The sequence below is a fragment of the Equus przewalskii genome, chromosome 27 (genome assembly GCF_037783145.1).
Source record: "Equus przewalskii isolate Varuska chromosome 27, EquPr2, whole genome shotgun sequence".
Taxonomy (NCBI): domain Eukaryota; kingdom Metazoa; phylum Chordata; class Mammalia; order Perissodactyla; family Equidae; genus Equus; species Equus przewalskii.
In genome coordinates this window covers 37643342-37785238 of record NC_091857.1, presented here as the reverse complement: position 1 = coordinate 37785238, position 141897 = coordinate 37643342, and the positions used below count along the sequence as shown (strand labels likewise).

At 51.0% G+C, this 141897-nt stretch overlaps 3 protein-coding genes and 1 long non-coding RNA gene across 8 annotated transcripts in view; 3 read left to right on the top strand and 1 right to left on the bottom strand.

Moving 5' to 3' along the window:
• The window catches only part of TFF2 (trefoil factor 2), an 8131-nt gene extending 2667 nt beyond the window's left edge, over nucleotides 1-5464 (top strand). Inside the window, exons 3-7 of the mRNA XM_008535296.2 lie at nucleotides 1-28; nucleotides 2056-2282; nucleotides 2981-3130; nucleotides 4156-4302; nucleotides 5253-5464. The exon at nucleotides 1-28 is cut by the window's left edge and continues 104 nt beyond it. Coding sequence (XP_008533518.1) covers nucleotides 2204-2282; nucleotides 2981-3130; nucleotides 4156-4302; nucleotides 5253-5266 — 390 coding nt within the window. The 5' untranslated portion in view covers nucleotides 1-28; nucleotides 2056-2203 and the 3' untranslated portion in view covers nucleotides 5267-5464. The remainder of the gene's footprint in view (nucleotides 29-2055; nucleotides 2283-2980; nucleotides 3131-4155; nucleotides 4303-5252) is intronic.
• A 19057-nt stretch (nucleotides 5465-24521) lies between these two features.
• TFF3 (trefoil factor 3) lies at nucleotides 24522-27564 on the top strand. Its single transcript, XM_008535298.2, has 3 exons — nucleotides 24522-24682; nucleotides 26064-26210; nucleotides 27353-27564. The coding sequence occupies exons 1-3, from the start codon at nucleotides 24601-24603 to the stop codon at nucleotides 27364-27366; spliced, it is 243 nt and encodes an 80-aa protein (XP_008533520.1). The 5' UTR covers nucleotides 24522-24600; the 3' UTR covers nucleotides 27367-27564.
• An 11916-nt stretch (nucleotides 27565-39480) lies between these two features.
• ABCG1 (ATP binding cassette subfamily G member 1) lies at nucleotides 39481-108891 on the bottom strand. Of its 4 annotated transcripts, none has more exons than XM_070597826.1 (15): nucleotides 108695-108891; nucleotides 101818-102061; nucleotides 65496-65613; nucleotides 63484-63616; nucleotides 60957-61007; nucleotides 57288-57433; nucleotides 56897-57020; nucleotides 55732-55846; nucleotides 52778-52926; nucleotides 52510-52611; nucleotides 51440-51608; nucleotides 50447-50547; nucleotides 50173-50331; nucleotides 48772-48890; nucleotides 39481-47614 (listed from the first exon to the last, which is right to left on the bottom strand). In XM_070597826.1, the coding sequence occupies exons 1-15, from the start codon at nucleotides 108734-108736 to the stop codon at nucleotides 47386-47388; spliced, it is 2001 nt and encodes a 666-aa protein (XP_070453927.1). In that variant the 5' UTR covers nucleotides 108737-108891; the 3' UTR covers nucleotides 39481-47385. The 4 variants fall into 4 exon arrangements, with proteins under 4 accessions (XP_070453927.1, XP_070453925.1, XP_070453928.1 ...); XM_070597824.1 differs by having other exon boundaries at nucleotides 52742-52926; nucleotides 108695-108887; XM_070597827.1 differs by having other exon boundaries at nucleotides 48772-49101; nucleotides 108695-108887.
• Nucleotides 108892-108988: 97 nt separating this feature from the next.
• LOC139079945 (uncharacterized) lies at nucleotides 108989-114750 on the top strand. 2 transcript variants are annotated; one of them, XR_011533995.1, is made up of 5 exons: nucleotides 109000-109533; nucleotides 111574-111717; nucleotides 112074-112271; nucleotides 112353-112454; nucleotides 114022-114750. It is a non-coding gene; the product is annotated as an uncharacterized lncRNA (long non-coding RNA). The 2 variants fall into 2 exon arrangements; XR_011533996.1 differs by lacking the exon at nucleotides 112353-112454 and having other exon boundaries at nucleotides 108989-109533.
• The last annotated feature ends 27147 nt before the right edge of the window (nucleotides 114751-141897 follow it).

Here is a 141897-nt window from a genome sequence, read left to right as displayed (position 1 = left end):
CCATGGCACGCTGAGGCAAGCTCGGCAGGTGAGTGGGGCTGGAGATGGTAAACAAATAAATGCCCCTGGTGGGCACAGAACAGTGGGAAGAGTGGAGGGAGTGGTGGCCACAGAAACGAGGCTGCAGAAGGACGGACGGAGGGAAGGCCAGACACAATGGCGCTCACGGAGGGAAAGCAGAGAGAGTAAGGGATGAGAGGGCTATAGGATTTCGAGAGCAGTGTGGCGGGAGTAACAGGAAATGTTGGATGCTTAGGACATTCTGAATGGAAGGGACATTTGCATGTCCTCTTTCTCAGGTGGAGCATGAGATCCGAGTGTGGTCAGGGGAGGAGGTGGCACAAATGGAGTAGGGATGGAAATTTCCAGAGATAAGGAGGAATAAAAACCTGAGTGACTATGAATTTGGATGAGACGTCCCCTGGAACGCTGAATGTTGCTAAGTCTTGGTGTGACGAGGAATACAGTGAACTCAGTGCTAGAATCCTTGACAAAGGAGACAGGCTGAAGGACAGTCGGTGACACAGGGCAGGGACGTTGGAAGTGGGACAGTGCAGAGCCTGCTTCTCCAGGGAGCATGGTTTTTGCATGAGAGTGAAGACATCAGGATGCACGGTCAAAGTCCAGCCCCGGCCTGAGCCCATGCGATGGGAGCACGGCTGCCCAATACAGCCGTAGAGGCTGTGCTATGTGAGCAGCTCCATATTCAGGCAGGGGGCCACTCATCCTGTAGACTCCTATCGCCATGATTTCCCACAGGTGGAAGTCACTTGTCTTAAAGAAAACGTGCCTTTCTCTGATTTGCACAAAAGCACTGTGTAGGTGGTTGGTCCCTTGGGTGGGGACCTGAGCGCCTCCCTCTGACGTGGATGCAAGGGAAGCATCTCAGGGAAGATGCAGGCTTCCACGAGGGCAAGGAGGGGTGGGAGGCTTAGGGATGGCAAGGAAGAGGAGCAGCCTCTCTGGCGTGGATCAGGTGGTTTCAGCGGGAATCCTGGAAGGGGCAGGATGGGGGCAGTGGGAAGGTGGGTCAGGTGGAGGAAGCAGAGAGGAGAGTGTGGATGGGGATCCAGGAGAGAATGGATAACGCAGGGCCCTCACGTCTCAGTGGTGACTAAGGGTGACAGGGGCGTGGCATGGGGAAAGTCGACTTTTCAAGGTTTTCAAAGATGGGGGCCCTATGGTTGTTCAGTGGGTAGATAGTCAGGGATCCAGTCTGGAGGGGCTAGAGCTGGGTCCGGCAGAAGCCTGCTCTCTGGGCCCTGAGGACCCAGGGTTTTGGATTCCATGCATCTTTGAGTCCTTGGCTGCTCAACCCATGACTTACAGACTGGCGAGCTCCCATAAGTCCTCCGGAGGGGGAGAACTTATGGTCTCCTCTCTGCTTCCTGCTGGTCTTCCCTCTCCTTCCATTGCGGGGGGGGGGGGGTCTCCCCTCTAGCTTCTCTCCTTTCTCTTTCTGTCCTATCCACAGACTCCCTTCCCTGGAGCATCTTACCCCCGGGCATGGGCTGGGTTACAGGTGCCATCTTTTAGGGAACACAGAAGAAAAAAAAAAACAAGGAGCGTCAGGGGTTTGCTGAGATGAACTTGGTAATTTACAGTCGCCCCAGGCTGCTCGTGTCCCGGGTCAGTCTGGCCTCCATGGAGAACAGGCTCCTTCCCGAGACGAAGACAAGGAGATGCAGACGAGGGGCTCGGAGAGGTCTCTGTGCAGCCCTGGAGGAGGTCCCCCTTCTATGCCGCCAGCTGGTGGGATCATTTTCCCCAGTAGCCTTCAGCCCAATATTTTACAAAATTCCTGCAGTAGCCACATACTTTATCAGGAAAAATAGATGACTTATGCCTTCCCGGGTGTGAGCCTGTGAGGGCCCAGCGTCAGACGTGCACGTGGCCAGTTTTCCAAGTCGGCATCCTGGCATGACCACTCCCTGCCCGGGGCAGGGGGAGGCCACGCTGGCGGGCAGGGAGCATGGCACCCCAGCCCGGAAGCTTCGCCTGCTCCGCACGGCTACTGGGTCTGTGCTCGGCCTCCCGGCTGAGCTATCTCAACAGCTCTCCTGACAAAGGATCCGAAGACTGGTGCCATGGGGGAGAAAGGTTATCTGTGCTTGCTGAGCAAACAGAGAGGAGATTATAAAGCCCCCTGGCAGTGGGAGCTGTGCATTCTGCAGGCGGCCTTGGGGTGCAGCTGAGTGTGGACATGGGACCTCAAGCCGCGCGTCTCCTGGCAGCGCTCCTCGTCCTGGGGCTGTGTGCCCTGGCCATGGCCCAGAAACCCTGTAAGTGCATGCCTGTAACCAGCCCACCAAGGCTCAGTGTCCTCAACTGGCAAGGGAGCATTTGGGCCAGCGAGCCCCGAGAAACTTCTAATGTCCCCAGACGCAATGGGGGCATGCAAGTTCCTTGCCTTCTGCAGGACCTCCCTCGGCCCTCGGTGGTGGGTCTCCATTCCTGTTTGTTTCCATCGGAGTGAAAAGGTGGAACGATGAGTTAACTTGAGAGGGGAGGCAGCAAAAATGGCATCCTGAGATTTGTGACGTTGGCCACATGCCAGCTCCGTGTACCTTCACCCTGCCTTTCCCACCGTTTGGGGAGGACACCCAGTGCTCCGTGAGACCTCCAAGGAAGGCCTCCTTTGGGAGAATGTCGGGATGACCACAGATGGGCCAGCTTGAGGAGAGGGGCTGGGGCCGGAGTCCCTCGTCTTGCTCACCTTCTATCTTGACCTTTTCCTGGGGCCATCTGGCCATCTGTGCACCCTCTTTCCAGAAGGTTTCTCTTTTGTTTTTTACTAATAAAATAATTTCAGCAAAGCCCTTTCAGTTCCTCAGAAGGATGTTGCATAGCTCAAACACGGGCAAGACGAGACTTGGCAGTTTCCCGTGTGGCAGCAGGACCGATGGAGGCGTCCGGAACGTGTCCCGGGAGCAGGTGGGGAGCGAGTGTGGGGAGTGGCTGACAGAGGGTCTTTCCGCAGCCCCCTGCCGGTGCTCGCGCATCGAACCCAATGAGAGGGACAACTGTGGCTTCCCGGGCATCACAAGTGACCAGTGCTTTGCCTCTGGCTGCTGCTTCAACTCCAGCATCCGCGGGGTTCCCTGGTGTTTCACGCCCCTCCCGAAGCAAGGTAACCTGCCGCAGGTGCCAGACCCTCTTCCCAGGCCCATGGCCAGAGTCCAGGACCCGCTCCATGGTGCTCGTGGACACTGGCCCAGGCAAGCCCACAGGGAAGAGAAAACGCGCCCCCTCAGCCCACGCCCATGCCTGGAGCCCCGGGGTCAGCTGTTTGCCCTTTCCACAGACGTTTGTGAGAACCCATCAGCTTTACTGTATTTGAGGGACAAGCAACTCTCAGGCCCCTCCCAGCTCCAAAAGTGTGACTTCTGAAGAAGTTTCTAAGGGGGAGATGAAGGCATTTTATAGGACGCCATTAACGTAACTGCCAACAGACCTCAAATGTGAAGAAATTAAGCTAAGACGTCTAGGCTTGTCTTTGGAAATTGAATTCTATGTCAGTGCATGTTATCGAGATAGAAAGTCATTGATTCCAAGGCATGCACAAAAGAAGGGGTTTGTGCGAAGCACACCGGTGTGTGTGGAGTCACGCCCACACCCCCAGAAGTCAGTCAGAGGCTCCCTGGACTCTGAGGAAACACGGCCAATGGTTGGTTGGTAGGCTGGTTATTAGGCTGGTTATTAGGCTGGTTATTAAACTGGTTATTAGGCTGGTTGTTAGGCTGGTTGTTAGCCAGGCTCTCCCTCTAGTGGAAGTATTATGGGGCTTCAATAGCTTGGCCAATGCTTTATATCCTTAAAGGACACTCACCAGCCTTTTCTCATCAAGTGGGCCACCCTATTTTACAGAGAGGCATACTAAGACCAGAGAGGCAAAATGATTTTCCCAAGGCCCCAGTCCTTCCGATTCTCTGACGCGTGACTTCTGTAGGGAGGAAGGGTTGGCCAACTGCTGACCAACCTTGGGTGTCACAGTCCTTGGGTGTCACAGTCCCAGAAGTCCCTCATGATACACTGAGGCTGTAAATCCAGCAGTTGTTCCCTTGGAAAGATGGGAATAGATGTTTCTAGTTAATCAGCTGGCTTAATCGAGTCTCCGTGTTGTTCCTTTCCCAAATCCGGGGGACGTGTGGCCAGAGTTGGAAGAGTGTGTCATGGAGGTCTCAGACCGCGAGAACTGTGGCTACCCGGGCATCAGTCCTGAAGAATGCGCATCTCGGAAGTGCTGCTTTTCCGATGACATCACTCAAGTGCCCTGGTGTTTCTTCCCTATCTCTGTGGAAGGTAACGTCCTGTAGGACCAACCCGCCTTCTGGTTCCTGGACCTGGGGGATTTCTCGGGGAAGGTGGGAGCTTGGGGGGGGGGCCGGGGGGAGGGGAGCTGTGTCGGGTCCTAAGCTGGACGCGATGCCTAAATGCCACCCAAGGCCAGGGTCCCAGAAGCCAGTGGGTGGCCATTTCAGGAAAAAGGTAGACAGAGGTGTGAACCTGCCTTTATCGTAAACCAGCTCTGAAGGCAAGTCCAGAATGTTCTCAACAATGGCAGCTTCTTTTCAACGATTTTTAAGCCTCCAGTGCTCCCGTGGTGCTGGTTGTAGAAAGCCCCTCGTTCTCAGCCCTGGATCCCAGCACAGCCTGGTGGCATTGCCCATTTTGCTGCAATTCAACCACCCTTGGAAGGTGCTACCAAACGCCATCGCTGTGCTGGGTGCCAGGACGGGGTCCAGAACAAAGCCCGTGTGGTCCCTTCTCTGGTGGACCTCACTGTTCTCGCACATGTGACCTCGAGTGACAGTTCTGTGCGCAGCGTCACGCTCTGGTGCCATCCCAGAGTGCCCAGTCCCCGTCCCCAACCCCCTTAGTTACAGGGTGTCTCCTGGCACTGAGTTTGGCGAGATCGAAGAAAGACCAGGTGTTTTCCAAAAAACGGGAGAGTGCTCTCATCCTTGAAGGACGCTTTCCTTCCCATTTTTAGTTTATCGGGGTTCTCCAAAGAGGGCGGCCTTCACTTTCAGAAATTCCCAAGTGGTTTTTCCTGTGACCTAAGGGTGTCCCTGGACAATCGACAGTTATTTGGGGAGAATGGGTCCTGGGAGGATACTGCAGCCCTGGGGGATGGTGCCCCAGGAGGACTGCTCCCTCCTCAGCAGGACTGAGGACCCATGGGCCTCTTAGCGCAGGCTCCCTCCGCTCCCTGGCGCTCCCACCAACCGTCTCGCTTTTAAAATTTCCAGACTGTCACTATTAAGAGGCAGTGGCTTCAGAGGACCCGCCAGGCTCCCTGGATGTTCTGAAACAAACGAAGAATTCTCACCATCGCATCAGTTTCATATTTCATGTTTCCTGAATCCCTGGGTTTTCTTAATCTGCTTTTTATCCTTTTCAAGGGATACGATTCAATACATATGATTTCTTCAAATAAAGAAAACCCTTAAAATCTGCTAAATTTCATTTTGCCTTTGTTGACGCAGAGGTGGCGATAGCAGTGTGCGTGTGTGAGAGGGTTTGTGTCCTTGTATGAGTGTGTGTGTAATTTTAATACTCTTTCACTTCCTGTGAGAGCAACAATTCTTCTCATAGGCTGCTCTAGCAGCAATGAAATATTGCACATAAGTGAATTCCAGACTCCGAAGTCACTCTGTAACTCCCGTACCCAATCATGTGTGTAAAAACTCAAATGACTTCAGCCCTAAAAACCTCTGGGCGTAACATACAATTTCAGAGTGCAATTACAGAATTGCTCCACGTTCACCAAATGTGTCACAGTCCGCTTGCTGTGAAGTGCAAGGCAACCTGTCACCTACCCCTGACGTGGGGAGGGAGGGGCATGGCTGGGGGAGCTCCGAATGCTCTCCCAGCTCTTTGCTTCCATGTTTGCACCCCTCTACCTGAGGGCAGCTGCAACAATAGGCAGCAATTGGAAGCTGGTCCAAGGAGGAAGCTGACAGCTTCCTTCAGGGCTGCACCAGCCTGTGGGCAGGTTATTGCATGAAGGATATTTTATGCGTCTGCAGGAGGGGCTCCTGGAGTTCTTTAGCTCTGGGTGGGAGTGCTGGGAGGATGACATTAGGCCAGCCTTTCTGCCACTTCTCCCTCCTCGTCCACTCCCCCTGAGCCCACTGGCTTGGCAGATGTGTCACCCAATGGTCCACCTGTCCCCTCGGAAATCCAGGGCCTCTCCTTCCAGAGTGGGGAGGATGAGTGCCACTGGCTTCGCATGGAAAGGTGGGAATTTTAAAAAGTGTTTCTTTAAGGAAGGGACTTGGACCCACATCACCTCTCAGGACTCCTGCTTTGAGCAGGGGGCCACACACGGCCTCAAGTCACCGTGGTGTCTTTTATCTTGCTCAACACACTCGTAAACTCAATAAAACCATGGCTCTCGTTGGAACATGGGGGCTCCGAAAACACTTAAGACCAGTGGCCAGTGGAGACAATTATGCACATAGTCATCACAGAGTGCCACGTCCCTCTCCGTGTGGCGTGTCCTCACTGTGTGGTTGACGTGTCCCTGACTCAGCCAGGCCCGGCCACACCCAAAGAACGCCAAGCCAGGCCCATGTATTTGTATTTCAGAAAGGGCCTTTGACACCCTCTGCAGGGGTCCCACGCATTATTCATACCAACACTCCTGGACTGAGAATTTGGAGGTTCTGCTCCCGGGATGGCACTGTATGTGGCCATCTCGAGGGCTGAGGTGGTGGAAGCTCCTGTTGATGGCTTCATGTGTGGGCCACTTGGTGGGAACCTCCGGGGGCAGGAGTGATGCTTCTCTTCCCTGGCTATTCCCTTCACCCCCGACCCCACTTCCTCCTTTAGAATGCCCTGTGATGCATGACTGCCCCTATTTCTGAGCCGCTTCCGACGTTGCCCTTCTGATAATTGAGTATGGTTTCTTAGGCAATTTCAGTGGTGTTGCCACAGTCATGGGCTTGGGAGTCCTTAGGCCATTTTAATCTGTTTCAAATATTCTAACTCCTGCTCGCTCAATGCCATTGGTTACAGTTAACCGCATGGCATCTCAAGGTGTTTCAGAAAATCCCTCTTCCTCCTACTTCCTTGGATGGGCCACCGGAGGGTCCTTATTGCCTCTGGAGGAACAAGTGGTGACATTCGAATCCACCCCCATCAGAAAGACCAAGCTTTCTTTCTCCTTCTCCCCCTTTTCAGCTGTCTCTCTCTGTCTTGGCTCTTTCTTCCTCTCTCTCCTCCTCTGATGAGCTACTTCCTTGTCTCCATCCAGAGGCCCCCACAGTCACTGCTGGGCTGCAGCAGGGATGTTGCTGACGAGCAGGAGGGCCAGGCATGGTGCAGAGGGCCCAGCAGCGAACAGCCCCGTTGGGAGCAGGGGAAGGGGCCGGCCAGCTCTGGTCCCTCACTCCCACTGTCCTGGTCTCTTGCTCCTTGGGTGATCCAGGCCCTTGCCTGGCTGGTCCAGGTGCTGAAGGTACTTTCAGAAGCAATTATAAGAGAGGGGACTGGCCAGCTCTTTGGCAGAGGGAACAATGGGAGACGTCACGGTGCACGCGTGGGTTGATGTCCCAAGTGTGTGACCTTGGAGAGGGTCTCTTAGCTCTCAGATTTTCAGGTTTTCTATTTTTAAAATATGGGTAATAATTACATCCCTAGCAGGGTTATGGTGGGAATTAAAAGCAATGTCTGTGAGCTGCTTGGTGCATAGCGGGCCCCCACTAAATGGAGCTCCTTCCAGGACAGTCTGGACATCAGGCCTGTCAGCACTTCTTGTCGTCATGTCCTCTGGGTCTCATCTATAAAAGCTCTTTTCTCACGCCGTACAGAGCAGTATGGCTGCATCCAGAATGTGGGTGGGTCCTGAGGAATGTGCACTTACTCAGTGTACTCGTCAGATGCTCGCTCTGCGTGTTGAGTCCACGCACAGTCGACTCTCGGTATTCACTGTGCTTCTGGTCTGTAAAATCCTCAGTGCTGATTTAGCGAGCCGTGAACCACTGCGATTGGGGGAAATCCAGATCAGTTTGCTGAGGGCCTCTTGCCCACGGATCGGGACGTGATGTTGCTGGCTGGGTGTTTCTGTTTAAAGACATCTTATTTGATACATATTGTGATTCATGCATTGCACACATGACCAACAGCACTGTCACTCATGTCTGAACGAAGCTTATCTTCCACACATATTCTCTCTGCTTGGCTTGTCACAACCTGTCACCCAACTATGCCTGGGGACCATTTAAACTGCAAAATCCCCAACAAAAAGGAAGAAAATGCAAAAATGCGATACTAAACAGCCCACCAAAGGACAATTATTTATGGTCGAGAGCTGAAATGAGTAGGCAGAGTGTCGCCTTGTTGGACCCCAGCTGGGGATGTCTAGGTTGGACGACTCAAATTTTCACTGCTCTGCGCCTGCACATGCCAGCTAAAGACCATGAAAGCACCAGGAGCGATAACTGTGGAGTCGGAAATACATTCGAGTGAGCAGGCGAAGTTGCCAATAGGGCATCTGTGAGTAATCAGGAGCTGGTGCGTATTCCCTCAAGGTATTAAATATTCATTGTATATGTTTTGGAGATGTGGTATATATGCATAATAACCCTAGCTGTTGCTTTGGGGCTCAGAGGACCAGCCCCTCTGCTGATACCCCCTCCATGCCCCCTTTGCCTAAAGAAGGAAGGGGAGAGGCCACACCCGACCTGAACCTCCATGGGCACCTTGGAATTAGGGAGCTGCCATAAGTGTGCACATATCAGACCTGCAATATGCATGTATTGCCCCTATGTTCTCTAATGATTTCTGTGTCAAGGTTACTTCCTAGCTGTGTGGCCTTGGGCAAGTTATGTGAAGTTATTTAGATGTTTTGTGCCTCACTTGACTCATGTGCAAAGTGGAGGTATTAAGGTAATGCTAGTTTTTGTTATTAGTGATACAGACATATCCCGATCGTCCAGGGAGAAAAATGTGGTCTCGTTCAACTGGGTTCCCAATTATCAGCCCCTCCAGGATCCCACCTGCTCACACAGGGAGGTCCGTCCCTGCCAAGTGCCCTCCTCGGGGGTCCTTCTGCGGCCCTGGCTAATGCTGTGGTCCTACTGGGCAGCAGGCCCCATTTCAGGCTGGAACTCTGCGGCCGCCTCCTTCTCAAGAAGACCCCGGGAGTGTGTGCCAGCCAGTGGTGTTCCAGTGCGACGGGGAGAGGCTTCACTTCCTTCTTCCCACACTTGGCGGGGGGCCTCTGTCGGGGGTGCCGAGCCTTAGGGCCCCATGGCACTGAGAAAGCAGCTCTCTGTTCATGTGGAAGCAGAGTTCCCTATGCAACCCATGAGGCCAGTGCTTCAGAGCCATGCACCCAAGAGGATTCGGCATGCTTCTCTGGGGTCTGCAGGGCCGTGAGCAGCCCCTGTCCTCCGGCTGGCGGGGGCGCCGCATGGGGCGGGCGTCCTGAGACACGTCGCCTCCCACTCTCCTCAGGCAGGCTGGCTCAGGGCTGTGCCCACACACAGGACCACCACCCCCGCCAACCTCTGCCTTGCCCCATGTCCCAGACACCCCTCCCCGCTCGTCAAGACCCTTGCTAGCCCCTTGCGCCCTCCCTTTTTCACAGCCTTTGTCCCTTCTCTAAGGCTCATCTTCATTTGTGCAAACAGTTGTGGAAAGTTTCCAGCACGTTCCTGGGAGCTTCCTCAGCTTTCCTGCGACCCGAATGGATGGGGAACGGAGGAGTCTCCTCACTCCACAGCCCCTGGAATTGTCCGATCACGGCTCCAGCCTAGCCAGGCCCCCTGGCAGCTCAGACACTGACGTGTGGAGGTGCAGATACGCATCCAAGCATCGGATACCTGTGCCAAGGTGGCTCTGGGGCTAGGTGACCAGGTTTCCACAAGGTCCCGCAGGTGTCAGCTTCCATATTTATTTTCTATGATTCAAAGAGAGCTCAGTATTTAATGTGTTCGACTTCAATTTAGCACAGTCAGAAATGTGGCTCAGAGGAAGGCGGGACCATCGTATTCATCTGACTCAGGACACATGGCTAATGAATCTAAGGTGTCTCCTCCATGAAGAACCTTCTGAGGCCAAGGATGCTCACGCAGCTGTGTCTGTCCTCCAGTGCCCTCTCCTGGCCAGCGTGGGCACAGACCTCCCCAGCCTTCACCTGCAGCCTATGGGGCAGAGGTGGGCAGCCTCTTATCTCCCAGGCAGCAGAGATTGGGCATCTGACAGTACGGGCGTAGCCTCCGAAGGTCAAGAGATCAAATTCAATAACTACTGTAAGTTGTGGAATTTCTTATAAAGTCGGATCAGGCTGAATTTGTTGAAATGGACTCACAAGGCAGAGATTCTGCATTCAGCGTTTGCTGGGGGAGTTAGAAAGGGCTCCCTTCCGGCTTGAAGGTGGGCGCCTGCTGGCCGTGCCCTCCCACGGCCTTTCCTCGGTGCGCGCTCACGGAGAGAGAGAAAGCTCTAGCCTCTCTTTCCTTCTAAGGACACTCATCCTACCAGATCAGGGTCCTTCTCTTACGACCTCATTTAACTGTAGTTACGTCCATAAAGGCCCTGTGTCTATATGCAGTCACATGGGTGGGGGCGGGTCAGGGCTTCCTCATACGAATTTGGGGAGACTTCAGTGACAGCATTGCCCCCTTTCATTAATCGGCTCGCTGTCTACACACTATTAACACTGATGATGGCAATGGCTATACCTTGAGGGTTTGTTTTTAAATAGCATTATTGAGGTACAATTCTAATACAACAAAATTTGCCTATTTTACGCGAATAGAACATCTTCATCCTACCCCCCCTACAAATTCCCTGATGCCTTTTTGTAGTCAATACCCTCCTCCCACCCCCAGCCCCAAGACAGCAATGATCTGCGTTCTTTCACTATAGTTTCGCCTCTTCGAGAATTTCGTCCAGGTTTGATCACACACCGTGTGCTCTTTGCATCTGTCTTCTTTCTCACAACGTGCTGCTTTTGAGATTTATCCCAGCTGTTGCACGTAAGGGGCGTGCATTCCTTTTCCTTGCTGAGTAGTATTCCACAGGAGGGATATTTCACAAGGTGTTGACCAGTTGATGGACATTTGGGTTGTTTCCAGTTCTTCACTATTATGAATAAAACTGCCAGGAAGATCTGTGTACAAGTCTTGAGTGGACTTGGTAAATATCTCTTCTCTTGGTAACTGTCTATTAGTAGGATTGCTGGCTATCATGGTAGGTGTTATGTTTAACTTTATAAGAATCTGACAAATTGTTTTCCAAAGTGGGTGTACCATTTTGCCTTCCCACCAGCGTATGAGAATTCCAGATTCTCTCCACATCTTCTCCAGCACTTGATTCTACCAGCTTTTAAATGTTAGCCACGCTCCTGTATGTGCTATGGTAAATCATTATCGTTTTAATTTACATTTCCCTAATAACTAATGACACTGAGTATCTTTTCACGGGCTTGTCTTTTTCTTACATCTTCTCTGGTAAAGTGTCTGTTCAAATCTTTTATACGGTTTCAATCACGTGTCTGGCTTCTTAATATTCTGTTGCAAGAGTCCTTCATCGATTCTGCATACAAGTCCTTGACCAGATATACATTGTGCAAATATTTTCTCTCTTCCTTCTCATTTCCTTAACAGTATCTTTAGAAGAGAAGATGTCTTTAATTTTGATGAAGTCCAGTTTTTCTTTTATGATTCACACTATATGTGTCCTAGCTGAAAAAATCTTTGCCTAATCCAAAGCCACAAAGATTTTCTACAATATTTTCTTCTAGAAGATTTATAGTTTTAGCTCTTACATTTTGGGTTTATGACATATTTCAAGTTAATTTTTTTAGTATGAATTTGGGCGTTTTCCTTTGTTTTTTACTTTCTGGAACAATTTATGTAGCATTAGGGCTGTACGGTACTCACATCTTCGTTAGAACATCCTGTGGGACCGTCTGGGCCTGGAGAGTTTCCCTCTTTGATAATGTCCTCTATTTCTCCCATGGTTTATTTGATCTTTATGTCCCTACTGGGGCAATTTTGCTAAACTGTGATTTTCCTAGGAACTTGTCTATTTCATCTAGATTTTCAAAATTAGCTGCATAAAGTTATCCAGGGCAGCCTCTTACGATTATTAAAGTTTCCTCTGTTTCAACAATTGTTTCCCCTTTGTCATCTTATTTTGTATATTTGGAGTTTTTTTCCTCCTTTTCCCCCTTGATTAGGTTAGCTAGTGGTTTTCATATTTTATTTTTTAAAAGAACTGAGATTTGGGGTTATAACTTAAATCTCCTCTTTTTCTCCCGGCCATCTCATTCATTTCTTTACCTTTGTGTTATTTCGGTTTCTGTTCCTATTCTTTTCCCAACTTTCTGAGTTGGGAATTTAATTTACTTACTATTGACATATGTTCAAAGATATACATTTTTTTTCTGATCTCTGTTTTAAACATTCTTCATAGACTCAGAAATATGGTGTTTGTATTATCATCATCTTTAAGAAATTCTACTATTTTGGTTTCTAGTTTATCCTTTAGCCACAAGTGTTTAGTAGAATAAATTTCCATGTGTAAGAACCTTTCAAAAATGTGCTTACTAGTTTTGCTGCATTTGATTGTCAAGTGATTGTAACATTTCTACCTGATGGAACATACTGCTTTCGTGGCGAGCAAATATATGATTAAATGCTATGAATATTTCATGTGCCCTTAAAAAGAAGTTGCGCTGCCAGGATGTGAAGTTGGATTTATATATATGTCTATAAGATCTACCTTATTGATTATATCATTTAAGTCTCTATTTTCTTACTTATTTTTGTTCCCGTGACTTACCTTATATCCGGAATGGTGTCCCCATCCACGCGGCACGGTGTTCCCAACATAGCATCACTTGTATTTTTGTCTCTTTCTGCCTGCATCCCCTCTTCTTGCCGGTTTGTAGAGCAGAATACCCTTGCTAGCCCTTTATTGATGCAAAGATATTTATAACTGTTATACCTTCGTTGTGATTGTGGCTTATAAAGTGTCCTTCATCAGGTGTAAGTGCTTTGACCTGAATTCTGTTGTGTCTGATGTCAGGTCACATCCCTGCTCTTAGCTCAGTGTCCTGGCAGTTAAATCACTTTTGATTGTTAATGTCTTAAAGTTCTATATTTTTAGCAATATATTGACCAATTTTTAATCATAATGACTATTGGTTAAAAGCAGAAAGCAAAAGGAATACTGATCAAGAAATACAGGGAGCTAACGAGGAGTCTAATAATCCTGAAAATTCACCTCCAGTACCTCAACAGCTAAGTTATCTGATGAATTGATCTAGAAATCTTATAGAGAACATCGACATTTCTCCAAAAAAGTAAAAACGATGTTAAAAAGAAAAATAATGACCATAATCAAAATTATTGTATTTTTAAGGAAACATTTATCTAAAATAAAATATTTTTATATCAATTCACTTTATCTCATACCATACAATGTTACTGCAAACCGTTTTTGGTAATTCCCGAAAAAGGGTTTGAGAGGGTTTGTTTGCTGTGAAAAGTATCCAAAGGCTTGGGAGGCACTGCCTCCATGCCTGCTTTTTCGTTCCTTATCAGTCTTGAACCTCATAACAACCCCAGGAGTTATTTATTAGCTCCAGAACCTCTGAACTTTTCTGTTTTATGGCTGCATTGTTCTGCAAAATGTACCTTGGCAGAGTGAACGCATTGGATTACCATCCAATGATCCTCATTACGGCAAATAAAAGCAGTGCAGGGGTCCTGCCAGCTGCTCTCAGTTCGCTTTACCAGGGGGCCATAAAATGTGATGAGAAGCCAGTGTTCAGCCTCCATTGTGGACGATTTTCCACTTATTCAATAGCCACTGGGCACTTGCCCGGAGCCATCCAATTTGCTGGAAAACTAACTTCTGGCCTCAGTATGCAGCGCTGTGTTACTGGGTTCCTCATCCACAAGCTTCAGGCCAGGTCAGCGTCCTTTCTTCTCTTCATTTATCCATCCTACCACCACAGACACCCTACTGCAAGGATTTCCATGCTCCCGCAGTTGGGGTACTGGGGAGCTGAGCAGTGGCAGCTCAAGAGAAGGGCTGGAAGGGCAGATGAAGCCAAGGATCTGCTCCAGGAGTGGACAACTGCTTTAGGCATGAAACCCAAAGGGGGAGACAGTCCAGGAGGCTGATTAGTGAGTTGGACAAGTCAACAACTGAGTCATGAGGGGCCGAGAATGTCTATAGAGTTTGCATCTCAAGACCATCCCAACTGTAATAAGCAGTCCTTGTGTCTGGGTCTCCCGTAATGGTGACAACAGCACCAGCTACTAGCCCAGCGATGGTGATTTACCCTGGGCGCTGCTTGAGCCTCACACCTACCTAGGGAAGCCTCATGGTTATCCATCAGGAAACAGGGCTCAGCTGTCCAGGGAAACCCACAAAACCTTGAATCCCAGTCTTTTGACTCTAGACCCTACAGGACCATCCTCTCTCAACCTTCCTGGACTACAGCAAAGATGGAGGTGAAAGGCCAGGCCATGACCACTGTGCTCTGTCCTTGAGCAGCTGCCGTTGGAAGCCAAGTACTGGGGACTCCTCTGCCCAGGGGCCATCCAGGGTCTCTTCCACCATGTATGCTCCAAGTCTCAGGACTGTTACGCTCTGCCCCGATGCCCCAGGAAGAGACATTTTCTTGTTGCATCTTCATTCATATTCGTCTTTCTCATGTTTTAGGCAACACACCCCATTGACTCAAAGACATCACTTCTGCCTGGCAGAGCCCAGTTCAGAGCTTCCCCTAATGCTTCCTCTGTCAGGAAGAAGGATGTGCTAACGTCAAGGTCCCAAAACCCACGCATCTTTTCCTCTCACAAGGCTGCATGTGTATGTGTGAATTTATTCTTGAAATTAGCATATTCACCTACTAAATCCTTCTTAATAGGTGGAGCCACGGGAAGGCAGTAGCTACGGTAAGAGGAAGGCTGTGTGGATTCCATACGCAGGTCTGAGTGGAGTTTCTGAGGACCCCTCTGTGACTACAGCTTTCTTATCAGTAGTGACCACATCATCTTCTTCCTCTATAACCTCCCACAGCACCTGGGCTGAAGCCTGTGCACACAATAGATGTTTAGTAAATATTGACTGATTACTCTTTGTTCAATGACGTATCCACCTGTAGGAGTTCAACAAATATTAACGTTTTGGTTAAACCCTTCAAGATATTCAAAACTAAGATATCTTCTGAGTGCTTTGTCTGTATGAGTAATCTATTAATGAACCTTGGTATTTAGCTTCTTGCCATTTGATATGCAGAAGAGGGCTATTATGAGTCTTGAGAACACGTGGGCACCCTTACAACTAAGAGCTGTGGGGAGGCACTGGCTGTTGAGGTAGGCTCTGGCCTGTGGACATTGGCATTCTTTGTGCTGTCACGCTTTGCTTCCAATTCCCTGGTGGATTAAATGCTTAAAGAGATGAATACACTACAGCAGGGAAAAAGTGGTCTTTGAAACACTGAAATGATGGTGGATATGAAGCAGGTCAATGTGAAAATTATGCTTGCTTCAAACCCAACAAATGTCCACATGGCACCTGTAGCAAAAACCAGCCAGAGTCCCTGCAAGCAGCAGCCCTGGAAAGATGGCCAACCATGAGGAATTTCTCCTCCATACGGAGAAATCTCCCTTCCCCCTGTGTAGATGGGTTCAAGGAATCATGTGGAGGCTCCAGTTTGGGCCATCTTACACATTTTCTTTGCAGTTTTGATGGTCCAGTATGTTTTTGCTTTTGGCAAACAATACATTTCCTAAGGGTGGGATCTGCTTTCAATTTCTTTTGAATTCCCTAAAATCTACTCTCTACGTCACTGAGCTAACAATCGTTGGGGATGTGGTGGAAAGAACCAGGTATGGGGGAGGAAGACATTTCCTTTACCCGCTCTGGGTTCTTCTGGCCAGAGAACAAATTAAATTCACATGAGACAGAATAACAGGAGAAAGTTAAACAAAACTTTAGAACATGTATACATGGGAGAGGCTCAGGCAAACTGAGTAACTCATCAAAATGGCCAAAGCCATCACCTTAAATGTCATCTTCAGCTAAAGACAAAGGAGGATGTTAGGGGTGGGGGAGTCCGTTACAGGAGGTTACCAGACAGGTACAGTAAACAAGAGTGAGATTATTATGCAGATTTAAGTCCTTGCCTTTCTCATTGATTAAGAGTTTCTAGAGATAAGGTCGTCCCCCCTTCTTCCTGGTACTGAGAGGGAGACACCTTTACAGACGGAGATTTCCTTTACAAATGTAAATGTCTGTTAACAAAGGGTATGTAAATTCTACTTTTCAGAGTTTCTTTCCTATCTGCAGTTTTTAAAAGTAACCAGCCCAAAATAACCCTCACGCCAAAGAGACATATCTTGGGGTGGCCAATTCCCATCCCCTACACAGGTGGGAGGTATGGCTGTGTTTCACGATTTGTAAGATACTTTCCATTCTGATCGTTCTTCTTCTACATTTTAGTGAAAAATCTAATAGGCCATTTATTCTCTTCTGCTGGAACTACCTGCTCTTTGAACAAACTAGTGGTCATTTTTAAGAAGTTGGAGGCATTATCTCTAGTTTGTTTTCTCCGACGTACTTTGAGGTGAAGGGGAAAATGGTATGTGGCATGGGGGACATACTGAGAGCACAGTTGATCCAGAGATTACTAGCATGCAACATGATCACTTACTTGGTCTCGTATTAGCTAGTCGGCCATCTATATTTTCTTTTTAATACTTTAAGGTTTACTTTTCACTTTTGGGCCTTTAATTCTTCTGCAGGTTTGGGTTAATGGGTTGTACGTTGTGGATCTAAATGTACCTTTTTTTCCCAATATGGATAATTAGAAGATGCTTAATGGTTTGAGGTAGGGATCTTAATTTATCTTTTCCTAATGTGGATAACTGATGGTCCCGACACCATTTATTCAATTATTCGTTCTTCCTCCACTGATATGAAATATATTATTATCCAAGTTTCCTTGCATGACTGGGTCTATTGCTGGGCTTTCTGCCCTGTTCTAGCTGTCTCAGATCCTCTCTCTGTGCCACTCCTCCCCTGCTTTAACATAGTAGTTTCCTAATCAGTCTTAATTTCTGATTGTATAGAAACCTCCGATTCTTCTCTTCCTCTTTTTGCTGCTTGTTCTTTAAACTTTTACTGGATATTTTTGGCCACTTACCTTTTCCATATAAATCCTAGGATCAATTTGTGGCATTTCATAAAAATCTCCCTTGGGGACTTTGATAAAAAATTCATTGAATATATAGGTTGACTTTGAGAAAATCGCCTCCTTTACATCAGTGGTCTTCTTTCAGGATCTTCAGTAAAGTACATGATTTGCTTGCATATCTAGCCTTTCATTACTCTAAAAAGCCCCCCCAAGAAGGAAATGGATGTCATTTCCTGTGTTTTCTCTCACTAGAGTCTGTCCTAATGATCTGCCCTTTTGAGGATCTCAGGAAACAAATTTAGAACTCCTGTCTGTGTAATAAACAAATGGTGTAAAACTAACTCGGCCTGACCTTCTTTTTCCAAAAGGGCCTGACGTGGCCATTGAGCATGCATTGTATATCTACTTTAGCATGTGCTGTGTCCCAAAGACAAGAACAAATGGCCTTTAGATAAAGACGCAACTTCCCCCACATTGGCATTTCCTTAAGGATAAGCATCACTCCCTAGGCTAGGAATTGATTGCTGTGCCTACCTTGTGACCACCCAGCTCAAGACCAGACCTGCTTCCTGCTATGTTCACCGAGAGAGCAGACCTACTACCTGCTGTGTGAATCGCTGTGCCAGCTAGGCAGTCTTGTGACTATTGTAAAAGGGACATTCCAATCATATGTGATAAATGCTCTTTGATGGTATATAACCATTCTGTACACCCCATTTCTTTGGTGCCCTTCCCTCCTTGGGGAAGGAAGGCTGGCCCCAGATCTGGCTTATAATGAACTCACCCCAATTTTGATTTATACATTGGCTATGGATTGTTCGCATTGACATTTGGGATTTATATTAAATACAGAATCCAATGAATAAATATAGTTATAACCTCCCCTATTGCTCTGATATCAGCTTCTGTTGGGCTGATAGAGTGGAGGGTCAGCTGAGCCATCCAGAAACAACAGATGTCATGTTTCACAGTGAGATGACAGACCATGAAATTTAAAAAATAACTTGGCTAAGACTCATTAGATGATTCTCCAATATGGTACCTGCGTTGAAGCTACAGGAAGTTCAGGGGAAGAGAATTTTGGAGAAAATGACGTGGGAGATTTAGAGAGAGCGGCTCACGTGCTGTGAGTCCTCCCACTTCCATCTTGCCCCGAGGGGGAGCGTGGGGTGTGTCTGCCCCTAATCTCAAGCCTGGTTAATACAGTGGTGGTGGGACCACCGAGGGAGCCTGGCCCATGTCCGCCATATTGGAGGTGACAGAAGGCTGGTTTGTGACTCCCGAGAAGACTCATGTCCAGCAAGGAACCATAGGATCTGCCTGCATCCCAGTTTGTTGGGGTGGAGGATGAATAAATGTTTCAGTGGACCAGAGACGGGTCTTGGGCCCCAAGAGAACTGTGTGCAGCCACTCTAAGACTCACACTAGAGGTGTGGACGCTTGAGGTGTGAACAGACGTCATCCCAGAGAAACTCAAGACTTCACCACATTTCCAGGGGACGGGAGGAGGAGTTGATGAGCTGGGGGAATTCATCCCCAGCATCAAAGAAACTGCAGGTAAAGCATCCCAAACGAGCCCCCCCAAAGCAGCCCCTGAGATAAGGAGTTTGTTTCAAAGGTCTGATGGGCCCAGAGAGAGTGGAGCAGCCAGGGAAAAACCAGTTTAGGAAGAACTTCCCATACCCTGTACCTCTCCCAGCCCTGCCCCCGCCAGCCCGCGGTTTCTACCCTTGTAGGAGCAAGTCAGGAGAGGAGAGAAGATTAACTTTTAATTATGGCAAATTTCAAACCTATATTAAAGTAGAGATAATAGTTTGATGACCCGCTTGTGCCCACCCGTTCGTTTCAACAATGATCAACTTATGGCCAATCTTGTTTCATTTTTATCCGTCCCCTCCTCTCCTCCATCTTGGATTATTTTGAACAAAACCCCACAGATTGTAACATAATACTCCAGTATATATCCCAAGGAGCTAAGAATATATATACACACACATGCATGTGTATATCTGAATGTATATACAGATGCACATTCATAAATCTGCAATACTATTTTCCTGTTACAAAATTACCAGTAATTCCTTTATAGCATCAAACGAAATCAAGTTCAGAATTTTGACTATCACGTGGAACTGGACGCTTCAGTTCCTGAAGGAGAACTATGCTTTGTGACTTCAGGGGTCATAGGATCACCTGACTTTTCATCCCCAAAGGGAAAGAACAGTCTTCACTGAAAAGGAGATGAAAACAAAGATGCTTAAGGATGAAATCCCACGAGCCCTGTGTGGTTACCCAGCTCACAGGGTCTCCTGTAGCCTGAATGTTCATGTCCCTCCCCTTTGGAAATTGAGATCTAACCCCCAGTGTGATGGTATTAAGATGTGGGGACACCTAGAAGGTTATTAGGCCTTGAGGGTGGAGGCCCCATGAATGGGATCAGCGCTCTTATAAATAAGGCTCCAGAGAGACCCCTCACCCCTTCCACCACGTGCAGTGGAAAGGTCTGTGAGCAAGAATGCACCGTGGATGAACCAGGAAGAGGGCCATCACCAGAAGGCAACCATGCTGGCGCCACGATCCTGGACTTCCAGCCTCCAGAACTGTGAGAAATCAACCTCGTTTAGAAGCCACCCCAGCTGCGGTACTGTTACAGCAGCCTGAAGACTGGGCCAGAACACGCACTCACGTCTACGCGCATGTTTCCCACCAGCGCACGAGCACGTATGTCAGGATGCGATGGAACATGACACACTCGTGTGTGGATCCATTGGCTTGTGTCTGCTTCCCGGACTTTGGAGAATGCCCATGTCCGTGCTCCTTCAAAGTCACACAGCGCTCCAGTGAGAATCGGAAATGGCTGCCTCCCAGTGAGGAGGCTGCTGGGGTCCCCCTTGGTAGATGGGCCTCGTCCTTTTGGCCCCATTCACACCTGTTGTCCTGGCATAATCGTTAACAGCGCCCCATACACTCTGAAAAGCGTCCCAATCTGGATAACTCATTACACAATCACCTCTCTATTGGGCCTCCCCGAGTGGCTGCTCCCTGCCCTGGCCCTCTGGGAACAAAGCCTGGCCGTGGCCCAGACCAGGAAGAGAGAGTCTTAACATCCCCTGCCAGCCTGTGTTCCCTTAGCCTCCCCTGAGACAGGGAAATTGGAATCAAAAATCCCATGGGGATTATTTATGAATCACGTGGGACCTCAGGAGGAGATTTAGCAAACACCTGGTGATTCATTATAGCCAACGATTCACAAAGACCAGCAATCAACTGTGCACAGGGAGGCCAGAGGCGGGGCCCCCAGATGGTGTGGAGTCACAGCTGCAGTCTGCAGAAGGGGGCAGGGTCTTGGGTGTTGGGGCACCAAGCACCGCGTGGAGCTCAGGGAGCCGGGTCCGGGTGGGAAAGGAGAGGGTCCCGGTGAGAAAAGCTGTCGTGTCTTGAACCGTGTCCATCCACTCCCCTCACACAGACTCTCAGAGCCAGACGTGCCTTGGCACGCTGGCTTCCTGGGGCCGCCATAAAAACGACCGAGAACTGGGTGGTTTGCACAACAGAAATCTCCTCTCTTACAGCCTGGAGCCCAGAAGTCTGAGATTAAGATGTGGGCAGGGCTGAGTTCCCCTGAGGCCCCAGGGGAGGAGCCCTCCTGCCTCCTCCGGCTCCCGGTGGGGGCCTGCAGTCCTTGGCGTTCCTTCGCTCTCAGCTGCATCCCTCTAGTTTCGGCCTCCGTCGCCACACGGCATCTCCCTGCATGTCTGCGTTCATGTCGTCTTCCCTCTGTGTCTGCATCTCTCTTATTAGGACACCAGCCAGAATGGAATCAGGGCCCACCCAACTCCAGTCTGACCTCATCTTAAGTTAAATAGTTACACCTGCCCCAACCCTGTTCCAGAGAAAGCCACGCTCTGCAGTTCCAGGAAGGAAACGGATATGGGGAGGACACGAGCCATCCTGGCACACTTGCAAGTCCCTTAGTGACAATGGCTTAATTCTCAGGGAAGCAATCTGCAGCCCAAGAGCATAGTGGTCTGTCCAGTTGGGCTGCGGGCTGGCAGAGAGCAGTGCCCTGGGTCCTCCCGCCATTGCCTGGTGCCTTTGTACTTCGCTGCCTGCGCGGCGGGGTTTCAGGGAGCGTCTGCCACTTTCTCTGGCTGTCCTCCTAGGGCACAGCTCAGTGCAGGGCCACGGGCTGGCGTGCGTCGGGCAAGGGTCGAGGGCATATCCGGGTCCCGTCACGGTGTGCTGGAGCCCATCGTCTGAGTGCACAGGGCGGGGCTGTCAGGAGGGGCCTGGTGCCCACAGCACATCTGCTCCTGGCCCTCAGCTCTGCTTATTTCTGACTTATCTCTGCTCCTTTGGGCATCCTGGTCCTCTGTTGACTCATTCCTGGAAATCTTTCCTTTTCGTAATAGCACCTGGGGCCGAAGCAATCATTCCAAGCCTGAAGGAGAGTGCTGGATTTAGAGGTCACTGTGGCTGAAACCACCAGAGTCCACCTGCAGCGAGACAGTGGCTTCCCCTGAACACTCTGGGGCCATCACACGCCCCCCGTACATGGTCGGACGGGCAATGGCCCGGTACTGGGGGCAAGAGACTCATGGTTCATGAGGGGCTTCCTAGGGCCCATGGCCTCCATCTCGACTCACCGGGACCCTCTGTCCTCTCCTCCTCCCCCACACAGTTGGTGGGCAACAGGTTTTCATGGCCAGCCTCCCTGACCCATTTGTCCTCAGGGTAAACCACCCCTAGGGACAGCAGCATCCCCGAACTGGTCGCTAAGTTTGCTTCCCCAAGACATCTCCCCTCGGGTCCTGGCTGCTCAGGAGGATCCGGCAGGAGGAAGCCATGCAGAGCACAGAAGGGGGGCTGCGCCCAAGACAGCTGCAGACCGAGGCGACAGCTGGTCAGCAGGAAGCTCCCCGGGAGGTATGTGACCCCAGGGCCAACCCAGGGAGGTTGATTAGCATGTCTTAGTACCTTCTTCTCCCACCCAGCTCTCTGCTGGCTTGAGTAACCCGAGAGTGACAATATTAGAAAGCTGAGAAGTGGCGTGGACTAGCTAACCCTGCGGAGGCCACGTGGGCTCTATGTGTTCTGGGGGGTGGTGAGTTAGGGGTGCCTGCCCGGAAGGCCCTTCTGACCCTCAGCCATCTGTGAGCTGCTCCCCATCCCTCAAGACCCGCTTCAGATTTGACTCCTGGTGTGAAGCCTGCTGCGTGGCATCCTGCCAACCCTGGCGGCATTGCATCACAATTCACGCTTCAAGGCTTGTTCTCCCTCTCAGGGCTGTGGACTCTGAGGTCAGGGGCTCTGCCCGATGTCCTTAGGCCCCAGCATTCACGGGCCATCTGCCTGGCCCGGGATCCACACTTAGTCCGTGCTTGTTACATATACGTGCCGATGGGTACGCATCCCACAAATGGAAGGTTGCAGCCCCAGCGCTCGGGGACAGATGGCTGCTTCTCAGAGCCATCCAGGGACGCCAGCACACAAAGCCCAGGGCAGGAGGCATTGGAGGAGAGGGCTCCCAGGATAGTCCAGGCAGAGACGCGGCTGCAGAGGAGGAAGGAGACAGCCTCCAGCAGCGCCAGTGTGTGCTCATCCCAGGTTCAGGGGTGCACACGGCAGCCACCTGTCAGGGTGCGGTCGACAGCCAGTGAGCCCGGGCCTACAGCTTCCTCCTTGGAATTTGAACTCCTCTCCTCAGTGGAACAGGGAGGCGGGGGACGGCTACGGGACTGTGATCCCTGGAGGCGAGTGCAGGCATCCTCTGCTCCTGGTGGGGAGCCCAGGGTTCCTGGGTCAAGAGCTCACTGGAGCAGAAGGATGGGGGCACACAGGAACTTTCCCCACAAACACTTATTGAACTGCCCAGAAAAGGTCCCAGGAATTTCCTCCAGGGCGATCTTTTTAGTAACATAAAGGTGGTGCCATCTTTTAGCTCGGTGCCCTCTCTCCCTCTGAGAACAAAGCAAACGCCCAGAAAACAGCAAAGAAATTCCTTTTTCTGTCTTCATGCCTGCACTTGCCTTGGAAATAGTGACAAGCCAGATGGCGAGTGTCGCCTTAAGGGGATTCATCGAGGGCTCGCTGAGTACGAGGGGCTGGGCCTGGGGAGTCCCGAAGTGGGACACGGTCCTTGTTCGCAAGGCGTGCACGGTCTGGCCCTGTTAGTCTCTCAGTGAAGGAGAGCTCTGTGGGCGAACCCTTGGGTGGTTCAGGCCCCCCTCCAACACCCGACCCCCACTGGGGACTCAGTTCGACCAGCCAGGTGCACCTGGTTCTGGGATGATATACTAAGTCCATCCCGAGGTTCTGGAAGAGTCACTGGGTATCATCAGTGCTCAAGAGATGGATGAGAATGTTCCAGGCAGAAAAGAAAGATGGGACCCAACTCTCCTGTTCTCACTGGTCAGCCAGCCGCGTGGGGGTGGGTGCTGGGATCGGGGAGCTGAGACAAGATACTGCAGAGGTGGATCCAACTCCAGCTCCGGCAGGTCGACTAGAGTGACTCTGGCAGCCACCTTCAATTTTAAGCCTCGTTTGTTCCTCCAAAAAATGGGTATCATTATTCCTGTGTCACTTAGATATGCTGTTATAAAACAACTTCCAAGACCTAGCCTTCATTTAAAAAAAAGGCAAGCTGGGAAAAGGTAATAAGTCCCCATTTGTGTTAAAAACATGCTCGGATCTAGAGAGAACATTTCTGGAAAAACACGTAAGAAAGTGTTAAACACAGACGCCCCCGGAGAGGACGGGGGTCTTTTGTATCGTCTGATTTTAAAAATCAACTGCACGTGTTATATGTTTATTAAAATGTATTGAACAAGATTACGTAGTACATTTATTAAAATGTAGTTAACAATGAAAATTTTTTTTGCTGGAAAAGAGCAAAAAGGAAAGGAATTTCTGCCTTTCGAGAGTCGAGAGAGAGAAGCGAAATTCGCACGCACGGTGCCCCTCACTCATGGTTGGCACCTGTCTTTTCAAGCACCCAGGGCCGATCCTGGATTAAGTGGCCTGGGAACTCCTGTCAACTAGTAGAGAACCTTCCGGACGGCTTCTGAGTGGGTTGTTGGGACGTATGCCCAGCCCCACACTGAGCCTATATCCTTTTCTCCAGGCCAGGCTGACTGGGGGATTGACAGAGCCCTGCTCCCTGAGAGAGAGGTGATAACCCTGGAGTCTGGAATCCACAGTTGCCCCTTGCTTGTCACCAAAATGGTGGGGTCAGAACCACCCTCTCTGCTTTAGGACGGAGGAGCGTCTGGGGCTTTGCAGTCTGTACAGGGGAAAGGCAGGCGGGGCCCAGAGCTCAACGGAAGGGCTGTCTGCAAACAAACAGGATCCAGGTGCTCGTGCGGACACAGGGGTATAAATGAATCTTCTTGGCTGACCTGGCTTGTCCTCTGAGCCCGCCCGTGACCATGGAGCCCAGGGTGCTCTGGCTGCTGGCGGTTGTCCTGGCCTTGGGGTTCTCCAGCTCGGCCGGGCAGTTCGTGGGCCTGTGTGAGTACCCCTCGGACCTTTCTCCACCCCACAGCAGGGAGGGCCCGGAGGGTGGCAGGGTAGACACACAGGATGATGGGAGGGACACAGAAGATACAGGCCTGGGGGCTTTCTGTGTGCTTGTGGAAGGTGACCAAGCCCCCGCATTGATTTAATAATTGCTGTTTACCAGACACACGCATCTTCTCTCAACAGCCCTGTCAATTGGGTCTTGCTGTCCCCATGTGGCAGACAAGGAAACTGAGACCCACGAAGGTCCATAACTGACCTGAGGCAGCCCTTCTGGTCAGTGCTGAAATCAGCATTCGGCAAGGTCTGCCTGGCTGGCGGCCGATGCCCAAGGCCGCCTCCCTGTTCCTTCTCTGCCAGAGATTTCTGAATTACAACACTGGTCTTTATTCACAGTTTTGGCACGTTCACAAAACAAGAAGGAAAGACAAAGGAAAATGATTATTTCCAGAACATTTCAGTACATACAGACAATTTTCGGGTAGCTATTGCATTGCAACTCCAGGTGGGGGACGCGGCTGTCCCACTAACCCAGTTTGAAGAAATCAGGTGTGGCTTTAATCAGGTTATCTATGAAGCCATGTTGAAGCCGGCGCTCCCAAGCTTGGTGCCTGTTAGAATCACCCGGAGAGCTTTTAAGACTCCTGGAAGCCAGGATGTGCCAATTCCATCAGCATGTCTCTAGGTGGGAGCGGGCCTCAATAATTTTTAGAGATCCCTGGCGATCCCAACATGAGCAATTTGGGAACCACTGGAGTAAGGAATTGTGGACTGGCAGCAATAGAAGAGGGTTTCAGAGACTTCTCATGATTTCTATTTTCTTAAGGAAAAATCCAACTAGGTAATAAGGCAGAGTGGACTTATGCTGAAGTTTGGACATACAGGCTTGCTAGAAAAATGAGTATCGGAGACTGAGGGATGTACAGGGCAACTGTGACAAGCCAAACAATTTGGGGACAGGGAGATGCAGAAAAGAAATAGAAAATAGATGCGCTGTGATTTTTCTATTGAATGTATATCTCCTATTATACATTCATTTTTTTTTTTAAAAAAAGAGGGAAAGTTATCATTGATAAAACAGTGAAGGGGAACTTTGGAGCCCAGATTCCCAAAGGCTCCTGCCAGCTGGAGGAAACCCAGGCCCGTCTTGTACTGACTTACCGACAAGGGGCTGGGAGCCCGCCAGTGAGAGAGACACCCTGGAAGACGGCCAGAGTTCCTCCTGAACACTTCTCTTTAAACATTGACGTGGGAAAAGGGTCCCCTGCAAGCAGATGTTGATGGCGGTGTCGCATCCTTTGAACTCAGGAGCTGGGGGGAGGGTGCGAACTTGCAGAATGCAGCCAGAATGACTGGGCTTTGTTCCGGACAGCGGCCAGCCAGTGTGCCGTCCCCGCCAAGGACAGGGTGGACTGCGGCTACCCCAAGGTCACCCCCGAGCAGTGCAACAACAGGGGCTGCTGCTTCGACTCGAGCATCCCCCGGGTGCCCTGGTGCTTTAAGCCCCTGCAGGAGACAGGTGAGCTGGCCCCACCGCACGCGGGGGGTCCTTTGCGTGCCTGGAGTGGATTCTCCAGTTCCCCAGGAAGTTGCACACACCCGGGCCCTGGGCAGGACACCCAGCGCCATGGCTGTCCATTGGTGGAGGCCTCAGTCACAGGCTTCATGCCCAGGACAGCCAGTGACTGTCCCCTTGTCCCCTGCTGTCCCCTTGCTGAGGGATTTGTGCAAAATACAAAAGCAATCATTTCGAAAACGTGTTCAAAATCGAGGTACCATGTAGAGGGAACGAGTTCAAAAACTATCCTGGAAAGAGACGGAAAACACAGAGGTTTGGAAAGCTGGGCTGACGTTGGAGGCCATATTCAGCCAATGGACCACCCAGAGTCTCTGTCATTTGTGAGGAGCTCTCAGCAGACGGCAGACAGGCGGCAGTACTGGGCATGGAGCCCTGGCGCCTCTCTGCATCCCACTGTCTTCCCACCACCCTGAGCCCAGCAGGAAGTGCACCACCCCTTCTGTGGTGCAGTGGGTGCAGGACAAGCACCCCGGGGAACCCCATGTCAACAGCAGATGGCTGTGCACACAGATAGCTTGCTGGCCTGGCTCCACCGGCCCCGCCCACCACATCTTGGGCGTGGAAGTCTGCTACAAGCCACCTGGTGGCTGGGGTGCTGCCTCACCTCCTAAGAAGGAGATAGCTTTCCTGGCACCTTCCTGGAATCAGCACCCGAAGGGGCCATGCTGGTCCTTTGAGCCCAGCTCCCTGATCAAGGACGGGTCCCCTGCCCGCTGTCAGGGCCTCCTCCCCCTTCCCAGCAAATCCCAGCAGAGTCTATATAAGCCTTTGGGACCAGGAAGGAGAGTCGCCTACTGCCCCTTCCCTGGTGGTCCCCATTCTTTCAGCTCCTCAGCCAGCGATGACACCCTCTTCTTTGAGCACCGGGTGACCCTGCAGTGGCCATCTCATTTATCATCTGCCCCAGTCCCCGGGGTCATGGTGGGGCATGTGGCTATTCTCCCACAACACTTCCCCAGCAACCTGGGGGACAAGGCAGCGCTAAGTGCTGACCTTGAAGCCTGTCTTGACCTTGAGAACCAGGCAGCCGGTGGGTGGAGACGAGACTGCTCACAGTGACGCACGCCATGCTCTGTTTCCAGAATGCAAATTTTGAAGCGATGCCTGCTGCCGGTGGACACCTTGGGATGTGACCTTCCACGCTCTGGGCACCCTGCCCCCCATTCTCAGCTCGTCTCTGCTTTCCTATCACCCTGCTCCTGGCAAGCAATTCTGTGAAAATTAATGTCTGGGGCCTGATGTCTTAAAGAATAAAGATCCCATACTCAGTATGAGGACAGGTCTTCCTTCCTGAGACTTCATGCTGTTGTGTTTTATTTCTGCCAAGTCGCTCTCCCTCCTTTCTGAGCTATTCGCAGAGGGGGCTGGCGGGAGGGTGTCACAGCATCTCCGAGCAGAGGGTCTGCCCCCGGCCTCAGGAGCCGGAAAATAACCCCTCAGTAGCCACGTGGCTTGTGCAGATCCAGTGTTGACATGAGGCTGCCGTGGGGATGTCCTCGTGTCAGCTGAGAAAAGACATTTCAAATCTATGATTCAAGAAAGATGATTAACGTCTTTCTTGGTGAAGAAAGTGAACCAACAAAACCACCTCACAAAGTGGCACTTTTGGGCATTGATTTGCAAGTCAAGTTTAACATCTTGCGTGGCTTTCTTGTACCCTTTTCTTCTGGAAATGGATGCAGCTTTGTGAGCAAATCAACTAGTATCACCATGCAGATCCCACCTCAAGTCCTCACGATGTCTCAACAGCCCCTAGAGGGGTGTCCCCCCCGCCCCCACTTTCTGGGACGTGGAGCTCTCCATGGACACCACGAGGGTCTCCAAGGGGAAGCTCAGCGTGCACCCCCTGGTCACTCACAGTCCCGCCGGCCGCGCGTCCTGCGCTGTCTCCGCTGGTGGCACTCTCCTAAGGCACAGACACAATCCTGCCGTGCGCTCGTTCACACTGCACAGCGGCCCGAAAGCAGCACAGCTTGCCGAGGTGGGGTTTCTTGGTCTGAGCCACCCTTCCCACTGGAAAAGGGACGCCGGCTCCCTTCAAAACAACAGGCTTTGTTTGGGGGGCTTGCCCTTACGGCCGGCTCCCCAGAGCTGACAGTACCCCTGGACATGAGATATTATTACACCTGTCTTACAGATAAGGAAAGGTAAGGAGAAGAGATTAAGTAACCTGTCCAGTAGCCCCCACTGAGCAGGGACCACATCAGGACGCTGGGGTCTCTGCATTGGAAGCCCTGTATGTCCCTGCGGATGCCCAGCAGCTGTGCCTTCCGGGCCCCGGGAGAGAGCCCTTCCAGGAACAGCTCAGACCATGCGGCACATGTGAAGTGCGGCCTCCTCTCCTGGGGACCCTGCCGGCCTGAGCAGTTCTTGCCCAGACGTCACCCTAGGCCCGCCTCTGGATCCCTCTCTCCCCACAGACCGAGCCCAGCCTTTGAGGCCAGGCCGGACCTTAGCTGGAGGGGTTTAGGGGTCACTCTGGGCCTTGAGCCTCAGCCTCAGGTCACCATGCCGTCTGTCTGGCTCTGATAACCGGGTTCTGCCCTCTCCCTCGCTCCCCCGCTGCCTTTCCTCTAGGGCGGGGGTCTGCTGCCTCCTTGCCGCCCAGCCTTATCAATGGGAACAGCCTGCCTGCACTTCCAAGGAATTCCTCACCTGTCTCTTCCTACCTCCCCCACCCCTGAGTTCGGGTCTGGACACCTCCTCCCACTGTGGTCCCCATCCCGCCCCTGGACTGCCTGGTGTCTGCCACCGCGCTCGGCAGGGAGGGGTTCCAGCCCAGAACCTGCAGCTGGGGCCCACCTCCCTCACCCACCGCAGAGCCTGTCCCTCCCTTACCCATGACAATGCTTTCGGCATGTTCTAGACAGTTCCCCAGTTACCCTCATTGCCCCATGTGTGGGGGGGATGGAGTCTGCTACCATCCAGTGGAAAAGAATTCGGTTGGGACATTGTCACGTGAGGTCCCTGTGACACGGCACATACCCCCCACGTGCAGGTCCCCACGCCTGGGCCAGGGGCCGCCCTGCAGCTGCTGGTCGCCGTGTGCTCCCCACACCCTCCACCCTTCGAGACGGGGCCAGCCTTGTCCCTCCCCTCCGACTGTCCTGAGTCCCTATCTGCTCCTGGTGGCTCCCCCTGACCCGCTCCAGGTGTTCAAAGATGCAAGCTGGACTCCGCTGCAGGTGCAAACAGGGCCCAGGTCAGGGGAGGGCAACCTCACCCCTGCAGCTCTCAGCACCAGTTCTGACACCCCTGCGCGGCCCCGTGCGAGGACTCAAGGAAAATCACTGCGGCTCTCGACCAACAGCTGAGGAATCAGTACCCCAGGGGCCGGGCGTCCCGAGGGAGTGCTCCAGTGGCTGAAGAGCGGCTGCTTTTTCTTGCTCTCTGGCTGCCGGGACCCTCAGAGGAGGCTCACCCCCGGGAAGGACATGGCAGTGGGAGCCACTCTTGCTTCCCCCACTCAGCCACACAGCCCTGCAGGGTGAGGAGAGAGGCAGGGCCTGGGCCAGTGACAAGGGACAAACCCCCCGGAGGCATGAGGATCCTTCAGATGGAGCCCGTGGCCCAGCCGAGCTGCTCAGCAGCTGTCACCTCTCACAGACACTGCTGGCACCGTCCACCCTGTCACTCGGTGGCCAGACCAGAGCCACTGCTTCTCTGCTAAGGCCATGGACACCACCAAGGAGGACGGTCCTCGCCCACATCCCCCACCCCCCAGATAGCATCTTCTATTCTGTTCTTGGCCGTTCAGGGCCCCCGTTTTGAGAGTGTGTGTCCCTAGGAATTTGGGAAGAGCCCAGGCCAGACTCGGATGCTGAAACAACCTTCACGCCCAGTGCAGGAGCCTCCTTCCGTGACCTCCGTGCTCAGGAGAGTCATCGGCAGGTGGGGGCTGGGGAGACGGGGGCTTAATTTTCCCGTCCTGGGGCTCAAAGCTCTCTCCCCAAACTCTCTGTTATTCCTGCAGAGGGTGTAGGGGGCCATCACTCATGTCAGGCTTCTGGCGGGCCGCCCCACGCTCCCTGGGGGTCCCGGTCAACCTGAACACTAGCCACCTACTCCAAAGCCAACAGCTTGACGAATGGTCCAAGGACTGGACGTGGATCTTAGAATCATCTGAAGAGTTTTCAAAGATCTCAGAGACCCAGAGATTAGATCACAGCCTTGAGGCTGGGCCGGGCCCCAGCAGTGTCCAGCTGGGTCGAGAAGCGGGGTACCTCCACCTGTGCAGGGTGGACACCCGACAACGAGAGCAAAGTGGGTTGTGAGTGGCCGAGAGGTCAGGGGGGACGAGAGCTCCAAGCCGGAGATGCAGACGCTGACCCAGAGAGCCAGATTGTTGCCCCCTGGCCCGCGTACGTTAGTTACAAACTAAACAAACAAGAAAAACCTGAGGCTCACTTGTCCGCACAAAGCCTCTGGCCAAGAAGACCACAGACATCTGGGCACCTCATCAGGCCACTTTTTAAAAATGTTACCTTAAAATATCATTTATCTTGGTTACTGAGTTTTGGGGGCACCCCCTGCAATTTTATGTCTTACCCCAGCCCTGTCCTTAGCCCGTGGGGGGCCGTTGATATCCTTGTAAATGAGTTCACAGGGCACCAACATCGGCCAGACCGCTCTGACCCACATGGAGTGAGACACACGCAAGCTCATTTCCCACCCCCACCTGACCTGGTCCAAATTGCAGTGACCAATAGCCCCCTCTGCTGGCAGACGTGAGTGACCGCACTTCCTGCAACCCCAGCTCCTTCATGCCTCCTCCCTTCCAGTTAAGATTTGATACCCCATCACCCAACTATCCTGCCTCCTGACAGCCTCCAATCCTGAGCAAAGCCCCATTTCCTCGCAGCTCCCCAAAATCATGTAACACAAACCCAAATCCTAGAATAAATCTTTTCTTTTCTTTTTATTTTTTGGTGAGGAAGATTGGCCCTGAGCTAACATCTGTTGCCAATCTTCCCCTTTTTGCTTGAGGGAGATTGTCCCTGAGCCAACATTCATGCCAATCTTCCTCTACTTTATATATGGGATGCTGCCACAGCATGGCTTGATGAGCCCAGGATCTGAACCTGCAAACCCCAGGCTGCCCAAGCAGAGCGCACGAACTTAACTACTACGCCACTGGGCTGGCTCCATAAATCCTTTCTAACAGCCAACTTGATGCACAGATGTTCCTGTGGTCTTTGGCAGCGGGATGTCAGTCAGCAAGACACAGGCCAAAGACTTGGTGGGGGAGATGGGGGCCCGTGGGCATGTGGTTTCAACCAGTGGGTCTCAGTGGGGCCTGCATTGCCATAGGGGACGTTTGGATCTGTGGGCACGTTTCTGAGTGTCATATGAATGGGCGGTGGCACTACTGGCATTGAGGAGGCACAAGGCTAGAGATGATGGCAGGGATCTGGGATGTGCCAGACCATCCTGAGGACTTTCCAATGCCCTGCTGGACGCTCGGGGCAGTCACAAACCTGTTTATAATGATCTGAGACCAGAACCACCTTCTGTTTAAATCTAAACAGAAAGTTGTTGTTTTGTTTTTTCGAGGTTTGACTATCCCAGAATTTTCCGGGAATGCAGCATCGTGTCACTCAACCAAAGGAAGGCTCTTGTTTAGCTTGGAGCGTCAGCCCAGTTGACCGTTTCAAACACATCTTCTCCGGGGACAGGGCCCCTGGTTTGCGAGCTGTCTGCTCAGCCTGCCTGGGGCTGCCCGCATTCCTGGGTGGCTCACTCACAGCGGTTCTGTGCAGGGGACTCTGTGTAGGGTCCTGCCTCCACTCCACGCTACCGCCATCTCCTCTCGTCCAGTCGTGCAGAGCGGGGACATACTGAAACACAGGGTGCTAGTGCATTAGATACCACAGTCCTTTTATTTCTCATATTTTTATAGGGCATTATGCATATGTATTTTATTAAACGTTGTGCGTAGGCGTGTATATTAAGTATGAATTTCATTTCAGGACAGCAAAAGGGGGTCTTGTGAACAACCTGGTGTAAAGAAGATGAGGGTTCTGCTGGGGTGGAGCACCTCCCAGCCAGGCCCCCTTGCCTCCCCTTGCTAGCAGGGTGGTCCTGGGAGGGAGGAGACCCCTACCTGTGCAGTCTGAGTCGTTCCCATTTTTTCAGTCTTAAACCTGAATCACCGCTTTTGAACTTAAAAAACCCCGAATGCTGACAAATGTGTTCTCTGGTCCCCCTAGGACCACCTCGCTAAAGCCGCCTCCCCCTCCTACCAGGCCGAGATAGGGGAGGGTCACCAGGCCCCGGGGTGGGGGAGGGGGCTCACACCGCCCCCATCATCCTGCACCTTTACTGCCCATCCAGGCGTCCCTTCCCTCTTTCCAAGACAATCCATTTCTCCCCAACGTCCTCCCAGCTGTGGGGGCCCAGCGGGTAAAACCTGGGGTTTCCGAAGGGCTGGCCACCCGTGCGGGGACTCCCAGTGGTTCTCCCAAGACCGCCCTGGCGCACACCCCGCACCCCCACGCACAGTGATGGGTGACTCAGTGGCAGGCACCTCTGTCCACCTTGGAATGTCCTATAGCACTGCAGTCCCTGCCTTGTCCCCACCCCTCCCTCTCTCCCTCCTCCACCCTTTCTCCCCACGCCCCCACCCCAAGCATCTCAAAGGGGCTCAGCGCTGACTCCAGGAAATCCCTGCGTCAATGTGTGTGGGACGGCCCACCACGCTCCCCACAGGTACAAAAAAAACACCACCTTGTTGCTCCCTTTACAAACTGACACCCGGTTTCCACCGATGAAGGGAACACTTCATTTTCACAGATATCTCGGAGTTTTTCCTCATTCTCCTTTTCCCTGGGGTTGAATCTAACCCCAGATATGGACCCGGGCCCTAGGGCCCTACGGAGGGGTAGCCCCTCGGAGGGGGCAGGAGGGGGTGGGCAGGGGGCTCCAGGGCGCTCATTTCAGTGAGTAACCACGGCTGCTGTGTGTCCCCCCAGGGGGAGCTGGGAGCAGCCCCGCTGATCCTGCAGGCTGCAGGAGGGCCTGGGAGGGCATCCCAAACATCCTGGGCCCCCACCCAGGTGCGCACTAGCCCAGGGGAGCTGGAGGGAGTGGACGGGAGGAGCAGAGGTCTGGTGGAGCTTGCAGAGCTCCACTCCACCCACCCCAGCCTCTGAGAAGTGTCCCAGGGCAGGCCAAGGAGGACCCTGCCCAGCCTGCGGAAGTCAGGGCCCTAGCAAGCCCCAGGCTGGCTCAGCAGGGGAACCTGGACAAAATTTACCTGAAAGTGCCTGGGTGTGTAACAGCAAGATGGTAAGTTAACACGAGGGAAGCCATCTTGGGGAAAAGAAGCAACATTGTAACTCTGACCCTGACTCCCTAGCCTCTGTGAGTACATTCGAGCCTGCTCACAGCCTAGATGATTAAGCACCTCTCGCTTTTACAAAATACCTGATCTGCTAGTTCTATGACTCTTTCTTACGCAAGTCTCCCAGCTGTGATAAGACAACTTTGTTCTCTGAGGTCCCCAGGAACATGACGACCTCCAGAAAGAAAAACTCTGCCTTGGTGCCCGTCGCGAACGACAGAAGACAGAGGTAACGTGGCGCCTTGAAGTTTGTCGCACTGGAGGGTCAACATCCCTAACCCGCCCCTTCCCCGCCCGTTTCCCCGTCTAACTGCCTCAGGATCCTGTATCATTGGAAGACGGTTCTTCAGGACACTAGTCTGCCATCTTCCGACAACGCCGGCTAATCATGTAAGTTTTCCTTTCTCAACCACCGGCTTGTTTGCAATTGATTGGCACCAGATCGTGGCGAGCAGAATGAGCCCCTTTTTGCTCAGTTACAGGTGGGGGCTTTAAGTTCACAACAGAGAAAAGTCAAGTCACCGTTTTGCGCAATAAATTTTAAGGTGAGGGTGAAACGTGTCCACCACACATCTGTGTGTCTACCCGAAGTGTGCAGCTGGCTCTCATCTCTCCAGGGTCGGTGTGAAGCCCCCCCACCCCCCAGCTCAGAGTGGAACCCGGGGCAGGGGGAGGAATGCGGAGGCGGATTCGGCTCCCAAAAGTGCGCCACGTCTGGGGCAGGGGGGTTTCTGCCCTTAATCCTTCCCCCAAGAATGGACAGCTCATGGGGCAGCCTGCCGGGCATCACTGTGGCTGAATCCCAGAGCGGTTGGTAAAGACAATCTAATACTGACTGAGCAGGTGGCATGTGTCACACACTGATCAAGCCCTTGAGATTTGCTAACTCGTCGAATGCTCTTAAACAAGCCCACGAGGTGGGGGCGTTACCATCCCCATTTTCAGATGAGCAAGCTGTGTAGTAATTCGGTCCAGGATCCTCGGCCAGGACAGCCAACACACCAACAGCAGGAGGCAGCCCCCGGCAAGGAGCCCTTCTAGAAGGTTGTGTTTGCATTATAGCACCTCCCGTAGGTCATTCTCATCTAATTCATTTTATAAGTTGCAATCTATTGTGAGTAAAGAAATTCAATAATTAACATGCTCCCCGCCTTGTGCAAAGGTTCATAATAATTTGCTAGGTTTACCAATGAGACACTGAAATGCTAACGAATCTTGAATAATTACGTTTGCCAGGAGCCAGCAGAAAATCCCAGGAAGCCCGATTCTGCCCTTGAGCTCTATGTGACCTGCTGGGGGTGGCCAAGGGGTGCGTGGTCTTCCTCGGGAATTTTAAACAAGGTTCTTGGCTCTGGATGGTTGATGTCTATTAAGTACCCAGAGAGCGCTAACCAATTTTAACATTTGGGGTTAGGAAGTGCTACCGTGTGGACCAGAAATGTTTTTTTCTTTTACCCAAAATGCACTGGATGATTTTGTATTAATTCTTACTCTACCAATGAGGAACTTGAGAGAAATTTGCTCAAGGACACAGCCTTGCTCAGGTTCGAATCTGGGATGTGTTGGACCCTTTTCCTGGGCTGCTGGTCATATCCTCGGTGGACTTCAGGCCTCCTGGGTACTCAGTTGATGCTGACTGTCCGTGGCCCAAATGGCCTTGACACCGTCCATTAAACCCCCCTACCTCCTGGGCAATCACCTCTAAAATTTTCATCTACCAGTGGCATGAGGTAAATTAGGAAAATGAATTGGATTCCGTAGGACCCAGGGATTATTTTCATATCAAATACCTTCCTCACTGACTCGGAAATGGTACACATTTGTAGAACCTTCCAGAACCCATGGAATGAGAACTTTGACTTGCCCAGGAGAAGTCAGACCCCCTTGCTGCTGGTGGAAGGGGAGAGAGACACTGGACTTCCCCTGTCCCAAAGCTCTGTGGCCGTTAAGCCTGATGATTCTTTCCTGTGCTGTTTACACGCCTTTGCCCCTCGAGTCTAAGTATGGTTGATCATTAAAAGCATCGCTTTGGGGGGCTGGCCCCGTGGCCGAGTGGTTAAGTTCGCGCGCTCCGCTGCAGGCGGCCCAGTGCTTCGTTAATTCGAATCCTGGGCGCGGACATGGCACTGCTCATCAGACCACGCTGAGGCAGCGTCCCACATGCCACAACTAGAAGAACCCACAACGAAGAATACACAACTATGTACCGGGGGGCTTTGGGGAGAGAAAGGAAAAAAATAAAATCTTTAAAAAAAAAAAAAAAAAGCATCGCTTTGGCGTTTCTTTTTTGGCGATGGTTCCTTCCTGGTCAGCTGGGTAGCTGTGTATTATTCCACAACATGTTGGATGTTTTCTGGAATTCATCACTCTGTTCAAGAATTCTTAAACTTTCAATGGCATAGAGAGGAGGGTCTTTGCTTCAAACTGAGACACCAATACAGGGTCAAATCAACAGAGTCACTGGGGAGACGTGAGAGGGAGAAGCGAGGGCAGGCATAACGAGAAGTCTCAGACCTGGCTGAGGGTCTGACATTTCTGAATGGAGAGGAGGAAGGAAAGAGTGGGTGGGGAGAGCCTCAGACCATGGCCAAGTTCTGCAGAGGTCTCCAAAGGGCCGAAGGACAGTCCCCAAACCAAAGTGCCACTTTGAGGAATCCTGTTTTGAGCAGGAATGGCCTGGCGTGGTGCCACGGTGGATCCTGAGGGCCAGCAGCTGGCATTGTCAGTCGGCTGTGTTGCCTCAGGTTCTCCTGGAGGGATGTCTGGGTGGCGGGTCGCATATCTCCAGGGTTGTCATGGAAACTCCTCCCTTGCTCCCTCCGAGGCCCTTCAGGGTCTTGGGCTGCAGAGGCTGGAAATTCTCCTCTCCAATGTCCAGTCTTTGGGAACTGGATGCACAGACCCTCTGAGCCTCAAAGTTCCCAATGGCAAAATGGGGACAATGGCACTAGCAGTGTCAGCGAGTGTTCAATGACTGCAAAAGCAAGAAGCAGGCTCACAGAGCCCTTGGGAGGTCCGAGCCAGCGAACCTTGGTTGGCCACAATGCTGTGTGTGGGGCTTCTCCGTCCTTCTGGGCTGTGGCCCCTTTCTTCCTTAGCTGTGTGCTGCTTTTGAAATTGAAATGTGCTTTAAGCTGAGTGAGAAGAGCCAGACACCAAGACCACATGTGTGATTCCGTCTACATGACATGTCCAGAATAAGACAATCCGGGGAGACGGGGTAGGTTGGTGGTTGTCAGGGGCTGGCGGGGGGGACGACGGGGAGTGACTGCTGATGGGCACAGGGTTTCTTCTGCAGGTGAGAAAATGTTCTGGAATTAGAGAGTGGTAATGACAGCACAATTCTGTGAAATACTAAAAAGCAGTGAGTTGTACACTTTACAAGGGTGAATTTTCTGGTATATGAATTATATCCCAATAAAAAATGCACATATAAAAACCCAAATGTGCTTATACCGTTCTTTGTGGACTTAGTGATTTTGGACAATGTCTGACTTTCTGCACTGAGAATTGAGAGTTTAGTTCCATGGATCAAGGTGTGGGCTGGCTCGTCTGGTCCTGAATGGCATCGGTCCTGCCAGATGGCCTCTGAAGGGGCCTTGTCCCCTTCTAGGTGGCCCCAGGCTGAGGGCTCTCTCCAGACCCCACTAAGGGCACAGGAATTATTAGCTGCTTCTCTTGGGGCAGCTGTCTCTGTCGCTGATGTCCTGGATGCGGCTGCCTTTCCCTCTTGGGTTCTGTGGGGCACAGGCGCTCCCCACTTCTCCCCATCCTACACACCTGCTCTGTTCTCTGTGAGAGGCCATGCTCAGCACCCCATGGGGCACAGCCCCAGCGCCCACCAGAGGGAGCCCTCGGACACCAACAGCCATTCTCTTATCGCTTCTGTCTCTCCCATTCCCACTCCCCAGCTCTCACCAATCCTGGGGATTTTTCTTGACGCATGGAGCTCCCTTTTCCTTCTGACACCACCTCTCAGATATGACAACCAGGCAAGGAAATTAGGAGAAACGAATCAACTTCCAAGGTCCCGAGCCAATGGGTGGCCGGGTTGCTGGTCACGCCTGGCTGTGATTGCATTGATATCTTGCAAGTGTGGCAGCACTGAGCACGGACCCACACAGCTGCTCACACCGGGGAACCAGCTAAGAAAGGAAAAGAAATATCTCGGGAAAAATCTGTTGATTCTCCTAGAAGAGTACCCTGGGTTTTACCTCTGGTTCTCATGTCATCATCTTTCTGTAGAATGAGGTTGCCAATGAGAGGCACTTACTTTTACTGCCGAAGCCACAGTGATGTTGCCAGTGAAGACCGGCACTCCTGGGTGAGGCGGGACCCACATGAGCTAATGGCTGAGGCCCTGGCAGCCTTGTGTGGGGTCCCGGCGCCCTGGGCGCTTGCAGTCCCCGAGAGTCACTGGAGGCCAGAGGGCCGGATGGGACAGCCCTGAAAGCCCCCTTGGGGCACCGTGAGAGGGAGGGGCACACGGGGGTCTGCAGGTCCCATCATCAGTGGGCGCTCTCTCTACGCACCGCATTTACATCTTGGATTTCCTTCCATTTGGGTTTCCAGAAATCCTTCTGTGGTCTAAATTATAGCTTATGAGGATATCACTACAAGGATGCTGTCCAATTTTTCAGACTTATTAAAGCATGTTTGTTATCGTGGAAACAACCATAGTGTCGATCAGAAGGGAAATGGCTGCACGGATTCTGGAACGTTCCGGCAACAGTGTGCCCTGCAGTGGTTAAAGCTAGAATGAGGAGCCCTGTGCTTCTGGTCTGGAGCGCTGTCTGCAGTCCGTACAAGGGAAGGCCAGCGCGTGGGGAGGCGAGCCAGTGCCGCGCCCGTCTCTTTCTTGGGGGTGATAAGCAGATGAGAGAATAAACTGTCCTTTGGTTGTCAAGGCTGGTTACCTCTGGGGGTATGATTGGGGTGGGTTGGAGGTGAGATGATTAACTTTCGTTTTATTTGTTAAAACAAGTGTGTGGAATATTTGTAGTTTAAAAATGATGACGGAGATCATTTTGGAAGAAGTGGGGAAGGAAGGGGGATTTTGATGGGGGAGGTGGCGGGTGGTTTGGGGGCACAGAACAGCATCTAGGGACAGAGAAACCTAGGCAGGAAGAAGGGACAGGGAGCCCTGGCTTTTCTCTCAGTCCTGTCCCTGAATGCACACCGTCCTCCACACCCACAAGGGTTACCTTGTCCTACCCATCATGGCCATACCCAGCTGACCTTCCCAGAGTGACACCCGGACCCAGGCCCAGCCCGAACCCAGTGCTGATCCATATGGGGCCCTTAGATCCCCAAAGTGGACTCCTGGGGAACTTCGCCGTCATCTTACCCCTTAGCAAAGTGTCTGGGAGAAGTTTCCCCTGGTCACTGGGGACAGATTCCCCCAGGCCACTTCTTGTGACAAATGGATTCTCTTCCTCTGCTGTCAATTCCTCAATGCCTTCTTCCCAAGGTGGGGCGTCAGGAGCCCTGGCTCCCCAGCTACAGTGAATTCTGCCTCAGGCAAACTACCTGGTCTCTCTGAGCTTCAGTTTCTTCATCTGCGAAACTGGACCACTGCTGGCTCTCTGGCTCCGAGGATGGCAGTTAAATGAGACGGTGAGTGAGAAGGCACTTCACCCTGTGTTACCACATGACAAGCGGGGGCTGGGGCTACGCTACTGTCACTCTTACTTTTCTTCCCAGCTCCATCTGCAGCCATTACAACACCTACCAAAGGCACTGCTCCATTAAGAGCAAGGGCCGTGCAAGAAGAAAGTACCCCGCTTCTTGGCCAGACCCGGGGCCCCAGTCTCCCAGCAGGTCTGAGAGCTGGTGTTTTCGAAAGCAAGAAGGAGAGAGAAAGAGAAATCTGAAAATAATGATGCTTTATTTGATTTATGTCACATATTCATAAATGGCATCTAATTTCAGAAAACAAAGTTCAAGTCTGCAAAAACTGCACATACAAATCTTCTAAGGAGATAACTCCACAGGAATACGCAGAGCGGGACCATGGAAGGGAGAGTAGAAAGCTCACATCCGAGGGTCTGCTCGGGTCTATATTCCAAAGGAGGGAAACAAGTGCCCAAGAGAGCTGAAGTTATTTTTAAATATATATATCTATATATATATGTACGTATGTATATATGTTGTATTTATCTACAACAGTGCAAACCTCTTGCAGCGTGCAAGCAACAGCATTTCCTAAAGTAACATGGCTAAGTCAATAGGAAGTTAACCATACAGCATTATAAAAATCTGGGACTATATAATTACATATTAGATATACAGATCTATGCACATATTTGCACGCTGATTAGAAATGTTACTTGCATTGACTCTTGCTTTGGAAGGGATAACAGAGGGGAAATCTTACGTAGCTGCTCATCAAACAAAAGGCAACGATTCATGACAGGTTCAGCTATGATCAGGTATTGCACCAATATGTCCACAAAGGAAAAAACGAATAAACCAGAGTGAGGGGGTCACTGACAGATATTAATTTTTTAAACATCCACGTTCCATTGAGAAGCCCGTCTCCAGTCACCTGCTTCCACGGGGAGCGTAAGACGATAAACATGGAGACCCATTGCGGGCTTAGTGGTCCACTTTACTAGCAGTTTGGGTGAAAAAGCCTTGGGGTACAATTTTTAATCGGCCGATAACTTAAAAATGAGATACTTAGAATGAAGCCGCAGGCAGCCTGTGATCCACAGGTCATGGAAAAGAGACCCCCAAGGTGCATGACGACAGAATTGTAAAAAGAACCCATGAAGTTATAAAGTAGAAGAGCTACCACGGCCAGTGAAACACCGTCAGAAAGTCAGTCCCTCCGTACCATTCAGAGCGGGCTGCCCCTGGGACCGCCGGGAACCCACACATCCAGGGCGCTCAGCCCTAACCCCGCACACCCCATGGTTTCCAGCCTTTCCCCTCAGGGCTTGATCCACTTGACCCAGCAGGACAGGGCGCACTCAGGGCCCCCCAAGAGGGCGGATAGTTTTGGTCGCTCCTCCCCCAGAGACGGCTGAGCCTGCTGTTCCAGCACAGCCCCGCTCGACAAACACTGCTTTCTGGTAAGCTCCGTGTGCTGATCCAGGGCTGCGCTGGGAGGAAGGGGCTGGTGCTGGACCAGCCTCCGGGCAGACGTGAAAGGAGACTGGTCCACTCTCAGCGCTGGCAGCAAGGCCTTTCTCAGCTCTCCTTCAGGGAGACCCGCCTGGGGGACTCGAGAACCGGCCGCCACACAGGCCAGAAGGGAGGGGCCCCCCTCACGGCTCCGAGGCTTGCCAGCCGGGCCTCAGCATCTGTCCCAGCTGCCCTTGGCCCCTGCTGCACGTGAGGTGTGACCCCCACCAGGAGGAGTAAGAGCGGGTGGCTTACAAGTTCCCCCAAATCAGTAACATCAGGGAACATACCAAAGGCTGTCGAACTGTACACACTCCCAGGGCCACGTCTGAATTCATGTGCAAAGTGTAAGCCAAAGGGGTCAAACAGGGGTCTCTCGTGTTTATTCAGACAGTCCAAACAGAGGATGGTGCGAGAAACTTCCGCTGAAGGTAATCCTTTTGAGTTTTGCTGTTTTTAATTTTCTGTGGCTTGGGCTCACGCCATTCCCAAGATGTGACATTCCCGCTTGGGGGCTGAAAGGCTGTCTCTAAAACCACAAACGCCACAGGGAACCTCCCATGGTCCTGGGGCCATGGGATATCTCCTGGGAACGGGGAGCAGCCAGGGCGAGCTCAACCATCCAGCTGTGGGAACCCCACAGCTGGCCCCGCCTCCATGGCACAGTGAGCCCTCAGAAAGCGGAGCCCAGACCCAGCCGGCAGGCTCAGCCGGGTGTGTGACAAAACAAGGGCACTTTTGTGCTTCTGTTCCTTTCTCTTCAGCTTTACAGTGGTCATTATAACGTGGAAAAGCCCCAAAGCGGTGCCCCACCAATGACAATCACTCGCCCCAGAGGGAACTGGGAGCCAGTGTGCATGGATCATTTCCCCCTTTTTGATGCTGGGGGACTACTTCTGAGAACAGCAGACATCAGGGTCTGTAAGCCTGACCTGTGCGCACATGCCTCACTCATCAACTAGGTGGCCGTAAATGCACAGCAGGTTTCCTTGGCTGGCACAGGACGCACTGGAGTGGGCTATAAATGGTCTGTTGGAGGAATGATTCCAAGTTGGCACATTCAGAGATAACATAAAAAACTGGGCTAAGGCGAAACTCTTCTGTTTCCTCAAAGATGGGAATAAGGAATGGGGAGGGAGAGACAGTGTTATCAGAAAATCTAGGCTACCCCCAGCAGAAGGATGGGCATCTGGGCGTCATCTTCGCTCACACTGTGCTCCTGCCCAGGAGGCATGGATTTCAAGTTCAGGCTGAACTGAGCTTGCGAGCATGAAAATTAGACTGTGCAATGGGGGTGTGGGACTCCCCACTTCTGGTCCCAGGCGGGCCCTGAACACAGTCATCAGAAGCCCCTGTCTTTGCAGAGGGCAATTATCTCAGAGGAACGTCCCTGATGTGAGAGGCCCAGAAGGACCAGGACCCTGATGTAAGCTGGATTGAAGGAGGCCAGGTCTGCAAAGGCAGAGAGGTGTAGAGGAGAAGTGAAGGCAGCAGGTGGGCCGGCACGCACTGCCGTCACGAGGTTGTCTCACACCTGGGGTGCTCTCTGATTGTGCACACCACTCCTCCCTCCCTGTCACTTAGGACTGCGGGCCATCGGTTCTGTGCCTTTGCCCAGCCTTGCTCTCTGCCCTGTGTCCCAGGTGGGAGGGAAGGCCAGTCTGACAGCCCAGCCTAGCACCTACCGCTGTCCTTGCAAGTCCTGGCTCTGTGTACGTGTACCAGCGGCCGTCTGGGGAGCTGGCGAGCCAACGCAACACAGGACTCCAGGCTCCTTCTGGGTCCTGCTCACTGTGACTCTGGGGAGGTGATGCTTTAGCGTAGCAGCTGACCTAGAGAGGCCGGGGCCTGAGAAATGGGTCTCCCAGATTGCTAGAGTAACAAACGAGGGGTGTCTTTCTGGTGGAACTACCTCCCGGGGCGCCCACGTCCGTGGGACCATCGCAAGGGTGGCGAGGACTGGACGGGACCTCATGGACCACGAGCATCTGGGGCCTCGGCACTTTTCAAGGCCAAGGCCAATACAAACAAGGCAGGAGGAAGTGGGCGAGGGGTCCGCGAGAATGGAGGGGAAACACAAAACTCGAAGACAGTTCAACCTAAAACGTGAAGGTTTTGGAGAGAGAAAGGTGACAATTTACAGTCGGGCGTAAGATCAGAACACGACGTGGAGAAGCAGAACCCTTACCAGACGGACGACAAATGTTTTCAAAATACCACTGAAAAATCCCTTTTGCCTAATATGATTCCAGCAAATCATTTCCCATTTTGAAGCATTTACACTGAACACGAGTAAAAAGTTTTATATAAAATACTTTATTAGCAGTCTTTATTTCTTAAAAGTATCTAACTCAAATTCGCACCCTCCGCACCTCCCACCTTGGCGACTTTGTTTTGCTTTTGGTCACAGTCTAATTTACCACATCTGACGAAAGCCTTCATGAGGCCTGACTACACTGTCATTGTCTGCACAACAGGTGTGAAGGGAGGGAATTTTTTTCTTTCCTTCTTGGAGTAAAGGACAAGTGAGGATTTAGAGACAAAGGAGACACCACAGAAGAGCCATCAGATACACACCTGGAGCAAGCCTACACGTGTGCACGTGTGTACATATGTACACACACGCACACACACCTGCCCTCTCTAGTCCTAGTGAGTGCACACACACCCACACCCCCTGTCTAGACCCAGCTGACCCACAGGTGTGCTGCGTTAGGAAGGGCAGAGGGAGGGGGCTCTGCACCCAGCCGGGAGGGAGCTCAGCCCCCCGGCCAGCTCACACACCCCTATGCAGGGCCATCGAGGGCGGGGGCCGGGCCAGCCTCCCATCTCAGCTATCTGCTCGGAGACAGCAAGTCCAGAAGGAAAAGCCCCTAAACCAGTATTGCACTTCAGACGCGACGAAGCATTTTCACGCACGCTTGTACAGCATGAACAGGAGACAACACGGCAAAGCAAAAACAAGAGAGACTTTCGGGTCAGACTGGGGCTCAAATTCCAACTCTGCTCTCTCCCGGCCCTGGGACCCGGGCCCTTACTGACCCTCTCTTGGCCTGGGCGTTCTGTAACTGCAGGATGAATACAGCGAGGCCCCCTGGGGGCAGGTCTGCAGCTGAGTTCTGGCCCCTGAGCCCTGGAGCCTGGGACAGCACCACGTACGTGGGGATGGGTCGATAAATGTGTGCCGAGTGAGCGAATGAACAGAGGGATTCGTAAGGCATCCAGCGCAGGGCCTGGACCACTCCGCAGGAAAGATGCTCAGTGCCCTGGAGCTTTCTCTTCTCAGGGAAACAACCACAGTGATGTCCCCCTCACGGATACAGCCTGTCCCTGACCTCCTGGCAGTGCTTTTGTCAGGGTGAGAAATGGCCTTTTTGTGGGTCTCTAGGAAGGGTTTTGACCTAAAAGCTCATATCCCATTTCCTGGTCCTGAAGGCCCCTCCCCCAAGGTGGGACATCATCAGATTGCAGCATCTTCCATGTAAAATATTCACACGGGTTTCCTCCCTTCTTGGGGAGAGACTCCCACTTCATCCAGGCAGGAACTTTTGAAGAATTTAATTCTGTAGCTGACGTTCAACGAGAGGAGGAGAAGCAGCAGCATGAAACGCTCTGAATGAGGACAGAGAGGGGGAAAGGGTCCCGAGATGGGGCTGTCAGCAAAGACCCAGGCCCTCAAGCTGTGCCGGAGCGGGAGGGGCGGGCAGAACCCACCGCGTTCCCCTTTCTCTCCCGACAAGTTTCACTGTCAAGTGATTTTCTCCGCACTTCCGTTTTTCTCTCTACTAGCACTGGAGAGGTTGTGCATCCTTTATCCAAGGTCTAACCCTTCCTTCTAAGTGAAGAAGCACTATCAGAGATGAAAAGAATATTTGAGTCATTCCATCAGAAATTACTTAAAAGAATTAGATTCAGGAAGTTGGTCTGGTTTAAATTCCACAGTAGGAAGGACAGCATGTCACCACCTACCTCTTAACCACAACTACGTAGAAAACAAGTCAGTAAGTCGCTTGGATGTTACCTTAGGCCATTGGAACAAGACGTTTTATCAGACTACCCCAAAACAAACGGCAGCATTTGAGTACATGCTGCCAAGGGTTAATAATGAGAAGGCGAGAGCGAGGGGTACTTGTTGACACTTGAAGAGGGATGAAGGGAGCATTCGAGAACTGACGCATCCGTGTTCCACATGGCTGTGGGTGCTTCCTAAGCAAATTATCCAGCGGTGGGGACTTCAGAATACTTGCTACACTCTGGTAGCATCCTTTAAAAAATAGCTGTGTTCCTTTGCCCATGCAATTCCCTTCTCACAGCCCAATAGTCCTCAGGTCCCCCAAGATCTGCCCTTTGGGAGGAGCTTGATCAGTTCCCCCTCTATTAAGGGATGGATATAATCTGTTAACAGTGGAGGATGGAAATGCAGGGAGCATGAAACCTAGGGAAATATTCTTCCCGAGGGCTTCCATGTGCTTGGAAACCAGACTTGAAATCTGAGGGAATCTCACTGTTTCCTTCCAGAATTGCTGAGATGCAGCCCCCTGGGCTCCATGAATGAGACGAAGCCGCCTGTGGAGAGTGGAGATGGGCGGCCCCACACAATGCAGCTCCCGCCCACACCTCCTTCCTAGGGTCACAGGCCCACAGCCGGAAGGACACACCCGGCAGGAAGGAGTCCTCTGAGTGCTGACCTCCCCTGCTTAGTTCTCAGCCACCATCCAGGACTCTCTCCTCTCTCGATTCGACACCTGCACCAGGCTGTTCCTGCGTGGGTCTTCCTCTGTCTGTGTGCTGTCTCGCAGGCAAATCTATCCTGAAATTCAATGAGGGCTTTTATGAAGGCTAAGCGTGACCCTGGTGAAATAACTTCATCTGGAAGGCAATGCCTCATTTGCGTAGAATAAGCAAACTTAAAATTACATTTTAATGTATCTCAATTGTATTTACTAAAAGGGATCTAAGGGTGAAAAGGATATCTCTAAGCATTTGCAAATCAAATCCACGTACACATGGCCTCCTCTCATTCTCTTAAAGTTGGAAATAAGAGCTTCCAGAACACAACTGAGGGATCTCAGAGCTTTACAGAGCTGAGCACAGCCTTGAAGACGATCCAGGACAACTCTTTACAGAGGAGCACACTGAGGCTCAGAGAGGCTAACGAGTTTGCCCACAAAAATACAGTCCTTCCTTCGGAGACCCCGATTTCAGGATAATGATACTCCAGAGGGGAAAGCAGTTCCATTTTCCTTCAGATGACCTTCTGTGGCCAGAATCACCTTCCACCCTGTAGTCACACTGCCTCTGACCGCTGACAAGCTCAGGGCGCCCTGTGGGGAAGTCAAAGGCCGTCCACCCTGCAGATGGGCCCACCGTGCCCGCTCTGGAGGGATTTCACTGATAGGATTATGTCACGGGAAAGGAGTGTCCAGTTCTTCAACGCTACAGAAGCCCAACAGTGAAAGGGTGGTGCAGCGGAGACGCCACGGCGCGTGGACCTGGGAGATGGACTCGCCCGCAGCTCTAGGTGCATTGTTTGACGGAGCTACAAACTCCTCGGACGCACGAGGTCTTTGCCAGTGTCCTGCGAAGTCCTTGGATGCTAACGAAGTCTCAGCACCTTCCCTCTCATGCAGGTGGCTCGTCTCTCACCTGCTGCACCTGCGGAGCCCTCAACATCCCCACCCGGAATTCCCCAAGCCCGGCTTTCCCAGGTCCCATGGAGGTAGCTGATGTGACAGACGAGGAAAGAGAAATGTTTGTAAAATATCAATAGGGTTGACCTTCTGGAATTTTTTCTTAGGCAAAATTAAGGTGCTCAGAAAGTTAGGAAAAAAGAAACAATATATTTTGCTTAAAATATGAAGTATGGGGAAAATAGAAGACTTTGAAAGACTTGGCCGATTACACCTTACAATGTTTTTGTGTAACTTTTTAAAATTTAGGTACAACCGAGCCCATACAGTTCCAAAGTCTTCCTTCCACCCGGCGCCTGCATCTGTGTCTCACGCAGGTCCTGTCCCCGAATGAGACCAGCTCAGCGCTTAAGTTAAACTCCTCGTATCTCTAAACAAAGCATGTTATTTACCCTGAATAATTTTCTTCAACAAGTACTAAAAAGATACAGTTTCTTAAAACAAATGAAATCTATCGACATCTGGCTTGGAAAAAGAGGCAAAAGGTAGAAAGATGAAATTAGGAAAACAATAGTCATAAAATGGACTCACGCTGTGCCTCGCCTTTCTGCCCCGACGCCTAACTGCACAGTGATCAGCTGAGAAGCTGCTGGAATGCTCCATCCAGGACCAGCGTCACCAGAAGGAACAGACTGAGGGAGCCTCTTGTCACCAGCTTTGTTGCAGTTTTAAATTCTGCCCTACTTGCAGTATTTTAAAATTCTTCACGTAAAAAAAAAAAAAAAGAAAAAACCTTCCTACATCTTCCTAGTGAAAGCTAGAAAGGGTAATGGACAGAAGACCCAACCCAGCTGGGCAGAGAAGTTGAATGCGTGACCCCCGTGAAACCAAACGTGGCTTCTAGGGGTTGCGTCACCGTGGTCTCTGTGTCCGTGGCACAGGCTTGCCTCCACGATTCTAGACGTGGCCCTGGGCCACAGTGTCTCGTTTTCCTCTCTGCTGGCATTCCACTGCTTTACCTCTCCGCCCGGATTTTGTACCTCAGGACAAAGTAGGCGATGAGGCGCAGGGAGATGAAGAAAACCCCCAGGACGATGAAGTCCAGGTACAGTTTGGCATTCTCCACGTCCAGTTCTCTCAGGATGGCCTCCGACTTCTGGAAGTGGCACGTCTCGTCGATGTCGCAGTGCAGGTCCTCTCGGTCGAGGCCGTAGATGGAGAGGATGACGCCTTCAAAGCCGTACCTGAGGAGGGAAGAGCGGGGGATGAGCGAGGCCCTGACCCCACCGGCTCAGCTCACTCCCCTCCTCCCCCACTCGCCTCCCTTTGTGGAGGGTAAAGCATCATCCACGGAAACACTTCTGAACCTCTCGACTGCTTCCTCAGATAAACACGTGCAACCACTTGACCGGGTCTTTGCCAGTTTTGTTTCCTCCAGGTTCCACCAAAAGACCCAGATTGAACGAATGGTGCATATTTGTTCAGTGGTGAAATGAATTGAAAAATACTCTAATTACTTCTGATATTACACTCTTCTTTGAACAGTTAGATATAATCAAGGGCCTCGTACCTTCCAAGGACTTTAGAGCATTTTAAATAATACATTTCTGCACCATCTATCGTTCTGTTCCAGCCCTACACGGTCAGAACAAAAACACGAATTTTGAGAAGAAAGACGTGGGTTTCTGATTTCTTGGTGTCGGAGCGTGCACAGACTGCCGAAACTCTGTCCAAGGGCTTTGTTTCCATTTTGTTTTCCTGAACAATATACCTGGGTCTGAACTGACATTCTAGAAAACAAAAGCTTGTTCCCAGCCTCGGATCTTGTGTGTCACGTGGAATCGCGACAGCTGGGGAGAAAAGCTTTAAAGGTGGGCACGGCACTCCGAGGGCCACCGTGCCAAAGAACCACGGAACAGAGAGCGTGAAATCTGATCGCCTCATGCCCAAGGCGCCGGAACATTCTTGTTCAAAGATATGAGGATGCGTGAAACATGACTTGTTTTCCACTGGATTTCTTATGAAGGTTTTACAAATCTTCAGAACCTTGTTATAAGCAGTGTTTATTCCAGAGAGGAACGAAGTGCCTAAAAGATGGAAACACTCCCACCCAAGGCAGTGCTCCAAAACGTGCAGAACACGGGGCCCACCGTGGCTTCTCCAGGGCATGGATCACAAGTATTTATTTTATTCTCGTGTGTGTGTGCGTGCGTGCATGTGTGTGTTGGTGAGGGTGGGGGCACACAAAACTAGGAAAAAAAGGAAAGGCATCCACAGTCTTGAAGTCACGACCCAGGAGGCATGCCGACATTTAGCCGACAGCCAAGAAGTGGCTTCTGTGAGCGTCCGCACGTTAACCAAGTCCCTTCCCTGTGTCTTGGGAAAGCCCCCCACACGCTACCTGACATAGGAGATATAGGACATCCATTGCAGATAAGTCGGGATGGTGTCGAAGCTGACGAAGAATCCCGAGAAGAGGAGGACGGGGATGGCCGTCACGGGGCCCACGAACGTTGCCACCTGGGGGGGGAACAGAGGGGAACTTACTAGGAGGGAGCAGGTGGGCCGTCCCGCCCAACATCCTCCCTAGGCAGCGCCAGAGGCCACATTCGACATTCCTGGACAGTCGCCTGGACAGCTGGGAGCAGGGCAGAGTTTTCAAGACGGGTGGGCCCCCAAGGCCAGGATGGCGCTGAGAAGCGTCTCGTTTCTGAGTGAGCGGCCTGGTGTCCTGCACAGAGAGGGTTGGGGTTTTGTGCCCAGAGGCTCAGCTGGCCCAGCAGAGGGGATGAAGGTAAAAAAGAGTAAAGCCCCCGCAGAGCAGCGGCAGGGCCCCTTCAGAAAATGGTGATGAGGGAGCTTAACGTGGGGGGCACACAGCCATCTGAGGAGCTGACCACGGGCTGGTGTCTCAGCCGTGTCTGAAGGAAGAAGGGGCAACGAGCTTCCTGTGGCTGGCGCGGGCCGAGCACTTTCCGTGTCTGTCGGCCATGCGATGGTACGGCAGCTGTTCCCACCTACGGATGAGGGGGCTGCCCTGGAGGCTGAGCAGCTCCGGGGCAGTGGGCTCTGAAGACGGAAACGGGGTTCACAGCACCCGGCAGAGGATGTCGGAAGGCCTCGGCGGTGCATGACTCACCAAGTCCTGGGTTTGTTTTTAAGGATAGGACAGGCCTGAGCACCCTAAAGCCACGAAGGTGGAGAAACCCATATGCACGCGGGTTTGGTGGGTTGGGGTGGGGTGTATAGGCGTCTAGCAGGGGCACTCGGAGCCCCAGGGAGCAGGTGGAAGGGCTTAGGGGGCGGGAGCGTGGAGTGCACTGGGGGCTCGGAGGGATGGCCGAGAGGATCTCATGGAGGCAACAAAATGTAGGCACCAAGAGCTTGGCCTCCAAGCCAGCTGCGTGACCCTGACCAAATCACTGTGCCTCTCCAGCCTCAGTCTCCCCACCTGTAGAATGGGGATAGCATGGCACCTAACTCGTGGATGTGCTTGGGAATAAATGAGCTAATATTTGGAAAGCACCCAGATCAGCCCTGGTATACACTAAGCACAACATAAGGGCACCTGGTATACACTAGGTGCCACATAAGGGCTCCCGCTGTTGTCAATTTGCCCGGACAAGGTGATTCCTTCCCTGGGGATCAACCCGGTGAAGCCAGTCTAGGAAGTTGGGGTAGAATCAGGAGGAGGGGTCTTAGGAAGGAGGGGTGGGCTGAGCTCCACCAGGACAGCAGCCGCCCCGACCCCCACTCCGTGTCGGCCAAGGTGGGGAAGGGATGCCCGTCCCGCAGCCGGCACCTGCAGGGACGTGGAGGCAGCTCCGATCAGCAGGCCCAGGGACTGCGCCACCAGCGAGGTCATGGTGCCCAGCGCGGCAAACAGGACGAAACGCACGGCGTCGGACGGCTGCGATGTCATCCAGTACACGATGCTGCAGTACGCCACGGGGAACATGATCTGGAAACACAGCGTCCGTCACCCTCTGGGGGACACCGGTGTCGCCCGCCCGGTTCGCCAGGGTGTGACGGAGAATTCGTGCCCCGCTTCGAATCACGGCCCTTCCCTTACGCACCTGGAAGGGGACGTCGGCCATGGTCTTGGCCAGGTAGTAAGCCTTCAGGCTGTACCAGTAATTCAGGTGTTCTCGAAGAAAGACTCCCATCTCCAGGGGAACTAGGAGACGGGAAGACGGAAAAGGGCGTCAGGCAGATGTACCTAGCGTGCCAGATAGCCAACAGGCGATCCTGTGCTGAGCGCTCTGCGACCCTGCCTGGCCTAGGCCCCGGCGTGGGCCTTCTGACACCTACAGCCCCGAGAGTTTGAAGGGAAAGGTACAGGACTATCTACTAGCCTGGGAAAACGGCCGACCATTTTCATAACCTGGAGAGGCATCCAGCAGAGAACACCCACACTACACGGATCCTGATATTTTCGTGATTAGCACAAGTATTTGCTACTAAGCTTACTCTCATTGAGTGACTGTAACGACGCGATTCCTTCCCCTGGGCGGGACCTTGCAAGCTGCTCTTGGAAATTCAGGGCAATTTGAGGGGGAGGCGTTGTGGGGAGGAGGTGTTCATGCTGGAGTTCCGGTGAAGCAACAGATTCCTGCATGGCCAGTCTGAAGTGGCCAAGGGCAGCCTACTTTGCAAATAATCTAGAATTGCACGGAAATCCATCTAGAACAGCCTCATCCACTCACAAACTTGGCTGTCCCGGGGATTTCTTAATAACTGAATGAGGTAATGCTTAAGGAACAGAATTTGAGGGGTGCCTGATTAGGAACCCTTTCAGTAACCTCTCTCTCATCAGCTTTCCACTATGCTCAAAAGCCCTCCATTAGAGATTCATTCCTTTGGCTTAAATATTGTACTTATTTTCTTGTCTAAGAGAAAATACAATAATACCTACATCTGTCAACAAAGAAAGTGGTATTTTCAAAAGACAAGACTCTACGTGTTGAGAAAACTCATCTATTGGCCAAGCCATGCCCTCGGTCCTCCATTGGTGGGTCGGAATCACAGGTCACGAAGGAGAGGGGTACTGTGGTCAGGGAGGCACTCACACGTGAGGACGGTGGGCATGAGGGCCGCGAACATGAGGAACAGCATGGAGAAGAAGAGGAAGCCGGAGTTGCTCAAGACCTTCTTGGCTTCGTTCCCTATCCCCAAGTAGAGCAGGCCAATGAGGAGGCCGATCCCAATGTGGGAAGTGATCCGCAGGTGCGTCAGGACCTGGGGGCAGACACGGGTCTCACTCGTGGAAGTTCCGAGGGCAGGCAGCGAAAGAACGATGGGGCCAAGGCCTTTGGAGCATCGGCCCCTGATTTCTCCTCCAGAAAATCAAGTCCCCAACCCTGAACCAAACATACACGCATAAGGCAGCATTTTATGGCTGTTAAAACAAAAGGAATTGTTCAAAAATGGCACGCAAAGGCAGTCTACCTTCAGAGGAGAGGACGAGTGGAAACAATGGGGTGGGGGGATGAAGAGCGGACACAGCAGAGGCCTGCTCTCCAGGGGCTGCTACCGGCCCCTCCATCTTTCACACTGGTCCCAGAGGCCCCCTGAGCATGGGACTCCTCGGCAGGCTGTCAGACTGTCCACTTTAAAGGGCGGACGTTATCATGGCTCCTGACCATTCACCACCCCCTTCCCCATAAGGCTTTGGACGACCCACCAGTGCCCCATGCCTTCCAGTACTTTCTTAGGGAGGAATGTATGCCCTGATGTCAGGCTTGGCCACATGACTTGCTCTGGCCAATGGAATGTGAGCACAAGAGACAACCTGCCACCTTGAACCAGAAGTTTTAAGGGCTGCCCTTTGGTTTCTCTCTCGCACTTTCCCTTTGCCATGTTCCAGAAAGGAGCTGTTCCTCCATTCTGGGTCCCAGGATGAGAAGACACTTGGGGCAGGGCCACAACCCACAGATGCCAACACATAACACAAGTAAGATGTAAATATTTACTGCTGTAGCCGCTGGTATTTGGGGAGTGTTTGTTACTGCGGCATCACAGAGTGAAAGCTGACAGATGCAAATGGAGGAAAAACAGTCTGAAAGGTCAGTCAGGAGGAATCAACAGAAAAGGACGGACAGCTTCCTTTGTCACGAGGGACTATTGCAAAGCCCCTTACCGAGTCCCTCATGATGCTGAGGAAAGTCCTTTTGAAGAGGATGCAGAACTGCGTGAGGCAGCTGGCCGAGAAGCTGTGACAGCCTTCCATGGAAGCGGAGTCCTGAGGACACAGGAAAGGAACAGAGGTGAGACTCCAGCCCCGCCCGCCTCTCCTCTCGGCTAACAGCGTTCTCATGCAGCAGTGCAAGACGTAGCATGCACGCTCCGCGGGGCCCGGGGAGTTCCATTACCTTTCTCAACCCCTTCAATCGTTTTGCCTGCTTTACCTCTTCAGAGGGCCGGTGCCAAAGAAAAGGGGTCACCTCGGCATCGCCCCCGGGCTCCCTCCTGTAGTCAGAGTCGCACATGCCCTCCCGGACGGCTCTCACCAGGCGGCTGTTCTGATCGCCATATTCACCAGACGCCACCTCCATCACTGCATGAGACACAGACGAAGTCAGCCCGGGCCCCAGGAGAGGCGCCCTGACATAGCCAATGCGAACTGAAGGCCTCTTTCATTTTGCAACAACACAGCCATTAATCCAGCAGGAATATTTTTAACGGATCACATTGATGCTGCATGATGAGGATGATGACGACACGCTAAAATCATGGAGCAACCCATGTTTGAAATGTTCAAAATCGGCTCTAGAACCCCCAGCAAGACCATTTATTCTGGCGGGAGCCCGAGAACGCAAATATGGATTGTGACGTCAGGGAGCCTGAGAAGTCATTAGCTCACGCATCCAGTAACCTGTTCATCCAGCCAGTATTTACTGAACGCAGGCAAGCATCAGAGCTGGAGCTGGGAGCAGAATGGAGCGGGGTTCCCATTTGGAGAGCTCGCAGTTCGCGCCTGGGGAGGAGTGTGAGTGACGAGCTGTGGCAGTCCTTCAGGACCATGGAGAAGAGCCCGGGGCCATGAGGTGTGCTTGGCACCCTGGGGACCTTGAGGTCTGGGACCATCAGCCCCACCCTCAGATCCCCAGGGAGCATCTCCTCCACTGACCGTCCTCCCTTGCTCCCACCATCCCTCCTTGGCCCCGGGCATCGGGCATCACGCTTCCTCTGCACTCTACACTCATTCAAGGTCCCACTCTGCCTCATTGTCTCTCCTGGTTCCACACTCTCATGGCAACTGCTCTCCTTCCTGTTGCCGACCTGCTCTCTCCCAGTCTATCTGCCTTTTCCTTTCCCGCATCCTTCCTTGCATACGTCCAGGCCTCGCATCTCAATGACTTTCTTGCTAATTCCCACAGTCCCCGGGGCCTTGGGTTTTTGGTGCTCTCCTCCGGCAAAACCAGCTATCTGTTTTCCCTGAGCCCGAATCAGGGCGGCTGAGCACCCCTAGATCCAGTCGTAAAACAGGACAGGTTGGCCGCACCAGAACATCATCATCAAGGATGCCATACGAGCCCAGCACTGCCCACTCCCCTGCTTACTCACACCCACCACTCTCTCCTCAACTCCGGCCCTCTCTCCAGGTGACACTGAGGGAATAGAAGCCACCAGAAGGGACACACTCTCACCTTTCTGGGACCTCCTCGAAGTCCCATGTGCCCTATTTCTTTCCTCTGTCCATCCTGCTCTCTAACTTCTCACCTTTTTGTAGGCCCTGGGCCTTGCTTCCCTCCCCCTGCTCAGCAGCACCTGCCGCACCATCCTTCTCTCGCTCATGAACAAACAGGCAGCTACAGACAGGACCTGTCCCACTGCCTTTTCAACAGGCTCAATTCCCTCCCTAACAAAGCTCTCTCCCCCCATCTCCTTCCAGCTCACCAAGCTCTCCATCCTCTCTGTCATAGCCCACTTTGTGTAAGAGAGAAGCATTTCCCAGGGACAGTGTCTCATGGAACACCATGTGGGAGATGATGTTGGAGGAAATATGGAGTCCTGGGAGTGGCGTGGCCAGAGTCAGAAAGAAAAACTGAGCAAGAAAGGTTGATGACTGGGGGACCCAGGAGGAGGGTTGTAGAGTGTTGAATAGTGTCCCCTGAAAGTTTGTGTCCACCTGGAACCTCAGAACATGGCCTTATCTGGAAAAGGTTCTTTGCAGATGTAATTAGTGATGGATCTTGAGAGGAAATCCTGGATTTATGGTGGGCCCTGAGTCTAATGACTGGTGTCCCTATAAGAAGAAGGGAGGACACAGAGAGAAACACAGAGAAAAAAAGCCATGTAAAGACAGAGGCAGAGATTGGAGAGACGTGGCCACAAGCCAAGGAATGCTGGAGCCAACAGAAGCTGGAGGAAGCAGGAAGGACCCTCCCCTCGAACCGTTAGAGGGAGCAGAGCCCTGCCGACATCCTGACTTCTGGCCTCAGAACCGTGAGTGAATGAACTTCTACTGTTTTAGCCCACCCAGTCTGTGTCACTTTGTTACGGCAGCCCCAGGATGGCAGGGTGCAATGGCAAGGACTGGACCCCGAGCACAGTGCTGAGGGGGACAACGGGACTGGGTGGGCGGGCGTTCGAGCACTTGGTGGCCTAGTTAATACAAAATTTGCAAGGATGAGAAAGCAAGAGGGATGCCAAGATCTCCCACTTGGAGAGTGGAATGAAGGAGGACAGATCTGATGGGAGGAAGAGGGCGTTGGTTTTGGAGACACAAAGAGGCTGTCGAGTCTGCTGATAGACAGGTGGGGTGACATGTTGTGGAGAAGTGGTGCAGAGGACGGAGATCTGGTGGGAAAGTGATGTCTGACGGTGGCAGCGATGCCCTGGAGGGTGTGAGCTGAGAGGAGAAGGCAGAGGAGGAGCAGTCGGCATCGGAGGTGTCAGCTTATAAACCGCACGGCCTGTGCAAGTGATGATGCGACCGGCTGCTAAGCATTGCAGCCCGCCGACCTCGGCACCTCCACGTCAAGAGAAGCACCTCAGACCATCAACCTGGTCTCTGGACTCCGAGGGTCACCATTTTTGTCACATTTGGTCAAGACTTAAATCAGCATTTTAACATTTCTGTTAATCAATGCAAAAGTGCCCTTTTTTTTTTTAGAGGTTATTTCTTTTTAGAATAACACAGCAAAGTGTTAGGAAATGTTGCTCCTAGTCAGAGCTCCTTTGCTATAGTTTCCAGATATTTTATCTGGAGGAAAGAAAACCTCTTTTTATCTGTTCTTAAAAGTTCTACCACAGGATGGCACTTGGGCCATCTGTACTTCAGGTAAAAGTGGAAACCCACCAAGATTGGAAAAGACCCCCTTTTCTTTTCCTTCTCTCAGGTCAAGGCTCTACTTACCAAAATCAGCTGGGTTGTGGTAGGTTGGGCAGTTCAGACCTAAATCTCTCAAATATGGTACAAGATTTGAGACTTTTCCCCGGTACACACATTGTCCTTGACTAAGGACATACAGCTGGAAAAAAGTAAGGAGGGAAAAATCATCAACCCTGCTTTCCTCCACAAAGCAATAGATCTCAACCCATCCACCCATCCATCCATCCATCTGTCCATCCACCTACCCATCCATCCAACCAACCACCCCTCCACCCATCCACCATATACCCATCCACCCTTCCATCCTCCATCTGTCCATCCACACATTCATCTACTCACTCACCCACCTATCCATTCATCCATCCACCCACACACCATCTAGCCATCCATCCACCATCCACCCATCCATCCATCCACCATATACCCATCCACCCTTCCATCCTTCCATCTGGCCATCCACCCATTCATCTACTCACTCACCCACCCATCCATCCATCCATCCAACCAACCACCCATCCATCCATCCACCATATACCCATTCACCCTTCCATCCATCCATCTATCCACCCACCCATCCATCCGTCTACCCATCAATCCACCCATCCATCAATCAATTTCTCTCTCTCTCTCTCAGGAGAGATTTACATGACCTCCTGAGGACTCCAAGTTCAAAGGGAAATCCATGATAAGTCAGGGAAGACTGAGGATATCATGTGGCCAGGAATTACTTTATTATATTGCTTTTTCCCCCTCACAATAACCACCTGATTAGAAAAGATTATGGAGCTACACACATTTCATCCCTTGCTCTTTTTTTTTTTTTTTTGCTTATAATAATATCAAAACCTAAGATTTATAAAAAAGGTGATATTGTACAAACATCAAAGCCTGCCATTTAATTCTGTAAAACAAGTGTTCCCCATTATAATGGGGAGAGGGGAGTGAAGCCATAGCAATGTCAGTGACTTGCCCAAGACCCCATGGCTGGACACCAGCCCGAGGGAGAACACTGGCCAGCTCTTCCTACCCGCTCCCACCCTGCCACCTCTGCTGCTTATAGTCTTACAGTCTTATGAAACATAAAACTTAAGCCCCACTCAAAAGTGAAGACACCCCCATGAGCTACCGGGAAGCCATGAGTACCCGGGACCTGAGTCCACATGGGCTGACCACAGCAGGGCCTGCGTACCTGGTCGAATAGCTCGAAGAGCTTGGCGCTGGGCTGGTGGATGGTGCAGATGATGGACCTCCCCCCTTGAGCCAGTCCTTTCATCAGGGAGACCACCTGGAAGCAGGAGGCGCTGTCCAGGCCGCTGAAATCAAGGGGCACCATGAAACGCCTGCGGGACCCCAAACCCTCCCACACATTCAGAGCACACTGGGTAGGTCTGAACCCACAGCTGTCTCCTGGTCTCAGACAGGGAGAGGGAGGTAAGTCAGGCCCCTGACCCAGAACAGAAGGCAAACATGAGGCAGGCAGAGCACACAGCCCCCTTCTGAGGCCACAGCAGAGCCCCCGGACAAACCCCTGGCTGAGAGAGCAGGGGCTCTTCCTGCTGCTTCCCACTGCTCCCCGTTACCTGGTGGGCTCATCGAAGAACATGACGGGGGGGTTGTTCACCAGCTCCAGTGCGATGGCCAGGCGCTTCCGCTGGCCACCCGAGAGGCTTCCAGTCCGCGTGTTGGCACAAGACAGCAAGCCCAGAGCCGTCAGGATCTCCTTGACCTGGGGGGCAGCAGAGCCAGAGTGACTGTCAGGGACCACCCGCCACACCTCGCCACCTCCAGGGCCCAGGTGGAAACACCCACCGCCTCCCTCATTTGCTGGCAGACACACGTGGAAATCAGGGCCCACCCCAGGCTGCCATTGCCAAGTGGGCAGGCGCGTTTCCAAGTCTGAGGTCCTGATTTGGGTCCAAGAGGCTAAGGAGCTGGAGCCAGGCCCCCCTGGGCCGGAGTCCTTGTTCTGCCTCCTGCTGGTGACCTTCTCTTTTAAGCCTCGCTCAGGGCCCCGGTCAGGGAAGGCGTCAATAAACATTTGCAGAAAGGGGGATGGGTGGACACATAGACAGACGGATGATCAGGTTTCTGACCAGCACAGAAGGGCCATGGGAGGGCATCAGAATGAAAGTGCTTGGCGCAAGATTTGGCACACAGAGCATTTAGTCAACAGCAGCTATTAACATACTATTACTAATGCACATGGCTCCAGCAGACACACAGCCACACAGGCCAGGCCTCTCGGAAAGAAGGAATGGAGTCCCTTTGGCACTTGTCGATAGGAAAACAAAGTCTCTGATGTGGCAGCAACGCAATGACACTGCTTAAAGCTGTCACCACCTCCGACGGTGGTCCCACCGATGCCCGCCCCCGGGAAGCAGACTGGCTTCAGGATACAGATAGTCCACTGTGACCCTGAGCCCTCCCTGTGTGCTCCAGATTATTGATCCGGTATCGACTCAGGGAACAGAACGGTCAGCAGCCTTCAGTGCAGGCTCGGGTGCTGGCTTCAGCCGCAGGGTTCAGGTCCATCCCAGCATCTTCTCGGAGGCAGCCGCAGGAAGGGGAGGTTAGCTGCCGCCCTCCCTGCCTCCACGTCAGGCTCACCTGCTGGGGGCAGCCCACCTTGGAGGTCCCTCTAGAATTTGCCCAGCCATCATCCTGGCCCTGGTGGCAACAGTGGGCAGACCCCAGTCCAGTGGCTTCTCTGGGAAGATGTGGTCATCCAAAAGGAGAAGGAACTCACAAGGAAGGAACTTTCCACTCTGGTTCTTGAATTACTTCTGTAGGGTCAGTAGAAAATGCGGTTTTGGTGACAGGAGGAGCCAGGGCTCCGTTGCTCCAGGGGCTGGGCAGCAGCTGAGTCAGACAGATCTGAGTTCGAATCCCACTTGGCCTCTCCCTTGCTGATCCCTATGGCCAACTCCCCTGCCTCTTCTAGAACGCACTGCCTTTGAGAGAAACCAACCAGGGAGGAAGGCCATCAAGGTGGGGCAGGTGGGGAGGGCTTTTTCTGGCACATGTTCCCTCCCATACAGACTGTGTGGGTCAGCTTTCCTAGAAAACAAGGCCACCGCCGTCTTCAGAACCACAGGCCGAAGCTGCAGGATGAAGAGTCGTTCTGATTGTTCCAGGCTTGCTTCGGGGCCTCCACAAACATGGCACATGCCCCTGGTCCCCCATCTTTCTTCTCAGGCCTCCCCCTTGTGGTCAAGCATGCCTTCGCCCTGACCTGCCCTCAGCCCCCACGGAGAGGATGCTGGAGGTGAAAACGAATGTGGGTGCCTTCTTGTTCCCTGCCTGTCCAGCGCACATTCTCCAGTGTTCTCGCAAGGGTGATGCCCTGCAGGTTGGTTTTGTTTTAAAACTAGTCAGAAAGAACAAACAATGCCCCAGCCCCGGGAGACCTCGCTCCTGACGAAGCTCCCTTGCGGGGGTCTCTCGAGGGCTGAGGCTGCTTTTCCAGGAAACAAGGAAGGCTATGGATAACACATTCCACTACCTGCTAGAACATTCCATTTGATTGTGTTTGCATGAGATATAAACAATAGAGACCTGGGTACACGCAGACGGTTGGAGGGAAATGAGTCAAGGCATGCAGTCAGTGTTTTTTTATCTTCAAAACAATCACACAACTCTGCTGACGGCTTCTTGGGGGAGGTGGAACGTGCACATGGCTGAGCACCAGGACTGAGGGCCCACCCGGCCCAAGCTGGGGCTTCCCGTGAAATGGGTGCAGGACCCAAGAATGCCTCTAGCCCCAGCAGGGGTGGCTCGTTGTCCTGTGCAATCCAGCAGCAGTTGAACCTGAAGAGAGAGAGGCACAAGGCTCTCACGTTCTCGGGAGGATTCAGCCACACAGTGGCAGAGAAGGTGCTCACCAACTTGACGTGTTTGTTCTTGTAAACCCAGCTGAGAACAGCACAAGGCTCTCCTCCAGTCTGGGTCTTCAGACAGGCACCAGGAGGACATGCACACGGGCAGCGGCCTCCCAGGAGACATCTCCATTCCCGACCAAGACGGCCGTCTCCTGCCTGTCTGTTCTGCTCTAGCAGGCAGAGAGGGTTCCTGTGGCCCTCCCCTGAGACCTAAGCAGCCATCCGGATGGGGCCTGGAAGCTGGCTTCTGAAGGCCATCACTTAACAGACAAAGCTGGTGCAGGAGGCAAAAGGCTGGCTGGCTGTGCTCCCCAATCTAGAACCTCAGCTGAGACGCACAAACTTGTCCTCCCAGCCCTTCAGGAAAACCTACTTTCCTCAGTTTCCCTTCCTGCCTGGAAAGGCTGGTCCAGGCAGGTCACACTGCAGGGAAACCACCCCACGGCCTACTGACTTACGGATCACATCTGTTCTGTGGAGCTCAAAGACATGCACGACATCATCGAATTCAGTTGCCCGCTGAATTAGAGCAGGTGACCCAGGGCAGGTGGGGCCGGGTCTTCCATCCCCCCATTATGGACGGAAGCCTGGGGCGCTGGAGGCAGTGGGTTCTAGGAGGCCAAGGCTGACGGGGCTCCCCCGTGGGCTCATTTCTGCTTCACTACAGGGTCCTCTCCACGTTAGCAAGCCCCTCTGACCTGACCTCCCTCTCCGCTCACCCTCACGCTGTGTGATTCCTGTTTGTAAGTATACACCGGTCCCTGCCTCGCTACGTGGGGCTTTCTGGCCCCCGCTGGGTCTGCCTACCCAACCCCTCCCTGCTCCCTGGGGTGTTAGGGAACCACAAAACAACGATGAAAGGATGAGAAGGTCTCAGTCATCCCAGGACCTTGTTTATTTTTTATAAGGCTGGTTAATAACACGTAAGAACCAAATTTCTTCTTGCCCGTGTGTGCTGGCGGAGGCTGGTTATTTTTAAGCAAATGAGTAACCATCTTCATTGTTAGTGTTTTATAAAAAAACAACTGAGTAAAAAGGGTATCAAACACTAAAAGGAGCAGAGCGCTTGGTCCAACCCTAAGGCAGGCTCTCCCGGCCATCCAAGCTCTCAGGCCAGGGTTCTGCCGTGTCCTCATGTGGCAGCACCTGGATCTGAGAGTCAAAGCCATGGCTCTTGAAGTGGAGTGTTCACTCCTGGGCCCTGGCGGCCAGGCCAGAACGCACACTGAGATGTCACCGTCCCCCCACCCTCAGAGAAGACTAGGTGACAAACCAACAAACAAAACCAGCGCCAAAAAGTCCCTCCACACGTGTTTGTCAAATGGATTTCACAAGCTTTCTGGACCACCTGAGGCCCAGACACACACTTACCATCTCCCTTCTGCCTTCATCCTTCTCCTGGAGCTTCAGATGTGCAGATACCTGCAGGGGACAAGGACAACGGTACGGAATCAGAACAGGTGGCCGTGGGCAGGGTGCACCTCATGTGCCACACCGTGGGCCCAGAATCCCAGCAGCCCCTGAGCTGCTGGATGGTAGAGGAGAACCCTCCGGGGTCTTGGCTCCTCCCCTCGAGCGGCTTAGCAAAGGCAGGGTCTGGGAGAGCAGCCCGTATCGGGTGCTTCCTGTTCTCTCAGTGGAATTCTCTGCCGTGCCCACGAGAGAAGTCAGATGTGGGCAGTGGGGAGCAGGAAACCCCAGGCATCAGGGGCCTGAAGGCCATTGGTGCCTACTCAGGAATTTCACAAGCCACCTGTTAAACCGATGACAGTGTAACGTGATCCATAGTGGCAGGGTCTACACCACAGAAATTGGCAAGCGCAGCCTTTCAGGATTCGGGTTGTATTGTTGTTGCTTTGTTTTGTTGAGGTCCTGTTTGTCAGCACACCACGGGGTCCCAACCCCGCTTGGCAAGACCTGAGCGGCCACTGTCCTGCCCTGCCCACTTCTGCGGCTTTGGGAAACTGGGAGCCTCAGTTTCCTCGTGAGCACAATGATGAGTGTAGAACCCGCGCACCCAGTGAGCTAGTGAAGTTGCCATGAGGACCAGTGAGAGACTGAGATGCGGGGGAGACTGGTGGAAAGGCCCCGGTCCCAGAGTCAGACGGGACCGGGCCTAGCTGCCTGCCGTGTGACACCGGGTGTTACTGCTTGGTCCTCCTGGTGGTTGTGAGGTCAGAAGCAGCATACGGAAACGCACGACCGACAGCTGGCAGCCAGTTTCACCCCTATGTGGGCGGCAGGACCGTGAGTAGTCAAAAGGCGTCATTGCCTCAAGTTGAAAGTATTTTTTAGAGCTATTGCGAAATCCTCAAAATCAAAATCTAATTTAGTTCTGAAAATCAATGGATTTCACAGCAGAGCCTGGTGACAGGGTAGGGGGAGGACAGAGGTGACAATAGGAGTCACTAATCTTGTCTGCAACAGAAAGCAGTGATTGAGCTGGACATCAAAGGAAAGTTTCTCAAACAGGTGACCACGGGCTTAATTCAACAACTTGCTGAGAAGCTAAACTCTGGTCACCCAGGACAGAGGTGAAGCAGCAATTCAGGAATCCACAGGGTACCTGAAAGCTTGTATTTACTAAATTTACCATCCTACTTACACACTCCTCTAAGTTCCCTGGGCCCCCATCAGAATGCTCATTTAGACACAGGATAAACAATTAGGACCACCCGGCGCGTGTGCCTGCGGGGTGTGGTAGCCGAGCCCAGTGGAGAGGTCTCCTGTTACTTACAGAGCACGCAGGGCCAGGGACGAAGAACGAGGACAACCCCTCAGGGCTCGCTCTTTCTGCTTCCCCACAGGTTAGGGAGCAGATCTCATACCCTACACCTTAACCTGCTTCTCTTGGCCCAGTTAAGATTCCCTTGGAATTGCCTCCGGGATGACATGCTGGGCAGCCCCACTCTCCGACACCCCAGGCAGGAAGCTCTGCCCCCCGCAAGTGAGGGGTGCGGGGCAAGATCTATCCTGGTGGAAAAACCAAGGCAAACGCCCATCTACCGGCCAGGGCTCCAGGCAGACAGGCTGAGAACGTCCCCCAGTGCACCAGGGGAGGCCCGGAGGCTAGGCCCTGTCTTCTGCAGTGGACAAGGAGAAAGAAAAAAACAGGCAGCCCAGTGATGAGCAACGGGCTGCCAATGGATCTTCCCATCTCCTCTTGATGGGGGGCATTCTAGCACCTCCCACTGCCCACACTTGGGTCAGTGTGGTCCTTGGCAGCATTATGTTAAAATAACGGCCCTGGAAGTCCAATGTCACGACACTTGGCTGGGTCTGGTCTGTCCAGGCCAGGCTGTTCCCGACCCCTTCGAGCAGGACATCCTGGGCTAACTGCTCAACTCTCGGAGGGACTCATTCTCATGAGCTCTTGCAAGATGACATGTTTGATGACTGTGTTGGGCTACATGCCTGCAGGGCCTGGGACCCAGGAGGGTGTCCAGAGAATGCTGGTTTCACTCACCCACTCAGCAGGCAGGTGAGTCAGAGGAGGAGACCCTCGGGGCCCCAACCCCGACACCGGGTTGGCTGGAACTTGGGCCCAAAGCCACAGAATGACTCAAGCACAGCTGATGAGAAGGAAGGACCCTCAGCCCACAGGCAGTAGGATTGTGGTCACCCTGGAAGTGGTCACCCACATCCGTTGGGTCAATAACCTTCCCAGAAACTTGACCTCGATTTTGTCATCCAGGGTCTATGAGAACGCAGGATCTTGGGGGTTTTTCAATGAAGCTGTCCAAACAGCATGTCTGGTGCCGGAACTCCGCTCGAGGGATGGGTGGTGCTGACTCTGTGCAAGGCCTGGCAGAGCCCCGGCCCACTGGGGGCTGCTCCATCTAATGCGGAGGAGAGAGGGGCAGCCAGGTGCCAGAGCACAGGCTGGTGGGTGGCTCACCATCATGGCCTCCTGCACGGTGAGGTGGGGCAGCAGCATGTCGTCCTGCATGATGTAGCAGGACACCTTCCGGAAGCAGCGCAGGTCCCGGGGCAGGCCATTGATGAGAACCGCCCCCTTCATGCCGGTCTCCCTGGAAGGCCAAGGGGAGGATACTGTTAGCCCGACTCCTCTGCTCCTCCTCCTCCTCCCGGGCCTGGGAGGAGAGTGAGAGAGAGGTGGCCCCCCTAGCATCTTCCCGGTTGGACCACCTGCCACAGAGACACCGAGGGGCAGGAAGGGACGGGAGGCCAGGAAGAACAGCAGCACTGGCAGGGAGGAATTGACGGAGAAAAGGCCCAGCGTGGAAAGGGGCAGGTGGGGCGAGCTGCCTCCGATAGCGTATTTGTAACAAGTGCCCCTAAACGCACAAAGATAGCATGGACGCTCCTACCCACAGCCACGAGGTCGGATATACGTCCCTGACTTTTTGGCCATTTGTAAGATTGGCTTCTGAGCAATCCTGTGGGTAGCTGAGGCTACAGCCACAACCCCAAAGGCCAACACTCTGTAGTCGTGGTATGGCCGCCACTGCAGAACCAGTTCCTGAGGATGCGACTAGGAGGGAACACAGCAGGGTCCCTGGGCTCAGGTGGCTCAGAGAGCAGGGGGCCTGGGCCCTGGATCCCCCTTAGCCAAGCGCATGGTCCTTCTCCACCGAGGAAGTTGTTCTCTCTGACCACAGTGGGCAGGTTGGGGTGTCCCGCGTGCACTGTGGGAACAGAAGGTGCACGGCCCTGCCAGCCACTTCCCTCACTCCAGACCCACTGTGCATCTCTAGTGCCCGATGCTCTTCTGGGTGCATCAGCTCAGCCCAGAGAGGCGGTAGGAGCCATGAGCATCGCAATAAGGACCCATGTTTCCAGCCCTGCCTCCTAGATGCCATGGAAACAGAAACATGGAGGGTCTACGGAGACCAGTGAGGTTACGTCTGGTTTCCGACTTCATCAGCCCGTCTCTGTGACCGTGGGCTGTGGTGGGCCCTTCTTTCCCCCAGGAAATGGGCTGGGGTCAGCTGGCTTCCCCAGGAGCCAGGCTTGGTGCCCACCAACTCTAGGCTGCCCTCCACCACTCCAGGAGGCCCAGGCACCGTTCAGGACGGCCAGGAGCTAGGGTGTGGGATGAGCTGCCCCACAGGAACCGCTCCCCTCTCCTCCACCCCTTCCGTGATGCTGGGCGTCGGCAGTTTGGCTTAACCTTCGGGTATGAATGCAACAGGCAGGAATTTCTCATGAGGGTTTTTTAAAATTTTAATTTCTAGTGTTAAGAAGTAATTCAGAAGTCCCAAGGAAAGCGGTGGTACTTGCTCTTTTTTCCCAGTAAATTAAATTGTTATTATTATTTGCTAAAGTTAGCAAATGGGCCCATGAGAACTGAAAAGAATTGGCTGTAGGGGAGCATTTTTGAACACTTGCAAGGGTTCAGTTTTCACAGCATTCACACAGGGATGACACTGGGCAGGACATCAGGGATCATGGTTTCCAAACCTGGAAACAACCAACGCCACGAGCAAGAGCCCCATGGGCTCTGGGCCCAGAGGACGGTCCTCGTCCTTCTCTGACAATGTTCCCCTGACTTTTGACCTCCAGTCATGCTTGTCTCGAGGTCTCCTGCGGGCCCCCTCCCCTCCCCTGACCCTCCCACTTCTTCCTGTCCGGAAGGCCTGGCCAGGCTGAGCTCACTCAGCAGGCTGCTGGCCGTTCTGCCCCGTGCCCTCGCTCGCTTGTGTCCATTCTCCAGGTCACGTGGCAGCAAGCAGGTGCTGCCTTTTGCCGCCTTCAAGGCCATTCTCTTCCTTGGGCTGTTTCTTAACAGATTCCAAAGCCTGTTACTGCTAACCCCTCAGGCTTCACGGGAGCCTGCACAGAACCTGAAGATGTGACAGGATGGCTGAACAGCCTTCACCGGTCACCTTGTTCCCCTAGGCCCACAACTGGGAGAGGACCTCGCTCTCCTCAGCAGGGGCTGCTCACCTGTATCCGGCCAGAATGTTCATGAGCGTGGACTTCCCAGCCCCGGAAGGACCCATGATGGCCACCAGCTCCCCACTGTTGAACTTCCCAGAAATTCCTTTCAGAAGAGTCTTGTATCCTGCAGAAAGCAGATCACATTCATTTTCCATCACAGGATTGATTTGGTTTTCCCCTCGAGGCTGTATAAGCAAACACACAGTACGCCTGACTACAGAACTCAAGCCAAACGCAAGACCTTCACACCATAGTATGAAATGCCAAGCTCTCGGCAAGAAAATGGGCCTTGTGTCTCTTTTACACCTTTGTCTGCTTCGTCAGTTGCATTTCGCGGGTTTTATTGATGACGATGACCAGTATGTGCATAATGCTTTATACAAAGTACTTCCCATACGCCATATAGGGTACGAGTAACCTGCCATTCTCATTTTGGATGAGGAAGCAGGTGTCCAGGCCCCCACAGCCAGTGTGAACGGATCCTAACCCAGTGCACCCCCAGCCACGCTGCTTCTGCCCCCACGATGGGAAGCAAATGTCTTTATTAATTAAATGATTAATGTATTAGTTGATTTACGAATTACTTATAACGTACATATTTCTATAAACATAAATTATTTATATAGAAGGTATTCATAAATCCTTACTTTACAATTAAATAATTAATATATTAATGAATGAATAATTCAAAGTTTATCATTTTGCAGCCACATCCAATTGCTTTGAAATTTCTGGCAAGTCTCCATCCCAGGGCTCTGCGAATGGGAAAAAACTACACCTCCCAAACAGAGCCACATTAATCTTTTTTTCAAGTAGACTGTTCAAATCTGCTATAAAGAATAAAATAGAAGCGACCGGATTCATAGATAAAGACTTCTAACTCAGAAACAGCTCTCAGTTCCTGAGAAGGCTGCAGAACGTACCCTGAAATAGTCAGTCGTACAAAGGCGGTCTTTTAGCTCCACACACCAGGGTTAAGGGCCCTGCTGAGAAACGGTGCGTGTGAGCCCCTTGTCCTGGGCCCTCTGGTCAGTCACTAGCTGGATGCTCCCTGGACCCCCAGACCTGTATGTTGATGCAAGCCCCCCAGGGTCTGGGGAGTCTGCTCGTCTTTCACAGATGGGACACTTGAACACCAACCTGTCACCAGGTGCCACCTGGATTTGGATGCGGAGTCCCCGGGGCCTTGTTTAATCAGGCAGAGTGAAGCAGAAGCAAAAGGCAGGAAGCCAGAGGCCCTGTGATCTGACTCATTACGGAGAGTGACAGCGCCTGGGGAGGGCTGGGGAGTCATCCCGGTGGGAGGGGGCCAGTCTAGAGGAGAGCCAGTACCGCAAATGAGTCAGATTCCTACCACTGGGATGTCGAGGATGACAGGTCAGCAAACTCGGGCACTGACAGCTGGAGGAAACCAGTGTGGGGGAGGGGACAGGGCCCCCAAAGCCCCATGATTGCCCCTCGGTGGATAGAAGGGCTGGGGGACAGCAGAGACGCTTCAAGCTCCGGGTGGTCAGGCTCCTCATCAGGATGGAGCTCTGCGATGCGGGGCCAGGCACTTTGGGGACCTGAGCCACAGGGGACCAGCATGACATCACTGAGGGAGCGCTAACCGCCGGGCGTCTGCTATCACCAGGCTCTCATCAGCTCAGATCGGGATCAGGGTTACTCCCGAGCAAATCCTCCTCTAAGCTCTTCCCTCTCAAGTTTGAAGCTAATCCCCAGCTGGGCCCCCATAAACCAGGAGCTGCCTGAGGAGGCAGACAGGTCACTGAGATGACCACCGGCCATTTGGAGGCCAAGGGCAGTCTGCAGAGGGGCATAAGAAGCCCTGAGGGCAACCTTGTGTCTCTGGGTTCCGAGAGGCCCTATCCCCCCAGGCAGAGCCCATGGGTGCTGCTCTCACTCTGATAGCACAGGGGGCCGGCCCTTGGTGTTGGGGTCCACACTGGGCACCACGTAGTAATACTGGCTGTGGGAAGCTCACACAGGCTGCGATGCCCACGGCCAGGACGCCAGGGACAGACCTGCGTGTGGGAGCTGCGGGAGCATCTGGCCTTTCCAAGGGAAAAGGCAGACAGAGTGAGGGGTACAGACAGTGTGCTTGTCATTTAGAGCCACCAGGCTGGAACTGTGGGTCCAACCGTGAACTCTGGCAATAAACTGATACAACGTTGAGGCCAGTGAGTGACACTGGCTCACGAGGCTGACAACGCACATCTCAGAGAGGGACGTTGGCTCCCAGGGTGACACGGAAGGATGGGGGTACCTGTGACATGCTGCTGGGCAGCTAAGGGTCTTCACCTGTGGGACCCAAGTGGGGTCCACCAACTCAGGGCTGCATTTCTCTAACATCAGAAACCTTTTTTTCTTTAAAAACGACAAACATGCACTCGGAATTGGAGAATCTTAAAAGTGACACTGGGAGCAGAAGTCAAGAAGGCATCAATCTGTCCTACTCCTGGACCACGGAGGCTGGCCCGGGGAGGCAGTGCACACTCAGCTCCAGGGGAGGATTGGGAACACCAGCTGGGGGCCGTCCAGTTAGAGCCGGGTTTGTGAGTGTCCAACACGTGCAAATCCCTCTGTTTATGTAATGAGATCGTCCTTCACTGCAAAGCCCGGAGTTTGGTTCCCTTATTGAAATATGAAATGCGGACGGACCCACCTCCCCCTCCTTTCCCGCCAATAAGCTCTGTGCAGCCCAGTGCTTGCCCTACTGGGTAAGCCGCCTGCTTCGTGAGCTCTGGGTGTTTGTTTACGGGGGTGCTTGTCCCACACTGCTTTTCTGGTTGGGACAGCGAGCGCTCAGAGGACCACAAACATGAAAAGGACCCAAGAGGCAGGGCCGTTGAATGCCCAACAGCTCCATGCAGAGCGAGGGCGGCTCATCCTTAAAACAGCCAGACTGGAAGCCAGATCAAAACCCAGACCAGAGAAGAGACAAGAGATGGAGAGATGGAGAGATAGACAGAGAGACAAAGAGAGATGACAGTGTCCGGGCCCATCCATCACAGGGAAGAGAACTCTGCTCAGACTTGGTCCCAGTGGCAGAGCTCTGTTAGCTGCCAGCTTAGTGAGAAGACAGGGGCGGAGGGAGGAGAGCAGGGCCCATCCTGGCAGCAGAAGTGCTGGGACAAACAGGCTGATGGGCAGGAGGATGGCCCCCGGGGGAGGAGCAGATGGACGCCCAGGGTTCCAGCCACAGAACCAGGGCCGGCCTGGGGGCAGTTTGTCTCACAGACCCTGACACTTTACATCTAGGGGATTTTGAAGGGGGTCTTCTTGGAAAGAGGACAAACGTAAAATGTGATACTTGGTTCTGGCTGAAACACAATTGGAGCCCAGTGGTCAAGGAAGGAAATGCCGTTGTTGGCAGGGTGGATAGAGTGGGGATAGAGCGGGGTACCCCCCCCGCCCCGGGCTTGGGGGAACCATGTCTAAGCTAAGGAGAGAGGCACCCAGGCAAAGGAGCAGACCCCCCGGCCATAGGGTAGCCCAAGGACCACTGCGCCTGGTTCCATCTTTGCTGTTGAAGGGCAGTTGGGGAGAAACGGGATTCACTTTCTAGAATTCTGCTCTACAAATTAGCACGCTGTGTTTTGCAAGCAGAGCTGTAGACATATCACAAAATAGCAAATGGGTCCTGTGCCCCACTACACGATTTAGGCTTCTGGGCAGCTCAGAGCTGGCGGACGGGCCTTGTGCCTTCTCAGGAGTACCAGGAAGCAAAAACAGAACCAGTGAGAGCTTTCTCCATATACCCCGCTGATGCCATCCAAATGAAGCCAACTGGAAGGGACTTCTCCACGATCTAATCCTGTTTCCAGGGGAGTTGTGCTGTGTTCAGAAAATCCTAAGGAGGCCACACATCCCCCCAGCACCCACCTGGTGGGGCTGTAACTGCCTACCATGCACCTGCCCTCTCTGGTCATGTCACCTTCCATCTCCAAACCTCTGGCCCTGGCTAGTGCCCTGCCCCGTGGGGACACACAACAAAGGATAGTGAACAAAGGTGTAAATGAACGGAGGTTTAAAACCTTGCAGATAGAGGCGTTCGTGAACAGTCACTATCAAACGAAAACGAAGGAGCTTCCTTAGTTATCTCTCCGGGATGAGTTACTTTTAGAACGTTAGCGATTCAGAAAGAGCCTGTCCAGACATCCTGGCTCCCAGTGATCCCGAGGGTCCTGAAGTTCAGTGACGGTGAGAATAAAGCGGACATCAGGGCAAGCCTGTTCCTCATTACAGCGACGCCAGCCAGCCCCAAACTGAACGCCCGACACGAGCCCAGCTGTCTGACAGCTGCCCCCAGCCCAGGGCTCATCTTGCCTCCCAGCTCTTCCATTGCCCCAGACGCCGCTGGTCTGAGACAATGTGACCAGAACTGTCTTCTGAATCACTGTGTCCTGTGTATAGAACAGGGCAGGGCATGTAGGGGTCACTTAAAAAAATGTTTATGGAGTTAATGAAGTGAATCCTGAGTGACAGCCACCGTCCCGGGCCCCACCACCTGGTAGGCATCTCTTTCCCACTCAGTCCCCCCAACAGGACCAGACTCCTTTGGGACGGGAGCCATTGCATGCTGGGCCAGCAGGAAACGCCCAGGAGCTCCTGGGTGTCCAGCTGCTTGGACAGTCCCTGAAGTCAACCCACAGGGTCCAGTACTGCCATGCCATGTGTTTTAGAGGGGCCACTGGTATCCCTCTGTCTCACATCCTGTACGCATAAACCCATGCCCAAGTGGACAGCAGAAAAGCTGCCCATAAGCCCCTATATAGTGGCAATCTAAATGTGCATATTCTATTTATTTCGGACTATTTTACTCAGTCCTGAAGCTCTCTGTCTGATGCAGATTTTACTAAAGCATAGCATACAGAGAGAAAAGTGCACACATTCTAAGTGTACAGATGGCTCAATACACTCCCCCAGATTGAACACAGCCGGGCAACCAGCCCCCACATCAGGGAATGGGACTCGAACAGCCCCTGGAAGCCCCTTTGCCCCCTCCCATCACATCAGCGGGTAATTGCTTTTGAAGCTTAAGTAGAATCCCCAGGGGTGTTGATTTTTACACAGAGGAAGACATTTTTCCCAAACAAAGGGTAAAAAAAGGTATTTTTCTCCATTGAAAATGAAGACACCATGCCTTTGCCCGTGGAAAAATCAAGGAGGCCTCCTTGGAAGGGGAATTGCTCCCCAATAAGCCAGTGAGCTCCTGATTGCTGGCCTGGGAGCCCCTCTGGATGGGGGACTCACCCCTCACAGATAGCTGCTCCCGGGATGAGCTGACTCCTGCCCAGAAGATATGTCAAGAAATGATCAAGAAACAAACGGCCAACCATTTACATTTCCCATGACAACTCACAGCGCTTTAAAGAGAAACGGCGCCTGCCAACTCCGCCAAACTTCTGGGGACACACAGCAGCCTAACTTCAGTTGGGTGGAGACAGGTGGAGTGTCCCATTTTGTACAAATGTGCCCCTGAAGGAGAGGCCCGGGGAGCAGCCCAGTGCTCCGGCAAGCGCCAGCGCTGGGCGCGTGCACATTCGGAAAAGGATGAGCATGGCACCAGCTTTGCTCCCATCTTTTCCTTTACGCCTCACAGCAAGCTGAGGACCCCATACTTCTCCATAGTTTGCAGGTGAGAAACAAGGGCTCAGAGAAGCTTAATGACCTACCCAAGGCCACAGAGCGAGTCAGCCCAGGAGCCAACATCCCAACCACTTCTGCCCAACTCGAGGCGGCTCTTGCACCCGTCCTCAAGCCTCTGCCAGCCCCTGCAGTGCAGTGGAGTCGGCCCCCCTCCTCCCCGGCCCCCCGTGTGCCGGCTGGCTCCCACCGAATTGCCACAGTCAGCTCAATTCAGGAGAGTGCACTCAGTCTGCTGTCGCATGGAATATTTCACAGTGTGGGAAGAAATTACAGGCCTTTCCTCCCCAGAAGACAAAATGCCCTTGGTCACCGAGGGCCAAGGTCGCCCCCTGGGTGTGTGCGCAGTGCCCCCAGGGCTGAAGTGGCGAGATGTTCCGGAAGCTAAGGCCCCAAGTCCCTACGTGCATCCAAAGAGCTCTCGGCTCGTCCCATCGCCCCTGATCCTTCAATTTCGTTTTCATCCCGCAAAACGTCCTCAAGCTAAAAACAAAACAAAACACTTCTTGCCGGGGTGTGGGGAGGTCTTCTTTCGTTTGGGGAGGACTCGAGCCCTGCTTACACTAAGGGCCCCTCACTGCACGTGCGAGGAAACGCACATCCTCTGGCAGAACGGATGCTCCCCTGTGGCTACCTGTTATTAAACACCTCCCACCTCCTGCCCACACCCCACCGGAGCAACAAAGGATCCCAGCAGGTGGTTCCAGAGCAGCTCCCAGTGGGTGGTGTCGCCGGCAAACCGGTGTCTGTTGCCTGAGCCCCTTGGGAACCATTAGGCCCCCCGATCCTGGTCACCTGCAGAAAAGAATTAGCAGCTTGTCCCTCAAACTCCAGAGAGTGACTCACTCCCTCAGGTTTCATTTGACAAGGTGCGGTTTTGGAAGGGGCGGCTGTTTCCAGAGAGATCCCGGGGTGGGTCAGTCACTGGGTTTGCTTTCTCAGCTGCACTAAAGGCATGTTCCCTCAGTTGCCAGGTAGGGTGAGGCCAGGTGGGCTAGGGTCAGGTGGGGTGGGGCCAGGTGGGCTAGGGTCAGGTAGGCTGGGGCCAGGTGGGGTGGGGCCAGGTGGGTTGAGGCCAGGTGGGCTGGGGCCAGGTGGGGTGGGTGCCCTCCAAAAAGCAGGGCTGGTTTTGTGCCTGTCCAAATGTCAGAGCCACACTGAGACCTCAGTGCCCTGAGCCCTCCAGGGGGTAAGGGTGCCATAAAAATAATTGTGGATAAGCAGCAGTCACGGCGGGCAGAGCTCAGCAGGCAGAGGCCGCAGAGGAGTTACGGTCCTCACTGTGTTCGCTCACCCAGGACTCTCGGAGGTAACTGGGACATGCAGAACATCCCTCCTCCACGCCCCATGGCAGAGGTGAGTCTCATCAGATGAGGGGTCCCCAAAGTGCAGAGAGAGGCCCACGCTTCAGTAGAGAGAGGCTGAGGGAGCTGCCCACCCCCCCGACATTCCCCTCTTGTGCCCCCGAGGATCCCTGCCTCCATCAGTCGGGGCATGGAGACAGAGCTGCAAATATCTCCTGGGCACGTCCTCCTCGGAACCCCTCGTCTCACACGGGACGAGAAAGCACAGCCTGAGTGTCCAACCCCACCAGCCACAGGGCCTGCACTTCACACCCAGGAGCTCAGACTTTCAACTACAGAAACCAATGGCTGTCATCACACCTGACCACCAGGACACCCAAACTCCTTACAAATGCCTCCTTGGTGGGTCCTTGTGCAGCCAAAGGAGGTCCCTAAGCACCGGGTGGGAAGGGGGTGCCCTTCTCCCCTGAAGACGGTGGTCAGGGGTTACCTGCTGGCAGGGGCAGGGGACACAGCACTCAAGGAGCCAGCAGCCCACATCCGGCCATGGGAGGGGCAACTTTCCGGGTGCTTTTCCTGCTTTTGGGATGTCGCTTGCTTTTTTCTTTCTGCTGATGGGTATCTTCCTGCCGTCAGCTCCCTGGTTCCCCGGCAGAATCTGGGATGAGGGTGGGCGCAGGAACCAAGAGACCCATTCTGCTTCCTGTGCCGCCTCTAATGCCTCCGGTCGGGGTGGGGCTGGGGGGTTACACCCTCCTCCTGGCCACCTCAGGTTCCTAATGGTCCCCGGATGCCACTCATGCATTTCCAGGCTCTCCTTTCTTCCTTGCAAATGGCACGGTTTTAGATATTTGGGTGAGCTCTTTATAAAATCTTTTCAACGGCAAAAGAACCACAACAAAATCATCAAGAGGGAACACTGGGAAGGAAGAATGTGGGATTCTCAGTCACCTCCTGGTTTGGGCTCAGTTCACTTTTCACAGGGTGTGGACAGCGCAGCATCTCCGGCCCCTCGGGAGGAGTCTGGTCCCAGCTCAGCACCATCGAGCTCTGGGACGCAGGCCAGGTCCCAGAATGGCTCAGTGTCCAGCCTCTCGACCCCACCTGCAGGCGGGCTGGAGGGAACCATCTACTCGACATGTGTCTGGCCCATGTCACCGGCTTTACCAGGGAGGCGACACAGAATCCTGACCTTCCTCCACAGATTATCCAGGAAAACCTCCACCCTTCGCCTTCCTGCCCTGTGAGCCATTGATGTGACTTTGCTGTTGACAAAGCAACATGCCCAGGAGACAGTGACCCTCACTGTACTGGGATTGGCCATACAGGCAACACTGCCGGGAGGCAGTCCCTGTGTGTATTAAACGTCTGTACAGGTGCCTGATGGTTTGCAAACACGTGGGTCTCGCCATCTTTCCAGTTTCATAAAATGAGTGACACTGAGGAAGGCCCGACGATGGCCCGCCCCTCAAAAGCCACGCAGGGCGCATTTACCTCGACAGTCCCAGGGCCAGCACGGTGCCCCCAATCATGGAGGCCCCCAGTAAGTGCTCCTGGAATGGACAGTTGGACGCTGATGCTGCAAAGGCTGGAATCGTCTTCTGTAAAGGGCTGGACCATAAATATTTTAGGCTTGGCAGGATATACAGTCTGTCGGAACCGCTCGACTCTGCTGTTTCGCTGCAAAAGCAGGCATCCGTAATGAATGGGCAGGGTTATGCTCCAATAAAGCTCCATTTACAAAACCAGGTGGTGGGCGGACTTGGTCCCCAGGCCATGGTTTGCCAACCGCTGCCCCAGACTTTGCAGCTGGGCTTGGCTGAGTACCAGCAACAACTGGGCTCCCCTCAAGTCACATCTCTCGGGTAGGTGTGTTCTCAAGGTTGAAGAAAGGGCAGGTAAGGATGGGGAAGACCAGGAGAACTGAGCAAGGTCTGAGGGGAAGATGCTCTTGATTCAACGCAGAGGAACGAGGAAGCCAGTGACGCAGACCTCAGGGAGCTCTGAACGGTATGGTTCTCCAGAAGTCCAGAATTAACTACTCCAACTAGCCCAGCAGGAGAAGTGACAGCCTGCTGGCGTGCCAGCCGACAGGAAAGCTTTAGAGCTGCTGGTCTCCCCAACATGCCCAGACTTCCCACTGTACCTTCCCAACCAGGGAACGAAGCTGCTGCCAGAGGCACCAGCCGGACACGGTCGGCAGGGCCACAGCCTCCAGAGCCGCCCACAGGGGCAACCCTCATCAGAAGCCCTTAGAGCAGCTGCTGGTGGCTGCCCTGCTCCCATGGGAGCCTGAGGAAAGGCGACCTCAGGGCTCGTTCTCTGATAGAATGTTCTGGCCTATGTCTCCAAAGCTCAACCATGTACACGAGGAACACATTCAAGCAATCCCCAAACGCAACTCCCAGCGTGGTCTCTAGGCCTTGAGTGTTGGGGACTCAGGGTGAGAACTCTGGGTGGAGGGCAGTACGGAGGGATGGAGAAAGGGAGGGTTAAGGGAGGGAGGGATGAGTGGAGAGAGGGAGGGGTGAGTGGAGGGAGGGAGGGGTGGGTGGAGGGAGGGATGGATGGGTGGATGGAGGGAGGGGTGGGTGGAGGGAGGGAGGGATGGGTGGATGGAGGGATGGGTGGGTGGAGGGAGGGAGGGGTGGGTGGATGGAGGGATGGGTGGGTGGAGGGAGGGAGGGATGGGTGGATGGAGGGATGGGTGGGTGGAGGGAGGGATGGGTGGGTGGAGGGAGGGAGGGGTGGGTGGAGGGAGGGAGGGAGGGAGGGGTGGGTGGAGGGAGGGATGGGTGGATGAGGGAAGGAGGGTGGGTGGATGGAGAGATGTATGGAGGGAGGGAGGGATGAAGGGAGAGAGAGGTGGATGGAGGGAGGGATGGAGGGAGGGAGCAGTGGTGGGATTTGTACCCTACTTCACTGTACTGGGCAGAATAAAAGCCCCCAAAGATGTCTGCACCTTGGAACCTGTGACTATGTTATCTTACACGCCAAAAGAGACTTTGCAGATGGCACTAAATTAAGGATCTTGAGAAGGGGAGATTATTCTGGATTCTGGGGGTGGCATAAAATAATCACAATTGTCTTTATAAAGGAGAGAGGGAGGCAAGAAGGTCAGAGGCAGTAGTAGAGATCCGATGATGGACTCAGAGGTCAGAGAAAGACGGAGATCTGAAGCTGCTGTCTCTGAAGGTGGAGGAAGGGGCTACAGGACGAGGAAGGCGGGCAGCCTCTAGAAGCTGGAAAAGGCAAGGAAAGCGTTCTTTCCCAAAGCCTCCTGAAGGAACACAGCCCTGCTAGCACTTTGATTTTAGACTTCTGGCCTCCAGAACTTTCAGATAATAAATTTGTGCTGTTTTAATTTGTCGTGATTTGTTACAGCAGCAACAGGAAACTAATACACTCACCCGTGCCCTGCCCACACCAGCTCAGGTCCTCCCTGGGGGACCGACTTCCCTCTGAAGAGGACTCCCTTCCTCCTACGTGAACATTACGTAAAAGGTACACTTTTTAGCCAGCAAGGCTTCACAAGGAGTCCATAAGATGGAACAGCTGTGATTCTGAGACAGAAGCCACGGGCTGTCCTCGAAGAGATGAGAGCTGTCATCCTGCAGCTTGTCCAGGAGACCTTCAATCCAGTGTCATTCTCGGACTTCCTCGCAGAGTCCACATGGGCACGAAGCCTGGTTAGAACACATCCCCAGTGTAGACTTTTCCCAATGAGGTTAAGGGAGCACATTAAGATCTGTGCAATTAAAGGTGGGAAGAAAAATGATTGGCCTTGGAGTTTCCGGTGGGGACCTCTGGACAGAATGGTGGTGGGAGGCAGCCGGGAGCCTCATTCCAGCCCTGCTCATGATGAGGGAGTGGCCATGGACAGGTGGTCTACCCATCTGGGCCTCAGTTTCCCCATGATAAAAGAAGAGATCTGCTCTCCAAAGCCCTTCGAGCATTAGACTTCGCCAGTAGTGAGGTATATGTGGCCTTCTTTCCTTAGACAACCGCATGGCAGCTGAGGTTCCCGGGCGGGTTCCTACAGAAATGGCCCTGGGGCCCTGATATAAGGGTCAGAGACAGGGAATTCCATCTGCACACACCGTGCTCGTGGTGAGCATCTCCTATTGAGGCTGGACCCAAGATCATCATCAGGCAGAGACTGGCACAGAATCTTCCCTCAGTCTGACGCAGGTCTTTCCTCTCACATAGATGTTTTTCTGTTGGTTCTAAACAAACGACAACAAACAAGAAACGAAGGAGCCAGGAGCAAATTATGGAGAGCCAGGTAATAAACATGGATAGTTGACTATTTTTAAATGGATGCGTGTCTTTAATTTTTTTAATGGTAGAATTTTGCATAGCACACTCACAGAGTTCTAGAGCTGGACATTTTCTAGCTCTGCCAGGCAAGACTCACCCATCGCCAATGCACCGTCCCTCGCACCACATATATCCATGACCCTCCATTCCCCAGAACTGAATTTCATTGACACTTTATTTTCTCAGCCACAAGGCAGAAATGCAGTCAGACATTCCCACTGGACTGACGAAAATTAGTGCCAATGTCATGGGGCATGAAAATTACAGCAATCAAAAGATTGTCTGATCTGGTTAGCACAGAGATACACTGGTTCATCCTCAACGCAAACCAGGAAGGGCCCATCACTTAAAGGATGAGAGAGGGAAGTGGGGGGTGGGGAGTCACAGAGCAGGCATCTGCGTTCTGGAGAGGCTGCTTCGGTGGTTCAAGTGAGGACAAATCATGTTCTGATTGTTCAGGTGCCCTCCGAAGTGCAAGCATGTCCAGTGCACATCACTGCTGTCCGTCTTTATCCAGCCTGCCTGCAGCCCGGTTTCGCCTACACGCACACGCTCCATTGTCACGAAGCACCATTTGCAGGAACACCTTCGCCAGCATGGGGGCTCCGGCTTCGCTCCCACCGTGCAAGGAGGCATCTCCCAGCTGTGGACATGCCGGTGGCCAGTTTAAACCACATCCTAAAGTGTGTGGAATTCTTCTTTGCCAGTAATTTAAACACATTCTGACTTCTGGAGTATTGTGTGCACTGTGGGAGGCGCTGAGCATCATGGACAAGGGGCCAGAGGGGCGTGGGTGGCCAAGGTCTGGACCTTTCAGCATTGCGCTTTCCCAGGGTCGCTCACCATACCCTCCATACTTGCCCAACCACAAGCTTTGGGACAAAGTGCTCAGAGGAGGGTAGACAAGGGGTCCAGCACATCCACCCCCAACGTGAAACGGACTCCAGCACATGTCCTGCTTGCCACATCTCTGTTCACCAGTCCTGTGTCCCCTTGTTAACAACACGGGTGAACAATGAGGACTAACTCCCACCTGCTGCTGTCTGTGACAGAATCCTAGACAGCCTCCAGGCCAGGGGTTCTCAGTGTCGCCTGCACGCTGGAATCACCCAGGAGCTTTGAAAAACAATTCTGGTGGAACCGGTCTGGGGCACGATCCAGAAGATTCTAATGGGCCGGAAGGCTCCGAAATCAGCCTAGCATTCTGCCTCCCATTAGCTGTGTGACTGCGGCAAGTTCCTTCCTCTTTGTAAACTCGTCTTCCTCACCTGGTAATGGGTGAGAAAGGAGTTCTTAACCCTGACGGGGTTTGTGAAGACCAAACCAGATCAGGTCTTTGAAGCGCTTCCCATGGGGCCCGCACAGAAAGTGCCTAATGGCTGGTGGTTGGCTGGAGTCGAAATTGAGACAAAACGTCACAACAAAACACATGCTGGAAAATGCAAGCCATGTGATGACAATGTCTCTTCGTCTTAGGGAGTGGCAGCTGAAGGGACAGCCCTACTCCTGTGGATTAAGGATCTTGTGTGCATCCTGGCGCATTGAGAGGAAACCAGCTCCCACCAACAGAGCCTACCTGACGGTTAACCTTCTGGACCCTAGTTGCTTAAGCTTGTGATCATTTTCAAAGAGCCACAGCCCGTTTCTGGAACACTCCAGAACCCCTCTAAATGCTGCTGTGTGCAGAGAGGCTGGTCAACCTCTGTGAGGAGGGACAGGGCTCAGGGCTGTCCGGGAACCCAGCCCCTAGCACCCTCGGGAGCTGACGTGCGCCTGTTTCCACCACGGGAACTGCTGTCTCTCAGTGGGTCAGCGTCCCAGAGAACACTGATGGGATAGTAGCTGTGACATCATTTTCTGTCACCCAGGCTGCGCAGGTCACCTGGAGCCACAGCCACCTGGAGCCAGCACTCCCAGGTCAGGCGCTCAACACCACTCTGATGCCAATGGCTTGTGCCCACAAATGTGCGCCCACATACCGTGTACACTATGTACACACACACATCATGCGCGGGCACACTCCCCCACGCCCCACGGCAGGCCAATTCATCAGAGTGCCGGTGGTGAAGCCCCCGCGCCAGCGCAGGGACTGAAAATAGACAGAAGTCATTTACATCTGCCTGTCAGGTGGGAAGCGGTTTTCTATTACCGAAGTATTTTTATACCTCTAAAAGCAGAACCGGTCCTTTTCACAGGCTAGAACAATGAAGAAAAAAATGCTTCTGATTATTCAAATTATGCCAGAAACACCGAAAAGGGTGCCAGATAACCTCCAAGTATCATGTCAACGTCAGCCTGAACACAGCACAGCAGTACCCACTTTCTGCACCCAGAGCCGTGATTTTCCTCTAGAAGCCGAGATTTATAAGATGAGCCATACACCTCTTTGCTCCCTGTCTCCTTTAGTCTCGGCCCCAGAGCTGAAAGGGGCTCTTGGTGAGGACAGACTGTCGTGGTCCACAGACCCTCTTTCCTCCTCTCCAATAGCAGCATCAGGCAAAAGGACAAAAGTCCTCACTCCTTTACCCTCCCTGCTTCCTCCCCTGAATGCCCAAGGGCCTTCCAATCGACGCCTCAGTTTCCTTAGTAAGTGGCAAAGCCACACCCATGGGTCGAACCTCTTTCTTCTTGTCTTCTGCACCTTCTGAAATAGGAGGGGGGCTTTTGAGCTGACGACAATAACAGGAACCAGGTCTGAGGAGCTGAGCTTAATAACATCAAAACGGACCCGAACATACGTGTGAGGCCTTCGAAGTCTCAAGGAGCAAGAACTACTTGTAAAATGTAGACATTATCCTTTGTCCCCGAAACCGTGCCGAGGCACGTCCTCCCTCTGTGCCATCCCCCCGGGGGTGCTGCGGGAGGAAGTCCATTCCGGCTTCAGCACAGCTATTTAATTTGTCAGACTGTGACAGTCTACTCCCGGATTTTTAACAGGCTCTCCGCTCTGGAAGTCAGCTGGATGACAAAGCAGGGAGCTTTCTGGATGGTTTCCTCTAGCAGGACTTTCATGGACTTAAAATGGTCACCTGACCACAGCTCAGGGATGCTTTTTCATCCTTTTTTTCCTGAGAGCCTCTCCCCGCTTTGCCATCTGGGTTCGGTGGTCTCCCTCATGTCCAGCGCTCCCTGTCTGTCCATCGGTCTGTCTGTCTGCCACCCCACTCCCCACCTGCCCTGCCCCCGTGCCCTCCTAGGTTCCACCTCTGCCTCTGAGTCTAAGCAGAAGCAGCTCCCTCAGGCTTCCTGCCGCCCGGGTCTAGGTATTTTGAACTGTGATGGGGAATTACCACGTCAATAAATATCATGCAAAATGATGCTCCATGTCCCGCAAGCAGCCCCTGGAGGTGCACACAGCTTCCTCTCGCCTCCGGTCCCAATGATAATGGCTGGTAGACCAACACCTTAAAACGTGCCCCACAGGACGCGGGGTTCCTTGTCTGTCCCTCAAAGCCTGGTTACTCTGCAGACTCAGTGGGCAGAGGCACGTCAGCGGATACTCATCAGAGCTGTTAAAATGCAGTTTCCCTTTCGTGGTCCCAGAAACCAGTCACAGAACCTGGGGTGGTGCACCCAGCTCCTCTCCATGTGGGGTTCCTGGCCTGGGGGACAGTGGGATGTTGACAGCAACTGCCCGGCGGGTCCTGTCAAATGAAGGTCTTTCTCCCCAACATGATGGGAAGAGACCTTTAATGGAGGGCTTTGTGTCTCCCGGTGTCTCCCACTGGGGTAGTGCCCCGCCCTTGATTCAGAGCAGGGCAGGTGCACTCCCTGGGGACCAGCTGCCCCAAGGCTGGGACCTGGATTTTAGACATCACCACTGCTGCATCCTGAAGCTCTGGCTACGTCCTCCCCGCATGCTGACGTCACACGCCAGCATGCGGGGACTTTGGAAGACAGAACACGCAGGTGGCAGCCCCTGGCACAAAAGTTCTTCTTTCCTCTGCCACCCCCAAGCAGCGGATTCCCAGCCTCCGAAGCTTGCTCACTGCCACCACCACCTGGCCTGGGACATCATCGGGAAGAGCAATTCCCTCCAGTGATTCCCCAACCCATCCCAAAGCGGGTTAAAATCCGAGTGTCGAACCTCAAAACCCAGAAGAAAGGCCCTATGGGGAACCAAGAAGAGGCAGCGGTTGCCGGGGAAGTGGGGAGGAAAGATCTAGAAAAGGGAGGGTCCTCTCCCACCTGCAGTCACGGTGCCAGGAAGCTGCCCTGGGTCTTCGGAGCAGCTTTTCTCTGAATAAAGTTTCATCTTGGGACACATTTCAAAGCTGAAGGACATCGGAGCCACTTCCCGTTAAAGAAAGATCACAGTACAGTCCCAATTAGAAGCCACAAACTCTCAAAAAAGCCACAGGCGAGACTCTCCGACAGGACGACCTAAGACCCGCAGGCCACACGGCAGTCCGCGCCGGCTCTGTGCTTCTCTCGCACTCTCAGGCTTCCCAGCCCCACTGGGTTGATTTGCACTTAGTGTGTCTATTTCATGGAAGCCAAGAGCACTGCTCTCATACGCCAAATTACCGCATTCCCCATCCCTAATCCAAACTCGGCCGGAGGAAGGGAAGACGCGGCGACACCAGCACTCGCACAATTGCGGGAGCAGAGAGCTCTGGATGATTTTGGGAGCAGGACCAGGTGACGACCACTGGGCTTTGTCATGCTCCCTGAATGTTTATGTTGATGACATTTCTCAAACGGCAAAGGCAGCCAACAGCTCCTTCTCCTGCAAGTAGCTGTGCAGAGCCCAAGATACTCATGCAGCTGCTCGCCACTGTGCGTGACCACGTCCGAGAAGCATTTGGGGACGGCTGCAGGAGGACCAGCTCAGAGGACTGCTGTATTTAGCTGGGATTTCCAAGAATCCAGTGATCTGGCAGAGGTGGCCGCCAGGCTAAAGGATGCCACTGGCCCCCATCTGCTTCGTGGCTTTCTCTGTTGTTCTAGGTGAGACAGCCATGGGGAGGACCCCACACACAAGCGCCAGCTCTGTGTTCATCTTGTGCCATAAATCCATCACCCGAGCCAAGCTCAGGGGCTGCTCAGGCCCAGAATGAGTTCTGCCCGGAGCCTCCTTGGTCACTGGTGACTCTGGGCAGGATTCCAGGCATCTCCCGGCTCTCTCTGGATGAGGTCCCACCATCTCCCTCCAGGACCCACTCTATGAGCCTCGGCCTAGGCCTTAAGGCCTTCCTCCACAATTGGGCCCCTCCTGGCCCATCTCCCATTACACACTGCCTCAACTGTCCCCACACACCAGCCTGGTCTGCTCAGAGTCTCCCGAACACACCTTTGCTGGTGCACGTCACCCCATGGAGACTGTGCTCCCTGTCCTCTCTCCATCCTCAACATGCCTGCCCTTTGAGCCAGTCACGTGGCCCCGGGAGAAGAGAATGGCCTTTATAGGGTGCCTGGCCACCGCTCAGATCTTAAATCCACCCCTGGCTTATCACAGGACTTTGGGAAACTTAGTGTACTTTGTGAGCCTCTGTTTTCTCATCTGTAAACTGGGGGTAACTATATCCACCTGATGCGGGTGCTGCTGGGAAGATGAGATGAGGTGAAGGATAGGCAACATTTGGCACATGGCTGGGCCTCAACGAATACAGGTCCCTCCATTCCCCACCCAAACCCAGAGCGACGGCTCCTTCCTCCAGGCAACTGGGCCATTTTCATCAAAGTGTTCAATCTGCCAATTCATCATTTCACACCTTGAGAGTCAAAATGGCACGCCTGGAGGCAAACCAGGCAGATCCCATTCTCGCCTCCCTCCTGGGCAAGTTCCTGCGAGGAGAGGGTGACGCAGCCCAGTCCCAGGGCTAGGGCTATGGTCAGGTTAAACTAGGCAGCGTGTATGAGGTGGGGGACAATGCCTGGCGCGTGTCGGTGGTCATCGCGTTAGTTACTATTATTGCTGTTGAGTTGAGGTCGCCTCTATTGTTGGCAGGAATGTGAATTGGCTCTGCAATTATGTTCCTTCCCCGGTGTCTGGTGGGTGCTACCCTGGAAGCCCGATCCTGCTGGGTATGTGGGATGGGCCTTACACATATCGCGGGTCTATTCCTTGGTCTGACTCCTGACTGAATTTTGAAGCCAGCAATAAAAGCAGGATAGGGAAGAAAGGTGTAATGGCAGGAGAAACAAAAAAGCTTACTGTTATCTTCACTTCAGTGGACGCAAGACCTAGAAACGGCCGTGTTCACCTACCCTGGGAGACCCTGACACAGACAGCTGTTCCATCCACGTGTGCTCACAGCATGTGTGACCTCAAGAACCAAACTCGAAAGGAGAGCAAATGGCCACAGGGAGAACTCACGAGCTGTCCAGAGAGGAGACGTGGCTCCTGAGCAGTCTTGACTCATTCCCATGGACGCCCCAATGCCCACCTTCAGGGGCCCCTACCAAGGAGACAACTGGAGAGTGTGGCTCCTCCGTGTCTGAGCGCCACTGCATGCAGCTGCCTGCCCCTGGGCAGCCTGGAGTCCTCCCCTCTGTGCAGGACACCCACAGGCACCCAAGGAAAACAGAGCCACGAGGCGCCCAGCAGCACAGGGAGAGGAAACTGGGTTCGAATCCGGCTTCTGTCCATTGAAATGCCTTAAAATGTGGTCCGAGGTGCCAAACTTCCCAACATCCCAGCTGGACCCTAGCCTTTATCCCCCGCAATGAAAACAGGAAAAAACAAATACAAATATTTTCTACTCTGAAAATGACTCAGAAGGAGAAAGAAGCAAATTCATCTAGAAGTTGAAAAAGGGTCGGCTAGAAATTGTTTCTTGAAAGTTTACAAGAGCTCACAGTTCTTACCTTACACATTCACATCTAAGTGAAGTAGAACAAGCTTTCCCCAGTGTACTTTTAAAATCATGGTCAAGTTGACAGCCGTGTGGATTTATTATAATTGTAGACTTTTGGCCATTTTTTTAACCTAATTTGGTACATGAGACTTTAGTACTGACAGCAGCATCAAGATACATCATCTTCTCACCCAGAACAAATAAATGTGCGCATATAAGATACAAATTTAGACGTGGCAGTAATAGGAGTTGGTCTCAAAAGCTGGTCCATCCTAACCCCAAAATCTCTCAACCTAGGCTTAGGTATTCTAATCCTTAAAATGAGAAGACTGGACTACAGGGGTCCTTACGGACTTTTTCTAACTTTAAAAAATAGTCTCACATATCAACATAATCATACACGTGTGCATTTATACAGACAAGCACAAATATAACCGCACACCATTGTATCTTGAAATTACATATCTTACTCTCTGCAAGGCAAAATTATGAAGAAACTAGAAAGCTCATGGGACTTCTATTTCATTCCTTTATACAGTGAGGAAAAGCTGTGTCTGGTGATCTTTTCCTCTGAGTCAAAGAAGCTGTGTTTACTCTTTTTGCACTGGACTGAGCTTACTTTGTGAAAATATTTATTAACCAGTAAATTATTAGAACTGCTTTATGGTTTTGCCAGTATCTTACATGAAAAATGTCTCGATAGCAATAATCCCTTAAAAGCTATTTTATATCCATTGATGACTATTTTTGCCCGTAGGAAACTGCCTTCTGGATACGGCCTCTGTAAAAATCCTCACCTTTACTCCTTTGAAGTGTTTGGAGGGCAAACTCAGTGACTGCCACCTCACAGATCTCGAAGCTGACACCTGCAACTTCAGGGAGCAGCCAGGTGTTGGAGCTACCGGGTGGAGAAAAGCAATCTCTTCGCCCCTCGCCGTCAGCTCGCTCTCTCCACCTGCCCAGAGATCCCCCCTCCTCCAGTGAAAGGGATCCCGCACCCACCCTGGCCTCTCCGGGGTGCTCCCGCCGAGGCCACTGCTCCTGAGCCAATTCCAGGAGGTTTTGTGGGAGAAGAGTCACGTGCAAGCGCGTCTTGTGCTGCTGGTTCAGCATTTTCCCTGCCTGGTGCCCCGAGTGTCCCGTCAGAGCTCCACCAAGACACTGAGCTGTGCAGGTGCCTTCAAGAAAGGGGAGAGCTCAGGAACAGACAGGAAAATGCTTGAATTTTCCCCACAGGTTGGCCCAGTGAACTCTGACTCACCCTCTGCCCTGGCCTCATCTCAGCCCTGAGCCACTCTCTCTTCTCTGCCTTCATGGGAGTCCCGTCCGCGTGCCCAGCCTCCTGGCCTCTCCATGCCTCCCTCACACAAGTGAACCCAGCCTCAGTCTCTGTTTCTGCTTTCCCATCTGCCCTGTCCTCGTCCTGTACCCTGGCTGGCTGTCTCATCCGTGCCAGATTGCAAGACGCACGGCAAGCCCCAGCTTACACATGAAAGGACCCCACTTTCCATGTGGGCGCTCTACCCAGGCCGCATCACGAAGTAAACTGTGGATAAGATGTTCTCTTTACCTCACTTGGTAATCCTTTTATCAGGACCGAATGCCTAAAGCCAACTGGAGAAGAATGCGATTTTCCAGTTCCTTATCATTTTTATGACAACAAAAACCCAACCCAAGAGCTTCCTTATAAATCAGGCTTATACACGAGCCAGCGGAAGGCTCAAGCTTTTATGAAAACCCCATTTTCTTTGTGGGGTTTCTTTGAAAGTCCCATTTACGGACTTTCAAAAGTCCTCTGATCCTGGAGTTTGCTTCCTCCTACACACCTTGACACAAAGCACGGGACATCCAGAATTCACTGGAGGAGGCCCCAGAGGCAGCCCCAGGGACACTGGTCCAGCAAACACTGTCTTCACTCATAGGCTCAGCTCCTAGGATGCGCCTGGATGGCAGGAGGCCTCGTGGGGGCAGAGTTGGGCAATAATTGGGGGATCCAGGACTGCTAGGCACAGGGTCATCTTATGGGGTGGTCACTTTTGGCAATGGAGTCAGGAAACGGTGGCATTTACACTTCTGGTTCTACTCGCCCCTCCTGGTACAACTCTCACCAAGTCAACAGCCTTCTCTGAACCTCAAGTTCCACCAGCAGGCTTGGGGTTTTCTCTGAGCGGTCATCCTGCATGTGAAAGTGCTTCCCCAGGGGCGAAGGTCAGCAGGGGTTTTCCAAGCTTTTTGTGTTGGCAGTCATTTTTCGGCTGGGAAATGGACGTGCTGTCAACAGCCCTGCCCTTTAGCACGGAGCGAGAAGCCTTCGCGTCACCCAGCTCACGCTCCAACCATCAGGGCCACTCCGTGTTCCAAGTATAACTTTAAAAATTCATGAATTACATCCCTGCAATTCAGAATGTGCCATCTGTGAGACAAGGAAAAGGCTCAAATTCTTTACCAAAAAAAAAAAGCGGGGACTGCAAAGTAAGACGATACCACGTACGAGACGGCAGGGGACGTCGTGCACAGGAGGACAAACTCCTGAGGCCTTTAGATGCATCAGCTTACTGGCAAAGCAATGACTGTGCCAGCTGCCCTTGTTTCTTATCTGGTCCCCAGAGCTGGTGCAGAGGACTGTGGAAATGCCAACCGTATCCTGCTGTGGTCGAGAATTACTGAAAACAGAGAGACTGGCCCAGGAGGTTGGTGCTGGAACCTGGCACCGCAAGAGCAAAGGAGAAGCTCAGGGTCTGGATGCCCATCTTGAGCCCCCAGGTCTCTCTGGCCACGCTCTCCTCACCCAGGCCGACCTCAGGCTCCAGCCTCTACAGACGACTTTATTGCTCACTGAGATGTTGGAGCCAGAGAAGAGCAGTTTTTCTTTTAGTCAAAGACAAGGGAGGTTTACAGACGAGGGAGGGGACAACCAGGTGGGGCGCACCTCTCTCTGCTCCCCTCCCTCTGTCTGGACAGTCCCGGGGATCCTGGACAGACACACGTCCCTTCACACCAGCCCCCTGTCCAGATTCCACAGAAGAACTGGCCAGTAAATAAACCGAACGGCGATAGGGACCAAAACAGCCTTATCTGGGAGCTTGGACAGGTTTTACAAACAAGCAGAAGGAAACTTTATCATCTTTATCCCACACAGCGAGCCTACGCACACACACAGGGGTGTCTAAAACACGGTTCTCTGGGTCAGATGAAGATAAAAATATAAACTGCATTCTCTGAACCCAGAATAATACAAACTGCTGAATCCAGGCATGCCTGCCCTGCTACCCAGTGTCCCGAAGCCTGCTGTCCCCACAGAGATGCCCCGGGGGACAGTGAGCTTTTACTCTCCCGTGGAGGAGGGGCTGACAGGTTCCCCAAGTCCAAGGTGGGGGGCTCAGAAGACTGTGCCTGGCCCTGCGTCCCACTCAAAGCAGCGCCTGCAGCCTTGTCCCACCATCCTAGTCCCCAGGGAAGCTGACTGTGGGTCCTTGAGCTGCTGAGATCCTGAGACCCCGGAACCTGGTTCCCTCCCCCTCCCCCGTCTCCCCCAGCCTCCAGTGGAAAGTGGGCAAGGTCATTGTCTGCTTCAGCTTTTAAAGGGTCAGCCTGGCTCTCAAGAGGCCATCAGCTCCCTTTGCTCTAACTCAGTGGTCATCAGAGCAGGGTCCCCGGACCAGCAGCCTCAGCACCACCCGGTATTTATCAGACACGCCAACCCTCACCTGTCCCAGACCCACTGAATCAGACCCTCTGGGTGGGGCCCGGCCACCTGTGTTTCCAGGTCATTCTGGCTCACTGAGGTTTGTGACCGCTCCCTTAGTTGCTCACTTCATGCTTCTGGAGACATGAACAATCAAAATACCAGCATGTGGGCCACTGCTCCCTCCAACCACTCTGAGAGGATGCGTGGACATGGGAGGTGAAAACAACAAAAGAGCTCTCGAAAAATGAATGAGCCCCCTGAACGGTCAGCATTCTCCTAGCAGCCACTTCACCTCCTGTATCTCCTGGCATTGACCTCTGTCCTTAGATTTACTGTTTGTTCTGGATATCAGACTCTATGTTCTTAATTGCTATGGCACCCTCCGCTCTCATAGTACAGTTTTTAAAAAAGCCAATATTCCCTAATGGAAACTCAGAGAGTCAAATGCACTAGTAAGAACGGTACACACTTTGATAATCTTGCTTACAATTAAATGCACCAGAACCTACCTTATCACTGGTCCCCGTTTCTTAGAAACTTATCTCATTCTCCCACATTCTCAACGACCGGCACGGCTATGAAACCAGTAACCAAGCGCCAGGGACACTCTCAGTACAATGGAACTTTTAGGAAATAGTCTAAAATTACTGAAGCCCTATGGATTTTCAAACTCCCCACAGACACAGCCATGACGCCCTCTCCCCTCTCAGTTTACGGCGAGCCCATTATTGTCCTGGGGAAAGAAGAATGTCCACTCTGCAGTGGTTTTCATGAACCCTGGCAGCCCAGCCTGGGGCGTCTCGCTCCGTGTCCTGAGAGGCAGTCAGCTTTGCAAGTGGGCAATGCTCTCATGGGGCTGACACCATCAGAACCACATTCCCACAGACCCTCACGCTTATTCCCTGGGCTGCAGACAGCCGGAGGGCCATTCCAGACCCCGTGCTCCGTTTTCACCTGGAGAGCTTGCCGCACCCTGTGCTGAGTGACAAAGTGGCTGAATTCACCCCTAACTGCCCCACTTGCCCTCGGTCACTTGGGTGGTGCCCGGCAGACACGCCTGCCACATGTGAGCACGTGTGGCGTGCACTTGTTGTGGCTGTTGACTCCCCTGAAGATGGGCAGGGGGTTTTCATCGGGGCCAGGTCCGGAGACCGAGCTGTGTGCCTCCCTGCTCCCCAGCCCTCCAAGCTCACCAGACTTCTCTCTGATGACACTGCCTCGCTCTCATTGAAAACAACGCTTTAAGGCACAAACGCGCAGGAAGTATACATTTTAATGTTTCAAGTTGACTAAAAATGGCTGTGCACCTGGGTGGTCACTGATCTGTTTGACAGGATACAGGGCGAAGGGGAGGAGCGTGGGGGACAGTCAGGTTGGACTCAATCCCGGGGTCCTAGTGGCCCTCGCAGGAACTCTGAACCTGTTGCTTACACCTCTCCAGCCACAATTCCTCGTTGATGACGGGGTTGTTGGTGAGGGGCCACCACCTTCCTCTTCCACCTGCACTGGGTGTCTCATAGGCCACGATGAGCATACGGGACCGGGCCCTCCCTCTACGATAAGTCTTACAGCCCTGTGACAACCGTGAAGACCCATGGCCTCCCCTCTCCTCTCTCAGGCGGCCGTCATGTGCGAGCATCTAGTGCAAGGCCTGGCACCTGGGAAACACTCCATTAAGTTGACATGCACCATAACTGTGTACCAGCTCTTCTCCTTTTATTTTTAAAGCCTAACATTTTACCCCAAACTTACTTTTAGAATGATAACGAAAAGGCTTTGGTCCACCCTACTGATTCTAGGCTGTTGTTATGTTATTGCATCACACGTAATAATTCATAAGGATTGGAGCTGCTGCGTATTGAACACTATATGTTGGACGTGGTGCTTCATATGCATCAAGTTATTTGATCCAATCAGATGACGATGATGATGACGATGACGACGATGATGCCCTTTGTACAGCGAGGTTAAGTAACTCACCCAGCTGCCCAGCTAGTACGTGGCAGAGCAGGGTTTTGAACCCAGACTCTCTTATTCTGGAGCCCACATTCTCCACCCCCCACCCCCGCCCCGTTTTCTGAGAAATTTTCTGCTAATTTTCGCATGATGCTAAAAGGTGCTAGATCTGGAATCATTTGATGAAAAGAAATGGAGAGAGAAAGAGAGAAAATTTTAACCAAGCCCCATGTACTGTTGAACTCATCTTTAACCTCCTTTCTGATACACATTAACTTAAAATTACTGCAAAAGAGGGAAAATGCACGTTCTAAAAAGCTAGGACCTGACAGGATTTCACATTAAACATCTGCAAATGCGAGAACAGCATTCACGCGCCAGCCACGCGGCGGCCACCCCGAGCCTGTGGCTCACCGCCGATGCCCGCCACGGCTGCCAGTGGAAGCGGCGGGCACATCTTTAATTTTCAGTCATGAAAATCTAACCACAACACTAAAATGCACAGCACCTGATAAGATCTCACATCCTCCTATGATAACCTACATGAACCTTGCTCCTGAGCCAAATTCTGAAGTGTAATGTTGCTGGGTGCTTTGTTCCAAAGGTGGAAATTTCCATCCAGTCGCTATAAATGTAGATGCTTCAATGTAACCAGCTTCAGCGATGAAACACTCATCAGCTGGCCATCCCACCAGTTCTTGAAGACTGCCCAGAAATAAGAGAATCTCTACCTAGCTGGTCCACGGATGCACACAGGTCTTAGACAAGAGGCATTTGTTCGCATCTCAGAAATGCTGGGGTTGATTTAATCCTAATAGTAACCATGAGCACGTTAAGTGGGACACCTTAGGGAAGGAACAGTATAGAAATTATCACGAAGAACAACTCCAGGAAGCTTGTCAACTGTCTTCCTCAGGGAGGGCTGAGAGCTGAGGGCATCGGGATGAGAGATCCCGGGTTCCGTGTAAGAGACAGCAGACTGCGCTGTCTGGACAGGTGACTTCACTGCTCAGAGCAACACGGGAATGGTAAGAACACCTCCCCAGGGGATTGCTGGGAAGACGGATTAAGTTACTGCGCATGAGCTAATAAATACCATGTCGGTATTATGATTATTATCGTTCAAAAGTAAAATCCTGAATAAAGTCAAGAACTCAAAAACCAACCCTTCAGCAGATTGTGATCTGCATTCTAAGATGCACTGAGCTCACTGTGTGCCGGACCCTGACGTAAGTGGATCTCAGCCACTCCCCACTCCGACCCTCTGAGATCTGAGCTCTGATCAGCCCCATTCTGCAGATGCAGAAACCGAGCCCCAGAGCCGGGGTTAACAAGGGGTGGAGCCAGGGTCCAAGAGCAGGCTGCCTGACCCAGAATCCAGGCTCTCATCACCACGCAACACCACGCCTGCCCGTCCACGATGCTGGAGGTGAGGCCAGTGGCTGGGCTGACGGGAGGAATCAGCACCCAGAAACCACCTCTGGGATGGTTAATCAGGGATGGCTCACGGGCTCCACTCAGCAAGGGAGATCAAAACATTCCACCTCCTGGAGGCTCTTGCTTTTCCTCCCCACTTCCCTCTGGGGTGAAGGCTTAGGCTCCTCTGCTGTGATCCTCATTTTGTTATTTTATTCACTCGGGTGGAAGACATCTTTGAGTGCCGACTCTGAGCCAGGCCCTGGGCTGGGTGACAGGGGTAAGCCGTAACTGACACAGTCCCTATTCGGAAGCTCAGAGGAAGACAAACGCAAAATTGTGTGCTGAGCGCAATGATCATAGCACACAGGGGCACAGGTACCCAGGAAGGACCGTGGCCACAGAGGTAAGGACGAATGAAGGAAGGCTTCTGCCAGCCTGGGGAGGCCAGGTGGGCTCCTGGCACAGGGGTGCTCCTAGCAAAGCACACACAAACACTGTGTGAGCAGACCCCTTTCTCAACTGGCAGTTGCCCCGGGCTAGCCCAGGCTGAGTGGCCTCAGAGAACAGAGGCTGGGAGGCAAGAGGAAAGGGCCCAACGAGGGCCTCTTAGACCTGGCTAAGGGTTGTGAAATTTATATTATAGAGACACATCCCATTCGGAAATCAAGCAGCACAGAAAGAAGAGAGAAAGTCATGAGATGATAATCGTCATCCTCTCTAAGCCAGATAAAAATCGGAGATGAGAAAAAGTGGCATGGTTTGGCCCAGGGCACATGGTGAATTTATGACAGCTAAAGGGAGGCAGGACTAGAAGCACATGAGGAGACGGCTCCCTGCTCACACTATTTAGGACACAACCCTTCTCTGGACCAGCTGATACCCAGGTCTTTAGAAACCGGAAAACCACAAGCCTCCTTTTGCAAGTGTTAACAGGGATTCCGATAAAATATGAAACTAAATGTCAGGGCTCCCCACTTTTCAGCCAGACTTTGCATACGGTAGGTTCTTATGTTAGCAATACACATTCCTATTGTCTATAGTAAGAGAACGCCTCCGGGATGGTAAACGTGCACTTCCTCCTTTTTCCAAAGGTTTTCATCCACCTCACCAGCAACACCTCAGGCAAGCCTAACAGGGAATTTATTGTATAAAAGTTACCCACCATCGTCTCTGACTTCCTGTACCCACCTTCAGCTCAGGGAGTCTCAGAGACTTGAGAACTACAATCTCCACGTAGGTTGACAAAAATATCAACTGTACAATCGCAGAATCAAATAAGCAACCAAGTAAAACCCAAGACTATGAGAAAAGTCCCCAGCCCTTGGTCTCCTTGCGCTTACTCAGGGACCCAAAAGGTTGAGAAAGCATATGAATGACGGTGTTTAACCTCTCATAGCACACCTTAATTAAGCCCAAAGGAACCAGACCAGCCTGGTGTCTCGAGAAGGCCCTGGTCCCCAGGGAAGGCAAGCATGGCACCTCGATTCCACCAAGGCAGTCCCAGGCCTTCAAGGCGTTGGAATGGAGCCCAACTGGTAGAAATCATATTGATGTTTATCATCACATTGACGGGTACTAGATGCTACACAAGAGTCAGCCCTGGTGGTCTAGTGGTTAAGATTTTGCGCTCTCGCTGCCTTGGCCCCCGGGTTTATTTCCCGGTCAGGGATCCACACCACCTGTCTGTCGGTTGTCATACTGCGGTCGCTGTGTTGCTGTGATGCTGAAGGTGTGCCACCAGGATTTCAAATTCCAGCAGGGTGCCCACATGGTGGACAGGATTCAGTGGAGCTTCCAGACTAAGACAGATGGGGAAGAAGGACCCGGCCACCCACTTCTGAAAAAACTGGCCACGAAAACCCTAAGGATAGCAGCATTGCGTGATGTGGTGCTGGAAGGTGACAGGACAGTGCAAAAAGATTGGGCAAGGTTTTGCTCTGCTGTCCACAGGGTCGTTAGGAATTGGCATCGAGGGCACAAACAACAACAAGATGTTACAGAGAACACACCTTAAAGTTCAGCTATTGTTTCTCCTTGCCTCTAGAACGTGCCAGGATGCAAGTGAGTCAGCGGGGAGCAGGCAAGCAGCAGTGTCGTGGCGACACTGGATTCCGGCCGGCTTACTGGATCTGCCGCTTCAGATTCCTAAGGGGAGTTCCAGGAATCCCAAAACCGCCCGCTCATTTTTAAACGCTGACCAGGAAGAAGAACCATGACTGGTTGCTTCCTGCTGGACCTGCCTGGCCCAACCCGAGCGGCCTTGACTTTATCACTTCACCCCCAGGTTGAACCCCAAACGAGAATGTTTTATAAGGATTCAGAAACCGGTTGTCTCTTGGAAAACGTGTGCGACCTGATCTGACGGCGCTTTCACTTTAAGCAGAAGTCTGGGAAATTCGTGAAGCGTCCCCACTGTGATGAAAGCTATAAGGATGCAGACACGACACAGGACGCCAGCCATTTTCCTGAGGATGTCCTTTCTGAATCTCTGTGTGCTATTTCCGCTCCAGCGAAGTCCCCCAGTTATGCTTAAACAGACATCAAAACAATAATCATCTGGCAAAAAGCATCTCCATTCATCAGATCCATTGTGGTGACGTCTTCTAGAGTGAAATTAGGCTACTGCAAAGGTTCTCGCACTTTCCAGGTCCAGGTGTTCCTTGGACCTGGGGCGGAGCGCGGGGTTTGCACGCCCAGGGGTCCCACGTGCTGCCCGGGGGAGGTGGAGACCCCGGCCGGCAGAGGCCGCAGAGGCCGCAGCATCCGGGCCGAGCTGCTCCACATCCTCCGCTCCCGCCTGGCAACAGCGCCCCGCGCGCGGCGCCGGCGAGGTTACCCGCGAGCATTGACCGAGAGTAACCTCGGCGAGGGCGGCGGCGGCGGGCGGCGGCCACTGCGCAGGCGCGGCGGCGCACACTTGCCCCACCCGCACTTGCGCACGCGCGGGGGGGGGTGGGGTCCGGCGGTGCTGTTCTCGCCCGACCATTGAGAATTTAGGGTTCCCAGGAAACGCGAAGGTCTGCAGCAAGCCTCCGCCAGACCTGCGGCAGGTCTACATGTGAGAGCAGGTGTATCCCGGCCGCCTGGTGGGGACAGAGCGAACGTCACCCTGGGCCCGGTCCTGCAGACTCGGCAGGGCACAGCCGGAGAAAGGGATGGGCTTTTACTCCATATTTAAAGCCCGGGAAAGGCCGCCGGCTGGCCAGAGCCTCGCCTTCCCCGGCGCGTGCAGGTGAAAATTGCCCAGACTGAAGTCGTTCCCTGGAGACAAGCCAGTCCCATCGCCCTTGTAAGGAATGTCCGAGTACAGGACAGGTGGCCAGATAACCCCATCCTGGAGGGCGAGGGCGAGCAGAGGTGCCCAGCATAGCCCTTGGCCACGTGCATCGAGTTCCAGGCACAGGACGGAGACTGCCCCCTAGCCCAGCCCATGAAGGAAATCTGGGGGCCCCGTTTCCCGGGAGGTGGGGAAGCCTTTGAGGTGGCACCTCTGCTGCCACCAGGGTCTGCGATTGTGTATGTCACCAGCAAAGAAGACACAACACAGGTCATTTAACACAGGCCTGAGAAACGAGGAAGGGAGATGAGTTCCCAAAGGAGCTGCTTGAGCGTCTGCGAGTGAAGAGGAGGTTTAAGGCTGACTCCAACCTCTGCCTCCCCCTCAGCCTCCTTTCGTCCTGGGCAAGATGTCCAGGCTGATGTGCCCTATGGCTTTCCGTGAGGGCTCAAGGATGCAGTGTGCTAAAGCAAAGAGCATCTGCTTGGTAAACAGTTATTTTTGATGAAAAAATAAACACTTCTCCTAAAAGAAGTGGGAGAGCAGAAATAACAACTGAGAAATCCCAAAAAACTCTTGCTGAAAGGCTCACTTTCGAGATGGGCCACTGAGATTTCAAGCCGAGGGACTTTTTCGTACAAGCGCACCAGCTTACCTTATGACAGTAAGAGAAACAGAAAGAGTGACTCATAATCTGCTGCACTACTCAGCTCCACCCTTGTCAGTGTATAAACCGAGAGCAAGAACATTCCAGCCGGGCCTCCTGCTCACTGCCCTGCCCCCCAGAGATGCCACAGTGATGTCTACTCCCAAGGTGGGACACTGGCCTCATTTCCTCCAAGGGCCACATGCTTCTTATTTCCTCCTTTCCAGGCAGCCCTGGGTCTTGAGGCACTTGGTTACTGTTTAGTACTTGGTTAGGCTTTTTTCCTCCTAGTTTGTGAGCTCATCTCAAGGCCAAGATTACATGTGTTCTGCAGAGTCCCAAAAAGCAGAACTTGGATCAACAAATGAACATTACTCGAATTCAGACTTGAGCTCAACAGACAGAAGCCTTTTCTAAGAATAAGAGTTGTGCAAACATGACAGGAGGTGTCAGTCCCCGGCTACTGGAAGTGCTCAGACAGAGGCTGGCCGCCTGTTGCTGGGGATGAGGCAAGAAGCATTGCTTCATGGGGGAGACGTCAGACGAGGGAGCTCCAAGATTCCGGCTCTAGATATAGGTTCTGAGTTGGACATAACAGTTCACAGTCTTGAAGTCACTCTGGCATGTCTTAATTTTTACACCAAGTGCCATTTACCCCACAGAGCACAAAGGTGATTAACAACAACACAGCTGACAAAGTGAGAAGTGAAACCAGTGGCTGTGTGTCAGACCTCTTCAGGCCCATCCGCTGCCATCCTCGACCCTCAAGACTCCTTTTGATGCCTTTTCTCATAGAGTAGCCGAAAACACTTAGTATTAGATATATTTCATTTGAAGGTCAGCTTTCCTGTAAAGGTTTTGGAACTTCATCAGCACGGGTTTGTAGGGAATGCACCCCCATTCTACAAACCCCTACTTTGTACAGTTCAGTCTTTCTAAATATATTTGATCTGATCCACGTGGTGACCTTTGTTTCTTAAATAAGCAAATCTGTTGGTTCTGGAACTGAACTCAAAAAGAGCAGGTGTATGGTTACTAAACGTTTTTTTCCTGCCAATTTGTAAACAAAAGAAATGGTTTCATGTTCAGCAATATGTCACCTTGGGGTATTTCTTGGACTTGGCCGATTAGGTTCTGGCATATAAGGGAGGACTTTAGTTTGAGAATGTGGAGTTTTCAAGATACAAGCAGATTCGGGGTGTTACAGGAAGGCAGGAAGGCACCCACTCAGGAGGTGAAAATGAGTGTGGCAGGGATGTCCTCAAAGAGTGAAACAGTGACACCAACCCCCACTGAGCAGAGCACAGTCCTGCAAAGTCCTACTGAAGAGACCAGAAGGCTCAAGAACAGGAGTGCTCTCTGGGAAAATGGAAAAGTATTAGCATGCCCAAATAAAGAACCCACCGATCGGAAGGGGACAAGTGGCCAGACATTGAAGCGAAGGGGAATAGACCTCAAGGCCAGTGTTTGCAGGGCTGCCTAAGCCATGTCTATGGGGGCTGTTGAGCCTGAGAGTGCCACACCCTTGAATCATGCACCTCGGATCCAGGGTCCCAACTGTTGATGGCTTGGCTTCCACGCAGCATGCTCAAAGGGAGAGGATGTGCTGGCTGGAGGAGGGGAGCATCTAGACCCCCGGGACTTAGAGTTCTGCTTGTAAACTAGCAAAGCCTTTCGGTTTTGCACATAGTCACCATACACTCATCTGTCAGGCGTCTGCGGAGAGATTTGCTCATCCTCAACATTTTTTCAAAGCCTTTTTGGAGCCTATAAGGCAGAGGATCGGAACTGTTCCAGAAGACCTCATCACCAAAGGGGCCTGAGTGGGTGGCCTGCCTACCTGCCCCAGGGAGCTGCCAGGTACTGAGAACCTAAGAACTGTCCCCAGAGGGGAAGAGAGGAGCTCTCCAGTCGTCTGGGTTCACCAAGGCAACGTAGGGCCATTAAGATCCCATTGGAAACCCCTAGCCTCAAGCAGGGAGCCCCTGGAAGCTGGGCTTAGATTCCCCTCACTGCACTAAAAGACAGCTACAGCCTCAAATGAAGACAAAGGCAGGGCATTCAAAACAGTTTCCTTCTGTGCCCCAAAGAAGGCCCACCTTAGCATGAGAGTTCCCAGGAAGCACAAAGGTAACTCATTCACGCTAGGAGAATATAAATCCCCCTTTGAACCGGAGCAGCCCACCCCTCTGAAAACCCGTAGCTGCCTTGGCATTGCTACGGTCCTCCTTTAACTGGCCTTCCCTTCCCATCCCTGCTCCAGTCTGTTGGATCAAGTCGCCCAGCGCTTGGTTGGAATCCAGCCTTCCCTTAATGGAATTCCTGAAAGAGATTTATTAATGGCACATTCCACTCATTTTGGCCAGCCTGTCATGACAGGCCTTGTGGAAATTAAGAGAAAAAAAAAATACTTGAATTTGAGAAGGGTGTTCAAACTCATCTTTATAGCTTAGAAGCAAACCAATACAGATAATCTGCCATGGAGCCGCCCAGAATGTTTAACTCCTTCCTGGCATTTGGCAAGGATGAGGTTGGAGGGCTGGATTTCAAAGTGGGAGATGCTGTTCCATTCCATCAGAGTGTTACCATGTTGAGACAGCGGCCTGGCTCAGGAATAGTAAAGAAAACTCTCTAAAGCCCCAGATACGATTACTTTTGTTCTCAACCTGAGCTTCATCACAAGGTAATCTTGGGAGGTGTATTTAATCTCTAAGAATCATGTCACCTGTTTGTGTGCACGCACGCCATACACATCAGCGTCTCCTCTCTGCTGAGGGGACAGGAGGGCTAGGGCCTCTGCAAAGGACTAGGACCTTCCTTTATGCGTCCTCGTGATGGCAAAGGGTGCTTGATACACAAGCAGGTCAATTCAAAGGAAGGTAGGTCAGCGTTAACAGTCAAGGCAACCCCTAATGGTTTTGTAGGATGGGGTGAGGCGCATCCATGCCATGGTGGTCCAGGGGTGTGCCCACCTCAGCATCACATGCTTACTAGCTTCCTTGTTGGTCTTGGCCTCAAATCCCGCAGACCTGCTTTCAAGTCCCACCGTCTGTGGTTCTGCGACCTGGGCTCTGTCTCTGAGCCTCATGTATTCCACAGAGAGAAAGGGCAGAATTGGCCCCTGCGCCAAGTGAACTGAAGACCTGCTCTCATTTTACAAATGGAAACTGTGCTGGTCTCCTTGAGGGGCCCCATGATCCAGAGAACCCCCAAGTACTCCACTTGTCCATGTGACCACTCACGTCCTAATAAAAAAGAGACCCTGTGTGAATGGGCTCTGAGAGCAGAAAGTGCTATTTACGTGTAAAATCTTCTCATCACCACCACCCACACCTTCTAAGAATTCCATGATGCGGACTCTCTTCTTAATGAGGGGGCCTCAGTGTTACCAATGTAATGTCTATCTTACAGGAGGCAAAAGGAGCTTGAAAAGTAAGTGACACTGAGGCGTGTGGGAGGACAACTGAGGCAGATTGTTCCAATGTGTCCCCTGACACGATAGTTGGTGTGACGGCACCGAAGTCCATATTGTTCCAAATCCTTTGCCCCATCAACTTATGCTACGCGCGTGAATTCCTTGAGGGAAAGTAATTACTGTATGAGAAGCCAGTGAGGTTATCCTTGGGGTGTACTTTCCCCTCCCGAGAATAGTTCCTTTCACAATTATGCTCTCTACTAGGAATCTATTATATGATCCAGTTTTTCCTCCAAAGGCATCATTAATCATATGGTGGAAATGGAACCACAATTGAAAATACAAGATGTTTTGTTAAATGCCATGTTCAATGCTTGGCAATCGTCAAGCTCCAGGATTTTAAAGAATCAGTGCATGACATCTCCTTAAAAATGCTGCTGTTGATCCACTCATCACCTTTCTTCTAAGGATTATGAAGCTCTCTTTCTCTAAAGTCATTATGTAGGAGTTTATGTTATTATTCTAATCACAATGCCGAGCTTTGCTACAGCATTCGATGTCGAGTTTGTGTCATGGCACCGTGTTCTGGGAGAAATCCTGTGAGAAGAGGCTTTCCCTGGGATTTACTGGAGTGGTCCAGTGTCTTTGCGATGTAAAGAAGTCCGGACTAGGAGTCAGACAGCTGGTCCCAGAGTTGGCTCTGACCTTGAGCAAACCATTCCTGCTTTCAGGCTCCTGCTTCCTTCACCTCAAGACTACTCTCGAAACCGCCACAGCTGCATGCTCTGAGAGGCCACTACCCCTCCTCCAGGCCATGGCGTCCAGCCCCAGTGTGGTCATTATAAGGAGCTCAACACGTAAAGGTGAATTTTAAAAAATTAAAAACTTGATATGGACAGCAAAACTAATATGGTGACAGCAGTAAGAGAAAGCGCTCCTGCCCCCAAGGCCGGTCTCACTTGGCGGCACACGGAGGTGATGCCAAATATAGGATTGCCACAGTGAGAAGAGGGAGATGCAGAGAGCCACTGGGATTTGACTTCCAAGCTTCACCTAATCATGGCTGGGACTGAGACAATCGCCAGTGATCAGAAGGACAAAAGCAGGAAAGATAAGACCCACGTGGAAGGGAAAGGAGACAGACCCCATGAAGGAGAGGGCTCGGAAGCTGACAAGGAAGGCAGGGACCCGGGTGGGAAAGAAGCAGGTGGCCTTGACATGTACCACCCAAAGGACCCCCTCTGGGCAGCCGCGATGCCTGGGTCCAGAGTTAACACTTTTATTGTTTGTCCTGGGGGTGCTCCTTTGTTGGGTAAACATGGTCCCAAGTTCTGAGCCAACTGAATGTAGCACTCCAGACCCCACTGGTGACAAGGACGCAGTAAGCAGCTACCTCCCTTCCTCGGGAAAACTCTAGCTTTTCCTGGATGCAGCCTCCAGTCTAATGGGCACCGACCCACCCAGCAGCAGCAGTGCAGGCCCTGCGGGCACCGAGCCTCGAGGAGCACTGCTCCCCTGTGGCTACAGGGACCTTGGCCCCGTGGGCCCTGTGCCAGGCACGGCATGAGCACCCAGTCAAACTACAGAGTTAGAAATCCCCGCCCCAAGCCCAGGCCGGCCTCCCCAGCTCAGGCAGACGGGCAACAAGCCTCTTAACCACTCAATCTCCTTTTCCATTTAAGGAGAAGGTGGACAAGCATTTCCCACCCTAAGGTTTTGCTAGAGTGAAAAACCATCTACATTCTGAATCGCAGGGTACCAAGAACAAAGGAAATGGGGGGCCCGTGGGGGAGGAAGGGCAGGGAGGGCAAAGCAGACACAGGTGCTGCTGCTGAGGGGAGGCTGGGGAGGAAGTCAGAGAAATCAGGCCTCGCTGGTGGAGAAACCAGCAACTGGGACACACCAGACCTATCCTGCCTGTCTTCCCCTCTGGCCCTAGCCATCTCTGACTCACAGGCAGGTCCCTCAGGGCTCAGGGCTCACTTCCTACTCCTTCCCTCCTGAGCCCACAAAGGTTACTACAGGGCAATGCCTACTGGTGGCCGCCTGGGCGGAGCTTCCAAGGTTGGCCCCTCCCTCATTACCTCAGAGGCCATCACCATGGGCTAACTTTGACCAGTCCTAACATTTAGAGAATAAAGGGTTGACAAGTCACAGAGTTGCCTAGGAAATGATACTGTTCACTTGCAAACACCAGGCCAGCACCTGCTGTGTTGGATTTCAAACCAAGATTCTGCCACCATTTTCACATGTTTGCATTTCCACATTGCAAGCTATCTTCACTTTAGAGGGTACCCATCCAAGCATTTCAACCATCATGACAACATTTCCAAAGCCACACGTGACAGATGGACAGAAACTGATTTGTGTCACTCACTGGGTTGTCACTATTTGTCTATATAGACAAATCAAAGCAAAACATAAAAGGCCCTCCTGGTTACTCTGTGCGTTTTTTCGGTAAAATCTTTTTACAAGTTGAGAAGGAAAAGGCTATAACCCTATACTGAAATTTCAGTAGGCTCCAACGAGTGGGCTCCACCCTGAGCCGGGCACAGAATTTCTTTCTTAACAAGACAGGCTGGCATACTCTGAAAATGTAAGTGTCAGATAACAATGCTGTACGGTCAGCCGTTGAAAAGGTTCAGGATCTGTTCCTGGTTGTGTAAACGGACACAAAGTCATCTAACAACCACTTGGCTCACAGGTGCCAGGGACCAGTCAATCAAAGTTCTAAAACTGTGGTTACAAGAAGTCCAGAGTGGCCGCAGCAGCAGTCTCAGCCGCTTAGCTTCAAGAGAGCAGGAAAAGAAAATGAAGGTAACAGAGAAAAAAAAGAAAAAGAAAAAAAAAAAAGAAAGTGAGTCTTGGTGGGTCTTCTTTAAAAAGAAAGGCTGAATGTAGATTTAAGTTGAGAGTCTTAAAAAGTTAAGACTATTCCAGTGGTACCCGAGTCACTTTGTGAATTGTTCCAAATTCTTCATAGATTTTTCAAGTTGTTTTAGATGATTCATTAGAAGCTAAGGACCATTGTTTCCTGGCAATGTCCTGAAAGATGGATGGATGGGTGCAGAGAGCAGAGGGAGATGAGGAGTAAGTTCCACAGGAAGAAATGTCAGGCTGGAAAAAGATATACCGGCCCACAGAGGCATTGACTCTATACACTTTGAAAATCTAAAGTTGGCAAAGGAATATCCAGGTAGCTAAGAAAACTCAAAATATCGTCCGTGGTCAATTCCGGCTAACACCCGGCGGCCAACCCCTGTGCTGTGTGGCTTTCCAGAGACCTCCAGAGTTCTATCCTCTCGCCTCTTCTATTTTATTTCCATGGCTCATTTGACTATAGTTTATTTTTAGCCCACCAATACCACCCAAGAGACAGTCCTTTCAAGATCCTCAAATGCAAATGATTGGTTTCCTGAGAAGTCACTGTAGGTCACTGGATACTTTTTAATACTTCAAACTTGAGAGGGAGCACCTGTCTTCCATTTTTCTCTGAAACACTGAAAAACAGTCCCATCCTGAAAGACTAACTTCAGTGAACAGCATCCACTAAAGGGGACCCTCTGTGTGCACGCCGGAAGCCAGCGCACATGGACACTGGTCGGCTTTGTGAAATTCTTTGTGATCATATCAGAATTTAAGAGCCACCGTGAATCTTGAGTCATCTAAGCCAGCCTGTTCATATTATAGGTGAGACAAAATCAGGCATAAAGCAACTAAATAAACTGGCCACCACAGCAACGGAGTGGAAAGAACGCTCGGCTCCCAGCTTCCAGACCTGGATTTCCCCAACAACCTGCAGCCTCCTTCACAGCTCCTCCGGCCTCCTAACACACACAGCAGCCCCTCCCTACCTTTCTTCTTCCACCAGGGACCCTCTGGGACCGAGTAGGAGAGGTCCTTGAATTCGATGTTCACAGCCGCCCTCCGAGGCAAGGAGGAAAAGCGCTGGGCTTCCGTGAGGTTGTTGTCCACCTTCTTCAGATGTCCATTCAGCAGGTCCGTCTCGGTGGCCTCCATGTTGCTGGAGACCACCTCATCCACCGAGACGCACACCGACTTGGGCTCCGTCATCGCTGCAGAGTAACTGCTGGCGTTCTAGAAAAACGGGAGGAAGCACCAAGAGAGGTGGTGAGTTACATCAAGGGAAAGAGCACAAGGGGCTCGCCATCAGGCTCAGGGTCTTGATTATTCATGGCAACACGTCTTGATTATTCACAGCAAAATACGGGCAGCCTCGCACGAGAGGATAGGTGCATACCTGGAGGAATCTGTCATCTCTGGCCACCACTTTTTCTTCTATTAAAACATGCTGAAGATACAATATTAAACTGATCTACCAGTCCTAATTTGGAATCATAAAATCTCATCACAAAGCTGTAATAAATGAATCACTTGTCTGAAAGAATGAAACGTCGCCACCATAAAAAAATTCTCCAACTACAGTCCGCTCATTAAAAAACCCAATAAAGATGCATCAGGCTCCTAACAAAGGTATAACTGAAAAAGTTTTATGGAAAGTGAGCTCTTGTAGGGCCTTCCTTGTGTCACCTTCCTTGTGAGCATTTCTCAGTAGTAATGACACCTCTTGAACTGCTAGGTTTTATGGGAGCTGGCCTTCAGATCCTCCTTGTACATTTTCCAAATCACTTACAACTCTCTTCTCTCATTGTATTTCCACTGCAGCACTGAAAATTTGGAAAGGTTGATTTTTTTTCCCTCTCTTATACAGACGAGCAAACTGAGGCACAGAGAGTTTAAGGAACTTGCTCTGAGCCCTACAGTCAAGTGAGGGGCAGAAGTGAGCCCAGAATTTGAGTCATTAAAAAAACCCAGTCAGGTGTTCCTTCCACTGCATCACCAGAATCCCTAATATATTGGAGCTCCTTTGGCTTTTAAAGCTTCCATGGGGAGCCAACTGAACAGTTAGAGATGTGCCAAGAACCAAAAGTATTTATGCAAAGAAAGGAATATCTTTTACTAATGGCTTGGCAACCCTGAGCGAATCAATATGCTTCAGGTACCTCCAAAATACAGAAGAGCCCTGGGCTGGACAAATGTTATGCTGTGCTTTCTCTTGCTGTCTCTTGAATCAAGAGAGAAGGATCCACGGTGCCAAAAGCATGGGCCTTTGGCAACATCCTCCATCCTGCTGAAGGCGGTCTGCCTAGGTGGGAGAGCCCGTCGAGAACCATCTCCGATCACTCAGGCCCTTGCAAGTGCTGTGGGATGGGGAGACACTGCTGTGTTATTTGTTCTAAAGAGGGATAACATCGGACTGTTATTTTTCCATACATTTATGAGGTATTTCTTTAGAGTTGAGAGCTTTTGAATCATTATTGTTTCTAATCAAAAATCCAAAACAAAAGCAGAGACTGGGTCATCCAAAAATATCCCTATAGAACCCAGCAACTCTAGCGGCCACAAGGAGCCCTTCCCGCATGAGAACGCCCTCCAGAGGGTCCGCGACCATCCTTGAAGAGCTGGCATTATTTCCATCATGGTCCTTAAGGGCTCAAAAACCTTGGAGGGCGTGGAGGTTTTGAGTATTTAAAACACAAATAGGGAGATGGGGAGATGTGAGCGTAGGGGCTTCTGGTTCTTGGGATATTTGAAAATGTCGCTTTGCCATAGAAGAAAAAGGCACGCGTGCACACACACACCCCTCCCGGCATCTCCTACCTCTGAGAAGCTTAACCGAATCAAAACTTAGCTCACCGTCTATAACATTCTGTGGATAAAAATTACAGTGCAGAGTAAAATTCTGGCGGGATTAAGCTTGGTTGCTGCTGGCCTCCAGCATGTGAGATGTTTCAAATGCAAACATAAGGAGCTTCACACATTCCCAGCAAAGTCGCGGAAGGTTTGTGTTAGCTAGAACCGGGATGGGTGTGAGAACGTGCCTCCCCAACTCCCAAGAGGGAGCCCCAGGACATCGCCTCTGCAGCTGAGCTCCCCCAGGGCTTTCTGTGTTGGGGCCTCGTAAGGAGTAATAGGAGACCCTGACTCGGCTCAGCGTGTTGGCCGACAGGGAAAGAGTGTGCAACTGCAGCTCCAGCCCCCACAGCGGGCACCAGAGGCCAGCCCCTTGCCCACCTATCCTGCCCTTTGGGGGCACGAGCTGCCGCCCCAGGTTCATAACCCACTCTGACTCCACAGGAGCCCCAGAAGCACCAAACCCTGGCTTTGGGGGGTAGTGGAGAGAGCAGTGGGCAAGACAGTTAGCTCCAGGCCTGGTCCCCAAAGTCTGTTCTCACCCCCACCTTGCCACCTAAGTGGAAAGGCTAAACATCTGGTTCCAAACCCACATCCTGCTGGAGGACTTGCACTGTCCCGGGAATTCCCAATCACTGTGAGCTGAATTGGGGGTGGGGAGCATCAGCAACTCCTCTCCAGTGGCGGCCCCCTCGACCTCACCCCAGCATTCCAGCTGCCAGGGATCATCCGTACGCTCCCCCAGCACCCACCAGAGGTGTCAGCACCTGAGGAAGCCCAGGATATTCCCGGCTTTCCTTTTTGATGAAACCCACATGAATACAGGGAGGGAGAGTCATGACTCCACGCACCTACTGACCATGGCAGGTGCCAGACCTGTATGATGATGAGGGTCTGACTTTCCCCTCTAGATTCTAACCTTTCTATTCTCTCACTCACTCACTCACTCACTCATTCATTCAACAAATTGAGAACCAAATAAAGCCCCGGGGGTCAGTAGTCAGCCAGAAAGACATGGCCTGTGGCCTCAGCAAGCTCATGTTCGAGGTCGGGGGCAATTACAGTACAGTGAAGCAAGAGCTATAAGGAGACCACGCAGAGACCCGGAAGGGACTGCTGAGGCAGCGTGGACCCTGGGTGGGGGCACACAGCACAAAGTGTTTCTGAGGAAATAAAATCTAATCTGAGATTAGTGAGGTGGTGGAGGGGGGGCTGGTTCACGATGCTTCCTGTGAGGGAACAGCATGTGCAAAGGCTCAGCAGCAAGAGTGAGGGGAATATTCGGAGATGTGAGAGAAATTCAGGGGCTGGGGCTCCGATCTGGAGAGGTGGGGAGGGCAGGAGGGGAGGGGGCTGTGGAGAAAGATGAGACCAGAGAGACACACAGGGTCCCCATGGAGAAGGGCTTGCACACCTTGTTAAGGGTTTTGCACTCAATCTCGAGGTCTTTGTGGGGCCACGGAGGGCTCTCAAACCGGGAAGTAACGGACCAGAACTGCATCTCTTGCAGCAACGTGCAGACGGGAGGGGGGCAGTGGCCTTAACCAGTTGGTGGCAGTGGGGATGGAGACAAATGGACAGGCCAGAAGGACAAAGCTGGGTGACTAAACTGATTTGGGGGAGAAAGAGAGAGAGAGGAGGCAGGGTCAAGTACCTACTATTTAAAGTGTTAAATGCTAGCACGTCCTGCCTACGAGGTAAGTGATTATAAGCAACAGTTATAATGTGCCCATTCTGATTACTACTGATTCAGCAGTTACAATGCCCCCATCAAACTCCAGTCTGCAGAGATCATGCCTCTTACTATCTCCACAGCTCTAGCAGGAGGTATTATATCTCCCCTTCCTCCAGCTCAGAGGAGGGAGCTAAGGCATAGAGAAACTGCCCCGCCTGCCCTGGACCCCTTGGTTAATGAGCAGCCAAGCCGGGGTCCAGCTCTGTGCACCCTATTCTCCCAGCCAGCATCCTTAACAGCACTTGAACATTGCTTAGCTTTCCCTAGGCAAGTTGTAGGTGACCCTGGCTCATCCTAGCCCCTGTCCACTGCAGGGAAATCCACAAGAAACTGAGGAAACCATACATACAACCCCACCCCCAAATGACCTGACTCCAAAGCAGTGCCTACCACTAGCCACCTTTCCTCCAGGGCTGTCCAGCGCCTCACTCAATTAATAAAATCATGCAATCCTGTATGATGGGAGGCAGTGCTGTCACTCCAAAATAGACCAGCTCTCTGGAAACGCATCCTCAGATGAAAGTGGCCAGCAATGTAGGTTACAGCGAGTTTGTCCTTAGCCTCCTGAGCTCATTAAAAATGAAACAGATACAGCTTCCTTCCCCATTTGTCCCTTTCATTGAATATTCCCCTATCTTACCGAAGCGTTGTCTTTGACCTCCCCCCCTCCACACACACTTTGTGCTGCATAATAAATGGTAAATAATGGTAAGTCCATTCACAGGTCTCGAATGCCAAGGAGACCCTATTTGGATTGTTCACGAGAATATTTTCTTGCTCCCTGACTTCAGTTTGAATGCTGGGCATGTAGAGATGCCCGGTCAGCTGGGGAGGGTCACTAACAGTCAGCAAGCCCCCCAGGCCCTTGTGAGGCTGGGTCACTCTATTTACCAGGGAAGCACGGTTAGAGAGAGAAACTTTTCCTCACAGCATCAAGGAAAGGCAGGAAAGAGAAGAGGAACGCAGCCACCAGACATGGGCATGCACCTCTCTCTCACGTCTCTCCTCGGTTCATGGCCGCCAGCCTTGGTGCCCACCTAGAGCAGCAGACCCTTCAATTGGAGGGAAGATCCATCCCTGGTACCCTGGTTACATAAGGTGAGAACGCACTGGCTGAGAATCCTCAAGGCCACTGCCTTTAGGAAAATAACCCAAATGGCACGCCCTTAACTAAGCGAAGGGAAGATGCCACTTGAGTGGCCATTCAGAATACTGACCTCACCATCACCAAAACCCCGCTTGAAACAGCTCCAATACCACCATCACATTGGGAACCTGTGCCCACTCCTCCCAGCCCAGCTCAGGGATGCCAGCACCCCATCTGGGTGCTTCACTCTCCAGGGCACTGTCTCACACCCGGCGGTCAGCCCTGGGCTGGACCCAGAGCAGGGGGCAATGGGGAAGCAAAGCTCAGGATCCTGGGGAATCTCTCAAGGCCTCTTTGTTTATGAATTGGGTAGAGTTTTTTTAATTAAAAAACAAACAAACAAACAAGGTTTTCAGGGGTGGGAAATGATTTTCACAGAAGACAACGTCCCCTGAAAAGATGCGCCCAGCCATTAGCATCTCCACGTGAACGAAACACTCCAGTTCTGGGGCTGTATCAAACCATAACGTAACGTAATCTTGACATTAAAAAACTCTATACCTTAAAACATAATGATTCATTCTTTTTCCACATGTCTAAGCCTCTTTTGCAGCTCTGAAAGGACTTCAAGAGTAACCCAGCATCTCAAAGATACGAAACTTTCTTTATCTACAACTAACAATAATAATCTCCCTAATTTTCCATTATCAACATAATTTTAGAATCCCAAAGACAGGAACAAATGTAAAAGGAAGAATTGCCAAGTGTTACACAAACATTCAACCAGATAAGAGCAAATGTTACGATGAAGGGATTGCCTTTCTATTTTTTTCATCCTCTCTGATGCGTAAGAAGCTAAGTAATAAAGGCAGAGTATGCCCAGAAATGAGACCTGACCCTGGCCCTCCCTGGCCCTACCAACCTCCTGGACGTGTCTGCGGCCCCATTCTATCGGTTTACACAAAATCATTATATAATGAGCTGGCGAGGGTGGGTATGTTCCACAGTAACCTGTTTGCAATCACAGGATGCAGTTGTCAGAGCTGAGCATGCGCAGAAACTCAGCTACTTTTTTTTTTCTTGAGCTCAAGGCAAGAGGTAACTGTCGGTCAACTCCCGCTGAGCCCTGCTGACTTCAAATACAGGATGCTAAAAATGAAATAAACGCGAGGGGTGGGGGTGAAAAGCCGGTGCTTGCTGTGCGCTGTGGGCTTGCAGCCTACGGGGAAGAAACTAGCAGGATAGTAAATACATAGGCGACAGAAAGAGGGATGGATAGGGTGGGCGAGATGGGCTGGTATACGAAATATTTTCTATTTGGACTTTAGATGGGCTGAAATCTGGTCAGTAAGTACCTATGTTGGTGTGCTGGGCATGGAAACGAAAGGTCCTGGGATGGGTGGGTCATGGTTAGTTTGTTTTTCCTAAGGTGAGTTTACGGAGCTATTATAAATGAGCAAGAGGAGACTCTTGACCACCCCTGGGAATAGCACTTGCTGTAACGGTGTCTAGCAATGAATTCGCCGGTACTCGGTGGTCCCCCTACGCAGCTGGTACCCTTGGGAGCAGTGAGATGCGCTCCTCTGTCCCCACCCTGGTCTCTCTCCAGGGTGCAGAAAGGTGGCCTGCAGGTATCCAGCCTCGCCCCTTGTCTGCCTCCCTAGACTCCACCGCCTCCTCCTAGAGCAGGTCTAGGAGAGGCTGTCCCCAGGGAGCGCAGGGGCAGCGCAGACTCTGGTTGTCGGAGGGAGCAGCTCCCTCTTTTGTTCCCCTGGACCGTGCCCGGCATTCCGGAGGGTGGCGCGAGAAGTGCCCGCTCCCCCGGCCCGGCCGTGCGCGCTGGCAAAGGGATTGGATCCCCTTCCCGCGGGCGCGGGCTGCCGCCCTCCCCACTGCGCTCTCGGACCCAGGCCCCACGCCCCTCACCGGGAGGCAGACGAGGTCAAGGCCATCTGTCCACTTACGGGGCTGCCGGGGGCCTCCCGCCCATTCCTGGCCCCTCCGCCTTCCCCGCGTCCTCGGCCGGTGCAAAAAGCAGCCTGAGGGGCCAGGCCGGGGCGGGGGGCGATGGGAGGCGGGCGCCTCCCCGGAGACCCAGGGGCGGGTGTCAGGGTGAAGGTGCGGGTCTTTGTGCGTTTCTTGCTTTCCTGGAAAATAGAACCAAGCCCCGGGGAGGAAGGATGCTCTCACTCACCATGGCGGTGCCGACCGAGAAAGCGGCCATCAGACAGGCCATGCCCCGGGGGCGGCGGCGGCAGAGGCGGCGGGGACAAGACTGAGGGCGGCGGGGACGGGCGTCGGGCACGAGGCTGCGCTCGCTCCTGCGCCCCGCGCGGCTCAAGCTCCAGCTTCTGCTGCCGCTGGGGCTCCCGCCCCGCCCCGGCCCCGCCCACGCCCCGCCCCGTGGTAGCCACGCCCACTACCGCCCGCTCAGGCCCCGCCCACGCCCCGCGATTGGCCGGTGCACGGGGGGCGTGGCCAGCAGGTGCGCGTGCTCTTGTTTTGCTCCTGCTGAGGGCGGCCGGCCGGCCTCGGGCGTTCCTGCTCCCCAGCCGCCTGCGCCCCTCTCCAGCCCCTGAGACCCCGAGTCCAGAAACTCGCGGGGGCTGGGCCAGCAGCCATGGGCACCCGATAGACAGAGGGGTCCATGGTCAGGGAGCAGGCCACCTCCAAGCCTGTGTGGCTGTCAGATGGGGCCAGAGGGGGCATCAGGGGAAGGAGGGTGGAGGGGCAGGAGGTCTTCTCTTTTGTTGTTTTCATTTTCGTTGTTGGGCACCTCGTGAAGCGTAGGAGCGTGAGGACTAAAGAAGAGACGGTCCTTCCAATGCCCCTCACACACACTAGAGCTCCGTATCTTGGGTGACCCCCACACTGAGACAACGCAGGCACTCAGACATGCAACGTTGCTGTGGCTAGGGGCAGAGCTCAACGTTGGGTGACAAAGGGGCGCTAGGTGAAGACGCTCCGGCTCTGTCCTCCCCCCGCCCCCAACCCCCACCCTAACGAAAAAAGAAAACACTTGTTTTTGCAGAGGTAATGTTTCCAGTGCCTGGCCCAGAGCTATGTTCGTGTAGCTACGTAAGGAATGACACTCCAGGCACCCTCTCATTTGGTCCCAGACTGGAATATCAGATGGCCTGGCGTCTGCTAGAGCCCTTATTATACATAAGTGGGACCATTTCCTGGTAACCATGGTGACAAGACATTCTTTACTCCCAGTCTCAGAGGCTGGGTAGTTTGCATGTTGGAACGGCACACAGGAATGCAATTCTTCTCACCTCCAGCACACCTAGGTCAGCCCTCTCCACCATACCATGAATAAGGGAAGCCCCTGTCTCTCTCCTCACCTTGACAGGAGACACAACTTTTCATGCCGGGCAGGTGGACCTCACACCCACAGGTCTGATGACCGTAGCCAAATTCTCCCCTCAAAACGAAGGAAGGGAAGGGGGTGTGATGCATGAGTTCAAGGCAGAGAGGGCCGTGCTTGTGTCTGAAGAATTTCACTTGAAGAATCGATGTTGACCTCTCTTCTATCCTTGGCCGTGACCTAGGCAATCTGACGGCTGTATTTCCAGGTGCCACTTTCTGCGTGCTGGGCCCAGGAGGCTGTGTGGTGCCTTAAATGTACTGAAGAGGGAGGCCGGCAAAGCCCGAATGTTCTGGAAAGAGGATTCAAATCCACAAACCTCCTGGGGAGAGTTTAGGCCAGAAGACAGAGGCAAAGGTGCCTCATCTCTGGGGCCCAGGGCTGGTGGCCCGCCCTGCAGCCCCCCACTTGCTCCATGGGCAGACAGGACCTAAAGCAGGAGAGGAAGACACAGAACACAGCTGGGAGGGATTCTCCTTGAGAATCCAGCTTGACACTGCCCAGCTGTGTGGCCAGGGCTGGTGACATGACTGACATTGTGGTCCCATGGTGCTGGCATCTGTTCTCTGTCCAGTGACCATTGTCCTCACCCCCAGGAATGTGTCCAGAATTCCCTTCTGGACATCACCCCTGCCCCCTAGTTCTGTGCCATGTGATTTGTAGCAGTGGTGGGTCAGGAACTGGAGGTGTAAGGCTCCTGGGAATGGCCAAGGGGACAGTGTGTGGAACCTGAGGAGGAAGCCAGAGAGGGAAGACAATGATAGAGTGGGTCCCTGTTGGTGTGGCTTGAGCTGCTGGCTTTTCTGTTACAGGCTACCGAAAAAGTCCTCACTCATGTATTTGTACTTTGGGGTAATAATAATCTCAGCCACGTGAGAATTAGTGCATTTCCGGCACTTTCCACCGTGCATGGCACATAGCAAACACTCTAATTCTAATCCTAACTCGTGTTATCCCTCTTGTGCCAAATGAGGAATAAGCAAATGGTATAGTTGGTTAGATCCATGATGTTAATATCAGGGCTTGTGGTTGTGAGTGACAGAAATCCAACTCCAACTGGCTCAAGCTAAAGGGAATGCATCGTCTTAGGAAACAGAAAGGTTGGAGGTGTGCTGGTTTCAGGCCTTCCAGGGCAAGCAGCCACACTGTGTCCCCAGCCTTTGGTCTCTAGCTCTCTCCGTGCCTCTGCTTTCCATCTGCTGGCCTCCCCCTCAGCTAGGCTGTCTCTGCAGCCCCAAGCTTCTATCTTATCAGCCCGCCTCTGTGCCCAGGGGGCTGCCAAACACCGATGGGCCAAGCTTCAATCACATGGGCCAAATAGGCCAAAGGGGAGGTCAGCCCCAATGGAACCCTGGATGCTTTGCCAAGGCCATTTTGGGGCACTCTGAACACAAGTGTGGTTGCCAAGCAGGCAAACACAAGAGCTCATCACAGCGCTGTCCAGACCCCAACCCCAACAGGGATTTCTGCCATGACATCACTGATCGGGGGCTAGGCTGGACTTGGGGGTTTCTGGTGGGGAGGCATCTTAACAGACAGCCACTCCAGTATTAAGTAGCTGTCATTGCTAGCAAGCGGTCCCTGTGCCTAATCGGATGCCCTGTCACCTTGAGTGCTCTCTGTTCCACAGTCACATAGAGTCAGCGCCTCCTCCTCATGATAGGCCTTGAGCTATTTAATCATGGTGCCATATTTCTCTCCAGGCCTTCACTTCTCTGAACCGAACGTCCCTGGTCCCTCCGATATTGCTTCATAGAAGATGCTCCTTCCTTCTCACTTTTGTCTGCATGAGTTCTGTTTTCTCGGTGTACCTTGTGAAGCTTGGGGTCCCCGGTGAGGGGTTACAGGTATGTCAGATGTCTAGGAGGGCTTGTGGGAGGCCTGTGGACTGACCCAGGTAAATTCTTTGGGGGAGCCAGCCACAAGGGAGGGGGCTGGCTTGGCATTTTGGATTGCCCCACCCCTGGAGGTCCCTAACAAAGGTCTGGAGCCCTCCAGAGAGACCTTTGAGGACATCCCATGGCTTCTCAGTTGTCTAGGAGGAACTCTGATAAATGTATTCTTTATTAATACAATCTTCTTCACATTTTGGTGGTTTGGCTCTCAACAATTTGACCTTGAGCCTGCTTTGATTACAGAGTGGCCAGCTCTTAATTAGCCTAAGTGGACCCCACTTGGCTGACTTTATTCTGCTCAACTACAGAGCTACTCCAACTGGAACTTTGTTTTCCACAACCTGGGATTTCAGCCGCGTGTTCAGCAGATGCTCAGAGACGGGCTGCCGTGCCAGGAACTTATCCCAATGCTGGGAACACACACGGTGGACAAAATGGACAAAACCCAGGTATAGTCCGACAATAATGGGAAGAGACTGGAAAGCTGAAGCTCTTCTCTAGATCAGGTATGTTCTTAACTTGTTCCATGAGCTTAATATATTTTAGAGATAATTCTTGGTCTAAGCTAGAGGATTCTTGCTATGTAGTTTCAGGGAGAGCCGTCCAGAGGCAAACCGGCAACATGTGGGCGTCCTGGTCCTCCACAGTCCTGCCATTTTGGAGTCAACCCTGCAGGTGTCCCACCCTAGGTACTTGATATCTGCAGTTGCATCCCTCTCAAACCACCGCATCCCCAGTGCTGTGCCCACTTGTAGTCTGTGCATCACATAATCAATTTATTGTTGAGTGTCCTCCACTCCCCTCTGGAATGTAAGCTCCCCATGGGCAAGAATGACTGTCCACTGATAGATCCCAGCCCTGGGAACATTGTCTGGAAAAAGATTTTGTCCAAGCTCATTAAATCGATGAGCTGAGGCCCCACTCTGGGTCCCTCTGGCTCCCTGACCCAGGCCATTTCCTGCATGCACGAAGCCCCCAGTGTGGACAAGTGCCTGCCCTGCGTGCCACGTTCCATCAGGGGAACCTCTCCCTCATTTGACACATCACCATTTCATGGAAGAAGGCAAAAAACTAAAGGAGCCTGGTCCCCCTGCCCCCTCTCCCCAGCTCCCCTCCCACACATTGACCACTGTGCATGGCAACATGAGGGTTTATGGGATTTCTTTCCCCAAAGCCTCAATCAAACTCGACTTGGGAGGCGATGGTGGAGGGCAGTGTTTGCTTGCTTGCTTTTGACAAGCCAAAGCTCTGACTCTGAAGGTAGACATTTTCACCCAAATAAAAGCGGAATATGGTGCTGCCACAGCCAATAGGAAAAAGAGACTTGTCCCTTCTCCTGACTGACAGTGGGGGGAGACGCCATGGGGGCTCCTGGGAGGCAGGGAAGGCAGAGGTGGGTCCTTCCCTGTTGTCCCCCAGGCCTGTGACAACACAACACGTGCTCATTACTGGAGGCATGCGTGTCGGAAACTTGCCCTGGGCCGGGTGGAGACCAGCATCTGGTCTCGGCCTGCCTTGGTGGCTTCCCTGAGCTTCCACAGTGTGTTAGCCGAGAATTAAGGGCCACTGGCCTTTTCTACATCTGTTCACATAAGAGCCATTGCCTCCACTTTAAAAAAGGAAGAGAGAGAGAATGAGAATGAGGGTGAGAGAGAGAGAATGAGAAAAAGAGAGGAGGCAGAAGGGAGAGAGGAAGGGAAGGAGAGAAAGAAAGAAAGAACCTTAAGAGGTAAAAATAGTTGCAGAGGAAAACCACACTGTAGCCGTGATGGGAAAGGATGGGAAAGGGGAGCAGACACTGGGACAAAGTGCGTCAGGGAGGTGACAGCCCAGTCTGGGTGGGCACACCCCATAGGAACTCTCTGTAAGTTGGTCCACTTTCAAGAGACATTGTTTTCATCTCCATGGTTCACTTGCTTCCTATTTTGCTGGCCCTCCTATTTCCCGCAGTGTTCTGTCTCCAGTGCCCAGATGTCCCCCCAACCCCATTTGCTCCTCTGGGAGCCACCCAGCTCCAGAGAGGAGCCCCTCCTCCCAGCCTGCCAGGAGGTGGGGGCGGAGGAGGGGCCACGAGCTGGGAGTGCGTGCAGGGAGGAGGAGGGGAGAGAGAAGGTGCCCAGAAGGCTGAGATGGAAAGACCAGATTAATGGGGACATTTTTCAGAGAAAGAAAAGTGCGTGTAAGTATTTCATAAACTAACTTAGGAAGAGGCCAGTTAAGTATTGCAAACAGATTGGTTCTGTTTTCTTTCATTAGCATGGAACAAAGAGTGGTGCGAAAGACCTGGAAAACAATTTCTACAAATGAAGAAAGAGGAAGTAACATCTGGCAATGAGATGACCTTCAAAACTGAAGCTTAGGACACAAGTCTCAGAGACAGACCTTGGAAACTTGCTAGAGGCCTCCTTCCCACACATAAGTAAAAACCTTCCATCACCCCATCGAAGGTCCCAGCTGGGAAATTATTGGTAGTCTGTGGGCCACTGTGCACCCCACTTTTCCACTGAGGCGATCCCCTCCCTGACTCCATGTCATCAATCCTAGAGCACAACCTCCACCTGGAGCCAATCAGAACATCCCATCCCTTGGCCACTGCAGTTGCTCTGGAAAGCATTTACGAACCCAATGGGGCGCTTAGAGTTCTCCTCGGGACTTGCGTGTGCCCTGACAAGGAGATGGTTTCTTTCCCTTTGGGGGTTGATAGCTATGTACAGTGGCCGTCTTTCTTGCCTAAGGAGAGTGTCTAGCTGAGAATGAAGTGGATGCTCCCAGGGAGGCAGAGCTGAGAGATGGAGAAAGTGACAGAGCCCTTTCCAAGAGGCTGGGCGGCATGGTGGTGGGCGCTGGGCCCTAGAGCCTGGTGGCCGGCTCCCTGAACACGTTCATCCCTCTCAGTGCTTTCATGACCTCAGTTCTAAAGCGGGTGGCAGTTGTGGCCATCTCAGGATTGTTGTGAGGATTAAACAAATCCATTTCTAAAAATCACGTCTGGCTCCTAGTGTCTGTCTTAGAAATAAATGTTGGTCATCTTTAGTATTTATTCCCTATTATGAGACCCAGTACTCTCCCTCTGACCTCGAACCAGTATGAATTAGGTTTCGGTCACTTGCAGCCTAAAAAGTCCTGATTAGGAGAGTCTGACAAGGTTGTTAAAAGTCAGGGGCCTAAAGCTAGTTTATAGGAAAATCCTTGCAAATAGTTTATAGGTCAACCCTGGACCCCTTTATTGCCTTAGCCCCTATTCACCCTGGTCATGCCTTATCTCCCCAAAGAGATCATAAATTCCAGTGTCTCTCTTATATTTCTTTGCCTCCAACATCACTCTTAGCATGGCATCCAGCCAGAGTGGGTACTTGACATAAAGCATGAGTTGTGTTTGAACAACCTCTAATGGTCTGGAAAGTGCCGTAATGAGTATTACCCGTGTAACGCTCAGAGTGCCCCTGCAGGGGAGGAGGGCAGGTGCCGTTACTGGAACACCGCCCTAGCCCCAGGTGTTCTTTCTATCAGTCAGACCATCTGCCTCTGGGCCGTGCAAGGCAGTGCCTCTCGGCTGTGTCAGCTGGGCCCAGATCGACTCTCCGTGGCACCAAGGCCACGGCTCAGGTGGAACGTTCTCAGCACCCTGGAAACCCCAGAAGAAGTCCTCTTACCTCCCGTAGACACCTGAGCCCTCCTGGGATCTGTAAGCCCCTCCTGTCCCCTCCCCAGACCTGGGAAATTGTTCCTGAGCCTCTTGCCTCTCCCCTGCAGAGCCCCAGCTCTCCATTGCCTCCCCTCCCCTGCCCCTCGGCAGTCACCGTGTTGAGCCCTGGCTTGTGAAAGCAAAAGTCTGATCAGGGGAATTATCTTCTGCATGCCTGGAAACTTCTGGGAAGGGCCCTGCAACACAGAAGTCCCCAAGGCCAGAGATAAACAATTCAAGTTAAAAAAAAAAAAAGAAAGACTTGGCTACTTTTTAAAGGTGGGGAGGGGAAAATAGCTAGGGCAGGGAAATTAATCAGAAATTATCTCAGTAAATTATCCTGCCACATGCAAATAAGGAGATGTTTGAGACTACCTAGGGCTACAACGCCCAGGCGAGGACCCAGGGCTCCTCACTCCCACTGAGCTCCTTTTTTACTTTTCCACAGCTGGCAAATAGCCCAAATCATTTTCAAACAGGGAGAGAGATCTACAAGAAGCCCAAGTGCAATCTGTTAGAAGTCACAGGCCAGGCTAGGGGGGAGATGGAGAAGACGCGCTTTTCTCTATTTCTCCCCCTATGCACAACTGCGAACTCTGCACTTGATACAAAACAAACAGGAGGAGGCTCTGAGGGATGGAGGGGACAAGGCAGGCTAGCCAGGGACCTCGGGACCCAAGGAACCACACACCACACTGTGGTGGAGGCAAAATAACCAACCATTCTATAGATAAGAGAGGTCGGGTGAGTTTGACTTGAGCCAGAGTGAGGATTATAATCTGGGAAGGCTTTAGAAGGGGCTCCGGAGAAGCATGGCTTTCGGTACAGTCTTATATCTATTTAGAACAAAGAACATGTATTAAACACGCCCAGGATACATATTCATCAAAGATTCAAAGAGATAAGCAGTTGCAAATTAGCAGGTCAACATGACCCTGATGTCTGGAAAGGGACTAATATGGCCGTTACCAATAGGGCGTAGTAGGAGGGGAAGTATGCATCCTTATCTGAAGAGAGCTCATTCTTCACTTTAATGGATAAGCAGGTGTACAGCGCATGTTTGATAGGGCATAGGTCAGACTTCTTTAGTTCAAGTGGAATCAGTTTTGAACCCAAATAGTTACCCCGTATACCTCAGTATGTGAAAATCTCTTGTCACTGTGGTGAGGTCCCTGGGTTTTCTTTTTGCCCCATATATCCCAGACTTTCCACTGAAGAAGCCAACAAGCTGGAAATGCTGATGGGCACAAACGAACCAAAAATGCCCCAAAGGAAGAATGCTCTCTCTAGCCAAAGGAGCAACCTGGCAATACAGAAAGACTTAGACAATGGCTGTTATATTCCAGCCAAACACCACACAATAAACTGTGCCCCCTCTCCCACACACACCAGCAAAGATGAGCAGAGAGCCTAGATTTCCACCCTCCCCAGGTTGTAATGAGGCACCCAAACCTACCCTCATCCCCAGTCAAAATGGCGGCAGAGAAGGCCAAACAGAGAGGCTGGCATCCCCCATAGGCAGTAATGAGGAGCCCCTCCCTTCCTCACGGGAGTGGTGGCAGAGGAGTTCCAGTAGAGGCAGGAATTTCACCAGCACCCGGTGGTAACAAGGGCACTACACTCCCCCCAAACCATGGTGCCTTTGGAGATCATGTGAGGAGCAATAATGAGGTCTCCTATCTCTCCCAGCCAGCAAGGTGTGTGTAGTGGCCCAGTGGGGAACCAGAACTCCAACCCTTCCCAGCAGTAACAAGGAGCCCCTCCCTTGGATGTCAACAAAGGCTGAACAGGGAACCTGGACTTCTACCCTCAGCTGGCAGGAATGAGGCCTGCCCCTCCCACTTCCCCTGCCTGAGGGCTGTCAGAGGAAGCCAGCTATAACAGAAGGCTTAAAGAAGATGGACAGTCTCGTAACATAATACCAAAAATGTCCAGGTTTCCATCAAAAATCATCCAAGAACCAAGAAAATGCAATCCAGATTTTAAAAAAAAGGACTTGGTAGATGCCAACCCTGAGATGACAAAGATGTCACAATGACCTAACAAAGATTCAAAGGCAGCCTTCATAAAAACACTTCAGGGAGCAATTATGAACATGCTTGAAACAAATGAAAATATAGGAAGTCTCGGCGAAGAAATAGAAGCTATAAAGAAGAATAAAATGGAAATTCTAGAACTGAAAAGTACAATAACCAAAATAAAAAACTCAGCAGATGGGCTCAACGGCAGAATGGAGGGGAGAGAGGAAAGAATCAGTGAACTGGAAAACAGAACAAGAGAAATTATGCAATCTGAATAACAGAGAGAAAACAGGCTGGACAAAAGATGAGCAGAGCCTGAGGGACCTGTGGGACTGTCACAAAATATCTAAAGGAAGCTCTAATAGTCTCAGAAGGGGGCTGGGAGGCTGAAAAAGTACTCAAGAAAATAATGACTAAAAACTTCCTAAATCTGGCAAAAGACAGAAATCTACAGATTCAAGAAGTTGAGCAAACTCCAAACAGGATAAAGCCAAAGAAATCTACAACAAGATACACCATATTCGAACTTCTGAAAATGAAAGGCAAAGAAGGGATGTTGAAGGCAGTGAGAGAGACGCCATCTTCCCTGAAGAGGAAAAGCGATTCAAATGACAGCAGATTTCCATAGAGGCCAGAAAGAATTGGTGCAACACTTTTTCTCTTGCTGAAGGAAAAATCTGCCAACCCCATCCAGGAACGAAGGGAAAATCAACTCTCAGGTGAAGAAAAACTAAGAGAATTTGTTATCAATAGACATACTCTAAAAGAATGGCTGAAGGAAGTTCTCTAAACATAAAGAAAATGGTAGAAGGACACTTTGCATATCAGGAAGGAAGAAAGAACACTATAAGTAAAAATGAGTAAATGAAATAGACTTTCCTTCTGCTTTTGAGTTTTCCAAATTGTGTTTTATCAAACACAATTAATTATTAAAGCAAAAATTGTAATACTATCTGATGTGCTTCTGAAAGTATGTAGAGTAAATATTTAAGGCAATTATATTATAAACAAAGTGGGGTGAAGAGATGCAAAGGGAGGTAAAGTTTCTACATGCACTCAAGCTTATAAAACTATGATACCAGTAGGACAATAACTCATGTACGTGTAATAAAATACCCAGAGAAACCACTAAAAAAGCTATACAAAGAGATATACTCAAAAACACTATAGATAAATCAAAATGGAATTCTAAAAAATGTTCAAGTAACTCCTAGCAAGGCAGAAAAAAGAAATCAGGGAAATGAAAAACAGAAAATACAGAGAAAACAAAAAAAATAAAATGCATACTTAAGCTCAACCTGTCAATACTTACATTAAATGTAAATGGACTATGCCAGTTAAAAAACAGAGATTTGCCCAGTGGATTGAAAACATGTCCCAAATATACACTGTCTACAAGAAATTCGCTTCAAACATAAAGATATAGGCAGCCTAAAGGTAAAAAGATGGAAATGATGTATCATGCAAACATGACAAAAAGAAATCAGGGATGGCTATATTAATACTAAATAAAGTAGAATTCAGGCAAAGAAAATTACTAGAGGTGGAAAGGGACATTATATAATGATAAAAGGGCCAATTCTCCATGAAGGCAGCAATCCTAAATGTGTATTAACCAAACAACAAATCTGCAAAATATATGAAGCAAAAACTGATAGAACTAAAAGGAGAAATAGATAACCCTACAATTACAGCTGGATGCTTCAACAACTCTCTCTTAATAATTGTTAGAACGACTAGACAGAAAACCAGCAAAAACACAGAAGAACTCAACACCACCACTGACCAACAGGATCTAATCAATATTTATAGATCACTCGATCCAGCGACAGGAGAATACACATTCTTTTCAAATGTTCATGGGATGTAGACCAAGATAGACCACATCCTGGGCCATAAAACAAACCTTTTTAAACCTGATGAATTTAAAAGAATTAAAATTGTACAAAGCGTATTCTCTGATCCAAACAGAATCAAACTAGAAATCAGTAAAAGAAAGGAAAGAAACACTTGGAATCCAAACGACACACTTCTAAATAATCCATGAGTCAAAGAGGGAGTCTTAAGGGCAATACAAAATACAGTTAATGGAACTAAAATAAAAGTTCCATTTTCTAATCAAAATTTGTGGGACCCAGCTACAGCAGTGTGGAGAGGGAAATTTATAGCACTAAATGCATAGAAATTGGAGATGAAGTGAAGTCTCAAATCAACAATCTAAACTCCCACCTCAGGAATGCAGAAAAAGAAGAGCTAAATAAAACTAGAGAAAATAACCTAAGAGCAGAAATCAGTGAAATTAAAAGAAGAAGAACAATAAAGAAAATCAATGAAACACAAAGCTGGTTCCTAGAAATAATCAATAGAATTGACAAACCTCTAGCAAGACTGACAGAAAAAAGATAGAGGACACAAATGACCAATACTAAAGGTGGAGCAGGAGATAATCATTGCAGGTCCCACAAACATCCAAACGACAATAAGGGAACACTGCAAACAAGTCTACACAAAATTTTGACAACTTAGGTGAAATGGACCAATTCCTCAAAAAGTACAACTCACCAAATACAAAATAGGTTATTTGAAGAGCTCTATAACTATTAAAGAAATTGAGTTCATAATTTTAAAACTCCAAGTAAAAAACTCCCCAGGCCCAAATGGTTTAGGAGGGAATACTTCCCAATTCATTTTACTTGGCTAATATTACCCGGGTGTCAAACAAACATAGTGTGAAAAAAAGGGAACTACAGACCAATATCCCTCATAAACGTAGATGCAAAAATATTTAACAAAATATTAACAAATAGAATTCAGTAATACATTTTAAAACTTACACACTATGTTCAAGTGGGATTTATCCCAGGCATGCAAAGCTGGTTCAATATTTGAAAGTCAGTCAGTGTAGTTCATCATATTAATAGACCAAAGAAGAAAAATCACATAATCATGTCAACTGATGCAGAAAAAGCACTTGGCAAAATTTAAACCCATCATCATAAAAAAATCTATCAGAAAAATAGAAATAGAGGGCAACTTGCTCAGCTTGATAAAGAACATCCACAAGGAACCTACAGCTAACATTATAATTAATGGTAAAAGACCAAATGCTTTCCCCTTAAGATCAAGAATAATGGAAGGATGTTTGTTTTCAGCACTCTTATTCAACACAGTGCTGGAAATTCTAGTCAGTGTGATAAGGCAGAAAGAAATAAAAGGCATAAAGATTGGAGAGGAAAAAATTAACCTGTCTCTATCTGCAAATGACATAATTGTCTTCATAGGAAATCCCAAGGAATCAACAAAAACACTCCAAGAACAATAAGTGAGTTCAGCAAAGTTGCAGGATATAAGGTAAACATACAAAAATAAATTTTATATGTATATTCTAGCAATGAACATATGAGGTTAAAAATACTATATCATTTATAATTGCTCAAACAAAAGTAAACACTTGGGTATAAACCCAAGAAAAACATGTACAATAATTGTATAATAAAAACTACAAAATGCTGATGGAAGAAATCAAAGAACATCTTTAAAAATGGAGACATCATACTTGTGCATTGGGAGAATGAACGTAGCAAAGATGCCCATTCTCCCCAGGTTTCTATACAGGCTTGACGCCATTCCTATTAAAATCCCAGCAAGACTTTTTTGTGGACATAAGCAATATTAGTCTAAAAGTTTTGGAAAGCAAAGGAATTAGAATAGTTAAAACAGTTTTATGAAAGAAGAATAAAGTAGGGAAATTGATCTCCCTGATTTCAAGGCTAATTATAGCTATGGTAGTCAGGACTATTGGGTATTGGCAAAGGGATAGACGCAAAGATCAATGGAATAGAATGGAAAATCTGGATTTATACCCATGCAAATATGCCAAACTGATTTTTGACATAGGTACAAAGCACTTCGATGCAGGAAAGACCTTTTTCAACAAATGGTGCTGAAGCAATTGGACATCCATAGACAGGAAAAAAAAAACAAACCTGGGCTTAAGGCTCACATCTTACGCAAAAATTAACTCACAGATTTAAATGTAAAACAGTAAATCTTTTAGGAAAAAAATAGCAGAAAATCTTTGGGATCTAAGGCCAGCCAAAGAGTACTTAAACCCCAGAAGCATGATCCATAAAATGAAAACAATAAATTGGACTACATTAAAATTAAAAACCTTGACTCTGAGAAAGACTCTGTTAAAAAGATGAAAAGACAAGCTACAGACTGGGAGAAAATGCTTGTAAACCTCATATTCAACAAAGAACTAGTACCTAGATTGTATAAAGAGCTGTCAAAACTCAACAGTTAAAAAAAATCAAACAATCCAGTTAGAAAATGGGCAAAAGAATGAACAGACATTTCCCTGAAGAAGATACACAGATATCAAATAAGCACATAAACAGAAATTCAACATCATTAGCCATCAGAGAAACGCAAATTAAAATCACAGTTATATGGTACCACACACTTGTCAGAATGGCTAACAGAAAAAATAGGGCAACTCCACGAAATTGGAGGATGTACATAAACTGGATCACTCGTACATTGGGGGTGGAGTGTAAAAGGCACAGCCACTTGGGAAAACAGTCTGGCAGTTTCTTAAACTGAAGATGCAGCTACCATTCCACCCAGCATTTGCACTCCTGGACATCATCCCAGAGAAATAAAACTTACACCCACACAAAAACCCACACGCGAATGTTACAGCAGTTTTACGTGGAATAGCCAAAACCTGCAAACAACCCGGATGTCCTTCAACAGGCAAATAGTTAACCAAGCTGTGCTCCATCTGCACCATGGAATACTACGCAGCAACGAAAAGGACTAACTGTTGACACAACAAACTGAATGGATTGACAGGGAATTCTCCTGGAAAAAGCCAATCCCAAGAGGTTATATATTGTATAATTCTGTTTATATAACATGCTTGAAATGACAAAATTATACAAATGGGGGACAGGTTCACGATTGTCAGAGGTTAAGGAGGGGATGGAGTGGAAGGAAAGTGGGTGTGTCTATCGGATAGCAGCAGGAGGGTTCCTGTGGGGGTGGAGTGTCCTGTATCTGGGCTGTATCGATGTCAGTTGACACTGTGATATCATACTGGAGTTCTGCAAGATGTTACCACTGAAGGAAACTAGGTAAAGGCCTCATGGGATCTCTCTGTGTTCTTTCTTATAACTGCAACTAAATCAAAATACTAAGGTTAATTTTTTTTAAGTTACAGGACAGTCCTGAGTGAGGCCACTTTGGATGAGGTGGCCTCGGACCAACCCTGTGGCAGAGAGTAGACATCACATGGAGTGTGGGGAGCGAGGAAGTAAGTGGAGGAACTCTGGGGTCAGCAGGGAGAAGACATGGACGCAGAGATCGCCAGGTCACCTGGAGCCAGACAACTCACCTGCAGGCCGGGGGAGAGTTTGTGACCATCCTCTGTCAACTGTCAACTTGAGAAGGTCAATGCAGGGAACGACACTTTTCCTTCTTACTAGAACTGGTGTGCGTGCACACGTGCGTGCATGCACACCCAGGCATCTGCAGGCAGACCGTGGTAGGTGGGATGCCAGCCCCACCACTAGCCATCTGTGGTGCTGGGCTGGTTCCCAACCCTTCAAAACCTCAGTCTTCATCAGTAAAGTGGCAATAAGAAGAGTACCGTGGCGACGGTTGGGTGAGATGGAGCAGTTAAGGCGCCCGGGAGCCGAGAAGACAGGAGAGAGGGAGGCTTGTGCGCATCTTACGTTTTCTTCCACATCCTGAGACACGACCCGCCTCTGACAACCCCCACTGTGTTCACTGTTCACCATCTCCCCAGATGGCTTTACTCCTCTTTGCTCCTTGTGACGAACTATTGTGTGGGACATTCTGCAAGGAAAAATGTGCAAAGGAACTCCTAGCCACCAACCTCAGAGCAACAACATTTCAATATTAAATATTAAGGCACCAATATGCTGGTCAAAGAGAAAAACTTGTAGCTGTGAGATAAATAAGTCCTGGGGACGTCCCGTACAGCCTGGGGACTGAGGTTACTATGCTGTTATGTATACTTGAAAGTTGCTAAGAGAGTAGGACTTAAAAGTTCTCATGGAGAGAGAAAAGAATTTGTAACTATGTAAAGTGGTTGATGTTAACTTACTGTGGTGATCGTTTTGCAACATGAACATATGTCAGATCATTCTGACATACACTTTGGACTAATACGATGTTACGCGTCAGTTATATCTCAGTAAACCTGGAAAAAATATGAAGGTGGCATCTTGCTTTTCCTTGACACTCAACCCATCCAAGCCTACAGACTCATTGTGTTTCCCTCCCTGGTCTCTGGGCCCTGAGCACAGAGAGGGTCTGCCTCGTCCTACGGATCCCCTACATGTCACAGATAGATGCCCGCCTCTTGGGCAGCTCTCCAATACTTGTTGACTGACTGATTAAGCCACAGACCCCTTACATCACAGTTTAAATCACAAATTATTGTTTCCTGCCTATGCTAAGAGACACGATATTTTCTTTGACCTACAACTCATTAGTTTCATCTACTCCATACATTTACATTAAAAAAATATATATTTTTACTAAAAAGCACTTTGTCAGTGACTTACCCACAAGCCTAGGTGTGAACACTTGCCAGGGAGCCCTTCTCTGCAAAGCAGACCCCCGGCAGGGGAGCATATTTATTTTGCAATTAATCAAGGGGAGAAGCCCCTGCCCCAGGTAGGACAGAATTTCAGTTTTCACCACCGCAGACACGTGACAACCCCCAAACCACAAACAATGATTCAGTTTCTGTTTTATGCTACAGGGAGAATTGTTTTAAAATAGGCGTGACGCAATCCTCTGTGTCATAGTATTGCCCAATGTAATTGTTCCCGCAGCAAACAGGAAGCGAGAGAGGTTACTAGCGGGCACTCCGCTCCCTCCGAGGTGAGTGACCTGGAGTAGCACCCACTACCTGTCTGTGCACAGGCTGGCCAAGGGTGAAATCTAGTTATTTCCCACTTTGGGTCAGATGATAGATTTTGCATTCGTGAACATGGTGGAATTTGTTTTTTATAACACACACTGAAAACAATTACAGCAAAACCCTGAAATTCGTCGGAGTCTATAGGGTAATAGTTGAGGGTAAAGGGAGCTTTTCCTAGTGGAAAGTCTAGAATAACTTGTATAACATCATGTCATGATGGGTCTAGCCCGTGATTGCTGCTGCAAGTGGGGGCCGAGAAGCTGGTGAAGCACCTGAGATCTCGCAGCTTCGGGACTATGAGCCACAGAGGCTGAAGCAGGTGCGCGGCACAGTGCTTTGAGCTTTCTATCCCTTCACTCACTTAATCCTCATCACAAGGCTGTGGCCCAGTCCCTAAATTATCCACAATGGGGAACTAAGGCACAGAGAGGTTTTGAAACTTGCCTGAGGTCACACAGCAAGTACTGAATCTCAGATCCAAAACAGTCAGGTCTGTCTCCACAGATTGCATTTTTTTTCTTGCTATCTTTCACAACTTAGAAAATATTTGGCTATTATTTCTTAAAATATTGCTTATCTCCCTCTCCCTTCCTCTCTCTTGTCTTTTTCCGGGAATCCTGTTACGTCTGTGTTGATATTGATCATGTCCTTCCTACATGTCTTACTTTTTTTTTTTTTTTTTTTTTACCATTTTTACTGTTTTTTCCTCTCTGTGATTCATTTTGAATATTTTCTATTGACCTTCTTCAGACTTACTTTTCTGTGTACTGCTGCATCCAAGCTTCAGTTAAAACCCTCTGAAACACCTCCTTTTATTTATTTGTGCTTCTAGAATGTCCCTTTGATGATTTTTGTAGATTCCAGTTCTCCACTGAAACGCTCCCTTTCTGCATCCATTTTGTCTATCTTTTACTCTATTTTTAACGTATTTATCACAGTGATGTTGAAGTCATGACTGCTCTCTATTCTCTGGGTCATTCTTTGAAGTTTGACCTCTAACCATGAGAGCCATTTCGACAGAGGAGATGAAATGAAGCCTGTCTCCTCACTTCTGTCACCCCTACTGTCACGTAATGTCTCACCTACAGCTTGTGGCTGTTTGGGTTGGTGTGTTTTGGGGCCCTGTTTCTGCCCTCTCAGGAACCAAGTAGGAGATGAAGCTTGCAATCCACCCTTAGTAATAACCCCAATGCCATAACCCAAACAATGTTGCCGCTGGACGTCAGGAGGCATCTTTCCATTCCTAGGAACAATTTGGGAAGCTTTCTTGGGCAATACCAGGTCTATAACTAATCGTTTTCATCATTTTCCTTGAATTGGCCCATCCACATTGAGGCTTGCCAACTCACCCAATTACAACCCACAATTTGACTAAAACGTTCTTTATTTTTTAAAAAACGTCGTAACATTGACCTTAATGGCGATTTCATTAAAATCGCATGTTGTGCGTTACAAACTCTATTCTCTCAAAAGCAAAGGTAACTTACGAATACCATCACCGGCTCCCTGGGGTTTTTGTCTGCTTCTGTGGATGGAGGATTTCAGAGAGTCTGTGAAGGTTTGTGGTTGGTTGCAGACCATGTTGCACTGAGATTCCCATGGTAAATACCTCCATGGAAGAACTTGAGAGTGTTTCTTATCAGTCTCAATTGCTGCACAATGTAGAGTTTGACACAATGTAGACACTTCACTACTTCAATTGTATCCAGTGGGCAACTCTTAACCATATGAGAAACTGCAGGCGCTGCTGGGGCAGCCAGCTGGAGCGCCTGGGAGGGGACTCAATGGGAAAACTCGATGCCAACCAAGGATAGACCTAGAACCCAGGCTGTGAGAGCTGTGCAGCTGGGCCCTCTGGACCCGGGGCCGGCTAGGGTGTGCTTTGCGATGTCTAATGTCCCTGGAGCCTTTCTGGCCCCACCTTACCCAGCCAACCTCATCCCCCACCACCCTGAGTCCCTCCTGGCCGTGCACCAGCACCCCGCTGTCCCCACACTGCCCTTCAGGCCTCCAACCTGAACAATCCTGGCCCCTTCACCCACCCCCCCCCGGATATGGTCTCCGACTGCCCTGCTCTGGGTGTACCGGAGTTCCTTCCAGTGCGACAGCTGAGCACAGGCACCTGCGAGCCCACGACAGAATCACGCAAACATCGGGGCTTCACAGGGCTGGGGGAGCACAGAGAGAAACTGCTGAGGCTAGATTTCACCTTCTTCCCTTTGCTTCGTCATCTCAGCAATCAGGGATGATGGACACATGCCTTTCCAGCCCCACCTGTGCTAATGGCCATCTTTTCAAGCCAGCCACCCTCCTTTCCAGCCTTTCCCTGGTGACCTGGCTCCAGGCGGGTCTCCAGCTCCTGACGCTCTCCCTCTGCCCTTGCCTGATGAACTTACTCCACACCCCTCCTTATGCCCTATATTGAAGACTGCAAGCCAGGACCTTCCAGAGATTTTGATGGGGAAAGTTCTGGGCATCAGGAGTTTGAACAGCTTCCCAGATGATTCAAATAGGAATAGAAAATTGAGAACTGATGCGCTATGCCTAAGCTTGACTGTGCATAGGAACGACCAGGGAACTTGTCAGACACTCCACCCCACAGCTGATCAGTGGGTCAAGGACTGTGCATTTGTAACCAGCTTCTCGAAGCGCCTGCAGCACTTCTATCTTCCTGTGGATATGGTGTCACCATGAAGTCTCACCTGGTTCCTGGACAAGGCAAGGGACAGGCGACCTGGTCACGTTGGACGTGTCTTGGGTGCAGGGGCTGGATGGCTGGACGGCAAAGACATGACAGGAAAAGGAGTGAGTAAGCCTGGAGGTGGCCCAGGCAGAGGGCCATGTGCCCCCCACATCTCTCTCACAACCCTTCGCCAGTCCCCCATTCACACACCTGGTAGCTTTTTGCCCCTGCTGGAAGTGGCTGATCTTCTTTCCTAACCTGGCCTGTTGGTCTAAGTCTGTCCAGCCGCCTGGGCCCTCCGTGCCTGTCCTACGTGGCTGTGTGCTCCGAGGCCACTATGGGGCAAGATTGTGGCATACAGGCTCAGACCCTCGAGGAGATAAGGATGGTTTGAGACCCATAAGGACATGTGGTGGGTCTTCTTTTCCTGATGGAGCACAGGATAAGAAATGAGAAGTCAAGCATGAGCTCAAGTCACTGCCTCATTTGCTCTTCCAAAAAACTGTCCCCAAATATTTTCTTGATATGGCAAAGGTTAAATGGCCTTGAGAAGCAGAGCAGCCACCAAAGCAAAAGACCTAGAATGTCGGGAGCAGAGCATTTTCTTCCCCAACACGGGAAGAGGGATTCGAAGATGTGCCCAGATGACAGCGGCAGATTCTGACAGCCACCCCTATCTATTGAACAATTTCAGAACATGGAAACTGGAAAACCACATAAGAATATCTAACACAGTTGGGATTGAAATACATACATACATATATACATGCAATTCGATATAAATCACAAAGCTGTTGGCCATTCCTCAAATCTGCTCATAAGACAGCCTAGGTCCTGCTCACATGGCTGGGACAGTCCCAGTGGCTATCAGAATGACTGTTTGTGCAACCCCGAAGCCAAGAAGAGAGACAGCAGCGAACCTGGCAAGTACGTCCTCTGAGCTCAGAGGACTTTGAAGGCAGAAATGCCAGGAGGCTGGGGGTCTACGTAAGTGTTCCTCATCTAATGTGCTGCAAATCTCCACACGGTCACCATCAAATGTGGACAGGTGTCTGTCACAATCAGGTCTCCCGGCGATGACAGTGGAAAGGCAAGCTGAGTGGAGAGAGTTATGCAAGGTGGCATCGAGGGTGGAGCAGCTTGTGGACAGGGCCACAGAAACATCACCTAACGTCTAGAACCTGAGAGAACCAACCTTGACCGCTGAGGATCTAAGAAAATTCCATCAAGACAGTAAGCAGTCCTATTGCAACAGAGCAGAGCTGGAGGGCAGCCGGGGGAATAAACAGTGCGATTCGGTTTCAGCCTTGCCATCACCCGGGCGTGCTCTATAAGTCACACAGGACCCAGGACGCAAGTGTGCCCTTGTTATTAGGGCATCAACTTCCAAAGGCTTTATCTTTTGGAATCATAGAAATCCCAACTTAAAGACTCTGACTATTAAAATCTCTTTACAAAACCCGGACGGAGCACTGGATAAAGGACTTTTAAGCTCGGCTCCCTCACTCAGCCCCCGCACCACTCGGAGTGAAGGATGCACGGCTCATGGCCGCAGCAGCATCGGCTCCACCTCAGTGCCCAGCTCCGGTGCTCGGAGGACACGCCACATCCGGAGAGTTGGCAGCCCCTGTGCAGGGCGTGCCAGCCCTTTCTCCAGCTTATTGTTTAGAATTTAGAATGCATTTTCCCACAGACGCAGGGGTTAGGTTCCCAGGCCAGCCTGTAAAAGCCTGTTTTTGTTTCATTTGTGGATAAATTGCATTACTGCAATTCTTCACAGCACTAAATTGTGGAACCCAGTATAGAGAGCTCTACAACGCTGCATTTGTCAGAAAATATCCCAAATTCAGCCTCCTTCCTCCAGGAGGTGGGGTATGGCTCCGTCTTCCCCCTGTACAAGATCAGTCTTCAGCGACACAGGTCCTGGGGCACCCACCTGGGTCCCAGTGTGGGTTAATATGCGGGGGCCACCATGGCCCAGCATTACCCAGGGGCTGGTCGGGGGCTATGATGGCAACTCCTGGGCCAGGGAGGTGAAGCGGGGGAGGAAGAGATGGGAACAGCTGAGTCCCAGACCGAGGAAGCCTTTCGAACATAAAGGATACCAGTTGGTATAGTAATTTCTGAAGGGGCAGCCTTGAGCGCTGTGCTGACGTTTGCAACCTCCCACATGAGCAGGGGCAGATGGAGTGAAGTCAGCAGAGCTCCCCATCAGGACAAAGCCTCTACCCCAGAGAGGGGCAGTTAGGGTTCATCTCGTGGGCTGAGTTGGATCAATCAGTAAGCCTGTCATTGCCTTCATCCCTGTCAGGCAGAGTCCAGACTCAGCAAGACCCAGGGCTCTGATCGATTAGTGATGTCTGCCAAGGGAAGGGGTAGGGACAGTGGGTATGGCCACCCCTCACTGGGAAAGTCAGTACCTGCCATATTTTTAGAATTCCCCAGAGAAAGACGTGCTCTTATGTGCAAGTGGACACTTGGAAAATTTTCAGAAGTCCATAATAAAAGCATTCTTTGTCAAGGATTCTACAGCTGGGCACATAAATCTGAAAACGTTCTATACGGAATGATGTCTATGCAGTGTAGGGGAGAAGGAAGTGGTCAGGTTCCGGGGGAAAGGTATTGCTTTTTTGTACGTAAAATGAAGTGCATCCTGGATTGCTGAAACCTCTGCTATTGAAAGTTGTGTGTTTCTTACTTCAGTGTCCGGAAAAATGCAGCCACATCATACATTTGTAGCCACTGAGCATTGCACCTGAATTTCACTGTAATTTTATCATACGTTTTATCTCTTCAAAGTCATATATTAATATATTTGGGGAAGCAAAATAGTATTTTATTGATTGATTTACAACATAGTTTGAAAGATGCTTTCTCTATAAAATGCTAAAATTCTATTATTGTCATTTTAAAACATTTTTCATCCACAGCTACCCTCTCAATAGGTTTCAATGTATCTTTGAACTTCTCCCGAGGTGGTTCCTAGGATGCAAGCAGGTATCCACAGGGCTCAAGTGTCCACTGTGAACCCTGGGATAGTGGAGGACCTTCAGATAATGGAGATTTCAATATTCATGATGCCCCATTGAAAGAGTTTGCTTTGGCACAGCCCAGCTCAGGACCAAGATGGCGGACTGTTGACCTAAAAGCGTTCACATGACCTATGACTCGGTTCTCCAGCAGAGCCACGTGTGCTGGGCCTGGAGCTGCATGTGGGAAGTGCTGGCTAGTTCCCTGACCCCTGCAGAGGACAGATCTCCACTGAAATCCACTGCAAACCTCTCCTGTTTTTAAATAAAAAACAGATCTTGTTATTAATATAAGTGAGCTCAACTCACATGAAGAAACCACATTTAGGAAATCTTTATGAATGAATGGATGAAAGACTGATAGATAGACAAATAGATAAATGATAGGTAGATAGGCGGATAGGTAGGTAGGTAGGTAGATAGATAGATAGACAGATGGATGGATAGGTAGATAGACAAATGGATAGATAAATGGATGGATAGATAGATAGATAGAAAGATGGATAGATAGATGGATAGGTAGATGGATAGATGATAGATGGATAGATGGATGGATGGATGGATGGATAGGTAGGTAGGTAGATAGATAGATAGATAGGTAGATAGATGGATACACGATAGATAATAGATTGATGGATGATAGATTGATAGATGTTAGATGGATAGATGATGGATTTTAAAATGAGTAAAGGCCAGGCACCTTCTTGTTGGTTTTTATGTGACTTCCCCTCTTTGGTCTGAATTCTCAGCTGCGGCCACAGCTTCTCCTGGTGGCAGGTTTGCCCAGCGTTCGAGAGCCTACTCCTTAAGCACTGGGGCCCTGCTCCTCCAGGCGCCCGGGTTCTCATGGCCTCGGTTGTGAGATTTGATAGCAGAAAATACCCCAGTTTCTCCTCTCAGCCTTGTTTCTGCTCACGCTCCCCACAACCTGGAGAGGAGGAGACAGCACTCAGGCCTGCACCCTCTAACACCTGGCACGCTCTGACCTCAGATGGTGCATGGTTCACCCTCCTGGGATGTCGGCACCCCTGAATTTATGCGGATGAGCAGCTGCTGCATTTTTTGCTGCTAGCAAAAAACATTAGCAGCAAATTTCCTGTTCATACATCAGGGCATTGCTGAATAAATTGTGGTGTTTACAGTTCAATGGGAGATCATGGGACAAATAAAATAATGGGGAAGATCTCTATGTCTTGCCACGGGATGCTTTCATGTTGGAGAAAAGTCATGTGGCTGGTATCATTCCCTATTTATTTAAAAGAAAACAAACTCTATGACATAAATCACACACACACACACACACACACACATACTTGAAGCAGACTCAGAGGGGCTCACATGAGGGGAGGGGGCAGGAGCGGGCCCTGCCAGCCGGCGTCCAGCCGCCCCTCAGCTTGTCACTGGCCTGCAGAGTTAAGTAAAGTGCAAATATGCACTTCTGATCAGCCACTTACACTGGCTTGTTTATAATCCCCGATCTGTTTTGTACACTAGATTGTCATATCTCATACCTTCTCCCAAGGAGAAGACATCTGTACACTGTTTCCACTCCTATGAAGTCAACAATCACCTTTTATCAGGTGCCTGCCACGAGCTTGCGCCTTGCTCGGCTGTTTGATTACTTCGTGCACTTTACTCTTTAGGACGACCTAGAGGTGGGGGCATTATTTAGGGTGACCAACTGTCCCGGTTTTCCCGGGATGGGGAGGAGGGGAGAGGAGTTCCTGGGACGTGGGACTTTCAGTGCTAAAACCAGGATGTGTTGGCCACCCTTAATATCTGCATTTTACAGATGAGGAAACTGAGGCCTAGAGGAGCTGAAGCTTGTCCAGGGCGCACAGCCGGTGGGGCAGCCAGATCTCGGTCTTGTTCCCTCTGAGTCCAGGGCCGCTGCAGCACAGGCTTCCTCCTGCATGCTCTTACACACACAGAACTCTCCGGACGTCTTTCTTAGTGGTCTAGACACAAACTGAGTGTGTGCCGAGAACCTCTCCTTCCAAGCCTTAAACTAATCCTGAAGACTGGAGGCACAGAGAGCAGGATGGACTGGCCGGGACATAAACCGCACCGTGAAGTGCTGTGTGGGGCACCCTCCTCGTCCTGCGCAGGCACCTGCACCGGATGTCAGCCCCCCACGGTGCACTTGCACACTTCACTCTGCTCCGACACCCCATGCCACATCTCCCCTCCGTGTGGACGACCCTTCCTCTGCTCGGGCCACAGCACCTGCCTCTGAACTCTGGCACTGCCCCATCCCCCCATCAGGGTAGATGCCTGCCCTGCTGGCACACTTCATACCTTTAGGACTGAACTTTTCGGAAAGTGAAAGGAAAAGGAAAATCTCTTTTTAAAAATAAGATAAATTGTACATGCTTATTATAACAAAATAAAGATACATGAAAAAATACTTATAGCTTTCTTTAACCTCCAACATACGGACAAGACACACGTGTTACAAGTTTGTTAAATATCTGCTATGAACTGAATTGTGTCCCCCGAAACTCATATGGTGAAACCCTAACCCACAATGTGATGGTGTAGGAGGTGGGGCCTCTGGGAGCTGATCGGGTCGTGAGGGTGAAGCCTCCATCAGGGGATTATCGCCCTTATAGGAAGAGACTCCAGAGAGCTCGCTTCTTCTCTCTCCCTCTCCCTCCGCCATGCGAGGACCCAGCAAGGAGATGGCCATCTGTCAACACAGGAGGGCTCTCACCAGAACCCAGGGATGCAGGCATCCTGATCTGGGACGTCCCAACCTCCAGAGCTGTGAGGAACCACTGTCACTGGTAAAACACTCAGCCTCAGCTATTCTGTGATAGCAGCTGGAGCTAACTAAGGCAGAAATTGGTTCTGAGACGTGAAATGCTGCTGTAACTAATACTTAAAAATGTGCAAGCAGCTTTGAACTGGGTAAAGGATAAAGGCTGGAAGACTTTTGACGGTGATGCTAGAATAAGCCAATACTGCCGTGAAGGGGCTGCTAAAGGTGATTCTGGTGAGAGCTCAGAAAGAAAAAAGAGCTGGAGAGAGCCTGCGTCTTCTTAGAGAACGCGAATCATCACGTACAGAGCGTTGGTAGAAATATGGACGGTAGGGGCCATTTTGGTGAGGTCTCAGATGGAGATGAGGAATATGTTACTGGAAACTGGAGGAAGGGCGAACCTTGTTATAAAGAGGCAAAGAGCTTGGCTGAATTGCGTCCACGTTCTAGTGTCTGTGGAAGGCAGAACTTGTAAGCTACGATCTTGGATATTTAGCTGAGGAGACTTCTAAGCCAAGTGTGGAAGGTGCAGCTTGCTCCCTCCTGACAGTTTAGAGTAAAATGCGAGAAGAGAGAAATGAATCAAAGAAGGAGTTGTTGAGCTAAACGGAACCAGAACTTAAAGATTTGGAAAATTCTCAGTCTATCCATATTGCAAAAACCAAGAAAGAGCATTCTGATGGTCAGACCGGGTGTGGACCCCAAAACCGTGAGAAGGAAACTTCCGCTGTTTAAGCCACGCAGCCTGGGACTTTGTTAAAGCAGCCAGAGCTGAGCGAGACAAGAGCTTTCTCGTTAGGCATAAAATAAGCATATGTGTGTGTGTATGGTTTATGTCAGGGAGTTTGTTTTCTTTTAAATAAATAGGGAATGATACCAGCCACATGCCTTTTCCCCAACATGAAAGCATCCCGTGGCAAGACATAGAGATTTTCCCCATTATTTTATTTGTCCCGTGATCTCCCATTGAACTGTAAACACCGTAATTTATTCAGCAATTCCCGCATGTATGAACAGGAAATTTGCTGCTAATGTTTTTTGTTAGTAAAGGCAACCCTAGCTACCTTTTTCTTTCTTTGTTTCCTCAGTCAGTGTGAATGTCCCTTACATCCTACCTTGGTTCTCAGAATGGTCAATAATATCGTATTCTTTCTCTACGAGCCATGGTATTTTTCCTTACCTTAGCAGTTTGTTTCTAAGAAATTGACTAACAATTTTCCTTTTACATCAATTTTTCCAATTATTTCTCCTCTGTTTGTAGTGGGTTTTTTGCTTTTGTTTTTTTGCTGAGGAAGATTCCCCCTGAGCTAACATCTGCTGCCAATCTTCCTCTTTTTCTATGTGAGCCACTGTCACAGCATGGCCACTTACAGGTGAGTAGTGTAGGTCCATGCCTGGGAAGTGAACCCAGGCTGCCAAAGCAGAGCACGATGAACTTGACCACTAGGCCGTGGGGGCTGGGTCTGTAATGGGTATTTTTTGAAGGACGATTTTTGTCCATCTGTTTACCTAAGACCCTGAGACACTCACCTTCCAAGAAAAGAGTAGTTGCCTACATTGCTAAGCTCCTATTCCAACCAAAACGACACAGACATGAGGGACGAGTCCTCATTAACCTGGAAAACCAAAAAGCTACAGCTTTAAGCTGTGGTGGTCTGATCAGTGTTTAACAGTGGCTGTTGGGGAGGGGGAAAGCTCTGACTTGTAGAGTTTGCCAAATATCCAAGGTGTAAATATTCCCACCTTTGACCTATTTCCAGCTGCCAACACGATGTCACTGAACACGGTGTCAGGAAGAGCTGTGCGGGACAGACCATCGTGGAGTATTTCCACCATACAGGGACAACTGGCATAAATAGCCTCAATATCATAAATAATAGTGAAATGTGTTAAAATAATTAGGAAGTGATGTGGTTTGTGTATCTATTACCTTTGGTTTTAAAATTCTTTGATTTTGAATAACGACTGGGTTTGACAATTGTCTCTTGCCAGTTGGTGGAAGCCAGCTCTGCACACCCTGAACTTGAGGTCCCAGCAGCTTGGTCATCTGCCTTGACCTTCTCCTCTTCTCCCTGCCACCAGCCAAATGTATGTCACTTATATACACATGGGAGGTCAGAACAATGAAATCGTTGACCAAAGGAATTCTTGACTTTCGTGCACAAGAATTGCTTATGATTTTACAAAATTATTTCCCCAACTTACAGCCATTAAGATTTTTTTTAAAAAAAATCTTAGGCCCAATTTTCCAGTAGGCCCCTGACATGTTATCTCAGGGAGCTTCTCGTTACTTTTCTACACTTACACACACACACATTTTTACCTTTTCTAATACAGAAAAGGTTGGCTTTGAGCAGTTTATTGCTAAGCAGTTTCATGATAGTTTATAGAAGTTTTTGCGATTGTCCACTTACTTCACGGTGATTTTAAAGCCTGTTTTTAGTGCCGTGGAGTCACACGGCAGAGCGAAGAGAGCTCTGGAAGTGGAGATGGGAAGTTCTGCCCCTTGTCCCTTGGCTAAGCAACATGTGGTTCTGGGCAAGCGCTTCGTTTCCCAGAATCTCTTTAGTGGAAAGGGAGGTGGGGATTTACAGGCAAGAAGGTGCAGGAGGCTCGTGTTGACCCAAACATAAAATCTGAAAAGTGAAATTAGCCAGAGCCGAGTCTGAAACTCTGGTGGCCTGGGTAGGGCGCAGAAGGGCGGAGCCACAGCCCTGCGGAGATCTGGGACTGCAAGCAGGAGCTGAAGGTCAGGAGTGAGGGAGGGACTGAGCTAGCATCCTTGCCTGAAGCCGGGGAGGGGTCAGCCCAGCCCTGCTGGTGAGATGCAGCTGACACAGGGCAGCTGTGGACAGCTATGTGGGTCGGGGCTTCCAGGAGAGGACACGAGAGGGTGATGGACGCCACGCATGGCCACCCCCATGGGACTACTGGACAACAGCCCCCAACCATGGGGAGAGACAAGAGGCCAGCCTGGGTGGGCGTGGGGGTCTGAGTCGGGCATAGAACCATTGATCAGTGAGTGGGGTACAAGGCACAGAGAACCAGAAACAAAAGTTCTCACCCAAAATGACCCTGCAAGTAAAAATCTAAAACACATGAAGAAAGCTGATGCCCAATGACGAGCCAACAAGACCAACATCTGGAATAGGAGTTCGCTTCAAATAAAATTAACTTTATAGGCGATTCTGGCATATATGGCATATCTGGCAAATAAATGAAGAAAACCCTTAAATTTTTAAAACAGAAAAAGAAATTATTAGAGAAACAACAACAACAAACATATATATATATAAAAGAGCCACTTAGAAATCTTGGAAAAGAAGAACAGAATTATTGAAAGAAAAAATAAAACCCTGGGCCGGCCCCGTGGCCAAGTGGTTAAGTTCATGTGCTGAACTTTGGTGGCCCAAGGTTTCATCGGTTCAGATCCTGGTCGTGGACCTAGCACCACTCATCAGGCCATGCTGAGGTGGCGTCCCACATGCCACAACTAGAAGGACCCACAAGTAAAAATATACAATTATGTACCGGGGGTCTTTGGGGAGAGGAAGAAAAAAAAAAGAAGAAGATTGGCAACAGATGTTAGCTCAGGGCCAATCTTTAAAAAAAAAAATGAAACCCTTTTATATCTGGCATAAAGTAAAAACAACAAACTAATATAGATATAAGTAGAAATTACTGAGTTAGAAACCAATTAATAGAATGAATGAATGAATGAGTGAATAGGTTGCTCCTTTGGAAAAAATCTCCAGAGATAGAAACAGGTTTGTTGCTGGTTCTTGAAGCTGGATCGAGGGCACATAGTGGTTTGTAATACTATTCTCTCTACTTTTATGCTTAGAAATTTTTATACTGAAAAGTAAAGAGACAGAGACAGAGAGAGAAGTAATAGGAAAATATTTTCCAAAGTATGTATATTAATATCAGATAAAATAAAATGTAAGCAAAGCATGAACAATAAATCAAGCCTGTCCAGTCCCCGGGCGAACGTCCCACTCGCAGGACAATAGGACACTCAAGCTCCGTATCACAGAGGGTCCCTTCCCCAGCTCCCATCCTCACTGGCTTCCTTTGCTGGCTTCCGTGGGGGTGTGGATTCCCAGGCGCTTCTGGCCTGCCCTGCCTTCTGTAGTTCCGGAAGAGCCTTCAGACATGGAGATGCAGACACTGGGGGTTGGAAGTTGGAAAGAACACCCCCAAATGATAGGCTCTGGGGCCATAGATGGACACTAACAGCATCTGTGACATGCGAGAGCACAGGTATTTTTCAGGCACACACACAACATTTACAAAAATTTACCTAAATCTGGGGCACAGAGCAAGCCTCAAAAAACTTCAGATTTGGTTTCACTAACATCACAGTCTTTGTCCATAATTAAGTGAGTAACTAACCACCAAGACAACTTAGGAGAGGAAGACACATGTTTGGGAATTAATAAATGCACTTCTAACTCACTCAAGAGTCATAAAAGAAACTACGTTGAAATTAGAAAATATTTTATACAGCCATATTAAAACTGTTACATCTTAAATCTGGAGGGACGCAGCTAAAATGTTTCTTAAAGAGATATTTAAAACCCTAAAAGCTTAGAGTAGAAAGGAGGGGAGGCTAAAATAATAACAAAATGTTCCCAATGTAAGAAGTTAGAAGAAAAAAAAACAAGCAAAAAAGCACAAGAAAAATAGGAGGAAGGCAGTAATAAATGCAGAACAGACATTAATACATTAGAAAACACATTGTCGCAGATGCCTGTATGCGGTTCAGATCCACCTGGCTTCCGTCTGGTGCCAGCTGTGGCCTCAGCAAACAGGTGCAGGAGGCTCCATTCCCTTCCAGCTGACGCCTGCCCAGCCCCACATCGCTCGTGTCCTGCCCCCCACTTCTCTGATGCCTTGGAAGCAGGATGTAGGCTGGATCCCACTCTGCACTCAGCCCTGAGCAGAAAGACAGGAGCTAACACCCCGTGGGGTAACTTCACCCATGGAGTGAAAGATGGGAAGCGGGGGCCGATCCTTCATTCCTTGGACAGAGAAGTCTGGGAGAATTCCACACCCTCCTCAATAGGTCCCAGCCAGATCAAGGCCGCCATTGCCCAGAGCAATGGCCAGCATTTAGCCCAAAGATAGAAGATGTGCATTCTTTCAAGGACACATGGAACTAGTTAATGACCATAAGCAAAGGTTTTTTTTCAAGTTTCAACAAATTTTAAAAATTGCCATCATCCAGATCACATTCTCAGACCTCAGTGCAATTAAATTACGAGTCAACAATACAAACACTTCAAAAGTATGTTTAGAAAATTTCAATGCTCTCCTAAATGACTCTTTTTTGTAAAGATTTATATCAACTTTACTATTTTTACTTTTAGGAAGATCAGCCCTGTGCTAACATCTGGTGCAAACCTTCTCCCTCCCTTTTTTTTCCCTCCCCAAAGCCCCCCAGTACATCGTTGTATATCCTAGTTGTAAGTCACTCTAGTTCTTCTATGTGGGATGCCGCCACAGCATGGCTTGATGAGCCACGTGTAGCTCCACGCCCAGGATCTGAATGGGTGAACCCCAGGCCACCAAAGCAGAGCGCGCAAACCCAACCACTATACCACAGAGTTGCTCCCTAAATGAGTCTTGAGTTAGGAAATTACAATAGAAACTACGAGATGCCCTCCATCTGAATACATGGCTAACAAGAACACACGATTTTGTAACATTTAAATACCACCCCTAGAAGCAACAGCAAAGAATCAACAAGCTTAAGAGTGGGTTCTCTGTACAAACTAGGAAAACAGTCAAACCTCTAGCCAGGACGGTATAGAAGAGAGAGGGGGTGTGGGAGGGAGGGCGTGAGGCAGGGAGGGAGCGGAGGGGGAGGAAGGGAGAAGAGAACAATTTATGACAAATCAGAATGAAAAGTGGGGTTTAATTGGAGTGAAAATTAAAAACACATTTAAGACAGACTATGAATAACTTTATCCAATGAATCTGAAAACAGCAATGAAATGGATAATCTTTAGAAAAGTAAAAATCACCAAAACTGAGTCAAGAAGAAAACAAAAGGCTGAATACACCTATAACACTTACATAAACTGAATCAGTAGTCAGAATTCTCGCACCTCCCTAGGCACCCCAGACAGACAGACGTTCAGGTGAATTTCATAAAATCTTCAAGAAACAGATCATCTTCATCTTATACAAATTGTTTCAAAGAATAGAAAAAGAGAGCACAGTATACAATTCATCTTAAGATGCTAGCCTATGTTTGATAATAAAAAATATCTATGTGCAACTCAACCCCAAAGACTTAGTATCTCAACTGTAGAAAGAAGTGCTACAAATTAACAGCAAAAACGAAAAAAACACAACCTGACATTTAAAATGTGCAAAGTAGATAAACAGGAAATTCACAGGAGAAACTCTAGCATCCAGTGAACACTTGAAAAGATGCTCAAGTCTGTCAGTCAACAAGGAACTAGAAATTAAAACAATGAATAACATTTCACACCCGTTGGACTGAAAACATTGTCAGTCTGCTGGTGACAAGGGTACCCGTGCGTGTGGAGAAACAGGACTTCTCCCACATTTTAGGTGCGTGTGGAAAATGGTACAGGCGCTAGTGAGGTAGTTTGGCAGCATTTGGTGAATGTGAAGATTTCCATCTGCTATGACCTGGCCCTTTCAAAGCTCAAGGAACGAGGCACACGGTTCAGGTCACGTGGTCGGCACGTGGCAGTACCCAGTTCTGTTCATCAGGACACCCACCTCTCGACTGAAGAGAATCATCGTATGCAGTGATCAATCTCGGATGGCACTTGGTCATTTTAAGAAGTTAAGTTGTTTTCACTCTAATGATTATCTCACAACTTCAAAAGAAAAAAAACACCTTCCAAAGTGTTTAATCCAAATAGAAGATATAACCATCAAGTGTCAGTTTCTTGAGTGTGTCGATGCAAGCGTTGTCAAAATTGCAAGTAGAGAAAAAAACAGTGGGTGTATTTTTAGCTTTCATGCTAACGCAAAGCACCCAGTGCAATCATGTGAAAATGTTTGCAAGAATGTTTTACCCACTTAAAAATGGCCTGTTTTCTAAAAGAAAACCAAGGGTATCTTGCTGGAGGAAATCCATGTCTCCAAGTCGAATTGGATTTAGGGTGAATGGCCCTGTGTCAGGGCGGAATTGTCCTCCCCAAGCCTGCACACATCCCCAGAGCGCCTGAGTCGGGCTCTTCAGCTGGAAGGAACGTGGGGATGATTACCCCGGGCTCTTTATTTTACAGATGAGGCACATAACCTGGCATTTCTCCTGTTTCACTGTGAGTTCTTAGGAGGCTCAGGAGGGTCTCCCCAGCCAACTGGTGACCCTTCTCAACTTAGGGGGAGCCTAGCGCCCCCGGGAGGGGAAGGCACCACTAACTCTGAGCTCTTCCAAAAGACACATTACACATTGATACTTCAGTATTGGGTTTTGTACATTCAGATGTTGAGGTTCCAGAAAGAAACATGAAAGTAGTTCCATCGTGACCCCGCTGTGACTATGTGGCAGTCGGCAAACCCCTAAAGGGTTCTGGGGGCTGAGGGGGCATAGGAGCTGGCTGATTTGTGGGGGACTCTGAGCATCAGGGTGATGTACACAGCTGGGGAGCGGAGCACAGGAAGGAGAAGACGCGTTCATAAATAGGTCTTGAATTCATTTATTGAGCACCTGCTATGATCTAAGTCATCCTGCGAGCCAGGCGCTGCGAGGAGCCAAGAGCTGTGGAATTCTTGGTTCCCAGCCTGGTGTTTTACAGGCTCATTCACAGCTAAGTTCTACCAATGTGGGCACACACTTGAACACACAAACACACACATGCCCGCAGGTATCCGAAACGTAACAAACTTTTAACCAGCATTTCATCGGGCATCAACATTTTGTAGAAGCCCAAAGAAGAAAGTATTTTCTGTGAGATGGAGCCGCAGGATGGCTTCTAGAAAGAAGTGATAGTATGTCGGGTGTGTATTGGAGTTAAATTCACAAGTATTCCACACCCACCATGTGGAAGGCTGAAGCCACTGCGCGGTATTGCCAAATGACCCAGGATGGGGTCCCCCAGCTTTGAAGGTCTAGAGCCGTTCGACACTGCTTTACAAAGCCAACTTCAATACTGTGATTTGAGGTCATTTCTTATAAAACCCACCAGGTTAAAATATCTCAATGGCAGCTAAGAGAAGGCACAAGTCGCCAAAAGGGTCTGAGAAGTTGTGAGGGGGTTTTGGGGGTGATCATGAGGTTTCTGCAGCAGGCAGGCGGCCTGGGGTGAAGGTGTGCAACTGAGTACTTGAGAACTACTGGGAAAATACGGAGACAGTTCTAAGAACACTGCCAGGAAGAGCAAGAATACCCACGTAGCGTCCCCTGCAGAAGGCCGCCCTGGCAGGTTGAGGTCGAAGTGTTAGGGAAATAAAGTAGCCAAGGACAGCGGGTGGAAGGACTCGCACACTGCAAAGACATTCCAGAGCTAACAGCTCCCCACCCAGAGAAGCTGCGAAATCTCTGAATTCTTGAGGTCATTGTTGAAGTAGGTTGCTGGAATGAGCGGACTCTATACGAAGAAACAAGGTTTGCAAATGAAACACAATGTATATTTATACATGTCTGCACTGACACCCAGCCTTGCTCCCGAAAGGACTGCGGTGGCGGAATATGTGCCGTTTGTGGGCCTATCAGCGTTGAGGTAATTTAAAAGATAAACCTGGAGTCCGAAAAACAGGGTCTACTTTTGCTGGGTTTTGTGTATCCGGCAACTTCCCTGCTTTTCTTCAGTTAACCAGCCCCTGGCCCTGAGAGGAGTCTTTTGCACATGGCCCAGGTAGGGCTGACTCCTTGCTAACCACGTGGTCCAGCGCTGACCAATCAGAGCCCTCTGCCTCCGGCCACGGTGATTGGTTTGGGCATGCTCATGGGACTCGGGCTGGGCCAATCAGAGTCCATCCTGGGTCTCAGCTCCCGGGGCTGTGG

Coding starts and splice junctions, on each gene's coding strand:
- TFF3 (XM_008535298.2), top strand. CDS start 24,601: ATGGAGCCCAGGGTGCTCTGGCTGCTGGCGGTTGTCCTGGCCTTGGGG. Junction 24,683..26,063: donor CGGGCAGTTCGTGGGCCTGT/GTGAGTACCCCT, acceptor TGTTCCGGACAG/CGGCCAGCCAGTGTGCCGTC.
- ABCG1 (XM_070597824.1), bottom strand. CDS start 108,736: ATGGCCTGTCTGATGGCCGCTTTCTCGGTCGGCACCGCCATG. Junction 57,434..60,956: donor ATGAAGGCAGAAGGGAGATG/GTAAGTGTGTGT, acceptor GCTGCCCCCCAG/GTCAAGGAGATCCTGACGGC. Junction 52,927..55,731: donor CCACAACCCAGCTGATTTTG/GTAAGTAGAGCC, acceptor TGTCTCATGCAG/TGATGGAGGTGGCGTCTGGT.